General features: G+C 48.8%; 1 protein-coding gene across 9 annotated transcripts; it reads right to left on the bottom strand.

The window, feature by feature from the left end:
- Positions 1–13,403: 13,403 nt before the first annotated feature.
- Lpin1 (lipin 1) lies at positions 13,404–120,937 on the bottom strand. Of its 9 annotated transcripts, none has more exons than XM_057768296.1 (23): positions 120,817–120,937; positions 91,634–91,690; positions 60,237–60,437; positions 59,384–59,479; positions 55,609–55,916; positions 52,740–52,865; positions 49,811–49,915; positions 47,283–47,412; positions 45,622–45,928; positions 44,842–44,935; positions 43,836–44,026; positions 41,504–41,597; positions 40,228–40,297; positions 37,313–37,390; positions 37,050–37,142; positions 33,584–33,663; positions 28,455–28,581; positions 27,050–27,198; positions 26,363–26,449; positions 24,536–24,688; positions 20,818–20,932; positions 19,308–19,411; positions 13,404–16,016 (listed from the first exon to the last, which is right to left on the bottom strand). In XM_057768296.1, exons 1-23 carry the CDS (start codon positions 120,895–120,897, stop codon positions 15,857–15,859), a joined length of 3,006 nt encoding a protein of 1,001 aa, XP_057624279.1. In that variant the 5' UTR covers positions 120,898–120,937; the 3' UTR covers positions 13,404–15,856. The 9 variants fall into 9 exon arrangements, with proteins under 9 accessions (XP_057624279.1, XP_057624272.1, XP_057624287.1 ...); XM_057768289.1 differs by having other exon boundaries at positions 49,811–49,918; XM_057768304.1 differs by lacking the exon at positions 91,634–91,690 and having other exon boundaries at positions 49,811–49,918.
- Between the last annotated feature and the right edge of the window lie 959 nt (positions 120,938–121,896).

Consider the following 121,896-nt stretch of genomic DNA (forward strand, 5'->3'; position numbering starts at 1 on the left):
GATAAAAGCTCCTCATACTTTCCTGGTGAATTTTATACATCACCCTGGTCTAACTATGGTATCCGGATGTGCATTTCGACATCCATCTAGATGTCACAGTGAAAGTAGTTCTCACTGTGACTAATACTTGAACTGGACGGGCACCATGATGCTCTCCCGTAATACCACCAGTCAGAAAGCAGAGGCGTGAGGATCACCGAGAGTTCAAGGCCAATCTGGTCTGCCTAATGATTTCCAGGCCAGCCAGAGCTCTACAGAAAAACCCAGTCTCCAAACAAAGCAAGCATTCCAGTGGGTAGACTTAGAGTGTATCTGGTACACTCTAAGTGGGTGGGCCTCCTCCAATCAACTGGAAGTCTTGAGAAACACCAACGGAGAAGGAATCCTGGCATCAGGAATCTCTGCATGAGTTGAAACCCCAGCTTCTCCCCTGGGTCTTCAGCTGCTGGCCTGCCATGCGGACATCACACATATTCATCAGTAGATTATAAGAGAGGTCGGGAGCCATCTATAGAATTGGATTTGCTGGGATGCCGTGGAGCAACAGAAATGTGGCTGCTCAGACTCAGCAGAAACCTCTCTGGGGAGCTGCCACCCTGCAGGGAAAGGAGGGACAAAGGCAGCTGCCTCCTCTGCACTGCTCTAAGTAGCTCTTTTCCTTCCAAAATGATTGGCATTTTAAGTGAAATAAATAAGAACCCTTCCAACCTTAAAGCAGCTATTCGGGTACAACTCCATATGCCACCTAAAATGTGACAAGATTAAAAGGAACTAAAGATGACCCACTACAACTCCCCATTGTTTGCCGTCTTCTCTATTGAAAGGTTAATGAAGAGAACAGGATGGTAGAATGTGCTAGAAGAACACTGGCCACAGACTCCCAGGCCATTCCTTTTGATCCAATGCAGACCAAAATCGGTAGGATGAGCGCTCTCACCAGTTCTGGGCAGCAGATTCAATTGTGCTTGTGTGCCTAGGAGCTCAGCTGTCCCCTCAGATAAAGACATCAGCTGTGACAGCCCTTTCAACACTATGACTTTGTGTGTATCCACAAAGGCTCCAAAAAAAAAAAAAAAAAGACAGGATATTAATTCAGTTAACTCCAAGGTCACACCAAACACCATGCTGAATACTCCCAACTTTTTCACCCTATAAAAATAATTCAGCCATACAGTCTAAAACAGCCCTAAGGCAATTTCACGACCATAATACACATTGCTCTCAAACGTAACACTAAAACTTCTCCATTTATTGACTTCCATATAGGAACAAGCCCAAATAATCTGGAGTCTAGAAAATCTTGTTGGTTATATTCATTGTTAAGAGGCCCTTGGTGCCCATAGCTCTCAGGTGGGTCTCTGGAAGCCCTGGCTTCCTGCCCACTTTCAGTGGAAAGAGGTCATTCCTTCCTCCGGCACTTGGCAAGGACCACAAACCCACTGGGTCCTACTTGCCCTGAGAGCCACTAGAGCCATGGGGTCATCTCACAAAAGTTAGAAACTTCAAAATCAAAACTCTCCCAGCAAAATGACGGTGGTAGGAACAATTCCTAGTACATTTGAGACCCCAGACAAAGTCTGTAACAGGCATCTGTGCCATAGGGGGAGGAAGCAAAAGACATGAATATATTAAACAGTCATGATGTCAGTCACACCGCCAGCGTGTGTTGGCTTCTGTTGTGTTTGTGTTTCTGTAAACTTAACTTGAGCAGGAAAACTAACCCTCCAGGTAGCCCAGGAGACAGTGGTCAGACATTGCTCTCCAAACACTAGCTTGTCCTCCTGCTGAAAGCCTGAGAAGCTTGACCCTCTGCATTTCACAAAGCACTCTTGTCCGTCTTTTCAAATAAATCTCTTCATTTCTGGCTCCCCCAGGTATTCTTGGCACCCTGATGCTCAACCAAAGTATTAGATCTGTCTCTACTCCATCCTGTGGGCCAAGCACGACATGTTTATTTTTAGCTTTCCATTTCCTGATAATTCCATTTTTATTTTCCGGTGGACTTGCCCCAAAACCATCCTTTCCCCAGTCCACAAAGGTTTTTTATCTTTTTGTGAATAAAAATCCACTGTTATATGGCTGTGGTTAAACCCACAGTCTGGGACTTTCAAATCCATAATGACAAACTGAGGTTTATACGTATAATCCAGCAAGAACTGAGGGCAGGAACTTAGAGCCGAGACCAGGGCTAGCTTGCTTGCTTCCTTCCAGATTCAAGCTGAGCTGCCAAGAATTTATATACCTCAGGCCCACCTGAGTGGGAATGGCACCACCCACAGTAGGCGGGGCCCTCCTACTTCAATCAGTGGTCAAGAAATTGCCCCACAGACATCCACTCTGATGGAGACAATTCTTTAATTGAGACTCCCTCATCTTGGTTGTCAAATTGACAACTGAAATAAACTATCACACCAACTTCAGCTAATTCTGACAGTGCCCTTGGCTGCCTCTGTTTACCAGGCCCTGAAATAACTCTCCCTTGCAACCCTGTGTCCATGTGGGTGACACAGATTCCTCCTTCTACAGCGTCCATAACTTCTTCATACCCACGTTACTGCCTCCACTCCTGCCCTCAGCCTCGCTACTTTTGAGCTCCCTGGTAGCCTCCAAGTAAAAATCCTGAGCCTTTCCGACACCCCTCTGTACCCCCTCCTCAATCATGAGAGATGGCAGCTAGAGTTAAGAGCACTAGCTGCTCTTCCAGAGGTCCTGAGCTCAACGCCCAGCAACCATATGATGGCTCCCAGCCACCTGTCATGGGATCTGACTTCCTCTTATGGCACGTATGAAGACAGACCCTTCATATACATAAAATATAGATAAATAATCTAAAAAGAACAGACTATCTGCGTATCACTTGGAGCTAAGGTCCCTGCCCTCCTGACACCCAACTCCAGTGATCTCTGGTGATCCCCAGATTACCTCTCTACAGGGTGTCCCTCTTCTCCCAGGTACAAAATGCCCACTCATGACTCCAGACTCAGCCCAAGTGGCCCCTCTCAGAGTCAACTTTCTTTACCCTGGAAACACCCAGTCTTCTCTACCCTCAGAAAAATGTCCTTCTGCGGTACCTGGCAGCATGCAGGCCTTCTGGTTGCTGTGCTTGATGCACCATCTGTCCCCGGAACTGCCATGGCCATGGCACACAGCAGCTTGCCCTTCCAAATGTCTCCCTTATTGTCAAGTGTACCTCTAAAGTATCAAACACCATGTGGACCAGTAGAAGGGTGATTATTTAACGCTCACTACAGGCACTCTCACAATTGGACACCATGTTGAGCAAAGGTGTTTGTCCTGCAGGATGACCAGTGGACTGTAATATCTTCACGTTAGAACAGACAGAGGCCCCTAGTGACCTCTGTCCACCTCCTCACGTCTCATTTCTCTCCTGCCTCTGTCATCTCTTTCCTCCCTGCCCTCCTTTTTGTTGGTTTCTTCCTTGATCCCTTTATCCCCTTAGCTGCTGCTAAGGGTTGCTAGTCTGTCGTTTTCTCCAAACCTAAGGAATACGGTCACGTAGTTTTAAAAGTGGAAGAAGTTTATCAGAAGGCCTGTGGCAGAAATCCACAGGGGTCCCACCTGTTCCTCTGGGCCTTTTACTTTTCTTTATTTTATATATCTTTTTTTCCTTCTTACTCTGTGGCTGGTTGTATGGCTGGGTGGCTGGCTGCTGGTGTTCTCTCCTTCTCTTGTTCCTCCCTCCTCTCTAGAGCCTAGACTTTTCCTATTTATCCTTTCTGCCTGCCAGTTCTGCCTATTTCTCTCTCCTGCCAATTATTGGCTGGTTAGCTCTTTATTTGACCAATCAGGTGCTTTAGGAAGGCAAAGTAACATAGCTTTGCCTAGTTAAACAAACGCAACATAAAAGAATACATCTTTGCATCATTAAAAAAGACATGCACTGCCCGGTTTCTCTGGCAACCAGTGCAGCTACTGGGATTAAAGGTGTGTGTTACCATAACCTGGTCTATAAGGCTGACCAGTGGGGCTGTTTTATTCTCAGATCTTCAAGTAGTCTTTATTTATTAAAACATAATTGAGCCGGGTGGTGGTGGCACACACCCTTAATCCCAGCACTTGGGAGGTGGACATAGGTGGATCTCTTTGAGTTTGAGGTCAGCCTTGTCTACAATAACTAGTTCCAGGTCAGGCTCCAAAACCACAGAGAAACCCTGTCCCAAACAAACAAACAAACAAACAAACAAACAAAAAATAACAAACAAAAAAAGGAAAAATATGAAAAATTACAGTTGAAATGCTACTACACAGGGCTCCAGACCAATTGTACAACAAAGAAGGAGAGCAGGCCCTAAGAGGACCAACCAGCCACTTCAAGCACACCTCCCAGGCTCAGGGTCTCTGAACTCCATCTCTGTGCCCTGGGCCAATTCCCCTGCTATTCAGTGTTTTACCCCTGGGAATCGGCACCCGAACACATGGAATTCCTTTGCACTGTCACTCCGTCACCAGTGACAGAGAACAGAAGGCAGAGAGGGGAGTGGTGTTCCCGTCCTTGCCTGGACTCACACTCTAGGGTATCAAAATAGCTGGTTTGGATTGTGGCTCCCTGGCTCAGCTTCTTCCAGGAGAGCGTATGCCCCATGGGTGTTCCCATTGCCTGGGCTCCACTCGCTCTCCACCCAAACATAGTTGGGTTCTTACAGATACTGCTGAGACAAAACGAGTGAGCTCTGCCTGCTGCGAGGAGCCAGGTCTGGTTCACATTTGTTCCTGGTCAAAACAGGAAGTGCTTACCCCAGTTTCCAAAATGCACATCTCTCAAGCAGCTCTTTTGAAAATCAAATGCACTGCGGTTAGCACAATGATTCAGCCCTAAGAGCAATGTGAACCATGCTGCTAGCATTTCTCACAGCCAATTGTCCTCCCCTTGACCCCACTGCAGGCTGCTTCCTGCAGGTCACGTGCAATGCGGCCATCACTCCTGCATTGGCCAGTGGCTGCAGATCTGCTTCTTTGAAAGTACCTGGAAAGGCCATGTGTCACCTGAAATCGTGGCGCGACTCTCCTGGGCACGGAAGACAGCTTCGCTTCTGATGTCTGCCCTTTGCACAGCTCACATCGCCGAACGCTCTACAGCCGCCACCCTAAACCCACGGAACATCAACTGCTGGTCATTGATTTCCTACTGCTGTACAAATGATCCTGATGGCAGACACTGCCGCTACCACTGGGGACAAAAATACATAGGCGTCCCCTGAGGTCAAAGTCAAGGCTGTTGTCTGTTTGCTCCTCCCCACACGTCAAGGGTGTCTCAGGATCGCTCCCTGTCCCCCACAGTCTGGAGCCTTCTGAGCAGCTTGGTGTCACAGAGGGAGGAGGTGTGGGTGAAATTGACACCACCTGAGGTCCCCCCTCATCTCAAGAACTTCTCTGGGGACTTCAATGGATCTTTTTTTTTTTTTTTTTTTTTTTTTGATTTTCAGGGTTTCTCCGTAGCTTTTGGTTCCTGTCCTGGAACTAGCTCTTGTAGACCAGGCTGGCCTCGAACTCACAGAGATCCGCCTGCCTTTGCCTCCCGAGTGCTGGGATTAAAGGCGTGCCCAGCTCAATGGATCTTGATAGACCTCGTCTTCGGGTTTCTGCTGTGATGAAACACCATGACCTAAGGCAACTTGCCAGGGAAAGGGTCTATTTGACTCACACTTCTCTATCACAGTCCGTCACTGAAGGAAGTCAGGACAGAAACTCAAGCAGGGCAAGAACCTGGAGGCAGGAGCTGATGCAGAGGCCATGGAGGGGTGCTGCTGACTGGCTTGCTCAGCCTGCGTAATCATAGAACCCAGGACCGCCTTGCCCAAGTGTAAGCTCCACCCACATAATCATCAATCAAGAAAACGCAGCACAGGCTTTCCCACTAGCCAATCTGATTATGGCTTTTTCTCTTCCAAAATGACTGTAGCTTATTTCAAGCTGACATTAAAATAATAAAAATGATGATGATGACAATGATAATAATAATAAATAGTAATAATGAAACAACTAGTCAGAACAGACCTGAAGGGTTTGAGGCTACTTGGTTATTCCACAATTCCCGGCACAGGTATCCCTGGGAATGAGAGGTAACCAGGTTAGGCTCCCCCATTCCTAGAGAAAACTGCCCTTCATTCCAGGGTCCACCAAATGCCTGCAAGACTCTTCTTCACTGTATCCCCTATATGACTCTCAGATCAGGAAAAAAAAAAGATAAAGGGAAAGTTATAAATATCTGTGGCTCCCCAAAGACGGAAGGACCCACACGTCTCTTTTGTTCTTTCTGGCAATGTGGCAATGAAACCCAGGGCCTAGTGCCTGCAAGGCAAGTGCTCTTCCCAGGGTCATCTCCGGGCTGCAATCAGTTCCTTTAACCAATTAGACAATCTGCCTCCCAATGAGCATCGGCAGCTGCACCTGTCTGTGAGTTCCCGTGGCACCTTGGCAGGAGGAGCTCTCCCTCGGTGGGAGCACTCAGCTTTGACCCATGGGATCTGGGCTCAGGTCTACTCAGCATGGAAGGAACTGCCCGCTCCTAGGTACCAAGACCATTACAGGCTGTGTCCTAGCTTGCTTTCCCCCACTGTGAACAAATTCTCTGGCCAAAAGAAACTTAGGGGAGGGAAGAGTTTACCGGGCTTACACTTCTAGGTCGCAGTCCAGCAGTGAGGGAAGCCAGGGAAGGAACTTCCAGCAGGAACTTGGAGCAGATGCCGGCTAGCTCTCTAGCTCACTCAGGCTCAGGCTCAGTTTAATTTCCTTTTCCACTTTGAAAGACATGGTCTCAGCCAGGCATGGTGATGCATATACGCCTATAATCCCAGCACTGGAGAGACACCGGCAAGCAGATCTCTGTGAGTTCAAGGCCTGCCTGGTCTACAGAGTGAGTTCCAGGACAACCAGGGATACATAGTGAGACACTGTCTCACAAACAAAAGCAAGTGGATAAAAATAAAATAAAGACGTGGTCTCACTGTGTAGCTCCAGCTGGCCTGGACTTACTATGTAGACCAGGCTGATCTCAAACTTACAAAGATCTGCCCGCCTCTGCCTTCTGAGCCAGAATGAAAGGCATGCACCACTCTACCTGACTCTTAGCTATTGGATTACAACCCATGTAGAAGGAGCTGCGGGCTGTGTTCCTGCCACCCTGCTCCTGGCTGCCTGGCTAGCTTATGCCTCAAAATACCTACACACAAATTATATTCTTTTAAACACTGCTTGGCCCATTTCTATTAATGTGTGTAGCACTACGAGGTGCGCTTACCAGGAAGATTCTAGCCTACGTCCATCGTGGGTCAGAGCGTCATCGCCTCTGCTCTGGAGAGGAAAGGCATGGCATCTGGCTGAGGTGTCTTACCTCACTGCCTTCTTCCTCCCAGCATTCTGTTCTGTTTACTCCACCCATGTTCTAACCTATCAGACCAAGCAGTTTCTTTATTAATTAACCAATGAAATCAACAGATTGATATATGACACTCCCACATCAAATCCAGGCCCCACTACCTGTGGTTAGGGCTGCCCACAAAGGACTGGGTTCTCCTGTACCAGTTAATTATTAGGACAATTCCCCACAGACATGCTCACAAGCCTATTCCTCAGCTGAGGCGTTCCTCTCAGATGACTCTAGACTGTATCTAGTTAACAATTAAAGTTAGAGTAATTGGGAAGCCCCTCTCTCATCCTCATGGTGTCAGAGAAAGGAGGAATTCTCCATTTTTAGTTGTAAAAAAAAGAGAAGTTCAACTCCAGGTAGAAGCTAGTTCAACAGGAAGACCAGGATTTGGGACACTAGCACAGGTCCTGTTTAGCTTCCATTATTTGTTGCCCCATCCGTCCATATTCCTGGAGAACAGACAGAGGAACAAACATTCAAATCAATCCCCTCAACACACAGGTGGTTTAAGCGAGCATCTATAAAGCCAGCATTCCTACAGGGAGATGGGAAGGAAGCAGAAACAGGAAAATCCCGGAAGCTTGCAGGCCAGCTAGCCTGGGTGCAAACAAGAGACAAACCAGGTTGAGGGGGGTGGGGACCAGCACCCAAGGTTGTCCCTGAACACATATACCATGGCTGATACACACCCACAATCACAAACATGACACATGTGCATACACAATCACACATACAATCATACACATGAATACATGTTCACACACATGAACACACAATCATACACACACCTGAATATTCAACACATGAATAGATATACATACAGAACCACACACATGAACACAAGTGCATACACTGTCACACATATCAACACATGTTCACATACATGACACACATGCATACACTATCACACACATGAAAACATGTGCATATGCAATCACACAATCACAAACCTGAATACATATTTATACGCATGAACACGTGTATATGTACAATCATATACATACAATCACATAAGTGAACATGAGTATGCCACACGATCACACACATGAAAACACATGTACCCACAATCACATACATGAACACATATGCACAATCACACATCACATGCAGAAACATACCAGAAAAGACCTTTTTAAAGTACCTTGTCAAACCCAATGACATATCCACCCACTTACCCTGCAATGCTGAGCTGAGGAAAAGTACTCGCTAAAAGAACGCTTGCCTCACATCCACGAGGCCTGACCAGAGGAAACAAAGCAGAACTGCTCTTCAACAGCATAACACACACACACACACAGGGGGGTAAGACTGTCCACCCTAACCCTTGTCACAGTCCATGTTTAATGACAACAATGATTTAAGTGACAGACCTCCTTGCACAGAAGCTGAAAGAACTGAATCGAGAAATGAAGCATCAAATGCATGTCTTATAAACCCAAGTTTAGCATCAACTTTGCAGAATGTCACATTCATGCTAAGTGAGACTCTGACCACTACCATTTTAGCTGCACTTGATTTTAAATGCATTTGGGATTTATTATTGTTCATAAAAAGTATTAGAGAAAAAACATTTTATAGCTGGGGGTGTAGCTCACATACTAGGGTCCTTGACTACCATGCATGAAGCCCAGAGTTAGATCCCCAGTACCACACATGTTGGGTGTGGTGATCTATACCTGTAATGGAGGGGAAGGCAGACCCATCTTCATTCACATAGCAAGTTCCAGTTGCAGGAACCGGAACAGGCTCCTCGAGGTTCCCAACCATTTCTGGGAGGCAGGGACCATTAGAAACCTGGCCACATCCACCTCTGCCCATCCTGGGCTCCTTGAAATCCCCTCTCAAAATACTAGTACGAAACTGAGCTGGAGGTAAGCTCAGCAGCTTCCGAGGACCCCAGCTTGGTTCCCAGCACTCTTACTGGGTCACTCCCAATCACAGGGAACTCCAGGTCCAGGGGGATCCAGTCCCCTCTTCCGGCCTCCATGGTACCAGGTGTGCTCGTGGTACTTACATACAAGCATTCAAAACACTCGTGTGCTTTAAAAATAATGGTGGTGATAATAATGTGGCTCAACTCTACAACATTTTGAAGAAGACTCTTTAAACTTAAGGGGAGAAATTGCTCTGCAGCATTTACCCACTTAACACCGTATGGCTTATTTTAAGAAATGCACGCGTGCAGGGCCCAGAACTGATTGCCAGGAAAGATCCAGATAAAATACACTTTCAATCAACTCTATTAGCATCATTCTTTCTGTGTAGTAAGAACCCAAACTGTGGTCCAGATCTGAGTCACTTTCAGTCAACTAGGGGATGAATTGCCCGATCAACTAGCACCATGTATCTCTCTCTCTCTCTCTCTCTCTCTCTCTCTCTCTCTCTCTCTCTCTCTCTCTCTCTCTCTTTAGGAGAACCCTGAAAAAATAGATCAAGAAGACAAGGAGTTCTAGAAGGAAAACACAAAGCCCTGAAATGAATGTGTGCTTGAAACTGTAAACCCTTTCTCCTCATCTTGGCTTGTAGACCACCTCAGGAAAAGGATGTTTTTACAATCAGGGCAGAAACATGACTGGCTGCGCCTCCATTTACATTTCTTTGTTGCAAAATGAATGCGACTCGTTGGGGTTCCAGCCTCAGGAGAAAGCGGTGGTGCTGGTGGTTACTTTCCAAAGTGAAACTTCAAACCGCGATCTCCGGCACACAAAAGGCAGAGTGAGTCACACACACAGGAAGAGGCCACTTGCTTGCAAAACGCATTAAAAGCAAAGCAGGCTGAATGGGCTTCCTGCACCAGTGAACAGATCGCTGGCACCGAGACAGACTCCTCGAGATTCCCAACCATTTTAGGGAGGAAGAGACATTAGAAATCTGGGCACCTCCACTTCTGCCTTGTTCTCCTCTACCTAGGCTGCCAGGCCTGTCGCCTCCTCCCAGATCAGTGACTCCCAGCTGAGATTGCCTCAGGAAGGCAGATCTGACTGGATGCCTCCAACCACAGGGTCATGAGGCACCTCATGACTTAAGGAAATACCTGTGGCTGGGTCTCCAAGGTCCTTTCTAGGAAGAGCTGTGAATGTTATTCTTCACCCGGCTTGAGCGGGGTGGGGTGGAGCAGATGTGAGTCCTAAATGAACAGCATTCCTGAGGTAGCCAGATGTTAGGCAGGTGTGAGCACAGGCCCGGGCTGCATTCTTCACAGCATGCATCCGTAATCCCACAAGGACTTATTGAAATGTATCTCAGGGGCCCAAGCCATTAGGGTCAGTAGGACAAGGTAAGATCCCCAACATTTGTATTTTTAACAAATTCCCTGCTCCTCCAGGACCAAACTAGACTTAGAGAATTACAAAGAATGCATTTTAAATCCAAACAGACAGACTCTCCAGCCTCCAAAGTCCACTAAGATTGGCCTCAGGTGGAGCGAATCTGAGGGACATCAGTACTCAAACAGTGCCCTGATGATTCCCCCCCCCCCCCGCCCCTATACAAATCCGATCCACAGCCTGGCTGGGAAGCAAGCTACATGCAGGGAGGAGCCTTTTAGAAAAGCAGAGGCTCCATTGCAAAGCCATTTGGCCAAACCAGAACCAACTGTGCCCCCCGGTGGCCACTGGCTTCCACTGACTCCCAGGGTCATCGAAATATTCTACTTTCCCTGGGGACCAAGCCTGGCTTGCACCACAAGGGACATTCATTGTTTAAAATGTAAAGGCCTTGCTGGAGATACAGGGTAAATGGCAGTGTTTGTCTAGCAATCAAGAAGTTCTGGTTCCAATTCCCCATACCAAATAATCCAGTCACCAGGGCACATACCTGTGGTACCAGCACTTGAGGGGTGGAGGGAAAATGATCAAAATTCAAAGTCATCCTTGGATATAAATGGAGTTCCAGACCATCCATGACCAGCGTTCAGATTCCCCAAAACCCATGCAAAATCCGGGCAGATAAGGGGTCCACCTTCAATCCTTGCCATTCCCAAGGCAGAAATGGGATCCTCATGCAAGTTGACTAGAAAAGGGAGAAATCTTATGGGGCTTTTGCCCCTCCTACATTCAAGGGGATGGGTCCAGCGCTCTTCACACTGCACAGCCATGGTGGAAAACACAGCCAGACAAAGTGAGGTGGGTGGGCGGGGTTACAGATCTCAGCTCTGATGCTGGGACCTCAGGCCTGCTGGGCTGTGTCTAGTCCCAGAACTTGCTTGTTTCAAAATGGGCCTCTTTTACTTCCCTCCATGACGCTTCCAGTCCAGGATTACACATTATCTTTTACAAAAGGGCACTCTGTACCCCAAAGCTGATGGCTAAGACCTGTCGTCTATGTTCTCAGCCCTGATGGCAAGACAGAGGCCTATTACTCTTTGAAATCACAATACCAAGCACTTCAAATGCATTAGTGGGAATGTCTAAGTTCTGTCTGCATGGGGGTGTGAGCTGTGGGGCACAGGAGAGCCTTGGGTACCACCATGGGGTGAGGTGTCAAAGGGCAGAGAACACATTGGATGGATGGATGGATGGATGGATGGATGGATGGATGGATGGATGGGTGGATGGATGGGTGGATGGGTGGGTGGATGGATGGATGGCCTACAGACATGTCTATCGTGGTTTTCACTTCAGATAAGAGCATAAACATTGCAGTTGGGTAGAATGGTGTATAGATATGTTCAAGGGTTTATTCTTCTGTGTAAGATGCATTGAGTCTACAGGCACCCAAGGGGCAGTTGGAATCTGGACTGCATGAGGAACTCAGCCTTTATTTTTATTCAGCAATACCTTTAATGTTTAGGGATATACTCTTCCATCCACTCCCTAAACACTAAAGCCAAAGCAGAATTTATAGGAAGCATCTTGCCATTACTAGTGAGCCATATTAATAGTACATGACTGTCCTCATCTTAAATGATTGAACTGGCCAAGGGCCGTGATGGATTCCTAAGAAATGAAAAACTGACTAAGGACAAATGTCCAAGAGGGCAGTGGATATGAGGTGCAGGCACCCTACATGGTACACAGTGAGGAGGGGTAGGACCTTTCTGACACCGCATACTAAACCTTCTTCTGTGCCTCCGGGCTTCCCAAAAATCCTTCCAGGAAAGGGAAGAGCCTGCTTATTCCAAACAGGCCTTTCAGCTCGACAATCCAATGTAGGTTGTACAGGGAACCACAAGCATTCTCTTCTTCCATGGGAAGAACACATTCTTATCTCTATCTGTCTCAGGGATAAACAGGGTTGGTATGATGATCCATATGAACTCAAACAACAGAAACACGCTGATTCCCACAGTGAAGGGTTTGCAAACTTAAGGACTATTTGTGTGTGTGTCCCCGTCCATCTGTGTGCAGGCCCTTGGATGGGTGCATGCACTGGTACACCCATGCATGTAGAAGCCAGGACCTCAGGTATTGTTCCTCCTCAGGGACAATCCACCATGCTTATTGTGACAGGGTCTCTCACTGGGACCTGGGGCTTATAGATGCCCCTAGGCTATCTGTCTAGCCAGTGCCAGGGAGCCAGCCATCCCCATCCCCTGCCATGGGAGCTCCTTTTGCTTCTTCTGCTCCTTCAGCCAATAGCATTTAAGATACCAGCCCACTTGGATATGGTCTCTTATACTATAAATGCAGCTGTAAAGCCTGTGCTCGCTCTCGTTTTACTCTCTCTTCCTGTTCCCAGTTCGTGCAGAGGACTGTGACCTAGAACAGTGATCTGTGATTATCCCCTAAGTAAATAACCCTTTTTTATACCTAATTCTGAACTAGTGTGGGATTATTTTGTGACCTCCCCCAGCATTGGGATGACAAGTGCACACTTCCTCATTGGCTTCACACATGGATGGTGGGACCAGAACTTGGATATTTGAGCTCTCATGACAAGCCATGTCCCTAGCCCACCCACATCAAGGGTTTTGGGGTTTTTGTTCCAAGTAAAGAACTAAGTATTGTACATGATAACACACCAGAAAAAATAATAAAAGCACCTTAAAAACAAAGATTCAGAATTCATATGGCTTGATATTTGGAAGTCTTTCATCCAACTCGTTTATTACAGAAACTTCTAGTTCTGCACCAAGCACAGCACAATGAAATATTACACTGATTTTCACCATTGCACCGGCACTCACAAACGCACAGCCAATGTCAATCAAATATACGGAAGCAATGATCCACGCCTGAAATCCCAAGGGGAATTCTCTGCAAAACTTGAAGTACATCTCTGCAAAGTGCCAGGGGTATTCTCCTTCATGGTGTGTGGCCAACATTTGAGGATGTGTCACTGTGGAGTGAGTCACTCATTTCCACGAGCAACTTTGAAATGTGTGGAACTAACAGAGTGTTCCGGCATGTGTCCTTGGGGCTCTGGGTTATAGTGCACGTGCAGATAACCTGAGTGAGCCTGGGTACAGCTCATGTTCAGCTCTCATGCCAGAGCCTCAATGCAAGCATTCGTTCACACCACGACCTCAACAGGGCTTGGGAAGAATGTCCGAGATCTCAGAGTGTGGTTGTGTGGAAGGTGTACTCTGTTTCAGGGCAGAGTGATGGGGAATTTAAGAGATTTCAAAACCAGTTTCCCTAGCCAGGTGTGGTGGCTGTGTGTTTCAGACCGTGTGTGGCAGACCAGCCTTGGTTATACGAACAGATCCCGGCACAGGCCACTGCATGCTCTCAGCATGTCACTTGGAACAGAGGACTGCAGAGTGCAGATGAAGAGAGATCCTAAGGCTTCTCCTGGGCATGAGGAGAGGCCCGTGAACCTCTCCAGGCAGACGAGCTTGTCTGCAGTCCACAGCAACCGAATACACGCAAACACCGCTGTGGCAGGACTAACGTGGCCTCCGAGAGTCACTAGAGGACAAGCCACGAGCTCACTGTGGCAGGCCTATGCTTAATTACTTTCATCATTCCCAGAAGGGAACTATACACGCGAGCCTGTTTCTCCATCCGTCTGTGGTCCACAGCAGTACCGTTTGCCTCTCCTTGTCCATTCCTGTGAACTACATGAACCACACTGGACTTTAACAGACACAACAACGACAACAACAGTGACTCTAGGTTTTCTTTCACAGAAAGAGTAACAGTCCAGTCTTCTTTCACTCTTTCCTCTTTTTTTTTTTTTTTGTTTTTTTCGCTTTGTTTTTTGGGTTTTTTGTTTTGTTTTGTTTTTCTTTTGTCTCCTCTGACTCAAACAATAAAATTTAAATAGGAAGATCTCTCAGGTGTAAAACACCCTTTAAAAAAATAAAACTTCCAAAAGTAAAGCAAAATCTTTTACCAAAATACTTTTCATTTTTCACATTGTTCTGAGACAGTTCAACAACTACCCTCTATCAGCTTAAAGAACTCCTGCTTTTTTCCCCTTGCCCTTAGACTGAATGGAAAAAGTTAAGGAAAACTAATGATTCAGAAATCCCAGAAGATGAGTGTGACATACACAGAGTAAGGCTCTTTGGATTGTCTAGCACACTTAAGTTTTAATGTACTCATGCCAGTTGCAATCCCGAGGGTCTGCTAGGATGTTCGCAACAGCAGCCCAATGAGAAGAAAGTAATAAATAATATCTGCAAAGAAAATAATTTAACTTCTGGAAACTATGTTTCTTAAAAACAACCAGTTTCTTTAGCTGCATCGTTCTCCTTTGGCATAGGTGCTGCTCCAGTCCTCATTAGTGGTGCTTCCTGGCTGGCGGTGGGACGCAGACAAGACGCAGCAGACGCTGCCTTAGGGGCTATCATTTAATATAAGGCATCGCAGTTACGAAGAACTAGACAGTGCGCTCAAAGCAAATGCCTGTTGCAGATGTGTTAAGGCATAAACAATAGCCCAGCCTTGAGCTATGAGGAGTGGAGAGAGATGCACCAACGGCACAGGCCATCTTTAACCAGGGCAAGTCAAGAGCTTATCTCCTATAGTGAAACTAAGTCAGCAATACTGCAAGGAAGCAGCTATAAAGTCAAAGCCTGAGGGCTAGGACCTATCGAGGCCCCGGAAGCTTCCCTTCAGAGCACTCAGACTCTGAAGAAACCCCATCTCTATGTGTGGAAGGTGGCACAGATGTCACTGTCATGGAAATGTGCCCCTTGTGCTACCCTAAGCTGCGTACATCAGAGTTCCCGGGGGGAGGGGGAGCACGCTAACACTGAGACAGCTCTCAGGTAGCCAGCCCACTTCTCCTGAGGGGTCACCACCCATACTGCACATTGACTAACGGCTGGAACGGGCTGGAGTGTGCAGCTCTGTGCATGTTACCCTGGACAGAGGACCACTTTGCACGCTACTAGTGCTCCTAATCCTCATGTGGTCCACGGGATGAGATGCGGCCTCCATCCACCCTCCACGCTTAGCAATGTCACCCCAGGGCAGGCAGGTCAAGGAAGAAACACTTCTCTCTTAGGCAGATGGCCACATGTCAGCCTTCCCAGCAGCTCCAGGGTCCCCAGAACCTATCCTTTAATGCTTGGTGGCATCAAGCTGAAGCTGAATGTACGTCCTGGTTTTCAAAGGGTGGTGGCGGCTCTCTCCAAAAGGTGAAGTTACTGAAAGTATCTGAACATGGGAAGTCGGAGGAATGGCTTCTCTTCAGTAATGGGAAGACGTGGTCAACCACTTCACAGAGCCTTACATACCTGAAAGGGAAGAAAAGCAGTAGGTTCATCACCCATGGAGCCACACCAGATACACGAAGGTGAGTGCCGGACTCTGGGCTGCACTGCGGGCTGGGGAGAAATAGAGTATCGCAACTCCAGTGAGCAGCCATCAACCCTGCCTCAGCACAACCTTTCTAGCCTGGTGAGCTAACTGCAAGAGGGAAGGGGAGACTGACTATGCCAAGAGGATAAAGCTCCCAAGAGGGGCCAGCCTGACTGTGCATGAAGAACAGACAACAGGCACAGAGATGCGGGGGTGGACAGAGGGAGGGAGACCAGCATAGTCAGAGGCATCTGCTTGCCACTGAGGTCACATGTAGGCTATTGGGGGAGGAACCACAGACAAAGCACATCTTTAGAGCAGCAGAGACTACCACATTCACAGTGAAAAGATGCAGGGCCATGGGCTTATCAAAATGCAGGTTTGGCATCAATCCTCTCCGGTTCCAGCTGTGCTCTCAGGCAAAGGCTTGGACGTTTCTACACCCTGACGCCCTCTACCAGAAAGGAAAGGAAATGAAAACTGCCACTTGCTTAGCGTCAGAAACAGAATAATATGGGCAATGATTCAATAGTGTGTCCCAGGAACTCATCAGTCAACGGCGGATCACCTGTGCTTCAGGAAAAGTCCTGGCTGAGGGTCCCCAAGCTTAAGGCCTCCCCCAGTCTTTCTTACTGTATGACTCTGGGCAAGTATCCTGCCGTCCCTGAGCTTCAACCCCTTCATCCTCACAGTGTGTGGGACTGGACCACACAGGCGTTTCTAGCACCCCCTACCTCAGGGTACTTTCTCTGTCCCCAGGAAGATGTTGCCTAGCTACAGCCTGCACTACAGAGAGAAAGCAGCTCCATAGCTGGAAGACCTCCAGGCCCCTCCACACAGTGATGCGGACACGCCCAACCCCCTCCCGCACAGCCTAGTCTCCTGTTTGACAGTCCCTGGGCCCCTCTCCACCCGCTCGTGCCGAGAACCAGAAGGGGTTTTCGAAACCCAAACTCCAGGAATTAGCATGTTCTGAGGCATGAAATGACTTCTTCAATAAGGCTGCGTGTGTGTTTAATAAAGGGCCTCCAACGGACTCGTGAGAAACAGTGCGCCTGCACAAAGCAGGGAAACCTCTCTTACTACTACACTAAGAATTATGTCTTTCCTGGGGATTAAAGCAAACAAACAAATTTTTAAAATACCTCCTGACTTGAAGGCCTATTAGTCTGAGGTTTGTGGCTATGGGGGTGGGGGACTCCCCACAAGGAGCTGTCCCCTACCAGGCAAGGTTCACGTGCCCTGGCAGCGGTGCCTGCTCCATCTGGGTGGCCCATTCCACCCTCCAGGCATGGGCTCCCTGGAGCAAGGACAGGACATTCCCTGCCTATAAAGGAGGAAAGCCCTGAACTCGGTTCTCTGCCCAGTGGAACTTCATCACTTAGAGACGGCCCACAAGATCATCCCAGGCTACAAAGGACAAGCACCTGTTTGGCTAGAACTGGCCATACCCAAGGGCCTGGAAGACGGCTCAGCAGGTAAAGAAGCGCTTGCCTCAAAAGTCTGGTGCTTAAATTCAAACCCTAGAGCCCACAGAAAGGTGGAAGTAGAAAATAGCCTCCACATGTGCATGCACATGTGCGTGTACACACACACGCACACACACACGCGCACACACAAACGCAAACACACACGCGCGCGCACGCACATACACGCGCACACACACACACACAAATTAATAATGATTAAAAGAAAACATCATACCAAGCTCTGGGTCTTGGTATACATGCTTCCTGAAGATGGAGAATTCACTTCAGATCACCTGTCTCAAGACCACAAGTGAAAGGGTCCTACCCGACCTGCTCCAAGGCCTGATCTCTCTACAAAGCCAGGAAGCCACGGCTCCCTCACATTTGGAACTGCTCTGGTCAAGCTGGACTTAAAAAAAAAAAAAAAAAAAAAAAAAAAAAAAAAAAGACCACCTTCACAGTGAAAAACTGCGCTCTCATTCTGAAAGTCAGACTGGCCTGGAACTCGCTATGCAGCCTCCAGCAGGCTTTAAAGTCACAGCAATTCTCCTGCTTCTGCTTTCCAGGGTGCTGGGACTGTAGGTGTGAGTCACAACCATGCCCAGCTCAAAAAGAATGGGAAGTCCTCACCAACATCAGGAGGAATTACAGCCCACGCCCCAGACCCAACTCTTCAGCTTACGCCAGTGCTGACATCACTTAAGTCATAGGCTATTTTCCCATTTGGTATGGATCACATGAAACAATACACCACCACCTCTGCGGTGGGCAAGGCAGAGTGACAGACCCTACCTTGGCTGATGCACCCAGTAGGGCTGACATGAGAGACCCACGTGAGCCGAGGCAGAGCCAAGGGTGATGCCACATGCCCTGCAATGCCTCATTCTACACAGCAAACCAGCCAGGTGTGGTGGCGCACCCTGTAATCCCCATGCTGGGGAGAAAGAAGGACTGCCAAGCTCAAAGCCAGCCTGGATTCCATGGCAAGGGCCTGTCTCAATGCAAAGCAAACAACATTAAGCCAGGGACTGAGAAGGGCACCTCTGCAGTGCAATGCTCACCTAGCATGCCCACGGCCCTGGGCTCCATCCTCAGGACTATGGGGAAGAAAGTGTCACCTGGGTTACATTCCTAACTGACATTCTAACTCAGCCAACTGAATATCTAGTTCCTGAACTCATTCAATTCCATTCCACAGAAGACTCTACCCTCTAGTTGAGACTTAACATCCTGAGGGATCTGACTTCGTTCTAATTGTCCAAAAACTAATCTGGAGACTGAAGACATGGCATTGAACTCCATTTTTAGAGGAATTAAAGATTAAAACAAAGGCTAGAGAGATGGCTCAATTGATAAATTGCCTTCCCTGAAGGAATGAGAACCTGAGTTGACATTCTCAACATCCACATAAAAAATCAGGTACCATACATGCCTGCAACCCCAGTGCTAGGGCACTGGACACAGGAAGGTCCTTGGAGCTCGCTGGCCGGCCAGGCCAGTCAAATGGGTAAGCCCCAAGCTCAATGAGAGACTCTGCCTCAAAAAATAAGGTCAGGATGATGATGAAGACACATTGACCTCTGACCTCCATAGATGGGAACACATACAAGTATGCATACTGCATACATGTGTTCACACACACATATACATTCAAAGATGAAAACAGAGGTAGCAATGGCTAAAGGGATCTGCAACAGACAGTGATGCTGGCTTCAGGACAGTGGGGGGGGCAGTTCCAGGGGAAGAGATAATACTCACGAGCTGATGTTGGTCTTGGCATGCTCCTGCACCAGCTCTCCCTTGGGGTTGACAGTGAAGATCCTGTTCAGGGACACACCCACTTGCTTGTAGGAATATACATCCTGCGGTTAGAAAAGTGATGTAACTGTCAGGGGAGGCAGAGAACTCACTGTACAAACAAGTACATACCACCTTTCATTGAATGTTGTATTATCCAATTTTCACTAACCAGTGCTGCCCCTCAGGGGAATGGGCACACATTCAACTAGCTTTCCTCCTGAGCCTCAGTTCCTTCACCTCTTCAGGACCTGAGCTGATGAAGGAGGTCCTTCTACGTATGTGCTGCTTTTATTGGTTGATGAATGAAGCTGTTTTGGCCAATGGCTTAGCAGAGTAAAGCCAGGCAGGAAATTCGAACAGAGACAGAGTGTAGGAGGAGTCAAGGAGATGCCACATAGCTGCCATGAAAGGAGAAAGACGCCATAACCTTCTGATAAGTCACAGCCTCGTGATGATAGAAATGGGTTAATTTAAGATATAAGAGCTAGGTAGGAATATGCCTAAGCCATTGGCCAAGCAGTGTTATAATTAATATTGTTCCCATGTGAGTATCCAGGTCTGGGCAGCTGGAAAATGGAAGAGCAGTCTCTGTTTACATTGAGCTGAGTTCCCACGTCTCCAACCACTCTGGCTGGCACTCCTCAGACTTATTTACTGACCCATTTTCTCATTTCAAAATAATCTGCCACAGGTTTTTAAAGTAGAATTTTCCAGCTCAGTGGGGTTGGAAAGATAGCTCAGGGGTTAAGAACACTGCCTGCTCTTCCAAAGGTCCTGAGTTCAATCCCAGCAACCACATGGTGGCTCACAACCATCTGTAATGTGATCTGGTGGCCTCTTGAGAAAGAGCCCTGGTCAGTCATCCCTCATCAACTTAGACAAGTTCAACAGAACCACCATATACGGGATACATGCCTGCTTCAGCGCTGCCAGGGCATAAATTTCATTCATGTTCATTTTCAGTTAACGCCCAGCTCTATTCTATAGAATACAGGACCTTCTGCCAAGAGTGGGTCACACACCCAACATCTCCACACACCTCTGCCACCCTATGAGTTTTTGCTATAGGCTTCAAACTGAACCTTCCAGAAAGCTTGGGTCCCACATGTCATCTCCACACATTTCCTCCAGCCAGGAGATCTCGCTACATGCTTCTGGGTGGAGGCGCTGGACCGGACACTGCCATCATGCAGGACTGGCACATTGGGCCCATCACTCAGAAAGGACCCCGCGCCTTCAGTGCCCTCATTTCACTAATGTAATGAGTGACACACAACTGCAAGTTTGTGGCCCAGGTCACCAGCTTCAAGTGCCTTCCAAGAAAACCGGAGGCCATGTCCGACATGATTCTTAACCCCTCTGCTTTAGGAGGAGGCTCATTTTACATGCACTCCTTGGCCAGGCCTTGGGGAAAGCTTGGGCACCAAGTATAATGTCTTAAGGCTTCGCAGACCCCTCAGGTACTCACTGCAGGTCGGTTCCCAAAAGCAGCATAGAAGGGTTCCGTGTTTGGGAAAAACAGGTTTTTGATGTCTGTCAAACACTGGACTTTGAACTTTTCTGGCTTCTTTTCAATCACTTCTCTATTAAAACAAACAAACAAATGGTCAGCATGAGAGGACTTGGTTTGCTTTCAAGTGGCATGAGGATCACGAAAGCTGCCCAGTCCGACAGCCTGAGTATAGTCCCCAGGGCCACATTAGGAGAAGGGAACTGACCCCTGCATGCTGTCCTCAGACAGACAGACAGACAGACACACACGCAGACACCACTGTACATGTGACACTGTACACACAAAATAAATAAAGAAATTTAAATTAGGAAATTTAAACTAGTCTTCAGGAAAACACTCAACTCAGAATGAACCACACTCTCAGCATAAGAAAAATCCAGAGGACCATGCATGGCAGCACACACCCTGAGATTAACAGAAAGGAGACCACCTCGGATACAAAGACACTGATCAACATCTAGTTAGAATGAAAACTCTTTTTTAAATTTATTGTTATTGGTATGTATGTGTGTCCATGTGCCGTGTGTGTGTGTGTGTGTGTGTGTGTGTGTGTGTGTGTGTGGCCTGTACAGGCCAATAGCTGATGCCCAATCCCCTGGGGCTAGTTTTACAGGTGGCTGGGAGCCATCTAGCATGGGAGTTGGGAATCAAGTTCTATTCCTCTGCAAGAACAGGAAGTGCTCTTAACTGTTAAGTCATTTCTCTAGCCCCAGGATAAAAATTCTTATATCAAAAATAGAAAAAAACTACTAGAAAAACTACTACAAAAAGCTGGTTGTGGAATCAAACACCTGTAATCCCAGAACTAGAGAGGGAGAGGCATGGGGATGGCCAAAAATTCAGGGGATAGCACGGTCTACCTACTGAGTCCCAGGCGAAGACTGGGCTTCCATAAGGCCCTATGCAAACCTCCTATGGAGAGTAAAACAAGGGTCTCCAGAAACAGTGCGGTTCAGTGCTATGTTTCAGGTGCTAGCCAGCGAGCAACATAAGAAAAGGAAAATAAAAGCTATAAAACTTAGAAAAAAATTAAGGGTTAAAAGATATGAAAGACCTTTTTGGTTAAAATTATAAAAACTCAAGGCTTGAAAGATGACTCATTGGGTAAGCACACTGGGTGCTCTTCCAGAGGACCTGGGTTCAATTCCCAGCACCCACATAGCAACTCATACTGCCTGTAACTCTAGCTTCAGAGGATCCAATACCTTCACACAGATATACATGCAGGCAAGACATGAATGCACATGAAATAAAAAAGGTAAATAAATTATAAAAATATAAAAAACTCACTGTAATATAACAGAGAAGAAAACCCTAAATAGACATACCAGATTCTTGAATTGGATGATTCAATATTGTATCGAGCTATTAATTCTCTCTAAATTGGCCTCTAGATTCATTGTATTTTTAACCAAATCATAACAGACCTTTAATGAAACTTGGTTCTGAAACAGTGGGTCCAATGTAGCTTGGACACTGCTAAGCATGGAAAGTGAGCACTAGGACCATGGGCACTAGTCAGAAGAGGCCAGCTAAGAGGCATGTGTATGTGTGTGTCTGTGTACGTTAGTCTGTGTGTGTGGACCACAAGCACGTATGTGTTATGTCTGTGTGTGTCTGTCTCTGTGTGTCTGTGTATGTGTCTTTGTTTGTGTGTCTGTGTGTGTCTTTGTGTGTGTGTATGTCTGTGTCTATATCTGTGCCTGTGTGTATCTGTGTGTGTGCAGCACATTCGTGTATGTGTGTGTGTGTCTGTGTGCATCACATTCGTGTGTGTGTGTGTGTGTGTGTGTCTGTGTGTCGGGGGGTGGATCAATGGGTGCATGTACAAGTGCAGGGGCCAGTGGTCCATCTCAGATGTCATTCCTCACTGATCCAGGACTCACCAAATAGGTGAGGCTGACTGACTAGTGAGGCTCAGGGATTCACCTGTCTCTGCCACCACACCCACGGCATCCTAAGAGACTAGAATCTGTGGTGGACCTCACAGTCGGAGTTAATAATGCATCCATTGTGAGCTCACAAGAGCGAAGACTGCCATCCTGCTATATTCTCAGGCTGTTTGTTCAACCTGCTTTTAAGAGAACAATGTAACCATCAGCCTTAATTGCCTTGGGATTCCCGTGTGATCAGTTTTTACAACCTAAGCTAATGGATGGCTATAATCTTAATTTATGAACTCTTCCACGCTCCTGACCCAGAGTATCACAAGTGTGTGCCATGATAACCATTTACTGAAAGCAGCAAAAACAGAGGTTAGACAAATCGTATAAAATGAATATCCACCATAAATGTTGAGCATGACATTTGGATGCTGCTTGGTAAGCAATGGTGTTTGTTATCTGGGTCAGTCAGGGTCAGCTGGAGTCAGTGACCTAACCTCTTGTCAAACTCTGTTAAAGATTTCTGGAAAATATCCTCCATCCCATGCTCACATGATACTTTCTGTGTGGTTCACTAAATACAAATCAGAAACCCTTTGTTAGGAACAGACATAAACACACAGGGACAGGGACAAACACGGAGGCAGAGTTAGACACGTGACAGAGAGACAAGAAGATGGAGCAGAGGATGGAAAAGGGAGCCGAGAATTCAAATCTGGGTTCACTCTGGGCTAGACGGCACCAAGGGGAAGTGTGACACCAAGGGCAAGTCCTTTGTTAATGTGATGTTGATGCGTTATTGGTGACTCGAGTTTATTATGAATGCATTCAAAGCAGCTGCATTTTGGTGACCTGTGCAAGGAATCTCTAATGCATCTCTCTCTCCCTCTCTCTCTCTCTCTCTCTCTCTCTCTCTCTCTCTCTCTCTCTCACACACACACACACACCACACACTCACACACACACGCACGCACACTCACACACGCGCACACGCACACACTCACACACACACTCACACACACGCACACACGCACGCACACTCACACACACGCTCACACACACTCACACACACGCACGCACACACGCACACACACACACGCACACACACGTGTGGTTCTGGATCTCAAACTCCTCTTTGCATTCGCAAGGGCATTTATCAACTGAATCGTCTCCCCAGTGCTATAGAATATTATTTTAAAATGTTACATTTGTTTAGGCTCTGGAACGCTTGTTAACAATGCAAAGATGTGCTGCTTTTGTTTATGCTGCATTCGTTTAACTCTGTGAAGCTGTGATTCTTTGCCTGATATCTAACAAAGAGCTGACCAGCCAATAGTGAGGCAGGAGAAAGGATAGGCAGGGATGGCAGGCAGAAAGGATAAACAGGAGAGGAGATCTGGGAAAAGAGAGGAAAGGAGCAAGAAAAAACAAGGAGTGGAGGATGTCAGGGGCCAGCCACCCAGCTATACAGCCAGCCACAGAGTGAAAACAAAAATAAGATCTACAGAAGTAAGATAAAGGTAAAAGCCCAGAGGCAAAAGGCAAATGGGCTAATTTAAGAAAAGCTGGCTAGAAACAAGCCAAGCTAAGGCTGGGTATTCATAAGTAAGAATAAGCATCCATGTGTGATTTATGTGGGAGCTGGGGGCCAAAGAGCCCTATAGAGCAAAGAGAAAAAAACAAATAACACTCCAGTCCAACAGTCTACTCATTCTGCAAAACCTGCAATGGGAAAGAGAACAAGTCTGGGCAGCAGGTCAGTACGAGGGTCTCAACTGGCAGGACAGTACCTGTGTAAGGCAGAGAAGAGGCTGCTTGGGCTAAGCAGAAGTGGCCCCTGCGGCAGCACTGTGCCCCTCTCGTTGACCCAGTGAAGGTAGCCCCTTGTCATGTCTGCCATTCCAATGGCACGTGCCGAACAGTAGAGAAACTTGTAGCCGTTCCTGAAAGACATAACCCATCTCCCTTGAACAGCGCTGTACGATGGGATGTTTCAGCATCCCGAACCCTTACTACCTGCCCTACAAAGAAAGGCATGGTTGGAAGTGGCTCAGAGGTAAAAGTCTATATTCTGTAAAATGTTATTTCCAGTTGAGAATTAGCTTCAGTGCCGCTCACTGCATCACAGATTAGCTCTCTGAGTCCTAGCTAGAGTGGCCTTCCATAAGGATAAGCCACCATTCACCTCTTCTGCATACCAGACAGCACCATGCTTCCTATAGCCAGACAGTGTTTGCGGGACCCTTGGTCAGTAAGAATGAAAGGGCGCTTCTTGGGGTGGGGTAGGGTGGTAAGACTTGTCCACCACAGAGAGGGCAACGCTACAGACTTTCCCACCCCCATCAGCCCTCGGCCACATGCTCTGAGCCCTCCATACAGCCCAAGATTTCCAGAGATGCCCATGGGGCTCAGCATGCCCCTGCCCTCAAAGAGGATAGAGGGCTGTGGGCAAAAACCACAGCAGCAGTGGGGTGCTGCGGGGATGGGGAAAGGAGAATGATAAACCGTCTGCTCTTGCTTGTCGAGTTCTCAGTGAGCCCCACGGGGGTCTGGAGAGCACTAGAGCTGAGCACGGCAAGGAACCTGTTTCCAGGCTTCTCATTCTGCCCCAGTCTCTACACTTGGCTTTATTAAACAATGCAGGGGCTGGAGAAATGGCCCAGAAGGTACAATGGGTTAAACAACAAATAGTGCAAAACTGACCACCGCATACCACCCGAACCCATGGAAAGACTAATGCGCCGGCACCACCAGCCGTGCCAGCACTCCCATGGCGAGACGGGAGAATCAGGCCAGCCAGCCTGGAGTGCACAACAGTGGCAGAAACAAGAGCAACCCTGTCTCAGCGACGTGGAAGGTGAGAATCAACTCCTGAGAACTGTCTGTCCTCTGACCTCCACAATCAGGCTGTGGCATGCCACAGACACAAACACACACACACACATATGCACCACACATGCACACACATACACACATGTACACACACAAATATAGATGCACACACACACGTACAATAAAAATAAAAAACATTTCAAAGCCCACAATCCAGACAGACTTTAAATAGTTTTGAATGGTTTACCACCATCAAATTTTCCAAGACAAGCTTGTAGACTGGGGTCCTCAGCACAGCTACCTTGGAGCAGGGAGATGTCACATGCTTACAGTGATGCACTGTGAGACACAGCATCCCCACTTCCGCCACCGGGTGCCCACAGCACACAGTAATCATGACAATCAAAAATGCCTTGAAGCATGGCCACTCGTGCCTGAAATCATAGCACTTGGGAGGCAAAAGCAGAGACTGAGTTCCAGGTCAGTCTGGGCTACATAGTAAAAAACCCTATCTCAAAATTAAGTCTCTAGACGCTACTATATATTCAGCAGGGCGGTGTGGGGGACCCCCGAAGCTACCTCAGTTGAAGGCCCCTGATGTGGAGAAAAGGGAGTCTTGCCTCATTTGTAATCCCAGGGGAAAGACAATCTTACCTGCCCCCTAAGGAAGCAAGTGAGTTACTACTCCATGCTCGGAGGGAGAGAGACTGTATACAGAGCGGGGTGGGGGTGGGGGGGTCACAAACTGGTGGACAGAAGATGGGAGTCAGGCGCTCTATACTTACTGACTGACTTTATGGTACAGCTTCGCTATGCCCTGGTGGGTCCAATCCTTTCCCAGTGTGGGCAAAATATGACCAAGAGTATCCGATCTAAATAAAGATAAATACATATAATAAGCCAAAGGCTACTGTAAGAGGAGGAGAAAAAATGTCCAATTGGCTTAGAAACACTACTTGTGCCCCATAAAAATAGTATGAATGAAGGCTCAGAGGGTAAAGGTGTTCGCTGCCTTTGATCCCAGGCACCCACATGGCAGAAGGAGAGAACAGACTGTCCCCAGATTGACCCCTGAGGTCCATGCTTATGCACATGTGGGTGCACCCACAAAAATGTATAAAAAAGAAAACCAAAAGAAGTAATAGCATGAATAAGAGCCAATGGAAAGCCCAGGCTCACAGAGTCAAGTGAGGACACTACGGGAAGGCCATGGTGAGCATCATGCTGAGGACTGGGTTTGCCAAACCCAACTGTGGGGCTGCTAACCATTTCAGAGCAACATTCTCCAAAACCCACCAGGCTAGGGAGATAACACCCAAACAGAAACAAGTCATCAGACCCTAGTGGCAGCCAAAGTACTGCCCCTATCTGCACAGTTCCTGATGCACCAGAAACTGGACGCTCCAGCTCCCACGACGCTGCCCAGAGTGCGATGGAAGCCAGCTCCAGATGGAAGCTGCGGTCAGACCCACCTTGTGATGGTCCCGTCGATATCTGAGATGATCACTTTGTCATCCCAGTTCCACAGGTAGATGGTGCCTTCACAACGACAGGTGCCCTGGTACTGCGTGGTGACACTGAAAACCACATCGTTGGGGCCATTCTTCAACTTCAAGCTTTTCTGAAAAACATGAACCATTTGTGTACTTGGCAGGGAGATCCAGATGCAGGAGTGGTTTGGCCTCTGCAGGCTTTAAAATCAAACCTGGCTTGCTTAGGCCACTGTGAAATTCTCTCTTCTGTTTCTGGCTGTAATTCTTTTCAGGGCTGGACAGGCGACCTAAGTCAGTCCTAGCTTTCCCCGGCCCCACCTGGGAAGCAGCCACCGACCCCTTACAAAGCATTCTGCTTCTAAAAGCCTCGCTGACTTAATCCAGCACTGAGAGTGAGTGCACGGAGCTAAGTGACCAGCGGCTGCCAGGCTTCACCAAAGAAATGGGAAGGGTCTTGGTGTGAGAATGCAAACGTACAACAGGCAAACATGTCTCCCTCAATAGCAGGTTTTTATTGATTTTATAATAACACAGACTGGAAAGAGAGGCCTTGAATCCGTAAAAACAAAGACTAGGCCCAAGCATGTTATACCAAATTCAGGAAACAAAACTACCTTTGGTCGGTCTTCAGTCTTTGCTGGCACACTCTGAGACAGGGCAGCTGACCCACAGACCCACACGGTTGACTCTAAGTGTCCCCTGGGGTGCTACAAGTGGCTAATGTGGGGTCATCCTGTCCCATTAAATAACATCCTATCGAAACCTGCTCCCCATAAATTCTTACAATAGATGCACAGACTTTAGTGTAGAAAAGCAGAGATACCTGCACTGGATGACCTTGATTTGAAGTTAAGTCTAGGGTTGGAAAGACCTCATTAAAACTAATATAATCTCTCTCTCTCTCTCTCTCTCTCACGCACACGCACACACACACACACACAGACACACACAAAGGGGGGGTGTCTGTTTCCTAAAACTCTCTAAACCCCATCGCGCCTGCTTGATCTCCACCTATTTTATAGATGCATTTGAGTTAACAGGCATCTCTCTCAAAGCAAAAGCACTCATGAGAGACATTCCAAAGTCTCCTGGCCACTGGTAACGAGGATAAATGGGCTCAGGCAAAGCTACCTCCTCCTCCTAGGTCAGAAAAAAAGCAACTCAGAGTGCAAAGTCATGTAGTGGGTCCACACGAACAGATACAAAGTCAGGGTGGAAACACAGGGTACCAAAGTGAGAGTGTGAGGTCACTAGCAGGCATGATAGCATAAGAAAGGTCCTAGGAAGGGCTAAGTGAGCACAAAAGTAGAAGGAACCCCCAAACCTTCAAGAAAGCTCTAAAACTCTATCTGGTCACGACCTGTACTAAGAGCACGAGACTCACCAACTGCTCCGATGTGAGCCGCAGGGTCTTTTTGTAGCTGACGTTGGACAAAAGAGAGAGGTGGCTTGAGCTGGATGGCTTGGCGGCAGAGTGTTCTTCATCGCTGGAGGATGACTCGTGCTTTATTCTGGAACACATGGCGATGTAATTAGGAGACACATCTGGGTAACCATTAAAAATGCATTAGGCCCGAATCAATGACTCAGTCAATTGGGTCTCTTGGGTGGTCATTTGCCATATGACTTTAGATTTATCAATGAACTCTCCAATAGCCCCATTCATACATGGCTTCGTTGTAGAGGGGGGGGGCTGCCACTCCTCATTCACTCCTGGTTTATCAACTCTCATCACTCACTTTTAACAAGTGTGATTCCACGCCTGGTGAGCAGGGCTACGTCCATTCTGATCCAGACAGTCACACATGCACGTACGCGCGCGCGCGCACACACACACACACACTTACACACATGCCTGATGAACAGGACTATGTCCATTCTGATCCAGAGTCATATATCTGTGCACATGCATGCGCACATGCACACATACACACACGCGCACGCACACAGACAGACAGACAGACACACACACACACACACATTTCTCCCTCTTCTCTTTCCACTGAAGGCTGTGGGCCAAGCCCTGAGAGTTCAAATGTCTACAGTCCAAACACCATCAATTCTCTTCTCTCCAATTTCATCAATTCCACATATCCAACTCCAAACAATTAGGGCACTTCCTGGACCTAAGAAGACCCGCTAGTTCACCCCCTGCCCCCAAGACTCCTAGAAGTCACAGAATCCACAGACCAATGCTGTAGCTCTTCTAGAGGCTCCTACGGGCTGAGGCTGGGAGGCAGGGTAAGGCTCAGGACCATCGTCTTTTACGTGTCTCACAGAAAGCAAGTCAGCCAATTAGCTTCCCCCTGAGTTCAATTCTACGGCTTCACCCTCAACCTAGTATTTGTTCTGCCTCCCAAGTCATAGCCCCCTGCAAAGTACTTGCTAATGGCTTGGACTGAATGGAAAAAGCCAACTGCCCCCAAAGCAGGCATGCCCCTAATGGTCTCTCTACTGCTGTGATAAAACACCATGACCAAAAGCAACCTGGGGAGGATAGGTTCGGTTCACTTCAGCTTAGCGCTGTCTGGTCACACTCCATCACTGAGGGAAGTCAGAGCCATAACTCAAGGCAGGAACCTGGAGGCAGGAGCTGAAGCAGAGCCCAGAGAGGAACGCTGCTTACTAGCTTGCTCCACGTGGCTTATTCAGCCCAGGGATAAACGATACTGACGATGGTGAACTGGGTCCTCCTGTATCAATCGTTAAGTAAGACAATATCTTACAGGCTGGCCTATAGGGCATTTTCTCAATTAAGATTCCTTCTTCCCAGGTATGCCTAGGTTTGTGTCAAATGGACAAAAATAAATAAATCAACCGGCACACCACTTTCACATCCCTTTATACAGACAACATGCACACGGACCTCCTCCTTCCTTGCCTCAGGGAATGTTCCCTCTCCTTCCAGCCTGTTCCTGCCTCCGTTTTTCCAGGCCTGCCTTATGGCCACCCAGATAGCCTCTCATACAAGCTTTTCCACCATGGCTACTCACTCAAGAAGTGATTTACACAGCCTGATGCTGCTCAGGACTGAGGAGTCATAAGGAACACTCACACAGCACCCCCACTTCTGTGTGAAGACCTGGCTCTGAGGGGAGCCAGATACTGAAAAAAGCAGACAACTTAGTCCAGTTATCCCTGCTCTCTTCAGGTTTTTGCCTAAAAAAAAATTTTAAAAAAATCAGTGACCACACAGCCACCACTGCTGGAGGAGTGCTCTTGGAAGTCACAAAGCTTGTGAATAAATTCTGGGATCAGCGGCCATGTCAATGGAGACAGACTATGTATGGGCTGCAATCCGGTTATCTGAGGCAGACCTGAGGTCTGTGTGAGTCAGAGTGTAGACAGCAGCTACGATCTGAAAACCCAAAGTTGCCAGCTCAAGGAAACACACCCTGCACTACTTAAAATGAATTCCTTCATTCTAAGGTCCAGAACATACTGAATTCCACCCCGCCAAAACTCAGGCTGTGGTAGTGAACTGTGGGAGAATGACCGACAACAGAGGAATCCTCTCTGAGCCTCAGTCAGTGCCACCATAAAAGCTCAACCAAAGTCCCTTTCCTGTTCCAGTATCTGCAGATCCCACCAGGAGCACTCGTCCCTCTGAACCGACATCCTAGAGGTTTTTGGATGGGCAAACCCAGTCCTGGAGCCCGAGTTACATGATAAATGCTCCCGACAAAGGCGCTCTCCTCAGGCAGGATGGGCTGGAGGCCCTGGCTGAAGAGGAAACCTTCCTGCTCCAAGCAGTCTAAAGCGAAATGAGATCTGAACAAACTCGCGGCCCTGGGTAACAACAGCTTGATGTGTGCCTCTGCCGGAGGGGATGAGCGTGCACATCGGAATGGCTGTGATTTCCATCTGCCGCTAAATTCATGTGGCATGCCATGTTGGAGGAACGTAGGAAGGGAAACACTCAAAAACAAAAATGGGAACTGTACAGTTGGCTGCCGCCAGTTCTCTGACGGGCACAGGGTGGGCCAGTAAAGGCTGCCACCTTCCAAGACCTCACCACCCTGGGTGGAACAGGGTGCTCCTAGCCAGAGCCCCCACATCACGCTTGAACCAACTCAGTCACTTGCTCTACAGTGGCTGCAAACGGCGACAAAAGGGCCCAAGTCATTTGAAAATCTGTGTTCAGATGAGGAACTGTGAGCAACATTTAACATGTCACAGCGCACATTTTTCAAATGGCATTTTAATTATTTGTGTGGTGACAAGCTGTTTGCTCAATTATGGGACTTTGGAGACTGTTCTGTCAATCAAGTCTGCCAATTAGGAAAACATTCTGATGCCAATTTTTTTAAGTCATCTATGTGACTCTGATAAGACTGGATGTCAAGGGTGCCACCATACATGAAGAGGTTACATTCCTCCAGAGAACTCCCACTTATTCCAGAACCTTGATTCCGTCACACATGAGTCAACGTACAGTTGTTCAGGTTTGATAAGCATAATTCAGAATGGGGCAGAGTGGGGCTGCTTTCCCTACCAGAAAGGCACTTCTCCACAGGCAGATGGGAGGAAAACCCAGCAGAGCAGACATAAGCTTCCAGAGCTGTGCTCAGCTCAGAAGGGCTGCTGTCCCTCCACCCTCAGTCTGCCCCTGGGTCCCTGAGTTCCTCCACAGCCAGAAATAGAAAGAATGAATGTGGAGACAGGAACAATGGTGGCACCATGTCCTGGGTCCTGCCCCTTTGCCAAGGTGTCACAACCCATGCTCACTGGGCCTCAGGGACCATCTCCTCAGGTCTAGGCCTGGCCTGTGGGCAGCAGTTTGGAAAATACTCAGTACTTGGCCCATGCAATAAGTCTTAAAATAGTCTAGAACGCCCAGTTTAAGGTGATCACGTCCTTTAGGTGTCTGTGGTCTGGCCTGGTGGGCTTGTGCATTCTGATACCTTACGCCAGGGTCACTGTGAGTGCTCAGCAAGGTGGCAGGGGAAAAGAGATGCCAGGGTCTCTCATCTTGACTCAGAGATGGTGGAGCAGAGTGGCATCCTAATGAATCAAAGACCACAGAGAGGCGATCTAACACCACCCCTGTTCCATACTGCACAGACAGAACGCTTGACCAGAATGCCACAAAGACAGTGTTGAGGCTCACACTGCTGGGCATCTCACCCACTCCAGGAAAGGGCACAGGAGAGCACAGAACAGCAGGGCCAGGAGCAAACCCACCACCTGGACACCAGCAGCAAAAATGGGAATCCTCCCGCTTCAAGATCACTCGAGCTGAGAAACAGCCCAACCATGTAGTCCTCAATTCTACCCTACCCCACCCCCAACTAGTGCTCTACAAAGTACATGCTCCCTTACCAGAGGCACAAGTTTCTACTTCCAACAGAGAATTCCAGAAATATAATCTAAGGTACAGAGCTGTGGCCAGGAGCCAGAGGACAAGAAGCCTAAACTAGCTTTCCCTGTGAATAAACCAACATGCAGGGAAGCCCTCATCAGCTCAGGCAGAGTTCAGTGTTCTCAACACTCCCAGGTGTAATTGGCCTGGCCTTGGCCTCAGAGGCACTAAAATAAGGAAGGTGTGAACGGGACCCATAGTGACTCTGTCCAGGTTTTAACTCAGTCCCAGTTTCCGTAGGAGCAGGAAGACTGCAAGGTAGAGGTGTTGACATGTCAGTGTGATACTGGCACAGACTGTCCCGTGTCAACCTCTGTTCCAGTGACATCACCCAGAGTCAAGGCATATAGAGACAAGACTGACCCGAAGACAGACTAACTATTGCTGACTGGAATGTCAAAAGCTAACCAGGGACTGGAAAGACGGCTCAGTTGGTAAAGCGCTCGCTATGCAGCACGAGAAACCGAGTGGGGATCTGCCGCACCCACTCAAAAGCCAAGTGCGGTGGCTCACATCTGTAATCCCATTGCTGAGGGTGGGAGGCAGGTGTGGAGACAGATGGATTCCAAGGTCACAATGGCCAGGCAGCCTACCAGAAACAGTAAGCCCTGAGGTCAGGGGGAGACCCGGCCTCTAAAGGCATCCTTTTAAGGGCAGAGCTATGGCCTGGAGCCAAGGGACAAGAAACCTCAGCCAGCTTCCCCTGTAAATGAACCAGCAAACAAGGAAGCTCCCATCGGATTAGCGAGAGTCCAGTGTGTTGACCTCTGACCTTTACACATACACGCATAGGCAAGTACACTTGTGTATGAGCATACCCACAGACAGACAGACAGACACACACACACAAACCACATGCTAGGATCATAGGAGACATTCTAGCTAAGTAGCTCCTTGGAGACTCACATATACCTTGAACCTCAACTGTCTGAGAGAGAAGCTGCACACACTGGAGAAACAAGAAAGACCAGTTAAATAAACTGCTCCTGGCCTCTGTCACCTAGTGTAGTGACTTCAGATCCAGTGGGAACTGAGGCCTAAGGCGTGAGCCACTGGCTGACCTCATCAGTGTCCAGTGGGCGTGCACATGACGCTAATTCAGCTCAAGAAAGGAGTGGCACCACGGCCAGAAGGACACCCTGCCCCCATACCTGGGGGCTAGGCCAAGCTGTGCAGGCTGCTCTCCTGTAGTGTGGCCCTTCCCTGGCAGGCACTGCTCAGGCTTGCTTTCCTGAGGAAAAGAAAAGAAGCCATTAGAGAAGGAGGAAAGATAAAGGATGCTCCCAAAAGCTTGGGTCCCACCGCGGGGCTCCCTAAGGCCCAGGGCAAGACAGGAAAGGTACACACCCAGGTTGAGGACCCTCACCCAGGAGGCTCTGGAGGGGTCTATGTTATGGCAGGTCCCCATTACTTCTTTGCCTAGAAATATCGTAAGATTAAGCTGAGAAACCTTTTTGACAGAAATGAGTCTGTTAGTTATCCATAAGTGTTCCTGGCACCCAACCAAACGTCATCATCCTGTCACAGAGACACACGCTTTAATGGTGGCTGCCTGAATTCCTGAGGGTTTTCACAATATTTTCTTCTAATTGCCAATAGAAATGTTCGAAAATATTTGCATGCCATATTTTTCTCGAGGAAAATGAGAAAGCATTCATCTTTTCCGATGCTGTGTGATCCTAGTGGGAAAATGTTCCCTGGGCATCCAGGAGAGGCCCAGACCAGTGCTCTAGCTTGGGAACCCTAGGACAATGCCGCTGACTGTTCAGAGCTTTGTCTCCTCGCTTCTCAAACAGGAATGGGAATGTTGAGCAGTGACTACTGATCCATAAGCCAGAGAGCCTGACACACAGTAGGGAGGGAAGGGAGGAGGAGAGGGGGGGGGGAGGGAAGTGAGGGAGGAAACAGGACAGACCAGCGAACTACCACTGAGTCAAAAGAGGCCAGAGAGCATGTTGGGGGATGAAGGAGACACAATAAAATCACTTTGTGTATGTCCTTTAGTCAAAGAACAGGTTAATGACCTCCAATGTCATATTTTTAATAAAGCAAGCAAGGTAGGCTAACCAAGTACAGTGGCTCATGCCTATAATCTTAGCATTGGGGAAGCTGAGACAGGAGGACAGCTATGAGTTCAAGGTAAGTGGAGCTCTATAAGAGTCTGTCTCAAGGGGAGGTAGACATAAAGTAATAGTGAATATCTTAAAGTATGAGACTGGGGACTAGTTTGAAATATGCCTTCAGCTGGTTGGTTGGTTGGCTGGCTGCTAGGTTGGTTGGTGAGTTGGTTCGATATAGGGTCTTGCTATGTAAATCCTAGCTGACCTGACAATGACTACGTACGTAGCCTGAGCTGGCCTCCAACCCGTGGCAATTCTCCTACCTCTGCCTCCTGAATACTAAAGTTACAGGCTCACAATGCCATGCCCAGATTTACTCTGTCCAGTTTGTTTGTTTTGGGGGTCTTGATTGGTGTTTTGTTTGTTTGTTTCTGATTGATTGGGGGGAAGGGTGTGTGTTTTGTTTTGTTTGGTTTGGTTTGGTGTTTGAGACAGGGCCTCATATGCAGCCTTGTCTGGTCTTGAACTCACAGAAATATACTTGCCTCTGACTCCTGGGTACTGAAGTTAAAGGCTGCATCACCACATCCAGCTGCTGTTTGCTTCCATAAGAACAAAAGCAACTGCCGTGACCATTCATTCATTATCAACTGAAGGATTTAACTGTGTGACTTGGCTGCCACAGATAACTTTTCACTCGGCTAGTTCAGAAATATGGATCTGTATGAATAACTGTATTTGCATTCTTTAGAGAAATATTTAATTTCATAAACACTCTTTCCTTTACACTGGCATTCCCCTTAATTCTAACTGTTGAGAATCTAGATACCCTACAAATAAGAGGTCTCTGAAATGGATTTCTGCCTGAAATTCTAGAACATCCTGTCCTCTGGCTAATAAACTAGCCCTTTATGCTGTTAAGTCTATTGCAGGATAGCATCCATGTCATCCTGACTCGCTGAGTCCCTTGGAGGTAATGCAGCAGGTAACAGTACACAGACGCATCAGCAGCATGTCAAAGGACAATCTGATCTGCACACAGCGCTTAAAGCACCTTCTCCCTTGGCTCCACAGACTCAGGTGAGCCCACGGATGTTTCTGGATGGTTTACATGGCCGCTGGTTTTCATGCTTCCTCTGGAAGCAGCCGTCCAATAAATACACACAGGACCCCTACACCAGTCCCACAGCAAACAAAGCTGTGGATGGGTTCTGCCTTTGTGGATCTCAGGGTGTGGAGGAGCTGAGAAATGTTAGTCGAGCAGTCTCACTAATGAGTGCATTTACAAATCCTGACAAAATGCATCAAAGACAAAGTCATGGCCCATGCAAGCAGAGATGGTAAACCAGGTTAACCTGCATAAAAGGAGGAGTTGAGTTGTTGGTCAATTACATGAAGGGAGATGTAAGGGATCCTGACAACACTGTAACATGTGCAAAGGCCCTGAGGTAGATTCTATTTTGATCAACTACACTAAAGCGAAGACGGAAAGAGATGACAGTACTAGCAAGGGAGGTCAGAGCTAGAACACCCAGATACTGTAGGATGCTAAGGTCCTTCAACAAAAGAAAGCCCTAAGTGTTCCTGAGAGCAACTCTGACTCCATGCCTTGATGCTTCTGCTTCGCTGGCTAAGTGATAAACGGGTATAGAGTACAAACAACTGCCTGATTTGTCTGGTTTAAAAATAAGAAATGAAGTCATTCCAAAGGGCCTGTGGGTGATTAGGGCAAACCAACAGGTGAAAGCCTTAAGATCCACTGAGGGGCTGGTCAGAGGAGGAGCCATTAAGAGGGGGGCGAACAGCTAGGAGAACACGGAGCTGGAGGCCAAACAAGGGCTGAGAGATGGAAAGAGGCCTTCCAAGATCACAAACAAGTTCTCATGTATCCAGCCTGTGCCTTCAGAGATGTGGCTAAGGAGGCTGAGTCAACAGCCATGTTAAGACGCACTGGCGTTACCCTCACCAACATCATGTATTCTAAAACCTAAGTTATGTGGGAACCCTTCTGTGGTGGTGAATACTGTCAACGTGACAAGATCTGGGAAGACCCACCCTGACTGTGAGCAGCACCATTCCATGGGCTGAGGTCCTGAACTAAAAACAGGGGTGAGCGCCAACCCAGCACCAGGCTTTACCTCGCTGCTTCTGAGGACAGATGTGAGCGGCTGGTTCATGCGCCTGCTGCCTTCCTGTTTCCACCGCCACAGGCCATGCTCTCTAAATCTCTGACTCCCTAAGTGGCTTTTGCCAGGTTTTGTGTCCCAGAACGAGAAACGCACCTAGTACATCTTCTTTACTGATACAGAAACCCCAGAGTGGAAAAACAGCTCAACCTGGGGCTGCAGGCAGAGAGTGGCAGAGCCAGGCTCTGCTGGCCCCCTCTTTCTCGTCTGCCTTCTACTCTTGTCCCCTTTCCAGGAGGGCCAGCTCACCGAAACCCAGTATTACGGCACCCATTTCACTCACACAAGCTGAAAGAAGCAAACCTGACTACACAAAACCAAAACGCGCCGAGTGCAACCACCAGCCACACCATGCCACGCTCCCCACTTACTTCTTTGATTGTGGCGTTTCTTCCCCTCCAGGAAAACCACCATCTTCCTCCCTTTTTGGGCATCTTATCTCTCAAGATGGATTCCACAGTGGCCTGTTTTAAATGGATGGTAACATAAATAATGGAACCAAAAAGAAAAAAAGAAAAGGAAAAGGAAAAGAAAAAAAAGCATCAACTTAGCACACTCAAAACAAAAGAAAATGTACTTGCAAATTAAAGGAGGCGGAATAAATAAATAATAAATAAAACGTAACGCAACATACTGTGGGCGGACTGAAAATTTTAGAAAGGCAAAACCTAATGGCGTCCAAAATCACGTGAAGGTAACTGAGGCACGAAGACTTAAGAAGATGGGAAAAGAACCAATGAACAACAAACAAAATACAACACAATAACAACAGGAAAGAAAGCATTAGAAATCATTAGTGGTTAGTAGATCTTAAGTTTTCAAATTAAAATAGCTAACTGATTACAATGCTACTAGTCTCAATATGATGATAAAATAAAACAGGAAGCAAAACACGACCATATGGTGCAGTGTCCAACGGCCGTAAACAAAATATACAGGCTTTTGTTGTTGTTGTGGTTGTTTTAGGTAAACATGTCTCCAAAGCTCAACCAACTAAACTTTAGCAAAATGATTTAAAAATCAGGAGTTAAAAATAAAATTCAAATGGACAGCTTGAATACATCAAAGTGTAATGAGGGATATTAAGTATGAAATGATAATTTTATAAACATTCCCAAAGAACAACATCTTCCTTCAGGCTATTTTAGGGTCCAGGTAAATGTTATATGATTTTCCTTCTTCCCTTTAGACGGATTCTAAGTAGCTATTACCTCAATCAGTGAAGAAAGACTTAGCCTTTCAACCTAACAGGTACAGAAGATAGACAGATGCTTCACAGGTTCAGCCTCAAATAAGCAATTCATATTTCAAAGTTCCTCCACTGGCAAAGAAGACAAAGGGGGCCCAGGGAAATGCAAATCATGCATACAATGTTCAATAACACATGAATCTATTGTCCACTCCCCTTCTCCTCCCCCACCAAATCCATCCACAGCTAACAAGCCCCAGGCAGAATCTAAGGTTCTTTTGAAGAGTCAGCAAACAAAAACAGCAAAGAAAACTCCTGGGCAGGATTACGGCAAGTAGACCCTAGTCCTACAGGGTGTTAAGTTTACAGTGATCTTAAAAACCCAATGTCGGATTCTGAGCAAACTTCACTGAAACAGGAAATCTAAAGTTCAGATTAAGAAATGAACCTAAATTCACAGATAAACAGAGAAACCGCCACCAGGCATCAAGCACAAAGCCACCACTGAGGGACACCAGGGTAATCCTGAGATGACTTTCAACTGTTCTGGACCCTGTAAGTCAAGCACCTGCCTCCCTCCAAACTGTGGTCCATAACCAGGCAGCAACGTGTTCAGGGAGGCTTTCAGAGAAAGGCGGACGCAGTTCCTGGAACAAAACCCCACTTGGACTGCGCCATTCACGATCATCCCACAGCTCTGCCAAGAACCATTTTAGAAGCGATCAAATGCTGGGCAAAGGAACACGAAGAGCCTGTCCTGCCCCCATCCCTACTCTAGATGTCGTTATGTAAGGAAATGTGTGAAGCAGGCTCACCAGAAGTCACAGAGCATTCATTGCCTCTAGTATCATGTAAGACACTAAACCCACAATATCTAAGCTACTAGTTATATTCCCTGCAACAGAAAGGATCCTACTCAGTAACCATGTTGAGTGGAACAATTTGAGACCCCAAATCTCCCTCAATTACTCTCAAGACAAAATACAGATGGATCAAAGATTTAAAATAAAAGGTAGGACTAGAAGAAAATACAAACGAAGATGCAAGACCATTTTAAATGCACTATCAATGTATAATACAGACTAAATGATATATAGAAAATCATTTCCATGTTAGAGAAACACCGTGAGCAGAAACCCAAACCCCTAACCCATGAGACCCCAGCCCTCGGGGACTGTGCAGTCCTGTAGCCTGTGTGCCTCCTCCTCTGTAAACTACATCTCTATCACCCTTAACTCTTTTCTCTTTACTACTTTGTGAGCCTTAAAAACCATATCCTGGGCTGTGGTTACAAGAAGGAACCTGGCAACAACATAACAAAAATCATTTTACAGAACATGTCTCAAGACAGGTCCACAGATACAGAAAAGGACTACCAAACACAAGGTCACCATCCCCAATCTACAGCACACACAACCCTGGACAGGCAAGCCCAGACTAAACACTGAGATTTGACCTCCAAGAACCTCAAACTCTGGAACTACCTGACAGACTGCAACAGCCACGGCCGCCAAGCACAAACCAGTCTAAAACTGTGATTCCACAGCCCAAAGAACGGGCCCATACTGTACAAGGAAGATGGAACATGGAAGAAATGAGCAATTCCAGGCAAACGGAGGAGACGAACTGGTGGGTCTGATCTCCTCCTTCAGCTCTGGCATATAGCCACCTCGTTCTCACATGCAGCCCTGAGTTACTCAAGCAACATCTTCAGCCTTGCCTCAACCCCATCCTCACCTCTGCCTCCCCGTTCTCACCCCTGCATCCCCCATCCTCAGCCCTACCTCCCCCTGCTTTCTCCCATCATTACCTCTGCTTCTCCATCCTCACCCCTGCCCCCCATCCTCGTCCCTGGCTCCCCACCCTCGTCCCTGGCTCCCCACCCTCGCCTCTGGTTCCCCATCCTCACCATTGCCTCCCCTATCCTCATCCCTGCCTCCCCATCCTCACCCCTGCCTCCCTTATCCTCATCCCTGCCTCCACAAACTAGGCAAAGGGCTGGTTTCTTAGCAAGGCCTGAGGACAGTGACAGCTCCTGCATCTGACCCAATGCCAGCCCCCAGTTTTCCACAACTAAACTTTCTCTCCTCAGCCTCACTCGGTTCTGCACTCTGGTGTCTGCCCCTTCTCTGCCGACTTGTAATCCCAGCACACAGTGGGATTGTGTGTCTACAATGCCATGATTTTTGAGGCTTGCCCTGGTGAGGACGGGAAACATGATCAACACGCAAGAGATCTGGAACACTGTTGTGAGCATCCAAGACACCACGGCCTAGGGTTTCTAAAGTCAAATCAAACTGTGATCCTCCCATTCACCTGCTCCTCCTTGGGCCCCCTTTCTTAATTGTGTTGGCGCTCACCTTTGGCAAAGGTTTCTGGAAAGCCTGCATCGCCAGAAGCAGAGGAGCTGCTGTTGTCCAGTTGTAATACCTACAAGACAAAGAGACGGCGTCAGACAGTGAGGCAGGGCCAGCCGTTCTACTGTAATCTGGAGTGCTATAGAAAGGCTCGGGAGCCCAGTGAGATCCTTTAACAAACCCAGTGTGTTTCCTCCCTTCCCAGCCCTCCACACTGACCCTATCTATCTATACAGTGCCTCCCTTTCTCCTGTTCACCTCACAGCCGTGCTGAGGGTGAAGGGTCAGCAGCAGAAGGCAGTAGGGTGAACATATAAACGTGCCAGGCAGCAGGTCACTAGCTCGACAGTCCCCTGCTTGACTACTCCGAGCCATGTCCTACTGAGCTTCATGGAAAGGGGACAGACAACTCCATAACCTCCCAAATCAACACACAGCACTCTTGCAACTTCCTCTCCAGGAGGAAAGTCCACCAGTCTTCAGAGCTGCTCACTGCATACCACAGACTGAGCTCCGATGGTGAGGTCTCTGTGCTACAGGGCAGCCGTGCCCTCAGACCTAGGACTAGACAGGGTCGGAGTCCCACAGTTGGAGCACCAGGCCTGACAAGGTGGATTTCAAGGTCTGGTACAGACACATACTAATACCCACAAGGTGGGGCTGGGGAACCAGCTCAGTAGATGCAGGGCCTGCCATTGTGAAAACCTAAGACCCTGATTTCAGATCCCCAACACCCACACTGAAAAGCCAGGCCTACGGCACAGACCTGTCATTCCAGTGCTGGGAGATGGAGACAGGAGGATTCTTAGGACTTGCCTGTCTTCCAGTTAAGCCAAACCAGCAAGTTCCAGTTCAGTGGTTTGACACCCTTTCTCAAAAACTAAGGTAGAAGGCCAGGCACTATGGCAAACACCTTTAATCCCAGCCACTAGAGAGGCAGAGACAGGCAGATCTCAGTGAGTTTGGCGCCAACATGGTCTACAGAGTTTCAAGACAGCCAGGGCTACATAGAGAGACCCTACCTCAAAGAGTAAACCAAAACCAAAGAAAAAAAACAGGTAGAGTGATCAAAGACAATGTGGACCTCTGGTCTCCACAAGCACGCACACATGCACGCACACACACGCTACAAGACTCTCAATGATCTAGCCCAGCAGCTGCACGTGGACATAGAAATTTACAAATAATAAAGGCAATAGCTAAGTTTAACAAGACTTCATTAAGGCTCGACAGAAGTAGTTCCGTTTCACTACCAAACGGACTGTCAGCAGGAACTCACTTATTACCGATCTTGACCACGAGATTGGGATCATCGATGATAGCGGGGTTGTCTGCAAACTGCTGATACGACACGGCCTGTTCCAGGAACGCATCTGCGGTGGCAGCGACAGGACGAGGGGAGAGAGAAATCACGAGTTTTTTAGAGAAACAAGCTAGTTTTCAGCTTGCTCATTCTCATGTGTCTGAGTTTACAAATTGCAGTTCCTCGGACAAGCCTAGAAATCCTACAAAATGCACTTGTAAAGAGGGCTTGAGCTTGGTTTTCTGTTGTTATTTTGTTGTTGTATTTACGTGCCTGGGAAGGGGGGGGGACCTCTTCTGCCATCAGCAGACATGCGGGGCGTGGAGCCTGCATACAGAAACAGTCATGTTCTCCAGGGACACTGGCTGCATACAGAAACAGTCATGTTCTCCAGGGACACTGGCTTGAGTCACTTCTCTTGTGGAGACCTGTGATAAGTGACTAGATTCTAACCTCAACAATCTCCCCCTCAGCATCTGCCTGATGGTCATGACCACTTCCCATGGGGTCCCAAAGATGGGAGAGGATGGCAGTCAGCATCCTGCTCAAAGCGAGGGCTTGATCACTGTCATCTATGTAAAAGGTGGGAGCCAGCGCGGTGTAAGGCCTAATGCTGCCCATGCTCAGGAGTATAGCAGACCCCGTGGTCAGAGCTGTGGTCTTAGCCGATGCGAAGGATAAAAGGAACAAAGTGCAAGGAAGGGCTGGTGGCACCCAGGCTGGAATAAGAGGACCCAGTATGCGCATAAGAAGTCTGCAAAGCCTCAGGGGACTTCACAGTGGCCACTGGAGCAGGGAGAGAAAGCAGTGCAGTCACTAAGGGCATGGTCAACCCCTGCTAAAAAACAGAGGAAGCAGTGGTGGAGGGAAAAGGGGGCAGAGGGAAATTAGGTCTGGTTCTGGAATTCAACAGCCCACAGCTGCTGTTACACCACTCACCATGGACCTATCACAAGATGGTCAGCTCTCACATTCCAGTACGGCAGGTGGAATGCACAAGTCATCAAGGCCTACGGGCATGGCAGTCTCTAACACCCAGAGGGGAAATGTTTGCAGAGTTCTCCATACTGACTCAACCTCCCTCCCCTCCTCTACAGCCCCAAAGATTTCACACACACACCCAATGTTCTGATATGCCTAACACGCCCTCCCCTCCTCCCACGGCCTCCACCCTACTCACCATGAACATTCTTCAGGCCTGGCCTGGGCACAGGGTATAGGGTAAAAGAGCTGTCAAAGAAATCTACCCTGGCTCTGAAACCAGAGCCAGTGAAAGAAATCCACCCTGGTTCTGAAACCAGAGCCAGTGAAAAACATACTTTAGCCCTGAACCCAGAACCAAAGAAACTTGTCCTGACTCTGAAACCCGTGCCAAAGAAACACGTTTTGTCCCTAGAATCAGAGTCAGTGGAAGAAATACGCCCTGGCTTCAAAACTAGTGCCAAAAAGCTTAAAAAGGCCAGTGAAAGAAACACAGTTTGGCTTTGAGATCAGCCATCTCTGCCCCCAAGCAACTAAACTGACCAATCCCTGAGCAGGGAAAAACTAACCACTCCCTCGTCTCCCTGGAAAAACTCCGCCCCTATATATGCCGTGGGCCTGTTCAGTTTGCGGCTGCTCTGCTTCCATCCTGGTAGAGGCAACCACTCTCCTGGATTCTTCCCTCACAATAAACCTCTTAAATGAGGTTTGGATGAAGACTTTCTTTCCCCAGGGCGGAGCAGAGCAGAGCAGAGTGGGAGTGTAGCACTTTGGTTGGGGAAACCTTCCCATAGCAGCTTGTTACAGCTTTGCGGGGGAAGTCAGAGCGGAGCTGAGTGGAGAAACCTTCCCATAGCACAGCAGAGTGGCTACACGCCCCAGTTGTAACAACTTCACTGCAAAGCCCTCTGCTGTGGGAGCAGGGCTGTCACATTGGGGAAGCCTTCCCTAGAGCAGAGCTGTAAGCTGCTAAGCTTACTGTGGCCTGTGCTATTCCCTGGCTCCTGACCACCAGAGCCCTCTTTCACCCGAACTGGAACACTGAGTATTCCCTTGGCTCCCGAATGCCAGGATCCCTTTACTTCTGAGCTGTCACTTCCACAGGCGGCACCCGATTGTGCTCAATGATCACCTCCGAGGATAAATGCCCCCTTGCACCCCGTCCTTGCATTCTGAAGACAGCTAACTGCAGTTGGACACGTGTGGACAAGACAACACGAACCTTCTGTGCGCTCATCAACCAAAACTATGAACTAAATAGACGCCTCAGCTCCAGGGCCTTCTGCCCAACGACCACTAGAGGGTGCTGTCCCACAGAGCCTAGTACCTTTGGTGATGTCTCTGTGGTCACTGAGGCCACCGCAGAGGGAGATGGCTATGGACGGCAGGTCCCTCAAGCCATCCGAGGTGCTCTCCACACCACTGTCGATGCCCGAACTGCCCACAGACTGTGGGGACTGGTTGGCTGACCTGGCTCCATTGTCACAGGCTTGTTTGGGGAGCCCAGCAGGATCGCCACTGAAAGGAGGGGAAAGAGAAGCTGCTCTGAGCACCACCATCCATCCTCACTCTGACTGTTACATCAAATGACCCTCCAGAAGGCCACAACACCTCAGACGAGCAATTACTAGCACCTCGGGGCAGCTTTGCCATCAAAACATCGGTAAAGACAGCAAAGTCAAACGAACCACCTCAGGAGGGCCTGCCACAGTCTCCTGTGACTCTCCAGACCCACATGAACCTTGAGAAAGCCTGTGCCTGGACGTCACTGTTACCCACTGGCACTGGCCCATGCCCCGTGTGCTGTATCCCAAGGGAGCTAAAGCTGGGTGCCCCAAGCACAGAGTGAATCCCTCCAAGGAGGACCACACGGAGGTCTTTCTCACTTGGATTGTGCACTAGTCCCTGAAACCCAGCCTCTGACTCCTTCATGAGATAGCACTGAGCTCACATTCCTGAAAAAAAGGGTAGAGGGCAGTCACGTGTGTCCATCCATTCCCCCTACCTACCTCTCCCCCCCACACACACACAGAGAGATACACATGCAGACACACACCCTGAGTCTGACACAGCAAACGGAGCTGAGGCTGTGCCCATGTTAACTATGAGCCTCCAGTGCCCCTGCTTCACTATCAGCCAAGATAAACTGAGCTCTTCTCGAACTACAGAAAATGGTTATCAAGGACAGATGTGATGGCTTAACCCTGCAAACCCAGCCATCAAGAAGCTGAGGCAGGAGGACCACCACATGTACAAGGACACCCTAGACTGCATGGTGAGATTCTATCGAAAGCAAAGAATAAAGTAGCTTGAGCAATGAGAACAACTTTTACTTCTTGGGGAAATACAGGGCTGCCACTTCAGGGTCCATGTCAGTGAGGTCATCCAGATACACGCCATCAGCTCCCAGGTGTCGACTCCGCTTATCTGAAAGGAGCAGGTCAGAAATTGACTCACAAGTTTCCATGCCCAGGAAGAGCACCTGAGCCCACAGTGCAGATCTGCTCCCTGGTGGCATCGCCCCCCCCCCCCCCCCCCGCCCAAGAGCCACACAGTGAGAAGCCAGTAAGCACATCATTGCGGAACCAGCAGGGTCCAGCACTCCCTTCCGCCTGGTCCAGAGGGAACAAGCACTCAGCCTCAGGCCTCATGCACAGAGGGCCATGATCACCGTGATTATTAGTTGGGGATGACAAGTCCTCTCCTGAATACTTCCCTCAGGATGCTCTGAGGCACAGCATCCCTACAGCTGTGGGTCCCTGTGCACCATGTCCACAGACTTCCTCTCTTCTCCCTACTGAGAACTGTGTAGTTGGTTCATGCAAACCTAGGGTGTTGCACAACATGACCTGGCTAGCCAGGGTGGGGCTCGGCATCACTAGCCAGCACAGATGGTGAGCTGGCAAGGCCGGGGAAACAGAAAGATCTCTACCAGTGCTAAACGAGCCTGGGCCACACCAGACAAGGGGCTCTATCTCCTCACTTGGCAGGAGAGCACAGATTAAAGAATCAACATGACAGATGGCATGGATGTGGGTCTTCTCTGACTGCACTGCCTCTGGTGTGGGCGGCGAGCCCAGGGGTAAGCTGGGAGACCCAGGCCAACTCGGTACCTTTCTTTCTGGAAGGGGAGTCTGTCTTGTTCATTGTCTGTGTTGTGCTGGCAGCTGGGGGCTTGAGCTCTTCGGCCACGGGTAACGGTGAGGCCGCAGCTCCTAAGGCCTCGAGATCATCCTCGTTCACAAACTGCATTTCCGTCTGCGCCTTGCTCTGGTGAAGCAGCGGGCCCGAGGCCAGTGTTGGCGACTGGTCACTAAAGGTGTCTGAAGACTCACTATGAATGGCCTGAAAGTGAATTTTATCAGGAATCTTCAGGCTCCCTAAGGGACTAGAGTCTTTCATCTTGTGTGGAGAAGATGACTAGAAAAAAAGAGAGAAAAAAAGAAGAGAGTTGAAAGCCCCCGCAAAGGGCCAAGCTGAGGCACCAAATGGCAAGAGGTCAGAGTTAAGGATTCGTGATGGACTCTTCAACACCAGAACAGCCTGGTGGGTCCCATGCCTGCCTAGAGAACCCAAGGTCACAATTTCCACAGCAAACATGCTTCCAGCACAGACGGCACAGTCCTGGTGTCCTATCTCTCCCACGGCAAAAGCCACACCAAACACACCTGGCTCCCAGGCTTTCACCTCCATTGCCTAGACTGAGGGCTGGACAGCACACATGGTCTTTGGGGGGGATGGCAGGGCATTGTGGGAGCTGTGGACACTTGGGGTCCAACACCAAAGATAAGCGAGAAGACACTATGGCTGGCACTCTGACTCACGATATCTCCACCAGGGCGTGTGTGCTGTACTGAGGAACACTCCGCCCCCACCCCACGCTCGCCAGCTCCCACGAGCCCTGTGCATTCCCTGCAGCTCTTTGGTTTCCTTATTTCCCTTGTTCTCCTGAGTCTAGGCAGAACTCAGTTACGTTTATGGCTAAGAGTAAAAAGTAAGAAAGCACAAGGAAGAAAGAAAACGTCAGCTGACAAATAGGAGTGAGAGGGCAGGGAGGTGAACAAAGGGCCGGGTGAGATACTCTACAGCAATGAGAACAAATGCAGGACAACGGGGGGGGGGGGGTGAGGAGCGGGGAGCCCTGCAAAAGCAGTCCCCGTGCCTACGGGGCAAGAGGGTGGGCAGTCAGCAAGGGTGGCGCTCAGAAGGGTAAGGCTCTCCATGCTGCTGGCCACCCACAGCCTCTCTCGGACCAGGATCAGGCTGCACACACACACACACACACACACACACACACACACACACACACACTGTCAAAGTACAAAGCTGCATACGTCAAACCTGCAGCTCTCCAGACACATGTATCCCATTTCAATAAAGCTTCTCCCCCAAACAGTGACTGACAAGGACCTGGTGGTGATGGGCTTGCACGAGAGGGGAGTTTACCACGCAGGGATCCACAGTGACAGACAGAAAAATGTAGAAAACTGATGCTCACCAGCAGGCCCCTCCCTATCTGCTATCCCTGAATCCCTCGCAAAGAAAAACAAATGTCACAAGTTTGCAATCAGAGCCACCTTGCCAGAAGGGGCTGCTCTGCCCCTTCACTGTCAGTTGTGACACATACTGGAAGTGCATATGTTCAAAATACACATATTCACCGAGTCAGAACCCCAGCTGTACATCCCTTTGCAAGGCTGGAATACTAACTCCACGCAGTCAGAGCTAACTCAGAAATCCTCAGTGTGCCGCAGAATGGAGATTAAAAGCTTACCTTGGCAGCCTGCGGCAATTCACCCCAAAGCCAGAGCATTTCCAAGTTACTCTTTGGTGTTGACCTGTCTGCAGACTTACTGACCAATTCGGAATCGCTCTTTGGTGTTGAGGGACGGGAGCCTGAAGGACTTAAAAAAAACACAAACCCATCATTCGAGTGAGAAAAGAAAAATATTTGTCCCAATTTTTGTCCCAGAGTTCCAGCAACCCAGAAAAAAGATCTCTGCTGCTGTTCCCATCTGACAATCCCTGCTTTGGCCACCAGAGGTCAGTGTGCACCATGTCCAACAAGGTGACCAGCCTTGAAGCCAAATTAAGAAAAAATGAAGAGCTAGCTATATTTTGGGGGGAGTAGGTGAATAGAATCAGAACTTGAAACTCTCAGAATAAGAGGAGGAGAAGAGGAGGAGGAGGAAGAATCAGAGAGGGAAAGGGAGCGGAAAAGCAGGAGAGAGGCTCTTGGGCATAAAACGCTGTCCTGTGCCACACCTGGCTCCCCCAGGCTCCCATCTTCCTACCAAACAGCTCAGCTTTCAGCCAGGCACAAAAGGGTCCCGGCTGATGCTGCATCCAGGTTAAACACTGGCTTTGAGAACAGGAAAACATCTCGTGTGCCAACTTCATTACACTGGATCACGAGGCAGCTGTCTCCAGGAACACATCAAAAGGCTCTGTGTGGACCCAGCACGCTGCTCGGTCTCAGGCCAGCAGGGACGGCGATGCACCTCACTTCCACACAGCTCGGTGTCACGTCTAACATTGAACCAAGCCCTGTGTCTATCCAGCCAGATTAATGGGCTACAAGAATCAACTCAGGGCCACATTCTCTCCTCAGACACCAAGCTGAGAGGCAGGAAGAAGTGGCTGGCACCCAGGTTTCCTCTCTCTGCATTCTCTCCAGCGCTTTCTCAAGGAGAACATGGTCGCCTTTTACACAAAGCAGGAGGCAGCTTCTCCGCGGCCCCATCTGTGTCCACACCCCCTCCCCTGCTCTCCCACCCCAACTCCCACCGCACTGAGTCTCACTTATCTAAGTCAAGTCCATCTCCAACTCAAGATGGCGTTTCCTGCCTGCACAAGCAGAGGTCCCTTGGCAGTGTGCACAGCACCGCGGCCACGTATAGCCTGTATCTATCTGAGAGATTTTCTACATAGCTAGCCTGGCCCTGACACTGCCCCGAAGCCAGACTGCAGGCTGTGCGGCCCTCATTTCACACTGATGTATAGGACCCCTGCCCTTGGCCCCGCTGACCACTGATTGTTCCAATGAAAGCACCCTGCATGGGGCGACCCTCACGTTCTAGCCCTGTCTGTGGGGGAGGAGGCTCCTGGTACATCATAGCATGAGAAATTCTACAATGGGCCCATACAACACATACTACACACGCACGCGCACACAACACACACACACACACACACACACATTTAAAAATAGTTTAAGCCACAGTGGAGAAAGGGAGGTAAGCCTGGCAGTGCACATCTTTAACCCCAGCAATCAAGGGGCAGAGGCAGGCAGATTGCGTTGAATTCCAAGCCAGCCTTGTCTCAAAACAAATTCTTGGCCAGCCAGGGCTACACTAGTGAGATCCTGCTTCAAAACAAACAAAATCCACAGGGCATTCTTTCTCTTTGGGGGGCTGGAGTCAGTAAATGCTTAAATGTGAAATTTAAATTTTAAGTTTTAAGTCAAACGAAACTAAAACTTATGTTTCCCAGATAGAAATTAATCGATGCTTACTTTGATAATAAAAGTAGAGGACGAATGTCCACAAAGTTAGCAAATACTGGGGAATAAGAGGAAAAATCTCAGACACCTGATCCTAATAAAAAGGAAAAAAAACCTACACCCTAAGACCCATCCTATGCCATTCTTCTAAATTCCATTCTAGAAACACTGGGAAGAGTGTCTGAATCCATTATGCAGACAGCTAATAGGCTGTTTAAATATTTATAGTAAGTGGCTTGACTTATTTACTAAAGTGGCATTCTAAAAATAGCCTACAGACTTGTCTGCCAAATGACCCACCACAGGAAAGATTGAACCCAGTCTCAAATTCCCTGTCCTGGCTTTCAAGGCCACCCAGAGAGTTGGGCAACAGGTAGGGGAGATCATCAGAGGGATTCTGAACAAGTCCAATCAGATCTCAGCAGGGAAGAGCACATGCAGCTCTTCCAGAGGACCCTGCTTAAATTTCCAGCAACTCTAGTTCCAGGGGTCCATCACCCTCTTGTGGCTCCCTTGGGCACTGCATGCATGTGATACACGAACATACATGCAGGCAAACATTCATACCCACGGAAAGTAAATAATTTCAAATAAATAGACAAGACTAATCACTTATGGCTCACAGTGAAAGGAGGTACGTATTTTTCATAAGTAAGTTGGTTAGTGAGCAAAATTGATTTTATGTGTTAGATCAAACTTTCTATTTCATATCAGCTGTCAGTAAGTTCTTCACAAGTCACTGGGTTAAGGGAAAGTAAGACAGAGAGGTTAGATCACGGCTTATGTAAGAACTGGTCTACCTTTCCGAAGCACGGAAGTGGGAAGACTGTGGAGGGCAAGAGCTAGAGAGAACTCCCTCGGCCACTACCGCAAGGTGAGGGGGAGTCCTCTGGCAATCTACCAGGCTGCTGGAGGCACCGAAAGATGCACAACAAAAAGAAAGAAGAAAAAAAAATCACAGGTCAGTTCAATGCAATCTCCTATGGCTGCTTCAGCAGCTCTCAGCAATAACAATTCTAAGAAGGGGAAGCATTTGGCTGTTCAACAGCAAAGGCGAGTCTATGTTGAGATCAGTGGGAAATAAACATGAACCTTCTATGAGGCAGAGTCTCCTGTTACCCAGGTTAACCTCAAACTGTTTCTCCACTTCCCACTTGCTGGGGTTACAGGCATGTACCACTATGCCTGGTTTTACCCTGTGGTGGGGAGTGAAGCCAGGACTTCACATATGCTAGGCAAGCACACCCCTAACTTGAGCTACTCCCCTGGGCATGAGCATCAACTTTCTGGGTTATAAAGACAGGAAGCTGCCAAAAGACCCATTGGCTTCACATTTCATCCTGTGTCCTGAGCAAAGACAAGATCGGCCATGTCTGGTTGAAGCTGGGCACTGAATCAAACTACATGATCTAAAGACTCGAATGTGGGTTCTGTCTATGGTCTCCTTAATAAAAACACATCATTCTGAGTGTGAACATGAGTATCTACTTAATCTAATGTATAATCCATTTAACAACAGTCACAATCTGATGCTACCAGTATCCTGGACTCATGAAGCAAAGAAAGACAAACATTCTCTGGGCTGGTTTGAAACATTCCGTTTGCGTTCGTCAGGTTAATGAATAGGTTTTTCAGTTGGCTAGCAGCTTCCTAAGACCCTGCATTGTTTTCCTCCTAAACCCTAGGTTTTCTCTCTGTAGGGGTCATCTCCCTGAGCCAAGACAAGAACACATGAGGCATCTTAGACATCCTGTCCTACACAGTGAGCACTGCTCACATGCGGCCAGCTGAAACTGACATATGCCGAGTCACTGACCTTAAAGACTTAAAAATATCTCGTTAATGGATTTTGTGTTTTGTTTTGTTTGTTTTTCAAGGCAGGGTCTCACTGTAGAGTCCTGGCTGTCCTGGAACTTGCTCTATAGACCAGGCTGACCTCAAACTCACAGAGATCTGCTTGCCTCTGCCTCCTGAGTGCTGGAATTTGTGTGCCACCATCGCCCAGCTCAAAATACCTTGCTAATGTTTTTAAATAAACGTCCACAAAATATAGGTCAAAGAAAATCTACCTTTGAAATTACTTTCATGTTTTTATAAAGGTTTATTTGTGTGTGTGTGTGTGTGTGTGTGTGTGTGTATCATGTATGTATAGGTATCCACAGAGAACAGAAGAAGGCATAGGATCCCTGAGGAAAAAGAAACTACAGGCAGTTGTGAGACACCCAAAGTGTGTTTTGGGAGTCAAACACGGGTCCTCTAGAAAGCAGGAGGTGCTCTTCACGTCTGAGCACACGTGGTGGCTGAGTGTTAACTGTCAGCATGACAGAATCTATAGTGTCCCGGGAGCTGGGCTCCTGGACAGGACTCTGGAGGATTACTTTGATTTGGTTAACTGGGATAGGCAGATCCAACCCACTGTGGGTGGCACCATTCCCTGCGGGATCCTGGACTCTATAAGAGGAGAAAGGGGATGAAGGACTGGCACGGATTTATCTCTCTGCTTCCTGACACTGGATGCCCTGTGACCAGCGGCCTCAAGCTCTGCCTTGACTTTGCTGCCGGGAAAGACCAGACCCTTGAACTGTGAACCAAAGTAAATTGTTTTCCCCTTAAGGTTTTTTTTCTCGGGGTATTTTATGACGACAATAGGAAAAGAAGTTAAACCAGAAAACGTTTAAGCTACATACATGTAGCTAAGCAATAGGTTCCTAATGGCAGGGTTGATACCTGCTGATAGACAGGCTGACCCCTATCCCTTGGCAGACGACATTTTCTGCCAGTCCAAACTGCAATCAGGCATGGGACACACTACACTACTGGCCGTTGCTGCCTCATTCTCAAAATGACGCTGAGCAAACTGGAACCAAAAGGGGTGCTTTGGGCAGGGCTGGCAGGCCACGCCACAGTCCCAGGGTGCAGCCACTGCCATTCTAAACTACAAGTACACCACAGTACCAGGTGGGACAACCCAAGCATCTTCTCCACTACTCCACAGCCCCAAGCATCCTGAGCAAGTTAACAATCTGTCCTCCACCCGCCACGACAGTCAAAGCCATAGAGACCATTATGACCAGGATTTGTCTGCCACCCAAGAACCAAGCAGTTTTCACCCTAGCAGGGGTAAGCCTGTCCCATGGAGAGCATGGGATTTCGATCTATGTCCTTCCTAGGCTCTGGGCAGAAACACTCTGAAGGCCCTCCTGTCCTCATAGGCGGCATGGCTCTGAGAGCCTCTGGAGTCTTTAGAAAGGTCACGTGTACTCTGTGAGGCTGCAGCTGGGCTCTCAGGTTCATATGGGCACTCCAGGACAAGTGGGAGGGCATTTCAGGGAAACATGTGGTCCTGAACCCAGCAGTGTGGATTAGCTGTAGGCAGCGTCCCCACAACAGTCCTGAGTGACATCAGAGGGCCCCAGCAGCAATGTTCCTATGTTTCAACTCCACTTCAGGGCTAAGGACGAAGGCCAGGCTGGCCGTGCTGTCCTCTCCTGCTGCCAATGGGCACTGGGTAACTTAGCAGGTTTTTCTTTCTTCCTGTATGCCTTCCCCACAGAACCTTGCAACATGTCTGCAGATTGAGTCTAGATTCAATGCAAGGCAGATTTTCTGATCCTAACGATTTTCAGTTTTAATTTCTATTTCAGGGTTTTCTGAGACATGCTTCCTACTGCTGACTTCTAAACCCTCTGGATCAGAAAAGGCAACCTCTGGCACACATAAGCAACTTACCTGGGACTGGGGGACCACTCTCGATCTGAATTGGGGTACGATGCTGACTGGGGATATGATGAAATTGAGGGAAGATTTTCCTTAGGAATATCGTCTTGGAATGGTGGCACATCATTAGGGAGAGTTCTGTGGGGTTAAAAAAGCCAAAAATGACCCAGGGCAGATTCACAATAAAGCCAAGTTTTTTCTTGATTACATCTAAGGGCTTCATCTCTGTCACACTCAGACACATTCTAGAAAATGAGGGTGGAAAGGGAAAAGGTGAAATGTCAGCATATATAAATGTGTGTTTGTGTATGGGTGGGTTGTAAACTCAGAATTTCATCAGCGCATGAACATGGTGAGCATGCTAGTGAAGTACCACTGATCCTCAAGCACGTGTGTGTATCCTAGAGCACCCTCAAAGTGTGTGTGTACCCCTGCAGCACCCTCAAAGTGTGTGTACCCCTGGAGCACCCTCAAAGTGTGTGTGTGTGCTCACACATGGTAGGCAGGCACTCTACCAGTAAACTAACTGAGTTACTGCCTACTTTGCATATTTAGAAATAGGGTCTCACTAAGTCACTCAGGCTCGTGATCCTCCTACCTCAGTTTCCCCGGTTCTGGACCTTCTGGTGTGTGCTACCACACCTACAGCCTCTTGCTGTCACCTTTCACACTACCCCTCACCAGAGCCTAAGTGGCAGGTCAGCCAGAACAGGATCTAGATGTTCCAGAACATTCCCATATACGGGGGGAATGCCATTTAAATAAACAAATCCACACAGAACATGTTTTATGTCTATTCAGGTAAATCAACGGCATGAATAATGTGCATCTTTGAACTGAACACGACTATAAAACTCCCTGGCCTCAGACAGGAGCACAGACATTACAACACACGGTTCCCGACCCCACTCCCACAGAAGCCATCTGCCTACACCTCTGGTGCTGCTGGAACTACCTGTGGCCAGGCTCTGAAACGGAAGCCACAAAGAAAAGGCCACTATAACCAGCCCAAGCCAAACAGTCCCAGTGCCCACAGCAGATTAAACACTCCAGTTAGTAAGGGCGCTGATACCAGCCAAGCTCCAGGATAAGCCAGAAAAAGGGCATCTGAGGACTGGCGGGTGTGGCTCCATTGGCTGCTTGCCTATCAAGTTCAATCCCAGGACCACAAAAATTGAGAGAGGCCTACATCTATGATCCCAGCATTTGGGAAGCAGAGGCAAGAGGACCAGAAGTTCAAGGTCATCTTCAGCCACATAAGATCCCATCTCAAAATATAAAATACAGCAACAAGGAAGTGGAGGAAAATTCCTGGTGTTCTTTATCTTTCCTTTATGTTAGCGAGACATAAAAATTATCAAAAGCCACATGGAATTACATAAAAATCTGAGACAGCAAATATTATTTAAAATTTAGTTTTCAAAATTGGCTTTTTGTACCAAAATACATACTTACAAACAGAGCTTTGTGACAGTCTTAGAAGCAAAACAAACTAAAAGGAGACAGGCTCATTAAATTTAGGAATAATTCAAATTAAAACGGAAAGGTTTGCTTAACATAAAGTGAGTTTGGGCGCCAGCCACCTTTGGCTCTGAGTTGACTGAATACCCTCTGGGCCTACAGATCTCCCTCAAGGCCATATGCATGCAGAGTTGGGGTTCAGGGAACAACAGCCAGGTTCTGGGCAGCCAATGAGAGGGCGAAGGGTGCCACAGAGATGCTTGGTGCCACAGGCTTGATCCCCAGCACCAGTAAATAAATCACAATGCTGAGAAAACAGTTCTGTTCATGAAATACTCATCTGCTGATTCTTGTGTCTCGATTCTATTTCTGATAGCTGAGGTCATCAGTCACGGAGGAATGGTGTGACTAACTGTGTCTTAGATTAAAAAACTAGAACAAGGCCTCATCCCCTCCATGCGGGGTCCACCGCCTGCCTGCAAAAATTCAGTCTAAGATGCCTAACGGAAAAACGAAAAATTAAAAAAAAAATTATGGCTGGGCGATGGTGGCAAACGCCTTTAATCCCAGCACTCTGGGAGGCAGAGGCAGGCAGATCTTTGTAAGGTCAAGGCCACGCTGATCTACACAGGGAGCTCCAGGACAACCAGGGCTGTTATACAGAGAAACCCTATCTCAGAAAAAATAAATAAATAAATTGATGGAAATCATCTTTAAATGTAACTCATTTGGGCCTAGAGACATAGTCCAGTTGGTACTTGCCTCACACACCTAACACTCAGATTCAAATCCAGCATCTGACAGAGCATGATACTGTATGCCTATAATCAATACCAACATCTGAGAGCAAGGGGCATGCTGGTCAGGAGCCCAAGGTGATCCTCAACTACAGATTCAGCTCAATGTGTTGAAAAAAGAAACTAGCTCACCCTCCTCCAGCACAGAGCCCGTCTTCCTCAGCTCATCCTCCTCCAGCACAGAGCCCGTCTTCCTCAGCTCACCCTCCTCCAGCACAGAGCCCGTCTTCCTCAGCTCAGCTCACCCTCCTCCAGCACAGAGCCCGTCTTCCTCAGCTCAGCTCACCCTCCTCCAGCACAGAGCCCATCTTCCTCAGCTCAGCTCACCCTCCTCCAGCACAGAGCCCATCTTCCTCAGCTCACCCTCCTCCAGCACAGAGCCCGTCTTCCTCAGCTCACCCTCCTCCAGCACAGAGCCCATCTTCCTCAGCTCACCCTCCTCCAGCACAGAGCCCATCTTCCTCAGCTCACCCTCCTCCAGCACAGAGCCCATCTTCCTCAGCTCAGCTCACCCTCCTCCAGCACAGAGCCCGTCTTCCTCAGCTCACCCTCCTCCAGCGCAGAGCCCATCTTCCTCAGCTCACTCTCCTCCAGCACAGAGCCCGTCTTCACGCCCTGCTTACCTGCTTCCGTCCATCGGTGCTGTATCCTCATCAGAGCTCATCTCTATGGGAAACATGTCCTCATCCTCAGACGTGTTGACGTTCTCATCTCTTTTGAGATTGTCCAACTGAGACTTCCTCCTCCTTTTCCTCCTCTTCTTTCCCAGGGAACCAGTGGATGGGGTGTCGCTGGGAGGCAGGCCCTGGGCAGCTGTGGTGGGATCCAAGCACCTGGTCCTATCCACGGAGTTCCTTTTCAGCTGGCTTTCCATTCGAGAAGCTCCTTCCGACAGGATGGGAGATGTGGCCAGATACATGGGGATGACTTCCTAAACAAGGCAGGTGAAGTGATATTTCATTCGTAGTTTAATAAATAAAGCTCGCCTGAAGATCAGAGAATAAAACAGCCGCCCTGGTCAGCCCCACACACCAGGCAGTGGTGACACACACCTTTAATCCCAGTAGCCATGCTAGTTTGTCATAGAAACCAGGTGGTAGTGATGCACGGCCTTAATCCCAGCCCTAGAGAGGATTATAAAACAGGAGGAGACAGCTCTCAGACAGTCTCATTCTGAGATTCCTGGAGGCAGGATTGCCACTTCGGACTGAGGTAGGGGTAAGAGCCAGTGTCTGGCTGTTTTGCTTTTCTGACCTTCAGGTTGAACCCCAGTATCTGTCTCTGGATTTTCATTAATCGTGCTATATTTGGTGCCCAACGTGGGGAAGAATTCAAGACCCTGAGGTTAAGAGTCTCGTGCTACAGGCAAGTGTTCAAGAGTCCTGTTAACACAGGTGAAGGAGGGCCGTGACGAGGGGAGAGAGACACAGCAGGACAACACAACATCTCATGGTTACGAGGATCAGAGCCATGAAGTCCTCAGATTCTGTTTATATCAGCACAGCATCCCTATAATCATAACCAGTCAGGCCACTGCCAATGACGTCAGAGAAAAATGAGGGCAAAGTGGTGACACTGTTGCTGGGACCCGGGCACAGTTTTACGTTACTCTGAGTGTCAGAGTTAGTAGGAGTGGGTTTCGATGGATGAGTGGGTATGTGTGTGTAAGTGTGTGTTTTCATATTCCAGCATGAGGCCCAGTCTAATTAAAAAAAAAATCCAGATGACAGTTCTGCCCACAGGCCTGCCACTCCAGAGCACATCCAGCCGTGTAGCCAGTATGCTAGGAGACAGGGACCCCTCAGAGAGAGCCGGAGAAGAGTAAGACCTGCCACAAGCAGCAGGGGGCAGTCGGTGCAGAGTATGCAGGTCCCAGCTCTCAGCAGGCTCCCAGCCACCTCAAATACAGCCTCTGTGGCGTCCAGGCCCCAAGTGACTCCTGACTCCCAGAGCCTAAAATGGGCCTCAGCCAGGAGCAATAGGAGGTTACAAAAATCTCAGCTAGGAAATTCAGGCCTTCTCATTTAGACAGGAGTTGCCTGGAGGCTGAGGGGCCACAGCAGACGTGGGGCAGAGCAGCCCTTGGCTTCCAGCCCAGAAGCAGTTCCCTCAGGCAGCAGATAACAGGGAAGTCTAAACCTCGGATGCTGGAGCTTCCTTCCCAGTAAGGGACCAGCTGAAGTCTGGAACCCTGCCCAAGACTGCTTCACAGGGCCCCCAACAGGCTGTTGGGTGTCTTTCTCCATCACGCTCCACACCACAGCATTGAGACACAGTCTCTCACTGAACCTGAAGCTGGCTGTTTCAGCTAGACTGGCTGGCCAGCCAGCACGGTCTCTGGATCTGCCTGTCTCTGCTCCCCCCCCCCAAGGCTAGGATCACAGCCATGTAGTGAGCTTTTTTTAACTCGGGTGCTAGAGATCCAAACTCAGGTCCTCAAACTTGCAGCGCGAGCACTCTTACACCACAGAGTCATCTCCTCAGGTCCAGACCCTCAAAGTGTTAAACATTAAGTCACCACACAATCCAGTAATTTCACTCCTAGGTAAACACTGGGGAGGGGTGGGGGTGAGACCAGTGCTTATGTTCTCACAGAAACTTGAATACAAATGCACACAACATCATTACTCACACTCGCCACAAGGTGGCGACAACCCAAGAGACAACTAGGTAAACGAAATGTGGTCTAACAAACTTCTGAGCCACTGAAAACACTTAACAGTTTGTGCCCAAAACAGGACTCGCTTGGTAAGGCACATCTTGCGAAGCCTCACAATTTGAGTACCGTCTCTGGGATCCACGCAGAGGAAGGAGAGAACCCGCTCCCGAAAGGTGTCCTCTGATGTCCACACATGCTCAGGCGCGCGCGACACACACACACAAATAAACTAATAACAAAACTGAAACTCAGACGTGCGGTTCCACAGCTGAATCCTGACGTGCTGCACAAAGTGAAAGACATCAGCACAAACGCAGTATCCCTGCATGGTTTCGTTCAGATGAAAACTCAAAATAGGGTGGACTGGCTGGTTTTGCATGTCAACTTGACACAAGCTATAGCCATCAGGGAGGAAGGACCCTCAGTCGAGGAAAGGCCTTGATGAGATCCAGCTGTAAGGCATTTCGCATTTAGCGATCAATGGGGGAGAACCCAGACCATGGTGGGGATGCCACCCCTGGGCTGGTGGTCCCGGGTTCTGTAAGAAAGCAGGCTGACAAGCCATGTGGAGCAAGCCAGTAAGCAGCACCCCTCCATTGCTTCTGCATCAGCTTCCTGCCTCCAGGATCCCACCCTGCTTGAGTTCCTGTCCTGACTTCCTTCAGTGACGGACAGCAAGGCTGAAGTATGAGCCAAGTAAACCCTGTCCTCCCCACTTGCTCTTTGGTCATGGTGTTTCATCACAGCAATGGAAACCCTAAGACATAGGGACATGGTAACTCAGCAGCTGCTCTGGGCTTGGGTGCTGAAAGATTGGCTGAATATAAAGAGATGGTACATTCAACATGGACTTTTTTCAGGTGATTACAGCATTCTGAAACTGAACAGAATGATGGCTGTGTTTATCTGTGAACCGACTAAAAATCCCAATGAACCGCACTTGTAAGATGTATGAGTGTCTCAATAAAACTGTCAAGAAATCATGACTGCTTGCTGTAAAAGCAAGAGAATTTGAGTTCAAATCCTCAGCATCCACGGAACAGCTGGGCATGAGCACACAGTGCCTGTACGCCAAGCACTGGAGGACCACGACAGGAGAGTCACCAGAGATCAGTGCCCAGCCAGGCTCACCAGAGCAACAAGCTTCGAGTTCCGGGAGAGAGCCTGTCTTAAAACTAGGGTGAAAGTGAAGAGAAAGACACCCGACGTCCCCCTCTGGCCTCCACGTGTGTGTGTATTGGCACAATCACCAGTACACATGTACGCATATACACCATACATGGACACATACCCCCATGTGGTAGTTTGAATGTCGATGGGCCCCATAATCTCACAGGGAGGGGCACCATTGGGAGCCACACTATTAGGTGTGGCTATGTTGAAGTAGGTAGGGCCTTGCTGAAGGAAGTGTGTCACTGTGGGGGCGGGCTTGTGGGTTTCCTATCCTTAGGACACCACCCACTGTCTCAGTCGACTTCCTGTTGCCTTCTGATCAAGATGTAGCCAGCACCATATCTACCTGCATGCCACCATGCTCCCCGCCATGATGAGAATGAACTGAACCTCTGAAACCGTAAGCCAGCCGCCCCAATTAAATGTTTTCCTTAGAAGAGTTGCTGTGGTCATGGAGTCTCTTCACAGCAATAGAAACCCTAACTAAGACACACCATATACACACAGTAACAATAATAACAGAAAAAAGTATTTTGGTCACGTACTAAATTAAAATGACCTCTCACCTGGTCATTGTCAGTCTCCTGAACAAAAAAGGCTTCTCCATTGTCTCCCAGCTTCATGTGCAAATCCACAGACTCCCCGTTGATCTCTATGTCCACCTGAAGGGAGGACACAGAGAAGGACACAGTAAACGCCCCTGAAAGCTGACACCTCAAGTCTCAGTAGGTGTCCCTCATTCAAATACACCTTCCCTGAGCACTGGGAAGGGAGGAGGGAGGGAACTTGGGTTTCTAAATGTGTATATTGGTCCTTTTGAATACTGCCACTGCTGTTTTAGAACCTTCCGTTCCCCACCAATGTGCATCCTTCCCCTCCCCTGGAGGATGAGAGAGGCTTGTGACTGACACCCAACCGGCAGACTGCAATACAAGTCACTCCACAAGACTTCAAAACAATGTGATAAAAACATCGTGTCCCCCAGGCTTGTGACTGATGTCCACCAGCAGAATGCAATACAAGTCACTCCATTGGACTCTCGGGAAACCAGCTCATAAAAGCACCATGCCCACCTAGTCTCCAGTGAGCAGCCGCCATGCAGTAAGGGAGCCAGATCATGTGGAAAGACTCTGCCTGGCAGCCTCAGCTGAGAACACAGAACGAGCCCCCAGGCACAGGAGGGAGTGGGCGCTCCCCTGCTTTGTAGCGCCATGCCCCCTTGCCCTGGCCTGTTCTGCCTTGAGCCTCTGACTTTGATAAGCAGGGGTGTGCCTGTCATCTTGGAGTAACTGACACCACGCTAATAACTGGAACAGGGGATCGTTGGTGAGCATTAAATTATGCTGAGTGTGAGTGCTCAGGACGTGGGGCAGCACCCTCATGCTGCTGTTCTCTATGGAGGGGGTGCCCAGGCCTCACCACTTTCTCCCGGGAACGCAGAACACCCATCTTCCCAAAGCGGACGTGGAAAGGAGAGCACTGCAGACTGCCATTGGGCTGGCGGACGACGATGATGTCGATGCATCCTGACAGCGTGGCAGGGTTCAGTCCCTTGTAGAGCTCCTTCACGGTCACAAACACCTGGCCAGCCAGCTGCCCCACGTAATTCATTGTCTGAACCTGAGGGACAAGACACAGCACACAAGTTCACAAAGGCACCTAAAACAGGGCAGCTGCCCAAAGCAGCGCTTCTCCACATCAGGGATGTAGTAGTGTACACATACTTTAACGTTTGCCCACATCACTTGGTCTCTGGAATGTTCTCCACAACACCCCTGCAATGGCCCCTTTCTCCCACTCTGTCAAGAAGCTTGGCATTCTTCCCACCACAGGGTCCAGCACAGCAAAGCCCAGAAGTCCTAACGGGGATAGCACTGGGCTCAGTCCATACATCCCAGGACGACTATGAATGTGACCTCACACATTTGTGTTTGGCAATGTTGTCTCGTTGGGACCCTGGAGTAAAGAGAGTGTTTCATTTGTGTGGCTAACGGGAGACAGTGCCTCCTAGGGATCCAGGAGACGTGACCACGCAGATCACTGTTCCGTAAGCCCTCTTCGTTCTTCCATTCCCAGGCCTTCCATGCCCTGATGCTCCCTGGGCCTCAGACGGGGTGACATCTATGTCCCAATTAGCACTTAGCACACACTTATTCTCAACACTTTGACAAGTTATGAGCCCGCTCTTGACCAGTGCTCACAGCTGAAAGGTGTTCCTGACCAAGCCTGAGAGCTGCACCTGCCCGTGTGGGTAAACATGAACTGTTCAGGGACTGGCAAGATGGCTCTGCTTAGTTAAGAGCAATTGCCAACAAGCTTCATATGGAGGAATGGGAACCAATCGCTCTACATTCGCAGTGGCACCCACGCCCCCACACACAAAGTAACGTCATAAACGTGACTATTTAGAAGGCAGCTTAATTATGCTTCCATTTGGCAAAACATCAGTCGTAGATTCCCCCATTGGGCCTGTGACAGCCCTGGCCGTGAGCTCTTGACCAGTTAGTTCTGCAGCGTTAGGCGTGCATCCTCTCCCATGGAGCAGACTTCAGATCCAATCAGGAAGCAGCTGGTTCCCTCTCAAACACACCACTACAGCACCATGGGCATCTCTGACAGGCGGTCGGCATTGCAGCCCACAGGGTCTGTGGTCCAGTGTGACTTTTCTCCTCCACCAGTCACCCCGCCTCACATTCTGACACTAAGCCTGCTAGGCGACAGAGAGACAATGGCTCTTATCAGCTGCCGTCTAGTCCCTGCCTACCCAAACTGTGACAACTCCAGGGGACAGGTATGTTAAGCATTTGCCCAACCAGTCGGCCACTTGCCATTCTCAGCAAGCATTTGGGGCTTCTACCCTACGGGCCTGGCACTGTAACATGTATAAAAGACACCGTCCCTGTGTAGGCTTGTGGAGAGAATGAATACAGCTGTAACCAAAATACAAGCCAGTGATAGCACAACCCTGTAATCCCAACACACGGAGGTTCCAGGAGGAGCATCAGGTTTTCACGTAGCCAGCCTGTGATACATGTGATCCTGCCTCAGAAAACAAATTCAAACAAAAAAGAGAGAGGTAGAGGTCCCGAAAAGACCTGCAATTTAAAAACCACGATGCTGTGACTCTCACATTCTTCCCTTGCCTGTCACCCTCGCATTAAACTTGAAATTTTAACTTTTGCTGTACCTAGCAAAAGAGGGAGCATTTTAAGGGTGTTTTTGCACAATTTCTATTATGTCTCCTATCCCTGCACCTCACAAGAACCCTGTGGGTAGGAGGCCTTTCACAGGGGGACCAAAAAATAGGTCCCAGTGTCACAAAGCCAGAAGCAGGCTCACTGGATGCTGAATCAACTCTAGTCTGGTTCGGTGAAGGCCCCTGTGATGTCCACCGTGGCCTCTCCTAATTCCTCCCTGCTCCTACAGGGTCTGAGTTTATGGCTGAGCAACAGACCATGCAAGCTCTCTGGCTGCCAGCTGAGACCCACTTTGAACCTTTCCTTGCTATGAAGCAAACACAGCTCTCACTTCAAATGGAGTAAGAGGTGGTTTATTCTAAAGCAAATACAGGTGAGAACTGCCCCAAAACACAGATTCCGAATGCCCTAAATCATGGGTGCCACCATTAGAACATGCCACCATTAGTTACATGGGACTGTATCAGTCACAGGACAAAGAAAATCATACATCAAGCTATTTACCTAATAATTGGCAGGGACCACATAAGCAGGGAATACAATAAAGAGAGAAAACTCTGCTACAGGTTTCCAGTGTATTCTAATGACATCCTTAACTTCTGAACTGGTGGAAGCCAGCAGAAGACCTTTGCAAGATACTGATAGTCCAGAGGAAATTAGATCAGTGTGGTATGTTGCATGAGAAATCTCCCCCACAGTCTGAGCATCTGGACACTTAGTCCCCAGCTGGTGGCCCTGTTTTGGAGAGCCTTAAGTGATGGAGCCATGCTAGAAGTATGTTGCTGGGGTGGGCTTAAAAGCCTCCGTCACTTCCAGTTCACTCTGCTTCCCGCTTGCATTTAACAGTGTGAACCCTCAGCTTCCTGCCCCTGTTTGCTGCCATACTCCATACAGTGAGGACTCTGTTCCCCCTGGGTCCATAATCCAAAGTAAAGCCTTCCTTCTATAACCATCTTGGTCATGGTGTTTTATCACAGCAGCGGTAAGGTGAGGAACACAGTCAGACAAATGTGTGGACAGTGAATGGCTGTTTAGAAAACAAAGTATAAAAGCAGCCCAAACTAAGCTCTGGATCTGCAAGATTCTAACTCTCCACAATCACTTAACAGTTTAGCCTTCTAGAATCTTTAATACTGGGTGTGTATCTTTGGGGTGGGGGCTTCAGTTTACATTACACAGGAAAGAAAAAGGTTTGTGAGTTGGGGGCAGTTAGCAGATCTCAGCATCCCAGCTTCCCAGGTTCAAATGAGTGTGCAGAGTCCCAAATGCCTAGAGGCCCAATTCCAATCCTTACGGGTCAGAGATAAGGATGCTCTCTCTCTCCGTTTAGCACCCCGAGAGGCACCCCTCGTCACCAATGCTCACGGCTGCTCTGCCCTGTGACCTCAAGAAAGCAACCCTCCCAGGCACAGGAATGTAGAGCAGACGAGTCCAAGCTGGAAGGAGCCTGAACACTTCGTTGTTCCAACAGGTTCTTTCTAATGGGAAAAACCTAGAATAGGCAGAGTCCCCTGTGAACAACCCCGAGAACTCACCCCCTGGGTAACCATGCACTGTCTGAGCGAAGAGTGAGGCTACTGTATTTTCTTACTGCAAATAGCCAGAAGCAGCTATCTGTTGGAAGCCTCTGCAGATGTTAAAAGGTTCTCTGTGAGGGCACCAGGACACTGTTCCTAAGCCCCACCAGACAACAGTCTTCTTGGAATTAATTATCCTTAATATCTAGACCCAGGGGCTGCCTAGACAACATGTGGAATGATGGGGAAATGATGGAGGCTGAGGAGGTAGCGTGGAGGATAAAGCACTTGCTATGCAGGAGTGAGGGGTAGAATTCAGATCCACAATGCCCACATGAACTCAGTTAGACATGGTGGTACACCTGTAACCAGAGCTTAGGAGGCAGGGAAAGAGGTCCCCAAAGCAAGCTGGTCAGCCAGACTTGCCCAGTCAGTGAGCTCTGGGTTCAGCAAGAGACCCTGACCTCAGTACGCAATGTGGAAAGAGGAAGACATCCAACATGCACTCCTGGCCTCTACATACATGTACACATAAACACATATGCAAGAAAAGGAGGGGAGGGGATTCTGCAAGCTGCCACAACACAGGCACGATAAGCCAGGAAGGCATGAGGATAGTGAAAGAGGCCATCAAACCAGACAGACCTAGAGAAGACTCCAAGGGGATGCAAGCAGAACAGCAGCTACAGGGGCTGGGAGGGAACAGAAACAGGGTGAGAGGGGCGTTTGGATGAAGGGTGTCTGTTCTGGAGCAGTGTGGTGATTGCTGCACTGAGTGGCACACTTTAAATGACTTAAGGGCTGGAGATGCAGCTCAGCTGGTACAGCGTTTGTCTGGAAAGCACAAAGTCCTGGGTTCGAGCCCCAGCACTGCATAAAGCCAGGTACAATGGTGCAGTCTGCAATCCCAGTACTGGGGAGGTAAAGGCAGGAAAATCAGTTCAGGGTCATCCTCTGCTACAATCCAAGTTTAAGGCCAGCCTGGGCTACCTGAGATCTCTGCCTCAAAAACATAAGTAAAAGACCTGAGGTGCAAGGCATAGTTCCACCCAGGAGGCATGTGACCAACAGTGGCCTTTAATAAGCCAATCTAAGGCAGGTCCTCTCAGGCACCCACTGGGCTGGAATCAGGTAAGGTGATAGAAATGGCTCTTTCTCTGCCCCCATACCGGGGTCTCTTCTCAATAAACACTGCACAAATTTTTCTTTAAAAGTTCTACAGTTCAAATCATGAGACGCAAAGTCCCAGGTTTCACTTCCTTCAGCTGCCCTGGCATTGAAAAGCTCAAGGAAGAAGCTAATTCGATTAGCCTGAAGATAAGCAGCCAGAACAACCCTGCCAGGGCAGAGGTGCCTCCAGGGGCCATAATCTCATCACCACCACAGTGCCATAGCTTCCTTGAAAGGAGGCAGAAGGGGAGAGGTTCGGTCTGAAGAAAGCCTCTGGAAAACTCCTGGGTGAGAAAGATCGAACCAGCCAGAGAGAACAAAGCAGACACTCCATCTCAGGTGGACCAGCTGGAAGACGCTGGCCACCAAAGCCTTTCCGGGTTGCTGGCTTTTATCTTGAAATGTGGCAAGATACTGCGCCTCGCAGGACTGAACAAGCTGAGGACAGGATTTTTTTTTTTTTTTTTTAACGAACACCACCTGTCTCTTGTACGCCAGCCTAGGCATTAGTTGTCCGTTTCTCCATTTCCTGCCTCCACACTGGGTTTTCTTCTGTAGGCTAAATGCCTTTGGCCACTGTGCTTAGAGATGACTTCCATCTAGTCCCTTTTGCCACTGGGCTATGCTCTTCCAAACAAGTGAGCCAGCCTCCTCGGGACTGCAGTGTTTCTGGCTCAAACATATTTTGAAGAACTTAACCAGGTCTTAAAAGATCCTCTGACTACCCTGGGATTCTCTAGAGCAATGATTCTCAACCTTCCTAACACTGCAACCCTTTAACACAGTTCCTCTTATTGAGGTGATCCCCGACCATAAAATTATTTTCGCTGCTTCATATAAGTTTGCCCCTGGTAATGAATCATAATGTAAATCTGATATGCGACTCCTCTGAAAGGGCCATTGGACCACCCAAAGGGGTCACTCGCGGCTCACAGGCTGAGAATCACAGCTAATGCAAACCAAGACTTTGTGGGACTCTGGAGTCACAAAACAACGGACTCTTTTCCTTCTTAGATGTGGCCGCTTCTGGGTTGACATTCTGAACCATCACTAAGGTCTCTGAAACGCCATCTCCGGGTAAGAACTTCCTAAATGGACATGGAGCTCCTGTGGGGAAGAGAACCCCACTTCAAGGCCCCAGCCTGAAACTGGAGGCCACCACCCTCCCCCACATCAACCCTGGCATTCTGCAGGTGCTTGGCACAGCCACCACCCCAGCCTGAGACCATCCCAGACATGGCCTAGAGACATATATCACCAAGCGGTGCCACAAGTCTCATCTAATTACGACACTAGAAAAGTCTACATTTTGTTCAGACTTGTTAGAATCCATCAGGAGGCTTCATGAACCTGCCAAAAAATGCAGTTCCCCTGCCCATTTTTTTAAATCTGCCAAAATTCAAAAGTCCTGCAATAGCTCTCTTAACCCCACAACTTTATTAGTGCAATTCCACCACCTGGAATATTAGTATCATTTGGGGGTGACCTCAGACCAGCGCCATTGAAAACTTGTCACAGTAACATCAGAGGCTCACAAGACAGCAGAGAAAACCTGGATGGTTGTGTCCGAGAAGTTCATCATCCCAGACTCACACACATGCAGATCAATAGACGGATGGTTCAGTCCATAAGGAAGAGTCTCCAAAGCCTGAGGACCTGAATTTAATCCCAGCACCCACATTAGAAGCCAGGCGTGAGTCACTGGGGAGGACTGGAAAGGACTGGGAAGGATTATGAAATCCCTGGGACTCGCCAGGACAGTTAATCCAACTCAACTAGTAGCAACAAACTCAGAGAGTCTAGTTCAAAAGGTAACATGGACCTAAGGAAGGTCCACCTCTGGCCCCCAAAAGTGCACATGTACCCTGCACACACACATACACACACATACACACACACAGATATACTCACTTGTACACACATACCTATGCAGACACTCCTACCTGCACACACACACACACACCTGAACACACATATACATATCTGCAAACCATACCTACACTGACACTCCCACCTGCGCACACACACCTACACGCACACACTCCCACCTGCACACAAACCGCACACATATACACACCTGCACGCACACACCTACACACATACACCTGCACGCATACACATCTGCAAACACACACTTGCACACAGACATACCCACCTGCACACATACATACCTACACAGACACTCCCACTTGCACGTACACACCCCTGAACAAAATGATTAACTTTTTAAGGCCTTTCAGAAGGTCCCAAATCAAAGCATTCCATAAATCCTCCAATAGTGAGAGCAGAATCACAGACCATACACTCAGCTCTAATCCTTCGCACAGGTCAGCAAACCCTAGCAATTCCACGGCAAAATCTGATTCTACAGATGAAAGAAGATAGTGTTTTTAGCGTGTGCGTTCGCACAGGCACGTGCATGCTCATGTCACAGAATATATGTGACCTCAGATTTTAAAAGCAACTAGTAGGAGCCTGTGCTTTGCACCCACAGAACTAGTGAGTTTGTTCTCTTGTTCCACGAATGAGGGTTCCAGGAATCAAACTCCAGTCATTCTGGCTGGCAGCAGGCACCTCTACCTGCTGAGCCAGCTCACTAGCCCCCAGAGACAATAGCATCTTTGTGGGTGGCAGTCGCCGTAGACTTGGCTGTGATGGAAGAAAAGCAGAAATCACTTCAAGACCAACGAGACCCTGGATGGACAAATTATGGACCATCCATATTAAATATGGAATAGTGTGAGTCTATTAAAAGTGGAAGGGAGTTGCAGGCGCTATAAATACCCATACTCATAGGGGGTAGATGGCTGACCTTGGCTTTTCCATCCACACAAGCATTTCTTTCACGTCAGTTTTTAATGGGAGGTCTGAAAACTGCTGTACATTTGGTCTCAGGGTCTCTGTGTCATTAAAAGCTACTCCGCACAAAAGGGACGTGAAGGGGCTTGAGCTCACTAGGACAAGTGTTTACTGAAGAGTCTAAGGCCCTCAGTTCAAGCCCTGGAACCCACAGGGTAGGGGCAGAGAAGAGATTCTCTGAAGTTGTCTTCTGATCTCCACAGTCACGCTACGGCATGCAGACAGACAGACAGACACATACATACACACACAAACACTAATTTTGAATACTGTTTCTGATAAGGTTGTCCGAGTGGCAGGGACAACTAGAACATGGTCCCTGGCCTGGCTGGAAGGTCAGCTAAGTGACACTCAGACTTCTCAGAGCTGAGCTCTGGCAACAAGTGGGAATTATTATAATCCCAGGTAATAAGTGTCCTCACGTCCCCGCCAAGAAGCACCCGGGATCTGGCCAACAGGAAAGAGACACACAGACACAACGTGACCCCTGTGCTCTGTAACCCTGCCCTGAGTTGGGACTCGGAACCTCAGCCCTTAACCATTAGCTCCCTTGCAGGGCGCAGGATCTTTGCTCTCCTTGGAAGTGCCAGTGTCTTTTCACACACTTGCGAGGGCCCCCGAGCCAGCTGCACATCTTGCTCCTGGGACCTCTGTCTATCCTCGCACCTCCCCCTCCATTCCTGTCCCAGCCCATCTGTAATGGTCACATATCCCCTGCCTGTCCAAGAGAACTGCAGCTCCATTCTGGGCCTGGAAGACGGGTGACTTAAACAGGACCCGCCACCCGGAGGCACTAGCAAGTAGCCCCTAAAGGGTCCTTGCCACAGTACTAAGTCTCTTACGGCAGAGTACTTTGCATGTATTTAAAGAATTCAGATTGTACCTACACACAAAAAAAGGCAGAGCAGGGATCAGTACTGATTCAGATGAATACAGGGGTACTGGAAAGGTATACTCGTGTTCCATAATAAACATGGTGTCAGACAGAGTGAGGCGGCACATGCCTGAGATTCCAGCATCCATGAAGGAGGCTGAGGCAGGATGAGCCTGAGTCCCAGGCTAGGCCGGGCAACACAGGTCAAGACCAGCCTGGGCTACATACATAACAAGTTCCGGGCCAGTCCAAGCTACAACAGCTCCAAATTCACATGTGAGGACGTTCAAGGGCAGTCGGTTCACGGACCAGCCTGCATCACTCACTCCTGGTTGTTTTGCAAAAAGCTCCAAAGACCAGGGCTGATAGTGCACAGGACACCAAACCCCTGCCCAGCTATCCTAGAGCACAAACATCTCCACCTACATACTGGCTAAAATCAATTCATAAAATTACTGGTCCCTTTCACACCCTGAACCTGAAGAGGGAGAAGACCCCAGAAGAATGGATTCATAATCTAAGCTGGGGGAGGAGTGAGCCAAGGCAGCTCAGGTATGGACCAGAAGCTAGCAACAGCTAGCCAGGACTAGCCCAGCTCCACAAAGGGTCCTCAGTGGAACCCTGAGCTCCCCCTTGGAGAAACAGTCTGAAGTTGTTCTGAAGCATGTCATTTGGGCAATAATCGGGTAAATGAAGCCGTGGTTTTATGGTTGTTGTTTTTTTTTTTTTCACTCACTCTAGATAGGGAAACTGATAATCAGGCTCCAAGCCTGCCTCTCTGGCCCATAGGTTTCCAGCTATCAGTGGTCAGCTGTCCTGCCATCTCTTGACCCTTTTCCTCTCTCCAGCCCAAAGTCCTGAGCACAATAGATAAGCAAAAGGCCTGACCCAGCCCCTCCAGCAGATACCTCCCCATTCAGGACAGCAGCGGAGGATCCCATCTCCTCATCAGACCCCCAAGTTATCACTCAGGCAACAAGACCAGGCATGTTATCCCTTTCACTAGCACTCCTGTTCCGAAGCGACAAAGCATGGTAAGAATGCTGGCAACTGCCACCCCCAGAGGGAAGAAGTCACATGGGGTGGCACAGCCACCAAGACGGTACCAAGACAGTACCAGGCTTCCCAACTCAACCATCAGCCTCTACACAAGCAGAGATGAGGGCCAAAAACACCCACACACCCACACACAAAACCCATGACAGCAGAAGCCATGTCAGCAAAAGCCATGTCAGCAAACAGGAAGCTCTGTCAACAAGGGGAACCAGACACACTGGGATCCTTCAGCCTTTCTGGGGACGCTGCAAAGTTCCCTTGCCAGGGTGCTAATCAGGCCTTAATTATTATGCACCCATAAACTGCTTTCATTCATAAAACACACAGTATGGAAACAAGGGGTGGGCCCTTCACGTCTGAACCCTCCTGGATCGCTATCCCCTCCTCTAAGGACCTGACCGTTACAGACTCACCCTCCCCACAACTTCACTACCCTGTGGGAAGCCACTGTGTCCCCCAATCCCCAGACCAGCACTGCCCAGGGCTTTCGTTTCTGACTTCCTTTCCATAGTAGGGTGGGTGTCTGCAGCAACTACTGGAACACAAATTAGCAGGCAGCCACCCCGACTCTAACCACCGTCCCATTACTTAAGATGACTTCCAATGCGTTGCTTGTCACTCTACATTCCCCTGACCTTCTCCATGCAAAAACGGTCTGTCGCCCAGGCTGGTGGAGAGGCAGGCCCAGCGACCACCACACCGCAAAGCAGCGCGGAGGCCTGCCGGGTAACCTGAGAATCAGGGTTCCCAGCTTGCTGCCACCCTGCGGAGGTGTGCCCTTGGGCACGGAGGTCAACCTCCCAGTCTGACCACAGTATCCAGGGCGGCAAAGCCTGAATCCTAAGCCCCTCGGGATGGGTCTCATCCGGATCCCAGCCTCCCCCCGCCCCCCCCCCGTCTCCCCCCGTGGGGTCCCTGCAAAGTCGTGCGCTCCATGACAAGGCCCAGGATGCGAGGCAGCCCTCATAGCCTCCTGGCGGGTCCCCACAACCCAAGAATGGGCCTCAGGGTGTGATCTGGGACCCATGTCCCCGCTGCTACTCACCAAGAGGAACTGCGCGCGTGGGCCGCCTTTGTATGCAAACACCAGGCCTGAAGCTGCTGTCAGTTTAGAGCACGATGAGGGGCGGGGCCTGATCGGGGGCGGGGCTTGTAGGGCGGCACCAGGGGGACTTCAGAAGAGCGGTGTAGCTGGGATGCTTCCAGGGCCCACTACCTCCCCATCCCACCCCAGCCTTCCATAGACTGGACTGTCTGCCTTAGGTTTATAGAGCATAGGGACCCTGTGTCTCCTCCCTAGAGCCAAAGTCTTCTACTCCAACAGCCTGACAGCTTCTTGACCTTATTGCTGTTTACACTTCGTCCTCCCCTTGTTGTGCTGTGAGCCAGACGACAACCTACATTCTCAGTGCCCCTACACCCTACCTCCCTCCTGGCTTACATTTGCCAACGGGAAGCAAAAGCCAAGAAAAAAATAAATAACAAATGATGCCAAGCCAGATCAAGTCACTCTCGAGTGTTGCTGAGACCCGAAAGGACAATAAGTTAAAGTCTTGCTTTGCTTTGGAGACAGGGACTCCTATGTCCCAGGCTGGCTCCAAGCTTCCTATGTAGCCCAGGAGGATCCTGAACTTCTGATCTGCCTGTCACCTCCCAGGTGCTGAGATTACAGCAGCCTCCAGCATGCCTAGTTTATGCCTGCAGTGGAGGGAGCCCAGGGCTTCTGTGTGCAAGGCAAGTGCTCTACCAACTGAGCCACATTCCCAGCTAATAAACATCAAGATATAGATAGATACAGATACATGTGTATAATTATACACATATACATGTATATAATTATATATGTATCTGTATGCATGTATGTATGTATTTATATAAAGACCGTCCAGAGAGGCGGTGCTTTCTAGGGAATCACTGCAGAGACCGGGAAAGAAGCCTGTTGAAGAACACATATCTGAGGTCTTGTAGGCCACAGAGAGTCGGAGTGTCATTTAGATGTTATCCCGAGAAGGGAGCTGTGTAATGCTGTCTAATGGGACTGTATGACAGGAGTGGGCGCCTGCTCACAGCACTCCAGGAGACCGGGGAGGAGGTGGGGATCAGAAAGACAGTGCTTTGCTCCATCTCGGGGGAAAACTAACTTATATCGAGGGAGAGGTCTTGTGTATCCTAGACTGGTCTCAAATTCTACACATCTAAGGATGACCTTGAACTTCTGATCCTTCAGCCTCCATACTGCTGAGATCACAGATGCACACCCCTACACTGAATTTGTCAGGTGTTGGAGATCAAAGTCAAGGATTATGCACTCCAGGCAAGTATTCTACCAACCAAGCTATGGCCCCAGTCCAATAGCTCACTTGTGAGGTCCAGTCAGACCCACAGGGAAACTCAGCCAGACTGAGCTGGCTCCACCCAGGAGCTCTGGATGCAGAGGTGGGGGACTGGGAGATTGGCAAGGTGAGGACATCCTGGAGATCAGCACGCTAGAGTGGGTCCGCTGTCAAGCCAGGTGTCTGGAAGGGCCCCAGCACTTGGGGCAATTCTTAACCAGCCACAAGGACAGTCACCACTGCCCACGAATTCCTGGGGCTCTGGGCCCCAAAATGAAGGCATCCTGACCCCTCCTCCACCCTCCAGGCTTTCCAGAAAGCAAGTCCTACATTCTGCCCTTTACGGAGGACTTGATGGGGGAGGGGGAGGGAAATGGGAGGCGGTGGCGGGAAAGAGGCAGAAATCTTTAAGAAATAAATAAAAAAGATATATATTTTTTTTACATTATTCAGATCTAAAGGGAAGATTCTTGAAGACATAAAATTCAGCCCAAAGCACCCTTACCCCACCCCCACAAATGAACCTGAGGATTGGTTCACACACACACACACACACACACACACGTCACTTTTTTCAGAAACATTCACTAAGTCACTATACAGAAAACGATGCTCTGAAACCCAGGTGCTCTAGCCCTGGCAATTTCTGGAGCCCCCTTGGTGAGGCCCCAGGCTGTGTTGTCAGCCACTTAGCTGGAGGCTCTGTGGTGACTCAGCCCCAAGCTGAGGTGATCCCCTGAGCCAATCCCTGCACCTGCTGTGTTCAGCCCCAGTCGGAAGAGGGGAAATAACCTAATGACTCTGGCTAGAGGAGGAAGTAGTCAAACCCGGGCTGAGCCACACAGCATCCTAGATTCCAGACTCAGTTTCACAATCCAGGAAGTGGGTGGGGGTGTTGGTGAAACGGGTCCATTTGGAGGCTGGAAAAGGGACCTGTTATATTTCGGGCACTGTTACTGACTAGACTTCCAATTCTAAAACCCAGTACTCTGAATTCCATAAGGACTTGGCAGTTGTTCCATCCCATAGCTGCGGCTCCCTGGTCCCTCAGAGAAGATAGGCATCATGAACCGGCCCCTGCCCTGCCCATGAGAATATGAAAGGCCCACCTCCCCACCTCCCCACCTCCCCACCTCCCCACCTCCTCACCTCCCCACCTCCCCACCTCCCCACCTCCCCACCTCCCCACCTCCCCACCTCCCCACCTCCTCACCTCCTCCCTCCCCACCTCCCCACCTCCCCACCTCCCCACCTCCCCACCTCCCCACCTCCTCACCTCCTCACCTCCTCCCTCTCCAGCGGTGATGACTGTTTTAAGTCTTTGGGCTCTGCTTTCCTGGCAGACTGCTCCACTGCTAACAGCTCTGGCCCAGGATCCCCGGGCAGGTGTGGGCAGAGCGGGGGGCATCCCCCTCTACGCCCTCTACATGAGCCCCTCACAGCCACACCCCTATAGGCAGACAACTGACTGGCCTCTCCTTCCAGAGGTCAGCTCTGCAAAATCCCAGAAGAATCTCAGCCGGCACCGGGTGTTGTCCCAGAAGAAAAGAATACCAATGTCTAGGGCTTCTGGGAATGGGAGGCTCCTCTGAGTCTAAGGCTAGCCCTTAATGGGCCTCTTTGAGACAATGGATCTCAAGAAACTAGGATTCCCCTAGAACTCCCACGGTGGGAAAAGACAAGAGCTGAGCCTGGTGTCCAGCAGAGAGGACACGAGTCTCCCAGGAAGAGGCTTCCTTCCTCTTCCTCCTCCTCTTCTCAATGGCTCCACGCTGAATGCATTTCCTTTCTCTCTTCTGCCCCGTTACCTGTCTAATTGGCCTGTTGAAGACAGGCCGCAGAGGTTAGCTTGTCGGGGTGCTAGAACCCCAACAAATCCATTGACACATGAGGCAGTTTCATCGCAGAGATTTCCTTACTGAGGACATCTGAAGTAAGGTGGGACACCACCACCCCCCCCCCGCCGCCACCACCACCCCCGCCACCTGGTACCACCTCACCAGGGGCTGGGAGGACAGAGAACAGAGCGGTGGGAAAGGCCAGCAGAGGCAGGATGCAGCCCGTGGCACTATGGCTTGCCTGGGAGAATTTCGGGGGTCGTGGTGGCTATAAAAGGCCCTGGTTCCAAAGGCAGAAAAGGAGGAAGGTAATCCGGGAATGGCAAAGGGCAGGAACAAAAGCATCAGGGGCAGAAGACTTTAGAAGGTCACGGGGCCATCTTAATTAGGGCAAAACTACTCCTTGGCAGCCAATGGGCAACTTGGAGCTCTGCTACTCCAATCCGTTCCCCAACATGCCAGAAGCAAGCAACACTCAGGCTCCCCAGGGACCCAGGCACACCACACAGTTGCAGCCAACACACAAGTCTCAGGGCCAGCACCTGTAGGACACACCCACACTGTAGCCAGGCTCCCTAGTCCCATCTCTGGGAGGAGCAACCACGACCCACAGCCTCTCGTTCCCTTACTCCCCCCACCCCATTCAGCACAGTGGCCTGTGCAGTAGGTGCCCAGGTTACACAGGGGCACCTGTCCTCAGCAGGCACACAGTCTCAAAGTAGTGATCACGTGTTCAATAACGCAATGGACCCAAGGGTTGTCCGCTGATGAAGTGTTTTAGAAGCCAAGTCTCCAAGCAAGAGGACTCTACCCAGTTTGGAATCCTGTGTGGGCAGTCATTTAGGCAAATCCAGGCCAGATGGAGGGGCTAAGAACAGGGGATAGCCAACAGCCTTTGGAGAGATGCTGAGGTACACCAGGGCTGACAGAGGCTGTGGCTGGCCTCAGTTGGACAGGGACAGTCACAGCTACTAGGTAAGATACCTCTCTCCTTGAAAGAAAGCAAGAGAGGGGCCATCATACCTTTCCACTGTGGTCACCTGAAAGAATCACAATGAACCAGGCTAGAGCAGAAGGTACAAGACAGCACAGGCACAGAGATGCCAAGGAACTGAGGAAGACTGACGGGAGTCAGCATCCGCTGGGGAAGCTACTCACTGCTCCTAGGAACAAACAAAACAGTCCCCAGCCAGTTCCTGAGTCACCTGTGACCTTGTCAGGCGGACACGTGAGGGGCAGCAGTCCTGCGAGCGATGTGTCTCACATTTCCCAGCTAAGACACCAGCTAGCTTCCCAGAAAGGAGATCAGCAAGGGCAGAGATGCAGAGAAACTTTAAAGGGTTTAAAGTTGAGCACAACTGTGGTCAGAATATTTGACACGCTTAAAGAAAATAGCTCCGTGAAATCTATCACTGAGTACAACAGATACAGGCCAATCGTTCAAAAAGTAAAGGTTAAAAGCAAAAAGGGTTCCCCTTGTAGAGAGAGGCAGAGAGGTGACCAATAGTGACAGAGTACAGACAGCGGTGGCTAGCATTTAGAGACTTCTGCGAATCAGAACCATTTCTAGATTGTATGTTATGTTTCTTCTTCAACAAGGCCTATGGGGTAGACAACACTGGTTGACCCAGACCCTTCATGAGGAAAGTAAGTCACCAAGACATGGCTGAAGTCACACGGCCGGTAAACAGTCATTAGGCAGTTAACAGACGTTAGACTACACGGCACGCGCTTGTCCAGTACGCTGCCCCTAGATCTTTCCCGCCAGTTTCTTTGGCCTGAGTGTGTCCAGGTCAATGGAGTTTCGTGTCTCCTTTTTCACGCTAGGCCTGCTGGCATCATGAGTCTCTTGCCCTTGCTTTGACCTAGGATGAAAAGAGGCCAACTCAGTGGCATGCTGTATTTGTGGTCCTCCCACACCCTGGCACACCGACCCCAGTCAGCCTATGGAAGTCATTGATCTTTCATCTGAAGCTCACAAGCATGCAGCTGTCTCCCTTGAGGGCATGATGTTTGCTTTCAGCTCTAAGGAGCAATAAGCAACCTGGATGAGTATGCAATGTCTAGGAGCTAAAATCTTGTGGGCCTGACTTCCAAGTCCAGCCCAGCTATGAGGCATGTGTGACTTAACCTCAATTTCCTCGGATATTCATCATGAGTGACCAGCCGCAACTCAGCATGTTGGAGCAGTCACGTGAGTTACTGTGTTTGGTCATGGATGTCAAGTAAAATTCTTGTCACTGGACCAGCCTTAGCTCTCACTCAGTGGCCAAAAACATATTGCTGATGGATGAATGACAAGTATTTAAGAAACCAAGTCTACTGTTCATTTTCCCAAGCTGTAGCTCACAGCAGGTCGGGACATCTCAGCAGATAACAACACTCTTGACACGGCGACATGATGCCAACCAGGTAGGCATCTACTAAGCAAATGATCTTCTCTCCATGATACCCACAGGATCATGGCCAGACCCACTTTCATGGTCAAAAGAGTCACCAAGCAAGTTGGTGTCATAATTGAGACAGAACTCTGGGGCCAGCTCAGTCACTCCTCTGGGCCTGCCAGGCCCAGTACTGATGTCTCGATGGCCTCTGCCCTGTGACCATACCGTGCATTGAGCTCATGGTCAAGGTAGAGTGAAGATCATCTCCCCTCTTAAGAGAAACAACCCTGGGTCTTGCTGAGTTTGCACTAATTATTTCTAAAAACCAGCTTACCTGAGTTCAGAACCACCTAGATAGCTGGTAAAGCTCCCCCCCTCCTTTCTTTGGCTTTTTTTCTTTTTGCTTTCTGGGTACATCATTGGTGTTTCTAAGAGAGAATGGTATCTGAATCAAAGGGCTGAGTAAGAAAGATTTTCCATCAATGGGGGCAGTCAGCATCCCTCAGCTGAAGGCCTGTCACTATTGCTGTCACGAAACACCATGACCAAAGCAACCTGAAGGGGGCGTTTCTTTGGCGTACTCTTCCACATCAAAGTCCATCACTGGAGGAAGTCAGGACAGGAACTCAAACAGGGCAGGAACCTGGAGTCAGGAGCTGATGCAGAGGGCATGGAGGGGTGCTGCTTACTGGCTTGCTCGGCCTGTTTTCTTATAGAACCCAGGACCACCAGCCCAGGGATGGCACCACCCACAGTGGGCTGGTGTGTGTGGGCCCTCCCCCATCAATTGCTAAGTAAATGCCTTACAGGCCTGCATACAGCCCAGCCTTATGGAGGCACTTTTTCAGGTGAGGCTCCCTCCTCTCCAATGACTCTAGCTTTGGTCAAGTTGACATACTCAGTCAGCACACAAAGACAAAGGGAAGTAGAATCCATTCTCTCTTCCTCTTCTGTCTCCTTCTGTCATCCCGCTGCCTTTGAACATCTGAACTCCAAGTTTCCCTACCCTTACCCAAAAACTGAACGATCCCACTGACCTCCCTGGTCCTCTGCTTTCAGACTGGAGCTTCTCAGCATCTAGCGCCCGTGAGCCAGCTCCCACATAGCTCTCTCATCTACCCCAAACCGCCTGCGTTCCATGGACTCTTGTTTCCCCGAAGGACACTCACTGACGCCACGTGTTCACATTTTGCGTCATCAGTGGCACAGTTGCTGTCTGAGAGGAGTTATTTTAGGGGCTGGAGAGATGCTCGGGAGTTGAGAGCACTGGCTGCTCTGGCAGAGGATCCAGGTTCGGTTCCCAGAGTGATGGCTCAACCATCTGTAAGTCCAGTTTTGGGGGAATCTGACACCCTCTTCTGACTGGCCTCTATGGGCACCAGGCATGCACATGGCATATGTACATCCGTGCAGGAAAACATTCATACATATTTTTTTAAAGAATAATTATCTTAGCCAAGCATGGTAGGCATGTTAGCACAGGCCTTTAATCCCAGCATTTGGGAGGCAGAGGTAGTCGCATCCCTGAGTTCAAGGCCAGCCTGGTCTACAGAGCGAGTTCCTGGGCAGCCATGTATACACAGAAAAACCCCTGATTCGACAAACAGTAAATAAATTGATCTTTGCATACTTGTCTACTATTCCGCCATCTCTGATGATTCTGTGTCTGCTCGTGTGGTTTGAGTGTAAACAGCCTCCACGGATTTGTGTGTCTGAAAACTAGCTTCCCAGCTGGTGGCAACAAGAGGGACCTCTGGGACACAGAACCTAACCAGGTAGACATAGAACAGTGGGGGCACTAACTTGAGGGTTGTAATTCCACAAACTCTTTCCCGAAGCTGCGGAGCTATGGTAAGTTGCCTCCTCATGCTCGCATGGCCACAGACTCCCCAAGGATGCCTTTCCCACCACGGTGGGCGAGATCTTTTCAAGATCCAAGCCAAACAACACTTTCAGCCGCTTCTGCGGGCTGTTTGGTCACAGCAAACACAATTCCTGAGTGATTTCTCTCCAGACAGCAATAACGCTGCTCCTGCTTCTCCAGACACCCCATGTTTTTTTGTTGTTTGTTTGTTTGTTTTTGCAAGGACATTTTGCTTTGTTGGTGGCCAGGTTCTGTTACATTCCTTTAAGGTTTCTTGGGCTTTACTCTGAGATGCCAGTAAGACACTTGAGATGAGTTGGATCCTTCTAAGGCATGATTTCAAGTCTGGCTCCTCGTGCTAGGACCCATCTGTCATTAATGCTGTGGAACTTCCTTCCTGATCTCCTGCTCAATGATCCGCTTTGTCGGGAATCCTCCAGCCCTGAATGGTCACCTGAGGCTGCCTCAAAGTTAGCAGTGTTGGCCAACGGACATCACCAAGATCTACAGAGCAATCCTATAGGGAAATCAAACTGTAACCTCTGGAAGGGTCACAGTGACTGGGGCTAGGACCTGCATCCAAAAGAGCTTGCTTGCTTCCTGTCTGTTGGTAAAGAGCTCAGATCTCCTCCCCAGGGACCTTCCCCATAGGGTAGTATAGCTGTAGCTTCCCCTGGAGTGGTGGGTCTAAGAGAAGGCAAGGGGGAAGCCAGAATACCTTTTACGACCTAGTTGCTAAAGTCAACCACACCACCACCCTCCCTGCCTTCCACAGTCTGTTCCCGGGAACTACACGTGAGTGAGTAAATCCAGGCACACTTGGGAGGGAGGGAGGACCGGACTTCTTATGTTGAAAGTGTAGGGGAGACCCAGCCAATCACCTTGCTAGCAGGGGGCAGGGTCCCCCGAGGATATTTTTGCGGGTGTGCTCCCAGCCGCTCCTTCTGCTTTCCTGTTCTCCGCGGGAACCTCTGGTTCTGTAAGTCTATTTCCCCATTAAAGCTGTATATATTTTTCCAATCTGTCTGCATTCATTTACGCCGCTTCACCTGGCCCAAAGAAAAGATCTCCAAAGAATCTGCGTGCTGTTATGAAGTTGCCACCAGCCCAGATTATCCCAGGCCTGGGTCATCTCTGAAGACTGTTCCAACCAGAAGAAGCTTTAACAGTCATGTATTTACTGAAGCTCAGACAAAACACAAGGGAGCCCCTCTGTTGACCTCTCGGGGTTCCTTCCTCTCTGTGCTCTGCCCTGAAAATTCTAGCTCCATCAACTCCAAACTCTCTTTCCTGGGGAGCCTTTGGGCACTATTCAGGTCACCGCTTCCCCTCTGAGCTTGTGCGTATCTGTTTAAAGGTGTGTGTGTGTGCGCGCGCGCAAGCGCCTGTGTCTGTGCACATGCACACATGCGCACGTGTTTGGTGTGGTATATGTGTGCAAGTTCCCAAGGAGGCCAGAAGAAGTCATTAGATGCTTTGGAGCTGGGGTTCTGAGCCACCCAACGTGGGTGCTGGGAATCCAGCCCCGATCTCTGGAAGAACAGCAAGCGATCTGCTAAAATCTCCTATTTACCTCCCTTTTCCCATGCCCTGGCCTCCAAAAACTGCTGTTTCCAACATCTGTCCCTTTCTCTGGCTGTTCAAGGCAGTGGAGTAAGTTTGTTCCAATGCCCTGTGAGTGCCCTAAGTGGCCTTTCCTGGTAGCAGCAGTGAGCCCCGGAATGAAGCGATGGAGGAATCCCGCATTCTTGCCTCCAGTCAGATGTTGCCGTGTTCCCTCCCTGGACCACTTCTAGGCCTTCTGGACCTAGTAAGGCATCTGCATTGCCGCCCTATACTCGGTCCTTTGGGATACACTTCAGAGCAGAACATGGGCATCTAGCACTGCAGGCTCCTGCCTTCCCCGCTTTCAGACTACCTTGAATGGCACGTGTATCAGCCAATCACAGCAGGTGTTAGCCAAGACAGTACATTGGTCTGCAAGGTTGCAGAGCAGGTGGAAAGAGTCCTCATCCGGGCCTTTGCTCCTTCTCTTGTGGACTTGAGGCAATGCCTACAACTGGTATTTCTAAAATTTAATAGTTGCCAAAGCCCTATCAAATATATACCAGGCCAATCTATTCATTTTTCTGTTTGGTTAAGACAGGGACTCATATAGCCTAGACTAGCCTCCAGCTTGCTATGTAGACAAGCCATGGACCACTACACCCAGTTTTATCCAATAAATAATTTGGAAGAGCAAACCCGTGGCTTTGTGCATGGTAGGCAAGCGTTCTACCAGTTCAGCTATGTCCCTAACCCTAGATGAACTCACTCTAGAGCAGGGCCTGAAGAGATGGCTCAGCAGTTAAGAGCTGCCCCTCCTAGCACCTCACGGATCTGAGACCCTTGGCTGACCTCTGTAGGCATAGAAGAAAAAAATGGAATAATTTTTTTAGCCGCAATGGAAAGAAGTATCTGCTGTTACCTGGATTTTTATACTTCCTCCAGATTAATGCATTGACATGCTCCCCCATGATCTGACGGTACCAGGAGGCAGGGCTCAGGGGATGTTTAGGGTTAGCTAAAGTCAAGGGTGGGTTAGCTTTGAGCTCTTCTGAGACCAGAGGAAGCCAGCCCTCACCAGAACTACACCATGCTGGCTCCCTCATCTTGGACTTCCAGCCTCTGGAATGGTGAGAAATGAATTTCTGATGTTAAACCAACTAGTTTATGGTTTTCTTACTTAAAATCTGGAACAACGATTTAACAGTTCGTTAAATGGACCAGAAAAGAAGCTAATTTTAGTAAATAAAGCCAACCCTGTCCAGAAGGCATTGCTGGGGTCTGTCCCTTAGTCCTTCCTCAGAGCTGGCCAGCAAGCCGGGCAACCTGAGCCCCAGCCTGGGTGTCAGCCAGTGAGCCGCCGTCCTCCAGCCTCATTGAGGGAAGCTGCCTTCCAGGGAAAACCAGGTTACTGTGCAGCCCATCGGCAGCGATAAGACACTTGAGCCAACCCCCGAATAATTATTCAGCTGCTGGGAGGTGGTTCAGGGGATCAACCTTTGCACCGCTTAAGATAAAAATCTACAAAGTCCAGGCACAGAATCTCTAAAGAAGCAACAAGGAAACTGTAAAGGGATGGTGGCTGCCAACAAGCAATAAGAGTCCCCAAATCACCTGCATACTCCGCGGCTGCCAGCTTGCTGCCCAGACACCTGCCACGGTTGACCTAGAACCTGGGGTTGAGGGGGAGAGAGATTTACTTCTTGCTGTTTCCCCATCCCCACAGGGTCGGCTGTGTGCTGGGCCCACAGGCAAAGCTCAGCAGACTTAATGAACAACCCCCGAGTTGTGTAAGGTTGGTTGATAGAAATAAGAGGCTGGTGGCGTAGGAGACTTAAGGCAGCTTTGTGGACTTAAACATATTCCTTTGAGCATAGAAAGGCAACGTGAAATTTAACGTAAAGCACAGTATTAAGGTCATATACAAACAACGTACCATAGATATGAAAGAAGAGTCAAAAGTGCTAGGCAAACATTATCCCCCACGTCACAGCCTGGGAACACTTTCTCGGCCTTGTGGCTGCTGTCTCCACCCTTCTACCCTTCTGTTTTGTGAATTGCGCTTTGAGGTGGTAGCTCAGCATTCTGACCTCCGTTTATCCTGGTGCAAGAAGTGAAAGAGACTGCTTTTCCTGATTTCCTTGAGGTGTTTAAGGCTACTGTTCAAAAATTCTTTCCATGTCCCTTTGAGAGGCTGGTGTGTGTGTCTGTGTGTGTGTAAGTGCATGTGTGTGCGCGTGTATGTACATATGTGTGCACGTGTGTGTATGCAGGAAAATGAGTGCAGAGGTCAACATTAGGACTATCCTTGTCTTCCACATTGGAGTGGGGGGAGCTGGAGCTCAGTACTTCAGCTACTCTCCTTTAATTCATGGACACACACACATACACACAAGGTCTTTTGCCTTTGTACAATTGGTGAGCACTGTATAGGAAAGAACAAAAGATTTAAAAATCAGAGAAGCCAGCCTTACGTCCCTGCCCTGCCTCTTATCAGATGTGAGACTTCAGCCTAGAGGCACCTGAGCTCTGGTTTAATCATACCTTACGGAGGTCACCCGTGTCCTCTTGCATTCTAAGGAGCGTCACACAGACTATGCCCTTGGAAAGAAATCGCAGCTAGAGAGCGACACAAAGTTCAGTTACAGTGGGGGAGGGAGAGTCCTGATTGGTGATTTTGTAGGCCAATCCCATATGCGAATGCGTATGTGTGCACGCGTGTGCATGTGCGATTGGATCTATACACATATGTATTGCCGCATGAAAGCCAGAGTCGTCTGAGCAGCTGTGAGGCTCTGGTCTATGTGAGGTGTTCAAAATTCCCTGGAGATCCAGCAACACAGAGGAAAACTAATTGACTGCAACTTCGCTTGGAAACAGTTTTCTACAGAGCTTAAAAGACAGCTCTGTCAGACTCCCGGAAACAGAGAGGACCTCCCACAGGGACCCTGCCTAGATGATTCTCAGTGGGCCAGAATTTTGATGGAGAATTCGGGGCTATGGCGTGACGTCCTTGAGGATAGAGCGGAGGAGCGGAATGTCACAGGCACTCTCGGCTCTCGCTCACAAGCACCTGTCTTACTCGCTGTTCCATTGCTGTCACAAGACACCAAGACCGAGGCAGCTTAGAATGGAAGCATTTAGTGGGGGTCTTGCTTACGGTTTCAGAGGGCAAGTCTGTGAGCATCATGGTGGGGAGCATAGCAGCAGATAGGCAGGCAGGCGGGTGCTGGAGCAGGAACTGAGAGCTTACATCTGATCTACCGCTTGGAGGCAGAAAGAGTGAGACTGGACCTACCATGGGCTTTTGAAACCTCAAAGCCCACCCCAAATAGCCCACCTCCTCCAACAAGACCACACCTCCTAATTCTTCCCAGACAGTCCACCAATGGGAACCAGACAATCAGATATATAAGACTATGTATGGGGGGGCTTTTCTCATTCAAACCACCATAGTGTGTAGTATCTGTTTTCCTTCCGAGGAAACACTGAAATATTGATCAGAGAGGCCTACAAGATTGGGGTTGACTCCTGTATGCAACACAAACTCACACGCACACCTCATTCTTTGAAACAGTTCACTTTGAAATTCAAGTTCTGCATAAGCAGAATAACTTGTCTTTTGTATTTCTATGACTGTATTTTAAGAGAATATATAAGGTATATATTCCTCAAAAGTTATATTTCACTAGAGTACATTTTGCCACAAGACATAGATCCTGTTTTCTGTTGTTTAAGCAGAATGCCCAAGGCTGGTGCTTGATAAATTCAAGGAATTCATACGGGTCTCAGTTTTGTTTTGTTTTTTTTTGTTTTTTTTGTTTTGTTTTGTTTTGTTTTTGGTCCTGGAACTAGCTCTTGTAGACCAGGCTGGTCTCGAACTCACAGAGATCTGCCTGCCTCTGCCTCCCAAGTGCTGGGATTAAAGGCGTGCGCCATTGGAGACTGGAAGCAAGAAAAGATGGCCCCTTCGATCAGCATCCATCAGTGGCCTCCTTGGCTGGCTCACAACATGGCAAAGGGTCAGAAAGAAGTACTGACACACAGACATGGGCTGTCCTTGCTTTACAACAACCCAGTCCCAGAAGAACTAACTCTCCCAAATCAATCAGCATCAACATCTTCCCAGGGCGCCTCCGGTGACCTAGGAGCACTAACTATGCGCTGCAGGCATGCCTTTGGGATCTGAACTATGCAAGGGTAGAGAAGAAAGAGAAGAAAAAGGTGGAGAGGCCTATATTACAAGTCCAGAGGAAACCAATTAACTAGTATGAAATGAGAGGCTCCAAAAGTCTCCATGCAGAGTTCTTAGTTTGCTCAAATTATCTTACCTGTTGTCCTCTTGAGTCGGTGTTTAAGAAGCCATAGGAGAGATGACGACGACACCCAAAGAGCTACTGAGCGCCTAGGGAGATGGCTCTGTACATCAAAGTGCTTGATGTGCAAGCAAGAGGACCTGAGTTCAAATCCCCAGCACCCGTGTAAAAAAGTCAAGCGTGTCTGCACGGACATCTATATCCCCCAACTCTAGTGGAGGAGATCTGGGGTGGGGCAGGGGGCTCTCTGGGGGCTTTCCGACTGCCGACCTAGCTCCAGATTCAGGGAGACCCTTTCACGGGGGAATGAGGTAGGAGTTCTAGAGTAAGACACCCAGTAGCCCCATTCAGCTCTGTTCCAGCCCAGAGGCACCTACACCTCTGCACGCAAGTGCATATATACTACCACACACATACTACATACACGTTATCACAGCACACAAATAAAATCTAAAAAAGCCACTGAAGCCTCATTACCCCCCCACACCCTCCCTGGTGCCCTGTACCTTAGTTGCCTGAAGAAAGTTTGTCCTCCCACTCCTGGAGAATAGGCTGTGATGACCCCATTTGTCTTCCATCAACTTCACTCAAAGGTCCTTGCTGGTGAGTTCTTCGGTAGCCCGGTGGCAGGTTGGTCTTTTTTTTTCTTTCTTTCTTTCTCTCTGCCCTGCAGCTATCAGTCTGCTACCGCGACCCTCTGAGGTTGTGGTTAGGGTGGGCATGTCTGGCTCCCCAAGCCTCCCTGTTCATGTTCTTTCCTCCCCATCCTCCCTCCCCCACTCCCCCCCACTTATCGCCTCCCCATCTCCAGCTTCCTTTCATGACCACTCTCAGCCAGGGCTCCAGGTTCATTGCTGAATGTCGGGATTATGATGTCATCACTGGGGTTGTGACATCAGTATCTGATGGAGCTTGGAAGAAAGCGGTAAATGAGGGTCTAAAGTAAATGCTTCGGAGGATTCACCTGGGCAACGCGAGAGGCAGAGGGTTGGGTCCCAGTTCTTCTATGGAATTGGAATTCTCAGCAGCTTTTGGAATCATAGAACCCAGAATCCAGAAAGTGGCATCCAACAAGCAGAAAATATCAAGGAAGGAAGGGCTCCCTCCCACTTTTGTTCGCAGCGCATGAGCAGTTGGTTTTTAGCACATGTCATATTGAGGTTCTTATAAGGGATGTTGAATAATCTTAAAAAAGCATTCGTTCCAGGACATGTGAGCTCTCAGAAATGCCAAAAGTGGGGCTGGGGAGATAACTCCGTCAGTGACTAGCTTGCCTTGCATTCACCTTTGAAAAAAGAAAAAAACTCAGGGTATGATATCACGAATTTGTAATCTCAGAATGGTGAGGACAGGAGGAACCCTGAGCACTATATGCATACGGTGCACCTATATAAATATAGGCAAAACACTTATATGCATAAAATAAGTAAATCTTTAAAATAATAATCTGACACACATAATTTCATAATTAAAGACAGTAGTAAATTTGAATACTAATGAGATGTATGTGCTTGTTCGGCTAATGAAATATAAAGACATGCTAATTTGATATTTACATGCCAAGGACTAACAGTAGAAAATACTGAAAATTTTTGTTTTCTGTAATTAAGCCATTATGTTTTATTAGCATGATGGCAGAAAAATTTGTACATACAGTAAAAAGCGCTGCAATTCACAAGACCACAGCCATGCACCAGAACTGAGGTGTTTCAGGCTGTGTGGGTTGACCCTGCTTTGGGTGGCGGCACACGCAGTGCAAAGCACACACGTTGTGAGCGCAGAACCCAGCTACAGTGAAGTCTCGTGACGCACATAAACACCCTGGGTTCGATCCACATTTGCTCTTTTAAATTGATTTCTGATAGTCGCAAGTTCAAAAGCCTTGCATTGTCAAGTGTTTGTGACTCCCACATCCAGCGTTGCAGTTATGACCCACAGCTTCCCTAAGAAGCTTGGATGTACTTGCTTGTGCTGGGACCTCACGGGATGGCCCAGCTGTACCCTCACCTCACATACGTATGTCCTCCCCAGCAACCGTCAGCTTCCAGGCTATCTCTTACCCCTTGAAAGGGTGTTAGGACCACTTCAGAAGATGGAATTCACACAAAGTCCCTATAATTTTACAATAGATAACACTCCTTCCGATTCCTTCCCCTCTTGCCTCTCTCCCTGAGGAAGCAATGGGCGAACCGATGAGGGTTTGAGCCTCTCATTAGAACTCTCCCTCTGACATCTCCTACTCTCTTCTGTTTGCTTTGTCTGTTGTGTCTCCATATGAACCAGCTAAGCCACCGCTCCATCCTGCTGCAGTCAGGAGCCCCAGGGCTACACAGCTCCAAGAGAACACATGGCTCAGAGAGACATAGTACGTCCTCATCAAAGGTCTGGCCACCAGGCAGAAGCCGCCATGCCCCTGGCTTCACCACTTCACCACCTGCTCTAGGCACAAGCCCTCCTGGGTCATTTTCATTCCTCACACCCGTCAGATCCCTTCTTGCCATGACCCTTTCATGCCTTTGTCCACGCTCCACCCCCGTAGCATCAATGACGTTGGTAAACTGTCACATATTTGTACTAGGTGAAAGCAGGCTCTGCAATGAGGAGGCCCCTCCTTGTCTCAGACTTGAGCGTGTTTTTATCAAGTGTCCTCTAAGATACCCTGTCTTGGGACAGGTGGTGTAGGAGGTCCTTCTGTATATGTGTTGCTTTTATTGGTTAATGAATAAAGAAACTGCTTTGGCCTGTAATAGAGGAGAATAGAGCTAGGCAGAAAAATTAAAGTGAATTCTGGGAGAAAGTAGGCAGAGTCAGTGAAAAGCCATGGACCTGCCAAAGGAGAAAGACGCAAGCCACCAGTCAGAACCTTGCTGGTAGGCCACAAGCCTCATGGTAAAATATAAAATAATAGAAGTGGGTTAATTTAAGATATAAGAGTGAGCTAGAAATATGCATAGGCTAATAGGCCAAGCAATGTTGTAAATAATATAGTTTCTGTGTGATTATTTCAGTTCTGGGCAGCCGGGAATGAACAAGTCGTCCCATTCCCCCCCCACACACACAAATTGGCACTCCAACGTGTACTAGCTAAATCCATATAAGACATGAGAAGACTTGGAAAGGAATTCTCTGCCCACAGACAGGTGTCCTGGTCCTGGAACAGGGAAGTAGGGGACAAGCCAACAGCTGAGCATGTTAAAAAGCATTGCACTCCTGAGAACACCTGGTAGGTATGGCCTTCTGACTAAGGTCACCGTGTTTATCCTGAGGTGTAAAAACGCTCACAGTGTGAACCAGAAGGTGGAAGCTCACCCACAGGAAGCCCACCCCACTCTGCCTAGGAATTTCCAGTCGGGACCTCACTCGTGACTTCTTCAGCAAACCATCCCCGTCACCTCTTCCAGACGTCATGAGCCCCCTGATCGGATGTTGCTTCCATCTGTCTGTCTGCCCCTCGCTGTTTGCTCTTTTGCCTTTGTTCACTTTATATTTAATAAATCCCCTCATTCGAAACCAAAAGCCTGGCTGTCCCTGGGCAGAGTCGCCTCCCTCATTAGCCTTCTTCAACCTTAAGCATCACTACCCGCATCCCCAGCCAACTCTGTCGAGACTGTTAGAGACCAGCACCAGGCTGCGCATCTGAACTCCACATGCGCTGTTCCATTTGCACGCATGGCCCCTGTGAACCAGTGGGCAGCTACAGCAAGAGGATAAGATGGCTGATTTTTACATATCTAACACGGCGCCTGCACTCGGGGCTCAACAAATTCTTTCTAAATGAATGCCTAGTTATTACATCATAGAGTGTCATGCCTGATTGCAAATAGGCCCGTCATAATTACAAACAAAGCTAGTTTGAAAAATATGGTCGCCACACTAAAAATTAACGAATGAGTCCTGCCCTGGTATGGAAGGTGTCACCACCCTTGTGAGAGGCCATCCTGGTGGTTGCAGCATGCCAGGTCCAGTGGCCAGTGGGCACATAGGACATGGCTCTGCCCTCAAGAAGTTAAAACCAAAGAGAGCCCCAGGCCTCTGGCAAGAGACAGCAAGTGGTTCGAGTCCAGAGCAAAGTGCTCCCTGGGGTGGGAGAAGAGATGAGTGGGGTGGAGAGCTATAACCAGAAACAGACAGTACCCTGAGCTGTCACTACAATGCAGTCCTTGACAACGGAGACAGCACCTAGGGGCATATCTAGAAAACGCCGAGAAGCCACCACAAATGAAAGTTCTGTGCCGTGTGAGGCTCTAATTAAATAGGTTATTGTTGTAACTGACTGTGCTAATCAACACCCCCACAAACCAGTATTAAGGAAAAACAGCAACTGGATACGAGAGCCACACAGTGTGTGTCTAGATAAGAGCACGTGGCTATCACCAGATACCTGAGAGGACTCCACTCACAATGCCGGGCAAGGAGAAAGAAAGCGAAAGAGCAGGAAGTAGCAGGACAGCCAATGTGTGCTGTGTTCCCTTCGCTTCAAAAGGAGCACCCCAGGGTGACATTTGCTGCGATGGAACACGGTGACCAAAGTGTCTTGGGGAGGAAAGGGTTTATTCAGCTTACTCTTCTGCAGCACTGTTCCTCATCAAAGGAAGTCGGGACAGAAATTCAAGTCGGGAGGCAGGAGCTGATGCAGAGGCCATAGACGGGAGCTGCTTACTGGCTTGCTCCCCATGGCTTGCTCAGCCTGCTTTCTTATAGAACCCAGGACCACCAACCCAGGGGTGGTTCCGCACACCATGGGCTGGGCCCCTACCAATCACTAAGAAACCCAATCTTATGGAGGCGTTTTCTGAATTGAGACTCCATCCTCCCTGATGACTCTAGCCAGTGCAAGGCGCAAGTTTTTAGAATTTAAAAAGAATCAGCATTGGAAACAAGAGGAGCATCTTCGCCTGCTTCCTAGTTTCGTGCCTGTGGTTGTAATAAAACACCCTGACGAACCCAGAAGAGGAGGTGTTTGCGCGTGCTCACAGTCTCAGCTGGCAGTCCATCACTGTAGGAAAGTCGGGGCAGGGACCTGACACAACTCCACACATCCACCACCAGGAGCAGAGAAAGAATGGACATATGCATGCCCGGCTCACTTCCTCTCCTCTTACACACTTGTGGGAGCCCACCGACGTGTGTCTGTTTCACCTTGACTGAATATGTGGGGGCCCACAGAAGTTTATCTGCTCCCCCTTGGCTGAAGGGCAGTGAGTTCTACCTGCTCTTGTTCTTCCAAAGTTATTGACAAGAGGGCTGGCTTAAGGTGCAGCTCCAAACGAGATATCTTGAGCTAGGGTGCGCTTACTAGGTGTTTGGAGTATTGAGATGGCCCACAAAGGTGGATCCGTTCTACTCCAAACAGAGGTCAGAGAATTCAAACCTACCCCTTCTCCTTTGAGAATACGAAAGAATAAGAAAGTTTGACCCAGGGAGTGCCTGCCTACAGGATGCTTGGTCTAAGGTCTAGTCACTGCATGTCCTGCCTGAACAACAGAATGCTTAGCTCAGGGTATAGTGGCTTGATGCTTCAACTATTGAAGCAAGCAATTGCTTTGTTTGTTCTTTGGATCATGCAAAAGCAGTCTTTTGCCTTCTTTCTCCCTCTTTGGATTGGAGTATATAAGCACGTGGAAAACAAACGTGGGTGGATTCATTTTTCACTAGATTACCCTCCCAGTTCTTCCTATGTCTAGGTATTTCTTTCACATCTCTGTTCCTCCTATGTAATATTTCTAATCCACATGCCCCTACCCTGGTGCGGGCAAACCCCGTCCAGGCTGGACCCCAAGGTTCAGGACCCCTAAGTAGGGAATAATGTCACCCATAGTGAATTGGGTCTTCCCACATCAATTAACATAACTGTCAAAGCAATGCCCACAGACATGCCAACCTGATTAGACCACCTTTAACTGAGACTCTCTTCCAAGTGACTCTAGATCCTTTCAAGTTGATGCCCCAAATCATCACAGCTGAAAGAGAGGTTTAATCAGATTTGGAGGCAAAGGAGAGTCTGCCTAGGTAAACCCTCCTGTCATCGCAGCTGAGCATCAGCACCAGCCACCCCTCCCCCTGTCTCTTACCTCATGCTCAGCCAACTGTGAGGGCTCTTCCATTGTTCCCCAGAAGACTTACCTTGTGTTGGAGGCTTTTTCTCTAGGATTGTTCCTAAGCCTTCTTCACTCACCTCAGACAAGTTGTTACCACCCCATCGCTCTCCTACTGCGGAGGCTTGCGATAGACAGCAAGCGCTAAATGTGTGGGATCAAGTGAGCGCCTACTGGACACAGGAGCTGCTGCTCTGTCAGGTATCTCGCTCAGGGTCTCTCTCTCACATACCGCAAATAGCACAGCAACAGCCACAAGCTTGGGTTTTCATCCCCTACCATGAGTGATGAAGGTGTTCTGTAATTTCGCCCTTTTAAAGCAGGATATTCCATTTGTGTCTTCTTCCCTCTGTCCTCATCTGTTAGGAAGAGTGCCGTAGCTGGGGCTAGTGGGCTGTTTCCCTCACCTGACTCTCCTCTGTACCACAACCATTGGCCTGCACACAGGGCCAGATGTGAGCTGGAAACCTGGTAGCCATGGCTTCTACCCCAGGGTCTGCAGAATTGGGAGCTGGCCACGGGAAGCAACGTCAGGCTATTTCTGTGACCCTAGCCTACGCAGCCATCCACAGAAAGAAGCACTGCTTACCCAGAAACTTCCTGCCCCTTTTCACAGAACACTGGCTCCCCATTCTGGGCTCAACTGCCACTAACTGCCCTCTCCTCAGGCTTTCTGGCCTATCATTGGGCCCATTCCTCTCTACAGCTTAGACATAGAACTTCAGCCCTTACAGAGTCCCCAGAGTTCTGTCTCCTTCAGCAGCCTTCCTCGCTTGCTCCACTGGGGCCTCTGGATCAATGCAAAAATAAATTCCTTGCTTTGTCAGGCACTTCTCTAAGCCTCTAAGGTCCTCTGCGAGCCTTTGTCTATACCTTTCTCCAGAGCCCTTTTAGCGTTTGAGTTCTTTAAAGGCAGAACCAAAGTAATATTTTTGTTTTATGATCTCGAAGTAGAAACAAGCCACAGCAGAGTCAAATAAGCCTTAGGAGTTGATTCTTCCTTTGACCACCCAAGAGCCTCTCTACCTCAAATCCAAAGAACAATGGGTTGTATGTAATGTGCTGTATGATCTATTGAAACATAGACTAAGCATCAACACAAAGGGTTATATGCTAAGGAAAAGACTTTGGAGGTATCAGGACCATTTCCCAGACCATAGGCTTACAGCAAAACATAAGGAGAAAGTCCAAGAGGCCTTGAATGGGCAGGGGAGTCAGAGAATGGGATGGGCATCAGGCTCCTGAATTTGGGGTCTGGGGAAGATCCACAAAGACAGACTCCAGGGTCAGACAGAACAAGGCCAGTGTGTAATCCTAGAAATGACAGGAAGGGGGTGGAAGCTAGGCTTGGACCAGCCACAAGGAGGAAGGGATCCATAACAGGACCCAGAGGAAGCCGTGCAAAGCTCAGGAGTAGCTCTTAGTAGACATCTCTGACCACAGCCAGGGACCACTGCCAAAGGCAACCAAGGACATGACTTCTCCCATTCCACTAATGAGCCTTTGGATATTTTTTTTTTTTTAACTGGGAAGATGGTAAAATCCCATCTGTGTCTGGAGGCTGGTGGATTAAGATGAGATAAGAAACCAGGTGACATGGTTAGCTGCCTGGGCAGAGTTTATGAAATACAGGGAGAGCTCTTGAAGCATCCACTGAACGAATTCCCGCTTTGGAGACTGTGCTTGCCCAAGGCAGGAGGCTGTACTGTGACAAGATTTAATCTTGTCATATGAAACCACATGAACATTTTATAACTACTGCACTCACGTTAATGTTGGAAGGCCACACATTCCGGATCCACCCAGGGTCTCTCATTATTGGAATCTGAAAAACAAAAACATTAGACATTAATTAGAGGGGCTGGGGAGGTGGATCCCTGGTTAAGAGCATTGGCTGCTCACTCAGAGGATCTGGGTTCAATTCCCAGCATCCACATGGCAGCTCACAGTCATCGTCACTGCAGCCACAGGGAATCTGATGCCCATGTCTGGCCTCCAGGAACACTGCATGAATGTGGTGCATAGACACACACCCTTCCACATAAAAGTAAAAGATTACAAATATTTTTAAAGAAGAAGTTAATTAGAGATACAAGTCAAGTAAATCATGACTTGGGCCCTGCTCGTATGTCAAAGGTTTTAAGTACTGAGAATAAATTTTGGAGACCAGGCCCATGGCTCAGTTAATAAAAGACTTGATGACAAACATGGGACCTGAGTCTGATCCCTAGAAACCACATCATAAAACTGAGCATGGTATCATGAGTTTCTAATCCCAGCACTGGGGAGGCAGAGACTTGCTGGTCAACCAGTCTAGCCAAATTGTTTGTAATCCAAGCCAGTGAGAGTCCCTGTCTCAAAAACCCAAGATGGGGCCTAGGGAGATGGTTCAGTGGGTAAGATCATTTGCTGAAGACCTGAGTTCGAGTCCCTAGCATTCACTTAAAAACTGAGGTGAGCATGGCAGTGTGTATGTATAACCCCAGCACTGGGGACATGGAAAGGCAGACACCAGGAGCTCACTGGCCAACTGGATCAGTAAGCCTGTCTCAGGGCAACAAAGGAAAGAGTGATAGAGGAAGACACAGGCTTGACTCCTCTGGATTCTGAATATGCGCTGATAGGTATTTACAGGCACACAGAGAGAGACACACACAGAAACACACAGAGAGAGAGACATACACACACACAGAATGACAGCTGCTGTGGGACAATGGTCTTATACCCTGTAAAGGTTTGTCAGTTGAACTGGTTTAATAAAATGCTGATTGGCCAGTAGCCAGGCAGGAAGAAGAGGCATGTCAGCCAGAACAGGAGAATTCTGGGAGAGGAAAGGCTCAGTCTGCAGCTGTCACCCAGATGCAGAGGAAGCAAGATGAGAATGCCTCGCTGATAAAAGGTACCAAGTCACGTGGCTAACACAGACGAGAATTATGGGTTAATGTAGGATGTAAGAGTTAATAAGAAGCCTGAGCTAATAGGCCAACCAGTTTGTGATTAACGTAGACCTCTGTGTGTTTCTTTGGGACTCAACAGCTGTGGGACAGGCTACTGCCAACAGACAGCCATCTATGATGGCTCACATTTATAATCCCATTGCTCAGAAAGTTGAAGCAGGAAGATGACAGAGAGTTTGAGGCCAACTTAGGCTACCTAGTGAATTCCAAGCCAGCCTGGACTGTAGAATGAATGAGATCCAGCCCCCAAAACAAAACCGTTAGCAACAAAAAAAGTTTTTAAAGGAGTCAATAGGAACACTCTGGAATTGGCCAGAAGCGGGGGTTGGAGAACCAGTGACTGTGTTTAAAAACCACAGGATGGAGCACTTTAGCAGAGAGATTTCCAGTTCAGCCTGAAAAAAGAATTCGGGACTAAGCAGCATGTGGGGGAGGGGTGCTTTCCTTGGTAACCAGAATGTGACGTGATCATAAATTCCATTCTTTCCCTCTTTCCCCATCCCATCATCCTGTGTGAAGCACACACAACCTATTGGCGAAGCCACAGGTTGGACAGGGAGGAAGCAATGGGATCAGAAGTCAGGACAGAGTGCCTCAGGGCAGCCACACCTGTTCCGTAGGTGTGTGTTGCTGCACACAGTTAGCTCGTTCACTTCTAAAGGGATCCTACTGGCATTGTGTGAACTGAGTCCAGGGAGACTAAAGGGCAAAACCTAGTTCCCTGGTCCCATTGTACAGTGTGTTCATGTTAAAAGAGACCACACCATGTCTTCTCTGAAAAGGACCCAATTAACACCGCCCAGAGTGTATCACTATACTGGATTAGCCCAGCTTTCTAAAGGACAGCTGTGCAGGGCCTTTAATTAATTGCATCCTAATTTTGTTCAGAACATGCCTCTCTTAGTTTCCTTTCCCATGGTAGTGATAAAATTCCCAGACCAAACAACCTAAGGGAGAAGGGGTTTATTTCAGAGCACGATTTAAGTTAGTCCTGGTGGGGAAGACAGCTCACCAAGAGCTTGAAGCAACTGGACACCTTGTATTCATGGTCCAAAAGCAGAGAGTACATGCATGCTGACTGGGGCTCAGCTCCCTCCGCTTTATGTGGGACAGGATGCCCTGCCTAGGAAATGGTTCTGCCCACAGTTAAAATGGGTCTTCCCACATTATTTCACTTGATCAAGATAGTCCCTCACAGGCATGCTCAGAAACCCATTTATCTCCCAGGGGATTCTAGATTACATCAAGTTGACAAAGACTGACAATCAACACTAACCATCAGAACACATAATTTGAGTTCAACTAAGACAACTCTGATTGTCAAGCCCCCTCCCATCTTGCTACCACTTTGGCTGGGCTGGCTTTTCCAACTCACATTTGTTGGTGAACTGCTGGTGAATGGGCACATTCTGTATCGTTTGGTGTTGAATGCCTGGCAGTGCCTGTTAGGGTCCTGTGCCTGGCTTGGTTCTGGGAGCATAGAGATGGGTGAGATGGGTGAGATGGGCTTCTCCTCTGTGGGTTGCTTTGGACTAGGGGAAAATAAGAAGGCAAGCAAAAAATGTGTCTGACCAAAGTCACCTTCAAGAGATGCCCAGTGTGATGCGAAATTATCAACTTGGAAGATTCTCGAATCAGCTCCTAAGGGAGTCTCAGTGAAGGGCTGGCTAGATCCAGTTGGCAGTGGGGGGAGGACTATGTGGGTTGCTTTAATTGAGGCAGGAAACCTTCCCACTGTAGGCGAGACCATTCCCTAGGCAGGAGACCTCCATTGTGTAATTGTAGAAAAAGAAAGTTGAGCAGTTGCATGCATTCGTGGCTCTTGACTGATGATGTCACATGACCAGCTGCTTCATGTTCCTACTGCCTCAGTTTCCTCACAGTGATGAGCTGTAACCCAGAATTGTGAGCCAAATAAACCCTTCGACCCTCAAGTAGCTTTTGTGGTGTATTTTATCACAGAAACTGAAAAAGAAACTAAGACACCTCAGGAATGGTGACAACACAGAGCAGGAAGCCTGCTGGCCACCTTCCTCCAGAATCAGACTGGAGAAGGCTCCACACCATGAGCAAAAGACACCATCTGACACACCTCCTAAGGCTGAGCATCTCCCAGGGAGGGGCAAGAAGACGTGGCTTCTACAAACATGTAAGTGGGTTACTCAAGGAATGGAGGCCCAAGTCCCAAGAGGGTCACGTGAGTGCGGAACCCTGCAGCATGTCTAGGAGTGAAGGGGACAGGAGGCCTCCAGGGGGAAGATCCAGAGGCATTCAGACTTCTGTAGGCCATGTCTTCTGCATTTTAAGAACATGTTTCTCAAAAGAGACCCTTACAGGAGACTGTGTAAACTGACAGATAGGAAATCACCCAGGTCCAGTCTAGAGGAGGCCTCAGGGCTCCCCATCCTGTCTACAGAAAATCTCTGGACCACAGAGCAAGAAAAATGAGGGAATGAGAGGTCATCTTAGTGACCTCTGTGTGGAGGATGCCCAGGAGGCAGAGAAGTGAGTCACAACATGTGGCCAAGTTAAGACTCGGGCAACATTGCTCCATGGCACAAAAGGAAGGATACCAACTGATAAGTGTAGTTCTCACACCTAATCAGGAAAACTTCCTATAGAACAGACAGAGACCATTATAGAAAACCATAATTAATCAAAACGCAGAGAACGAGAAACAGTGTGGTGTCCAGTCCCACCTGATACATCTACAACCCAGTTCATTTTTCGGGTCTTGTTTAGAAAGCCATGTTGGTGAGATTTCATGGGTGTAGCTTCCCTGATATTTCCAGGAGCAAATTTCCTGCTCCCGTGGCTCTTCCGATCCTCCTGTTCCCACTTCCGTGACAACCCCATGGCATCTAATGACATCCAAGTTTGAAATGGCCTCTGCCTGTGGCATGCTGCTGCTATTGAACCCCCATCTCCGTCAGATGCAGCAAGAAGATATCTGACTTGAACTCAGCTGTTTGAGAACAGCTAACTCAAATTCTTCGGGGGCCACAGACACAGTCATGCACACATCAGTCTCTCAGTAAGACAGCTGGACCGGCTTTCCTACACTCATGTTTGACCAAGAAAGCTGACAGCATTTAAACTCACAGTGGGTTCATTTATCCCTGATTAAAAGTGAAATTTTGGACCAAACCCCAAAGCTATTCTTCTACCAACAGGGGCGTGGTGTCTCTAACACCGCCTCCCACAGAGAGTTGGTTTGATTTTATCATTTAAGCCTAAACACAGAAACACCAAAGGTGGCAGATGTGTGGTTCCACAAGCTCCATGGGTCACGTGGTGAGATGGTGGAATGGGGATCAGATGGGCAGCGCCCCAGCCTTTGGCCTTCCAGGGCTTTCCCAGAAAAGCATAAAAATAGAGCAAGGTGGGACTTGGGAGGTAGAGCCAGGAGGATATGGAGTTCAACTACACAGAATTTGAAGTGATCCAGGGCTACCCGGGACCATGCGTGAAAGGGAGGGAGGGGGAGGAAGAAAGGATGGGATGAAGGAAGGGCATAAAACAAGGCAGTTGGGTCTGAGCCTTTTTTTAATGGTTTGTTTTTTGATTTTCAAGACAGGATTTCTCTGTGTAGCACCTCTGACTGTCCTGGAACTCGCTTTGCAGACCAGGCTTACGTTGAACTCACCAAGATCTGCCTGCCTCTGCCTCCTGAGGGCACCACCATATCTGCCCCTTTTTGAATTTTTTTTTTAAAATATTTATTTGTTTATTATGTATACAATGTTCTGTCCGTGTGTATGCCTGAAGGCCAGAAGGAGGCACCAGACCTCATTACAGATGGTTGTGAGCCACCATGTGGTTGCTGGGAATTGAACTCAGGACCTTTGGAAGAGCAGGCAGTGCTCTTAACCACTGAGCCATCTCTCCAGCCCCCTTTTTGAATTTTTTAAAGATTTATTTTGTGTATTATGAGTGTTTAGCCTGTGTGTGTGTAAGTACACCATGTGTGTGCCCAGTGCCTACAGAGGTCAGGAGAGGGTATTAGAGTCCCTGGAACTGGAGTTGTAGGTGGTTGTGGGCTGCCGTGTTGGTGCTGAGAACCAAATCAGGCTCCACTGGAAGAGTAGCAAATGCTTTTTACCCATGAATCACCTCTCCGGCCTCTTGTTTTCTTAATAATGCTCGATAATATGTAGTCTTGAGGGAGTCTGATCATGCCACGGCGGGTCCTTGTCTCCAGTTACAAACTGAGGTTCCGGGCTGACACGATGCCTTCATGACATGGTATGCACTAAAACACCCCGGAAACATCTCCCCGTTTGAAGGTCAAGGGGAGCAAGCTTTCTTCTGTCTTCCTTCCTCTTCTCGCTGCCACATCCAGCGCTTGTCCCGTGCTTCACCTGGACCAGTCCTCCTGCCTGGGTCACCCTTCAGCTGCCGAGACACTGCCACATGTGTCTACTCCTCAGCAAAGCTGACCTCGGCCTCCTCCACTTCCTCAGAGAGGACTGCTCCTTCATGGAGCACCTGCGTGGTTCCCCCACACCACTTAGCTCAGCTTGCACGTGTACTTTTGCATGCACACGTGTTCAGCTAATGACAGCCTTCTCCATAAGAACATGAACATGGCTTGTTCTTGTCATCTAATTCCCTGAAGCCTCTGGCCATGGGAGATAGTCATTAAATATTGCTGAATGGAAGAACAGAGGTATAATTTTCTCAACACTCAGAGGGAAACACTGGAGCCCAGAGGGTAGAGAGAGTTAGCCCAAGTTACCAGCAGATTGGGGTGGGGGCCTGGGGTTCATCCCAGGTTCCAGTATCTTCAAAACCAGGATGCCATCTATATTCCAAACTCACAGCTGCGGGAGGGCCTAAGACTAGAACAACCTTATTCTCACGCCTTCCCCAAAGGGGAGGGGAACACATCCAGCTCCCTCAATAACTCTATTTGGAGCCCTCTGTGCCTCTGTCTTAGGTCCAGGAGTTTCTTCTACCCCTCGTCATATCCTCATGGCTACACGTGGGAGAACTGAGGTCCCCAGACCTCACCCGAGGCTCACACTACCGAGTGGCTTCTGCAGGACCTTCTGCAGGTGGGAAGCCAGGCTGAAGACAGAACTGGCCCACAAAACAGACCCAGTGAACGTCGCTGGAAAGGAGGGCCCAGGTAGGAGAATGTAGAACACATCCACCAAGGACTTGGCCTCCATGTCCTGGAGCACAGTGAGGGGATGGAGCTACCTGCTCCAGCATTCTCTGACTCCAATGGATATGCAACACGTGACCTGTGCTTCCAGACTCTGTGGGTACTCTGTAACAGGGATACCAGATGTCCGTAGATTTAGTGAGGGGTGCGAAAGATGACGGGTTTAAGTCGCAGGGCAGAAATCACTGTTCAGAGATTCATGAGGGCCTGGGGATAGACACTTACAGGGAGCCCATGAGCTCCTAGCTCTGCCACAACAGGGTCATCTCAAGGCTTACTGCTTGCAGCCTACCAATACCTCAAAAGTGTGCTGGCCAGGAAAGGCAGGCTTGAGCTTCCATGAGCGCTGCAGACTCTGTGTATACATGAGAATGTGTATGTGTGTATGTATATGTGTGTGTACATGTGTGTGTGTGTAAGAGAGAGAGAGAACTGTGTGTGGATGTGTGTGTGAGTGTATGTAAATATGTGTGTAAGTGTGTATGACAGAGTGTATGTACCTGTGTGTACATGCATGCATATGTGTGTACATGTTTTAGATTAACAATAATATCCTCAAATTCTTCATGACTCGTGGCAATGATGCAGGAAATCTACAGACCCCCCTTTAAATCTGAGCCACTTGAGTGACTGACTTAATAACATTAAGGACTCATGACAACCTCCTCAGAGGCCAGGTTGTGAGAGTCCTCGTGGCATGCCCTCTGCCTCCAGCACTGCTCTTTCTCGAAGAGTGCTGGCTACTAGGTGAGGACCCTAGTCTGAGGTGCCACCCCTCAGGGGCTTGTGTGTGACTCCAGTCCACAGTCCCCACTGTGCTGGGCCTTCCAGCTCCCTCCTCCCACAGGCTTAGATGAGTTCCTCCAAACCAGCTCTTCTAGCCAACGGATACCACCACTGAGCCAGGCAACATGGAGGGGCAGACAAATCCTCTGGCTGAATCCCACACACATTCCAGACCTGAAATGTCCCCCACACCACTTAGCTCAGGTGACTTAAGCTAGTAAGTTTTCTTCTCCTTTAAAAAAAAAATATGTCTTTTTTATTTAATTAACAATTAAAAATATTTAATGTTTTCTCTAGGAGAAATTGATCACACACAATGAGTCTCATTGTGACATTTCAGTGCACACAGATCCTGTTTGCCAGCAGCTCCTTCCTCTCTCTTGTTCCCCTCCCACCCCACTGACTCCCGTTCTCTTCCTGCCTGGTCTTCCTTCTACCTTCACACCTTCTTTTTAAATGACCTGATGAGTTCCATTAGGGTTTGCAGGAGCACGGATAGGGGTTTGATTACAGGAACATGAACACCTTCTTAGGACTACACAATTGAAGAAAACGTCCCTCCTTCCCAGCAACCATTGCTTGCCTAGACATGCGCAGTGGGAGGGAGGCTGAGTACGTCACCCCTCCCCCTTCATAGCAAGATGTCCACGGGCCCAGTCTCGTGAAGGTTAAACCAGTTGCTATGAATTCAAGACTGCAGTGGCCACGTCTTGCCCTAAAGTCAGCCTTCCACAGCACTTCCCACCTACTTCCTGTTGGAGTCTCACCACGTTGGGCAGGCTGACCTTGAACTCACAGAGATCTGCCTGCCTTCCAAAGGCTGGGATTAAAAGCTGTCACTACCATGCCCAGCTCAGTTCTTACATTTTTTAAAAAAACATTTATTCAGGTGTGTGTATGGGTGCTCCTCTACAACAGCATGTGGGGGTCGGTCAGCAGGCACCTTGCGGGCCTCAGCTTTTCCTTTCATTATGGGAGCACCAGGAAACAAATTCAGGTCATCAGCTCCTAGCCATGTCACTGACTTCGCTTACATTATTTTGGCCCCTTCTTCTACACGGTCCCCAAGCCTTGGAGGAGGCGATATAGCTGTCCCATTCAGGGTTGACATTCAGCAGTCACTTATTCTCCACGCTGGGACCAGTTCTGACTCTCCACAGTTAACCACTACTCAGCACAAAGAGAAAAGGGGAAAATAAGTGTTTGTGAGCAAGGCTAAGAACAGCACTAACCCATAGGCAGAACAGAGCTGTTTAGAAGGCAAGTCTGCCAGGCACACCGTGTTCACTTCACAAAACAACAGAGCCTTCCCCATAGGCAAGCCAGGAAGTTTGGGAGCAGCGTGTTCCAGAAGAGTAAACAGCCAGAATAGAGCACGTGCCCAGGAGCAGGAAGGCACTGGGTGCCTCTCTGTGCAGTGGCATGCACACACCTGGAAGAGCAACTGTGCCTCTCTGAGCAAGAATGTCTGTCTTGTCTGTATGGACAGTTTTGTCCTTTGTGTGGTTGGTCTCTCCCCGCTCCCCACTGTGTGTGTGTGTGTGTGTGTGTGTGTGTGTTGTGTGGTGTTTACAACAAAATGACACTCTCTCCTGAGTAAAATCAATCCCTCCTGGCTATTTACAAAAAGCACCACAGAGAATCCACGTGTTTGCACACGCAGATGCTTCTGTGTGGGGTCAGGTTGCCCGGGAAACTGGCCAAGTCTAGGATCCAGGGTTGGCAGACAACTATCCCAGCCTCCTTGGCCTCCCTGAAGCCCTGGCCCCCAAGCCTGGAGACAAGCCCAAGAGTGTTGGCTCAGAGCCACCCCTACTCCCGTCCCCCAGCAGGGAGACTTTCCCGGAGGGTTTTTCACAGCACTTGAGTCGGCTTTAGGGAACATCAGTTCCATGGTGGGTCACAGAAATGTAGTCAGAATGAACGGCTATCAGGAAGAAATGTCTGTGGCATAGTGACATGGGGTGGGCGGTGCTGAGGAGACAGAGACAGCCTGAAAGATAGGGACAGAGATGACAGACACAAATCTAGAGAGATGGAGCAGTAGGGATAGACAGAGACAGACAGACAGAGATAAAAAAGAGACAGAAATAGAGATAGAGAACCCGAGAGACAGAGACAGAAGAATAGTCATGGAAAGAGAGGAGTAGAGATAGAGAAGCAGGATTAGAGAGACGGAGGTGAAGCACCAGGGGAAAAGAGAGGTAAACAGGGGCATATAAAGATACTAGAGAGAGAGAGATGCCAGAGGTGGTGGACAGAGAGGCAGAAGGGAAAGGAGGGAAGGGCCGTTCGATGCGGCCTTCCTCCTAGCCATCCACACAGTCTTTGCCAGGTTCTTATTGCGCATGGTCCCTTCCTAGTCAGGCCATGCCAAGGAGGGCAAGGTTTGTCTCTCTTGAGACTACAAGTGGCGACTTGAGCAATGCCTTCTTTAAATTTCTCTCCTTTGGGGTTTTTTGAGATAAGATTTTGCTACCCAACCCAGTTGTCTTGAAACTTGTAGTAATTCTCCTGCCTCAGCCTCCAAAGTGCTAGGTTCACAGGCATGTGCCACCAGGTTCTGCAAAAATCTTATATGTCACGTGTTTCAATCTATTTGAAAGGGTTTGGGTTTTGAGGCACTAGGGACAGAAGGCAGGGTCTCGCACACGCTGGACACACGTACCACCACTGGGCTTCATCCTAAACTCTTGTCTGCTTCCATTACACTAGGGGCAGAAGGCAGGGTCTCGCACATGCTAGGCATGTGCATCACCGCTGGGCTTCATCCTCAGCTCTCCTGTCCTCTTACATGTTGCTGCCCTGATGTCCTTCCAGGATTGGCCCTATCTGGGAGGAAGTCTTTCACAAGCAAACCAAGTCAGAACCTTTGCTCCATCCAACTGCTGCTTCTCTGGGCTCTCATGCCCTTGGGCCTCCAACCACCTGCTTGTCCCTTTCACCTACAGACAGGGTATTTAAAATGTTTTAAGGACTTAGGACTTTTCATGACAGTGAGACACATCTGCTCCTGGCAGCTCCAATCTACTTCAAGAGGAAGATAGGCATCCAAGTGGCTCCTGATGGAGTCTGCTAGCCATTTGGGTAAGAAACTGCTCTCGCCTGGACTGCTTCACTGGACAAACAGGACCTGCAGAGAAATGACTGCTGAATTTGCCTAAAGGTGAGACAATCCTTCCGGGTTCTTGCTTCATGAAAGAGTCTGCCAGACATTCTGCAGGACACAGAAGAAAGTGACTGACAAACTGCCAATATAGGAGGAATTGTCTTTGAAATTTCCTGCTTCATGGAAAAGTCTGCCAGATACTATGGGCCTATAGGCTAAATATGGATGCCCCAATGTTACAGAAGAACTTTGGGTGACTGTCCAGGTAGCGAGATGTGTCTGTCAATTCTAGAGTTTGGAAGTTGCTTACAATGTGCTTCCTGTTTAACTTAGGTAATATTATATCCTTCTGGAGTCTTTGATGGAGTTGAAGAATTTATAGTTATAGTTTTCCTTAGTTATGATAAAAGATTATTATTATTGTAATTGTAATTGTAATTATTGCTTGACCTGTTTTGTTATATGTAATTTTACTATGTTAAAGTTAAAACCTTTTTTATTTAAATAGAAAAGAGGAGGTGATATGGGATTCCCCTCTATATGCTGTGAATACCATTGGTTAATAAAGAAACTGTCTTAGGCCTGTGATAGGGGAGAGTAGAGCTAGGTGGAGAAAACTAAACTGAATGCTGGGAGAAAAGAAGCAGAGTCAGAGAGAAGCCATGGAGCCCTGCTGGAGCCAGACAGAACTTTACCCAGTAAGCCACAGCCACGTGGCGATTCACAGATTACGAGAAATGGGTTAAATTAAGATGTAGGAATTAGCCTATAAGAAGCTAGAGCTAATAGGCCAAGCAGTGTTTTGAATAATATAGTTTCTGTGTGATTATTTCAGGTCTGAGCCACAGAGCAGCCAGGAAACAAACAAGTGACCTATTACAACAAAGACAGGCACAATGACGTTGGTGTACTGATAACCAGACACTGCACAGGCTAGTTCAGCAAGACAGCATAGGTGACAGCCTAGGCAAACAGACCTCTGCCAGCCACGACAGACACACCAGCCCTGAATTCCCCTAGAAATGACACAGACTAGCGTTTGACCAGCAGAGCGCAACCCTAGCCCATCATACATATTCTTTTCTTTAGTGTAAGAGAGATGAAGACACAGTCCATACAAGAGTTAAATGGCAACAGAGTTAGGGGACTTAGTTCAGAAACTAGTATGCTGCTTGAATTTGACAACTATCCAGCCTTTGTTGTTTGGCTTCATTATTGTTACACAATAGCAAGAGGACAGAGCAGTAACTCTTTGGGATGACAGTCCTCCTTATGGGCCACCTGGGCCATGTGCTGGGAACAAGCTCAAGAGCCTGAGGCTATCAGAGTGGAGGGACTGGAGACTGGGTTAGTCAAGTCCACTCACACACATCCTGGGCACCGGCTGTGAGCCATGTCTGTGGTAAGCAATGAGATCATGATGGGGCAATCTCTATGAGGATGGAGACGGGCTGCTTGGCTATCTCGTAGTACACAAGGAGGAAGTGCAGAAGCTGGGATCTGCAATCTGGCATGCTGTGTTGTGTGTCACGGAGGAAGAAGGAGGGTTTTTTTGTTGTTGTTGTTTTGTTTTTTTGAGAAAGGTAGAGAAGAGGAGGGAAGATGATCCAGGAGGACCAGATAGTCAAGGAAGACGTGGGAAGAAGAGAAAAGTCAACAAACACAGCAGGAGAGTCTTGATGCTGGGAGAAGTGAGGACCCAGGAGTTCAAAGTCAGTAGAGAATGAATGGAGAGAAAGAGAAGAAATTTGACCACTCAGGAAGAAGAACTAGGAACAGACAGAAGGACTCAGGTCACCAAAGACATGTTTTGTCCACCGTCGTGACAGTGTGGTCCCAGCCATAGCCACAGAGCAGCCATCGGGAAGGGTGGGAAAGAAAGACAAGCTACAGTCCACAATCCTCATCATGACTGTCAGTCATGGGCCTCATTCTGTACCAGGGATGTAGCCCTGTGTCTTCCGCAAGCCTCACCATCTCCCTGGGGGGCTCATCCATTTGGGAATGAAGAAGTCAGCACGCAAGCAGCTTTTATGGAACCTGCCCAAGTTCAGACACTGCAGGCCGAACTAGGTCTGTTTTGTCCCAAAGGCCTTATTCTCTCAGATTCCATCTCCTGGGAGGCCCATCTGAGGCCCGTGGGGTGGGTAGCAGTAGAACAGAGGGAGAGGACATCACCACACAAACCAAGGTCACACCTGTGTAATAGTGTGTTTGGGGGCTTCAGGTGAACATGTATGATGGAGATTGATCCTGGCACTGAAGTGAGCATGAACATGGAGTCCATTGGCCTGCACCTGCAGGGATTTCTTCTAACCTATGCACCAAGGCAGACCATGACGGGAACAGAAACTCTCCTCCTAGACTAGCCAGGTTCTACACCAAGTTTTTCTATTAAACCCATTAAATTCTCTAAGCACGGAGGGTATTGCCATTATGGTCTTTCTGCTTGCTTTTGCTTTTGTTTTTGTTGGTTTGTTTTGTTTTTTTTTTTGGGGGGGGGGGCTTCAAGAAAAGGTTTTTCTGTAGCTTTGTTACCTGTCCTGGAACTAGCTCTTGTAGACCAGGCTGGCCTCGAACTCACAGAGATATGCCTGCTTCTCCCTCCCGAGTTCGGGACTTAAAGGCCTGCACCACCCTTACCCGGCTTTGTTTTTGTTTCAATGAAACAGTTTCAGCAAAGTTGAGTCATTTCCCTAGGCCACACCAGCTGGACCAGCTAGACTTATCTCAGCTCCCATCTCATTTTTAACAGAGCTCCTGCAGGTGAATGCCGCTTTTCCCTACCCTGTCCAGCCCTACACTAGTCTGAGAGCTCACCGAAGGCAGCCCCCAGCCTCATACGCCTTGTTCTTTAGAGCGGAGTACATGCTACAATCACTTGGTGACCCTTGACTCATGAGCACGAAGGATAGAGAAGGAGGGTGACATCGCTATGCTTGTGGCCAGAAGGCATGGAAGACTTACTTAGACCGTCTCAGCATGTGTGGTGTTGATGCCATCACATGTGATGCTACATGTTCACATGTCACAGACTTGAAGAGTGGGAAAGACAGCCTCCTAACTTTGCGGCCATCAGGAAGGGGTGGGAAGATCGGACCTCACTTCCTCTGCTACCGCCTTGTTCCCACCTGCCACATGGACTCCACACCCCTCAGGACACAGCACCTGTCCAGCCTGAGGTACAGGCAAAGCCATGGGAGTTCTTAGAAAGCTGAAATCCACACATCCAGTCAAGTTAACCTCAGTAACTTGCCCCTGTGGAGCTGAGATCAACTTGTAAGGTATTTCTTTCAACACAAGGGTTGGTCCTCAGCAAGAAATAATCTCCAAGAGAGATTGCACGTGAGTCAGGGCTGCAAGGAGATACAAAGTTTGCATCTTCTTAAATTTTAAGTTCTATTTTTAGCTGGCATATAAAGTAACAGGTTTCCTGTGGAGACCAAAAAAAATGTGAGCCTATTTCCACCTTCTGAAGGTCAGAGAGTTTGAGGTTGCTCAGAATTGTTGACAACCAGACCCCAGGATGTGGTTTCTTGCTTCTTCTGACATTAAGATGGCCCAGGCAGCTAGATCCACTCCATCCTGACTAATGGTTAGAATATTCAAGCATACTTCTGCTTTTTCTTTTGTATTTGGAGGTTTAATCTGGCTGCCTTCAGGATACTTGGTCTAGGGTAACTTCGCTGCCTAAACAACAGAATGCTAATGACTTGATGTCTCAAAGTGTTGAAGCAATCAACTGTCCGAGTTGTCCTTTGTATCATGTTTTTTTTAAAAAAAAAGAAAAAGTCTTTGGTTGCCTTCTTCCCCCGTTCGTATTGGGGTATAAAAGTGTATGAAAACTAAATGCAGGAGATTTCAGTATTCACTGGAATCCCTCCTGATACTATCCTATGTTTCTGTTTTATTATTTTTCACTCACGTCTTCATACTCTTAACTTATTTTTTCATCCCCACACCCCTAACCTGGTAAGTGGTATTTTTGTCAAAGCTGGTCTCCAACAGCTTCCCTGTGGTATTTTTATAATATACTTAGTCTTCCCCACTTCTCTTGTCTCCCTGACTTGATTCTGGCTGTGCCTCTCTCCCCTAATATTTTTTTCTCACTTTTATATAAATGTTCCATTACCCTCCCACCAACCTCTCTTAAAGTCTCCCAACTGCTACCCACACTCATCCCACATATATACACATGTATGAAAATCAGAAGCTAGGATGCATACGAGAGAGAACATGTTGTGTTTGTTTTTCTGAGCTTGGCTGAACTTCACTTCATATGTTTCCCAGCTCGATCCATTTTTTTTTACCTGTAAATTTCCCAATTTCATTTTTCTTTATGGGGGACTAAAATACCCCTGCAAGCCAGTGGCACACGCTTTTAATCCCAGCCCTTGGGTGGAAGAGGCAGGCAGACCTCTCTGTGAGTTTGAGGCCATCCTGATCTACACAGTGAGTTCCAGCACAGCCAGAGTTACAGCAGTTTTCTGAGACCCTATCTCAAACAAAGAAGCAAACAAAAACAACGTGTTTATGTACCACAGCTCATTATCAATTGTTGTTGATGGGCATCTGGGTTGATTCTGTTTCCTTGGGACTGAAATAATGCAGTATTTTGCATTCAGATGAGGGACCTATGGACTTGGCCTCACAACAGGAGGGCTCAGTATGAGTAGGAACTTCAGAAAAGAGCTGACACATGGCACCTGACCCTGATCATGGCTACTTTAGATTTTGCCGCAAGCCTTCTGCCCACAAAATGCAAAGCCTTGGCCTTATTCAGAGCACAGCAGATTCCAGCTGAGCAGGTTTGCTCACAGGTACAGAGCAGCTCCTCTTTGAGAGGCCAGCCCAGAACTGCAGGCTGCTAAAGGACACGGTGTGGTTTGTGGAACAAGAGGAACAATGCAGTCAATGGTCACAGCACGGCTGTGTGGCATTGGGCCACTGACAACTGTGACATCTGACTCTAAACCATCAACTCAAAAGCAAAGTTTATCTATTAAACAGTAGCCCCGGCTGTGAAGAAATCACAGTTTCTGATGACATCAGTGCCTAGACACTGTCCCCAAGGTACCAAGACTGTTCTTGTATTTCTTAGAAGAGGTAGGTACATGGCAGCCAGTTCTAGCAGCCATGATCAGGAGAGAAGTTTTAAATGAACAACATGGAGAAAGCCCTTTGGCCTCGAGAACATCCAGTTCCTCCTCTGAGAGTTCTGGCCTCCCGGGACAGACGTGGTGACGTTACAAAGCATAAATAAGGTCATCCGCAGTCAGCTGGGTCCCTGCCAAGGCAGCCAGCAGCCAAGAGGCCCCCACAGTCTTGGCTAGGTCTTGCTCTATATAAGGATGAACTACCTGAAAAAACAGATTCCCACACCCCAGAAAAGCCAGTACCTGGGCAGTACTGTAACTTGAAAGTGGTTGCTTAGCCTGGGAGACAATAATGACACAGCCAGTGCTGCATGGAGCAACACCCCACAGTCACCCCTGGCCTGGGAAGTCTCCAAAGCCCAGGTGTGTGACCGTTCGGGCCTGTCTCCCTTCCTCTGAGAGCTGTCCTCAGGAGAGGACAGCAACCCATCACTGAACTCATTTCCCTCTGAGTGGGGTGAGGAAGGGCTTGTTCCCCAGCCTGGTGAGACAGGGAGGAAATGCCAGGACGAGGACGAAGGACACCCAGGTGAGGTGACACACACTGGTGAGGACTTTGGGGACCAGTAGAGCCACACAAGCGCATCACTCTGTTTTGTTTTGTGTTTTTTCCCCCTCTCGCATCTCACAACCTACAGAATCAAAGTGACCTTTCCCAACACCAGCTCAGCCTCCACCCAGGCTCCCATGCCCCACAGGCCCGGGAGATGCTCTACAGCAGTGGGTTCTCAACATTCCTGATGCTGCAACCTTGTATGACAAGTTCACATGCTGTGCTGACCGCCAACTATAAAGCTATTTTTGCTGCCATTTCATAACCGTATTTTTGTTAGCTAGTTTTGAGCCATAATGCAACATCTGATATTTCTGAGGGTCTTATGTGACCCTATGAAAGGGTCATTCAACCCCCCAAAGGGGTTGCGACCCACAGGTTGAGAGCTACTGCTCTAGACGGTAGCAATGAAGCCAGCTCTTTATCGGCGCCTCCAATCACTATGCTCTCTTACGGCCAACATAAAGATGCAGACCACTCTGACTCTGAGTCATAATTTAAATGTCCCCGGCTTTAGAAGAAAAATGGTGCCACTGTCTCTGTGTCCCCAAAGGCAAGCCACAGGATGTACCTCTAATTCCTCGGCAATGATGATAGAGATAACAGTTATTCCCAGGCGTTGATCGGTGTTAAGACCTCAGAAACCACATATACGTTGTGGGCAAGGAGTAGAACAGAGACACATGATGGTGAGGAGGAGCTGAGAACATAACGGGGGGGGGGAACCGAGGAGGAACACCTTCTCACTCCAGGGCCACTCTGCTACTGTTCCTCATCTCTCTCGGTGCTCCACATTAAGGACTGTGAGTTGGTGCTTATGTGACTGGAACAATGAGCGAGAAATGCCCGAATCTCTAAGCTGCGCTCTATTTAGAGAGCTGGCTAGTCAAGACGGTGGAAGGTGAAAATCCTTAATTCTGCCTTCCATCTCCTCTCCAGCCAGCAGGCTTTGTAGGAGGGGTGGAAACAAAGGTAGTCTGTCCGTCCATCTGTCCAGAGTTCAGTCCTGCCCTCTCCAGTCAGGTGGCCAGTCTCACCCCTGAAGTGCATGATAGCTGTGGCTCTCTCGTTTCCTAGAGATCTGGACTCAGGGACTTTTTAAAAATGTTGAATGTAGGATGAGTGAGACGGTTCACCAGGTATAGGCTCCTGATGATCTTAGGCCCAATCCCCACACCCCACGTGGTGGAAGAAGAAAGTCAGCTCTCTTAAGTTGTCCTTTGACTACCACACTCACACGCCAAGGCACATACATGTCAGGCCTGTACCACCTACACCCAAAATAAACATAAGAAACATCAGAATGGTCAGTATGGTTGGTGTGCATCATTGTCAACTTAGCCCTCTTCCATAGCCCCCTGGACTTCAGAGTTAGCACAGAACAAGCCACTAGCAGTATGCACCTGCTAAGCGATTAGTGGACCATACACAGTGCATATGGAAAACTGTTCACATATTTTAAATAACAGAATTTCAAAAGCTCTGCCAGTCCTACCTGCAGTGCTTGAATTTGAAGCTGATGAACCCTGGAAACTGAGAACCATGGCCCTGTCTTAGAATTGAGGGCACACTGTGTCCCCAGAACACCAAGGCTGGAGAAAGAAAGCCACTGTGTGATGTGGGATTCCCCTCTGTATGCTGTGAATACCACTGGTTAATAAAGAAACTGTCTTAGGCCTATGATAGGGTAGAGTAGAGCTGGGGGGGGGACTAAACTGAATGCTGTGAGAAGGGAGGCGGAGTCAGGGAGAAGCCATGTAACCCCGCAGGAGCCGGACTGAACTTTACCTGGTAAGTCACAGCCTCGTGGCAATATACAGATTACTAGAAATGGGTTAAATTAAGATATAAGAGTCAGTCAGAAATACACTTAAGGCCGGGCGGTGGTGGCGCACGCCTTTAATCCCAGCACTCGGGAGGCAGAGGCAGGCGGATCTCTGGGAGTTCGAGGCCAGCCTGGTCTACAAGAGCTAGTTCCGGGACGGGCACCAAAGCTACAGAGAAACCCTGTCTCGAAAAACAAAAAACAAACAAACAAAAAAAAAAACCAAAAAAAAAAAAATACACTTAAGCTATTGTCCAAACAGTATTGCAAATAATATGGTGTCTGAGTGATTATTTTGGGGCTGAGCAGTTGGGAACTAACTAGTGGTCTTCCTACAACAATCGCGCCACACAATGCTGCAGAAGATCAGAGGGCACCAAGATATGGCCTGTGTCAGAGAGGCTACTAGGACTGAGTTCAGCTCTCAAGAGCCAGGGAAAGAGGAACTTCCCAGATGTGGCAGTCATGCAGAATCGCAGAATCGGAGGTCTCTTCAAACCTTGTACCCACCCCCAGGTAGATCACATGATAGTTGCAGAGCATCTGAGCACTTTGCTCTACTGCACCTTGATTTCTTCATCCATTCAGAGCATGTGTATTCTCAACAGCCTGCAAAAACCTACTCAGTTTCAATTTTGAGCCCTAAAATTCTATGCCAAAATGACTATGAACAAAACCAGGCTTTGCTACGATGACCCTGATGAGACGTCTTGGACAATGACACCTTTACCTGGACAGAATCTTGTGTAGCCTAGGCTGGTCGCAAACTCCCTATGTAGCCAAGGGTAACTTTGAACTCCTGGTCCTCCAACATTCACCTCCCAAATGATGGGTTTACTCACAGGACTTCGGATACCTTCGGGACCCAGCTGTGAGGCTTGTTTCCAACTCTCCAGCGCCACCTACTGTGCACAAAGTATCCACCCTCACCACACGGAAGCTCCTTGTAATCTATGCTGACCCAGTTTAGACAAAGTTTCTGTGATTGATATACCTGGGAAAGGCTGATCCCTGCCCCCAAATAACCCCAAATAATATAGCATCCTGACTTCAGCTACTCTCAGACTGCACTATATTCTTAAGATTTCAGCGAAGGGTCAGACTTGTGTTCATCTCCGTAGCTTGGAATTTAACAAAAGGCATTTGAGCCAGGTCTCATCTGTAGAAAAGGAGCCTGACCAGGTCTTGTCCTACCATCCTCTGCGATCCAGTCCAGGCAGCCCTAGAGACCCATGTTCCTTGGAAGGAGTAAAGAAGGGGAAATGAGAGCAGGGGATCGCGGAGGAAGCATTTGAAGGGCACATACGAAGCTCTAAGCACTATTTGCTGATCGCCTCACAAAGCTGATGGCACAAAGTTTAACCCTGTTGTTTTTCCACCAGACTCAGTTGAAGGATTTGCTAGCATTGTGCATTCCCAACCCTTTCTCATCAGCCACATTTAGCAGGCAGATGAGCCCGAGAGAGGCAGGCAAAACCTATAAGATAATTCAGCCTGGAGCCCTAATTGTTTTGGGTCACACACACCTTACAATGCACTTGGCAACCTAATTCCTTCACCTGCACATACTGTGCACACATGCCCCTCTCCAAACAATGAGCCTAGCAACCTCAGAACTCCCTTGGCTTCTCCATCCACACCAGTAAACAATAGTATACTCCTCTGGCCCTAAAACAATCAAATTTAGATAGTTGCTATTCAACTGTATTCCCAGTGTATTCAGGTACGAAGAACAGAAGGGCCAATCTGGCCTGAACTGGTTTGGGGATGCATATGCAGTAAGGCAAAACTATGTCCATTTTAAACTATCTTATGCATATGCATAATTGGGCTGGGCATGATTAAAATTATATGCCTTATGGGAAGAAACATGCACAGTGGGAAAATGAACATCTGACCAATCGTAATAAGGATCCACCCACTATTCCACTTGGTAACCCGCCCCTTCTCCCTCCAGAGTCACGTGGCCCACTGTCAATCTTGGTAACGGATCCCTCTACCAGCTGCACTATCGCTTCTCCTCAAATGAAATTATCTTGTCCCTTTTACAAATGTGTGATCCCTTATGTTCAGTTCTTTCAGGAAGAGGTCCAGAGCCTGGAAACACTGGGCTCAGATCTACACTGACAGCAATGCAGGGACTTGTCAAAGCCCTCGAGTCTCTGCCATTGGAGAGTCACTCACTGCACTGCTTAGTCCCCACAGTAACTGAACTTGCAGATGAGGCCACCTGGGACCAGAATGACTCGCCAACCCCGCAAGGAAGCGCCAGAGCCACAGCAAGGAGGAGGAAACGGCACCAGGGTTTGGAGCCGCATATCCACGGAAAGTCAAAATGCTTACTCCACCAGGGATGTAGCAGTACACATGGGTTTTGTTTGTTTGTTTTTGCCTTGAACACATCAGTATTCGTTTTGACTGCCCAGGAGGCAGGGTACAGGTCTTATCCTAGAAGCCTTCCTGGGAGTCATTCTTAGCATGGAAAACAAGGAATATTAATTAACTCCCCGTAAGAGAGCGGCGGTCACCAGAATCCACAGGGAGGAGATGCGCTGAAGAAGAGCTTGCCCTTCCCATGGTCGACTGGAGTGTCAGAGAGAGAAGTACAGACACGCGCTGGTACCCGAGGACACGCGTGCTTTGCACACACACGGACAAAAGGGTTCCAGGAAGGCGTCTGATGAAACCTTTCAGGAAACGAAACAAAGGTATGGAGGGGCTGGGGTTTATATACTGAGTACAGCTAAACAAACCACCGTCTCCAGAAAAGGGGGATAGCTCAGAGGGAGGCTTGGCACCCGTGTATCTAGTCTTACAGTCTCTTAAACATTTCAGTGATGCTGGGTTAGGAGAGAAAGCATGTGGCCAAGACGATGTCATGAATTAGTTCTTCAGATCATCTCAACCCCTTGGCATGTAAATATACAAAACATCTATGACATCATAGGTAAAATAAAAAAGAGATAGGCTTAAACAGGGTGCTTTCAGACACCAAAGACAGATAAGACATGTAGAGAGAGGGCCAGCAAGATGGTTTAGTGGGTGAAAGTGCTTGCTGCCAATTCTGACGACCTGAGTTCAACTCCTGACTCTGCATGAGTGCCATGACACATGAATCCCCCCCAACAAATACGTAGTTTTCAAAACAAGTAAATATAAAAAATTGAATGTGGTTGATTCACAGGCCCACTTTCTATGACTCCAGCTACAGCAGATTCAGTGCTTTCTTTGGGCCTCCACGGGCACCAAGTACACACGTGGTATACAGACAAACATGCAGGCAAAACACCCATCCACAAGAAATAATAAATCAAAAGCTGAACTAAATGTATTTTATAAGAGTTTTTCATCTACTTGTGGGTATGTGCGTGTGCCCAGTACACACGGGAGAGCAGAGGACGACTTTCAGGAGCCTGTTCTCTCCACCTGAGGCCCAGAGACTGAACTGAGGTCGTCAGCCTGGCGATAGGGAACCCCATCTGCTGGTCCATCCCACTGGCCCCCAATAGTCAATTTATCCCTCCCTCCCTCTTTCTCTGTCTCGGTGTGTATCCGTCTGTTTCCCTGTCTCTGTCTCTCTCTACCACACACACACTCACCACTGATTCTGGGAAGCATCAGCAAATCACACAAAATATAATACTGACATTACAGATCTCAAGAACTCTGGTGTGACTAGATGAACATTTTCAACCCTGTCCAGGGGTCCCTACTAGAGCCGTAAGAAAACAGGGGTGCCTGGTACCCCAGACATTCAGATTCTATATCATCTGGCAGTTCTGTGAGCAATCCTGTTTGTCCAGTGCTGGCATGAGCAGAAGGCACCCATGAGGCTGGAAGACAATGTCCAGCTCTGAGTAGAAATCGAGATGACCAAGCAGGCCCCAGCCATAGTCAACACTCACGACTCCATTGTCCCCTCAATTCTCCTTCCACCTGTAAGTTTCTGGAGATGGGATCCCTGAAGAAGTCATTCTCCTGCTTCTTCTCACATACGCACCCCCATCTAGCCATCACCCCGAAGCTAGAATCAGATGGAAAATTACCATCACCTCAGCGACATCATATCTCTAATTCAGGCTGGAGAACTAGAGTCCTTGAAAGTCAGGCCCCATCCGCACGTGCAGAGAGAAGCAGGGAACAGCATCTGTGGTGGAGTGAGCAGGGTCTTTGGACACAGGTGACCACCCTGGAAACATCCTCCTAATAAACCTCTCTCAGGTCCTCTATGTGAGCTGTCTGACCGGAAGCTCACTGTAGGATTATTGCTTTTCTTTTTTTTAACATTTTATTTACAGCTCCATGATGGATGTATGCTGGGGGCTGAGGTCAGAAGACAACTTCCAAGAGTAGGTCTCCCCTTCCACCATGTGAGCCCCTGGGAAACAAACACAGATCATCACGCATGACAGCCAGCACCTTGATGCATGAAGCCATCTTGCCTGGCCCCACTATGAAACTCTTAAACAGTTCTAGAGCAAAATATGGAAAATGCAGAAATGATCCCTGACGTGAAAGCTTACACAGCAATGACTATAAACCTAGACGTTGGGGACTACGGGCCACCAGACCCTGAATTTCTGGTAAACAACTTGTTTTCCTCTGCCCTGAGTAGCCTGCAGCTGCTCTGAGCACGAGACCCTGATGGCAGGGGAGTGGGTTCTGATGAGTCTGCAGCAGAAAGATCCTGAGAGCTAGGGCGGGGCCAGAGCCCTAAATAAGGTGCCCCTATGCACAATAAAGTGGGCATTCTTGTCTCAAGGATGTCCCCATGGACCCGTCTTTTCCTGTCTCTGCCTGTGCGGTTTTAAATTTTCAGCCTAGTTTCCATAGCACGTAGCAAGTAGAGCGCGGAACGGAACCGGTGTAGTTTCACACCTAGACATATCACTTTACAGCACTTTGGATTATCAAAAACCCAAGAATGCCTCCTGTTTGCAAAATGCTCATTTCCAGGTTGACTGCTTGGCCTGGCCCTGACTCACTTTCTTTTGCTCCGTGTGCTGACACCACGGGCATGTCTAACTGGAGAGAAGCTAGACACTTGATCTCATGGCACCCCACTGTCCACTGCAAAGTGTCTATCAGATGGCTATTAATAAACTCAGTTTCTCCTCAGGTCAAACCAGGTAAAGCACCAGCTAGCCAGGCCCCCCTCCCCCACCCTGGCCATTTTTGAACTTCTGTAAATTTAAACCATCTCATTCTCAGAAATTTAAACCATCTCATTCTCAGATGAAGAGAATTTGTTCAAGAAGTTGGATAAAACCCTTCTTTTGTTAGCTGGAGATGTTTTATGTGTTAATTCACTTGCCATTGGTTGCTGCTGGCCACCCCTCATGGGAGAAGGGATGAGTTCCCTGGGAGACACCTGGACTGAGCATCTTGTCTGATGTCACAAACATCATTTGGCTCTCAGCCCTTACGGCCCCCTCGGTCAGTGTGCCACAGCACACAACTCTAAAAACTCAACGGCAGCTCTACCGTGACCTTTTTGATAAAAGCATCCATCATGAGCTGCCACCTGATAAGCAACCAAAGCAAACAAAATGCCTCTACAGGCTTGCCTACAGCCCAAGCCTGTGGAGGCATTTTCTGAACTGAGGTTCCCTCCTCTCTGATGATGCTGGCGTGGGTCAAGTTGACGTAAAACCAGCCAGGACAGTCCTCAAGCTAAAGACTGAGCATTTAATACATAAATGTGTGTGGGACACTTCTTATTCAACCCACACCAGTCTCCCAGGATACAAAGCGCATTCTCTCATAATAAGCATTGACGTTCCCCAAGAGAGCTCAGTAGGCAGCATCACATCAACACGCACACGACACGGCTCTGTCTTATTTTCTTCTTTTATGGTGCAATGCTAGAAACCATGGCACAACCACACAACTGAGTCACTTCAGTCCTTTTTGCAAAAAGGAAAAAAAAAGATGTGAAGAGACATCAACATTGGTCGTTGGTTCAGCGGATGCACCTGCTGAATCAGCATTGTTCTTGGCACTGGAGGCTGAAGCACCGGCGACTGGCAGGGACCCACCTGAAGTTCACACACATTACAGGTCTTGTGGAACTCTTCCACCTATTCATACTCCCCCCACCCCCACAACTCATCCTGATACATTTTTCATGAGAAAAAAAAATTTCTGCAACTTCAAAAAATATGTTAGTAACAATAAGACTCTTGACCAGCCTCCCCTCACGCGCCCTTGGCGTAAGCTAGAATAGCAGATTCCTAAGCCCCGTGCTCTCTGTTTTGTTTTGGTTTGGTTTGTTCTTGAGACAACACCTCGGTATGTAGCCAGGACTGGCCTTAAGCTTTTGATCCTTCTACTCCAGCTTCCCAAGTGCTGGGGTTATAGGCCTGCACCACCACACCCCAGTTATAAAGACCAAAAATCCCGAGATCCTGAGAACCTAAAAGTAGTTGTATAAAGGACGGTAGCTTGGTTTATAGACAGCAGAGCTGGAATTTCAATTCGGGGACCGTGAGTTCCAAAGCCTGGGTATCCTGAGGGCTCTCTAGACCAGTGGTTCTCAACCTGTGGGTCCTGACCCCTTCAGGGGTCAAACGATCCTTTTACAGGAATCACCGAAGACCATTTGGAAACACAGATATTTACATTATGAGTCATAACAGTAGCAAAATTACAGCTATGAAGTGGCAATGACAATAATCTCATGGTTGAGGCTCACCACAGCTTGAGGAACTGCATTAACTAGGCATAGCATTAGGAAGGATGAGAACTACTTTTTTTTTCTGCGTGCAGTATCAGGGTACCGCGTGCAGGGGACGCTCAAGACTCTCATGCTCACCTGATACTGGCCAGTGTGGGCCCTAGATGCCAGGAGCAGGAATCATCGTAAAAGGCTGTCACCAAATACCCCCCCTCCCCGTTCCCACCTCTCTGCACAGTGCTTCCGACCCTCCCCCAACCACACCCATCCAAGGGCAAAAGCTCTCAGATCAGGGGAGCAGGGGGCATAAGCACTCAGCCTGCACAGCTCTGAGGAGATTCAGACCCTGTTTCTGAGTCCCAGAGATCCTTGAAGAAAGCAACCCAAGAAAGCCTAGTCCCTGTCCCGCTATCTGGGAGTGGAGGCAACACCCTAGAGGCAGGCATGCTCTGTAGTCTCTCTGCAATCCTATCCTGTTGAACCTACAGGATCTGAAGAAGCAGGCTGAGCCCGGGGTCCTGGAGGGTCGCCTCCCTGGAGACACAGCGAATACCTCTGAAGAAAAGGACATGGTTCAGTCAAGGTGTAGCTAGGATGCAAGGTGATCACAGAGCCAAGGAGTGGCTGGGGCCAACTATAGGTCCCATCTGGATGAAGCCTGCACTCGGGTAGATGACAAGAGACATGGCTCCATGTGTGTATGTCCTACTGAGAGTGTTCTATAGACCCAACACCTAGGTGAATGTTATTATATAATATATAATTTATAAATATAATTTTATATAGTTTATAACATAAAATTATATATGTGTATGTATTTACACACACATACACACGAGTCTAATGTATCACAGCTTGACCTTCAGCTAACTGTGTAGTCAATAATGGCCTTCAACTCTTGATCCTTCTCCTCTCTACCTCCCCAGTACTGGGATTACATACATGCACCACCACTACGCCTTGTTTTATGCAATACTTGGGATCAAACCCAGGGCTTTGTATATGCTAGGCAAATATTCTATGAACAACATGAGCTACATGCTCAGCCCTGAAACAAAAAAAAATAAAATTTAGATTTATTCATTTTATGTTATCTGTGAGGACTTGACTTGCATGGATATATGTGCATCACGTGCATGCTTGACGACCAAGGAGTTCAGAAGAAAACATCAGATGCCATGGAACTGGAGTAATGGTGGGTGATTGTAAATCACCGTGTGGGTGCCGGGAACTGAACCTGGGTCCCCTGTAAGAACAACAAGTGCTTTTAACCCCTGACCACCTCTCCAGGCCCCCAGTTCGAAATTTGATTTTTTGTCTCTATTACATTTACAGCCCGTAGCCCCAGGCCACCCCGCCCAGTTTTAGTGCTGGTGTTAAGGACGATGGCTGTGTATGGAAATCTCATGAGTCTTTTATCATCAGATAATAGAAACATCGCTTTACAAATGGGGACCCTGAGGCTCTAGCAAGCTAAACCTGCACACACCAGAGCTGGCTTATGAACCTGGACCTTCTGGCTCCTGTACCTTGACATTTTGGGTCTCATATTTGGCCCCTGACTGCTTGCTGTCTTTCAGAGGCTGAGTGCCTGGCCAAAATGAATGTCACAGTGCACGTCCCAACTAGGAGAGGGAAAAAAATCCCTGAGAGCAGACTACTTGGGTAGGGAACACTCTGTACTTGCAAGTGTTTGCCTATGCTCAAACTCACCTCCCAGCCCAGTGGGTTCCATCCCTGTTGGCTGTCTATTGAAATCCTACCCCTCCTCTGCCTGGCTCTTAAGCCAGCTTCTCACAGGAGCCTTCCCGGCCCCCTGGGCAGGCACAATCCCTCCTGAACTGTGCCTCAAGTACTCTGGCTGGCAGGCTGCCGCCTGCCCACCCACAGTTGGCCTGACCTCCTTTAGTGACCAGGCTTTGCATCTCCCCACCCTGCTGGGCTCTGCCGGTACTCAGGAATCAGAACTGAAACCCAGGCCCTGAAACAGAGTCCAGAAACTCCATGAATGTCTGTAGCCAGCGCTGCAGGTGGGTGGTGCCAACCGAGCAGGTGCCTCCAGGGCTTGTGCCGCTGCCAGCTGCCCTTTTCCCAGCCCCATGGTGGCTGAGTTGCTTTAACTCTTCCCAGAAGCCAGACAGCTGAGCCCGGTCCCCTGGCCAGAGCAGCTGCAGCTCCCCGTCTCCCCTGTGTGCTCACCAGATCATCGGAAACCTTGCACAAGCGCTCTTGGTCTCATCAATCCGTTTGGGCTTCTGCTTCAGTTTCTGGACTTGTTCCCAGTTCCTCTGCATTACTAAAGCCACGACCCTGGGCACTCCCTTATTCCAAGACCTGATGTCCCACCATCAGAGGGAGACATTGATTTCACTGGGCCTGCTGGTCCAGAACACTAGCATACAACAGGTCAGATTCTTCCAGAAGACAGAGGTCTGAGCCATGGTCCCAAGATCCCAGAAAACTCAACCTTAGAGTCGACCACCCCCCTGTAGGGAGCCAATAGCAGGAAGATGGACTCTTATCATCCCTCACTGTCCCTGCCTCCCCACAGCCTCTCTTGCTCTGAGAACAAACAAGAGAAGCCAGACTATGGTGGGAAAGAGGACAGCCTCTGCCTGTTCAGTTTCTTCAGTGAATGAGCATTTATCTAGCCCATGGGACAGTGGGGAAAGTGGCAGAATAAAGGGGCACAGAGCGTGGATTTCAAGCCCTTTTGTCCCTTTCTTATAAAGAGCAGTCAAAGAAAGAAGCTCAGCCTCTGCTTGCAATGCCCTTAGGGCTTTCTCTCACAGCCTTTGTGTTCCACACAGTCAAAGCATAAGAGGTGGCAGCGTGGGGTCTGGAGGGGTTGGCGCAGTTGGGGAGGCAACACAGTCAATGTGAAAACTCACGTGAAAAATCCTACAAGTGGCGGCGCATGCTGTAAACACAATTGTGGAAGCAGAGACATGGAATAACAGGGCTTGTTGGTTGGTCAGCCTAGCCTACACGGCAAGTCCCAGACCAAAGGGACGCCCTGTCTGAAAACAACAAGGTGGATGACACCTGAGGAATAACGCCTGAGGTTGACCTCTGACCTAACCACACATACACCTACCTTAGCACACATGTGCCACTCCCACCTCACATACACACACACATACCTAACTACACACGTGGCACACGTGTATGGTGTGGGTGGCACGTGTGTTAGGTAGGTTTGTGTGTGAGATGGGGTGGCATAACACACACATACCCCTACGTAACTACACGTGTGTGCCACCTACACCTCACACACACATGCAAAAGCACACCCACAAGCAGAACACAGATATCCAATCAGAGCTTCCTCAGGTTACAGAGTCAATGGGCATTGACTTGGGGGGCAGACAGAGTCTACACCGGTCCCAGATTCACCGTCAGCTTCCTTAGATGCCTGCTACCTAGGCTGGCCTCAATCAACACATGACAGTGAAGCCTGTACCTCAGGACACCAGAGAGTCAGTCGTGGTGGACACCAATGCATCTGGTGGGCATCCAGCACCGCCCACAAAGGAAGAGGAATTTACATCTCAACTCATTCAGGTGAGGATGGCTGCTACATTTAAGTGACATTCTGGACTTAAAGGTGGAAAAAAAGCTACATTAATCCCCGACTAACCCCAAAACAGCTCACTTAATCAGATTGTGACTGTGATTCACCAGAGGGGCATTCTCAATGGGTCGTGTCACTCCTGTCCCCAGGGCTAGGCCTGCGATAACACTTTCACAAGCATGGGTCCTTTCGGGAAATATCTGCCTGTGGAGCTAAGTGATGAATGGGGACAGACTAGGAGCAGAATCCAGAACCACCCCCACTTGGGTTCCCATCACTGCCCTGCAGCCTATCCCTCCACAGCATCCCCTCGTGGACCACCCGCCCTGCAGCCTATCCCTCTACAGCATCCCCTCGTGGACCACCCGCCCTGCAGCCTATCCCTCTACAGCATCCCCTCGTGGACCACCCTCCCTGAAGATGAACTGCCAGGTGCCAGGGGCTCTGCACCACCAGCATCCAGAAGGCATCTTCCTGAGGATGCAGAATAGCACATGCTCTGTACTCTCAGAGCCCTCTCTGCTGGTGGTCCAGTCCCTGCATTCAGGGTCCCGACATAGTAGCATGTGGGTCAGGGGTATAACCTGCACCCAAACCTACTGGCCTTTTCAGGAACAGTGAGGCCCGAATTTTAGCCCCAGTCCTATCCTCAATACTCAGTGCTACTTGGGGTGATCTCAGCTCCCCACTTTGGGTTTGGGGGTCTTCAGTGAACATACCACATCTGAACAACCTCCCCTTTTCCTGGACTTTGAATGGGGTCTGAAACAGGCAAGCCAGAAGAACCGAGAGCTTCAGAGTCCTAGGAGACCACGTCAAATATGGTGCGGTAAATGACCAGGCCAGACGCAAGGCATTCTCCTGCTTCCACCTTCCTCCCTGAGGAGGCAGGGACCTGAGAACACCCTTGGTCAAAGCACACCCCGAGCATTTTCCATCCAGGGCAAAGAAACCAGGTTTTAAGCCCTGAGTCATTGCCAACAGCTTCTAGAGAAGCCTCCGTGAGAGCCCTGGGGTGGGAGCTCGCAGGTCACTTGGCTGGATACTGTGAAGGGAGACCCTCCCAAGGATCCTCTAGACACAGCAATGCACTGCTGAGCCTGGAGGCAGAGGTCGGTTCTACCAGCAGCCACATGCAGCCTTACCCACGACCATGCCGAATCCACAGAGTTCTTGTCCTGGGGCGGCTCCCACTTGGAGCTGCAGATCCGATCCTGTTCTGCCATGGCTAGACCCTGCAGAGATTGGAGAGAAATGACCCTCCGGGACACCAGCTCAGGAGCTGGAGGCTGGGCCTGGCACACCGGAGTAGGCAAAACTGCTTCCCTTTACTGAGCTTGGGCCAAGTCACAAGGCCCCAGCAAAGAGCAGGGTGTTGAATTGCAAATCCTTTCCCACCTGGGGACTGGCTGACAAACAAGAGCCAGGATGCAAAGATACCAGAAAATGCCAGTTTCTGACCAGTTTGTGTGAGGCAACAGAGGAGGGCCAGCTGGCATATCAGGGTGCTTCAGATCCACCACGTCCACTCCTGCCCGTGAGACTTAGCTCAGGAGTAAGAACGAGAAACGGAGCAACCTCCAAAGCTGACAAGTCCTAAGACAGACTGGAGATTGAAACCCACATGGGATTCCCAGAGGAATCTGATGAGAGGAAGCACTGGCAGAGAGGCCACCCATCAGGCCCCTTCCTGACTGAGTGCAGCCAATGGCGCTTTCAAGAGACTGATGTCCACAGTCGGGGAGACGACTCGGTGAATAAAATTGCTTGCTGTGTATCTTAGTAAGTTTCTATTGCTCTGGTAAAATACCATGTCCAAAAGCAAGTTGAGGAGGAAAAGAACCTGGAGGCAGGAGCTGATGCAGAAGCCGTGGAGGGGTGCTGCTTACTGGTTTGCTCCCCATGCTTGCTCAGACTGCTTTCTTTTAGAACCCAGGACCACCAATCCAGGGATGGCACCACCTACCATGGGCTGGACCCTCTCCCATCAATCACTAAATAAGAAAATGCCCTACAGGCTTGCCTACAACTTGGTTTTGTTGAAGCATTTTCTTAACTGAGATTCCCTCCTCTCAGATGATTTTCGCTTGTGTTCAGTTGACATAGAACCAGCCAGCACACTGTGTGAGCACAAGAACCTGAGTGTGAATCCCTAGGGCCCACGAGAAGTTGGTGCCATCTGTAATCCTCGTGGTGTACCTACGAGAAATGGGAGGCAGGGAACA

Source organism: Chionomys nivalis, chromosome 1, assembly GCF_950005125.1.
Source record: "Chionomys nivalis chromosome 1, mChiNiv1.1, whole genome shotgun sequence".
NCBI lineage: Eukaryota > Metazoa > Chordata > Mammalia > Rodentia > Cricetidae > Chionomys > Chionomys nivalis.

What these genes read in the sequence shown, in the direction of transcription:
- Lpin1 (XM_057768289.1), bottom strand. Translation starts at nt 120,897, where the DNA reads ATGGCAGAACAGGATCGGATCTGCAGCTCCAAGTGGGAGCCGCCCCAG. An exon ending in GAAACGCCACAATCAAAGAA is followed by an intron (nt 33,664 to 37,049) that starts GTAAGTGGGGAG and finishes TCTTTTCCTCAG; the next exon opens with GAAAGCAAGCCTGAGCAGTG. An exon ending in CTGTACCATAAAGTCAGTCA is followed by an intron (nt 24,689 to 26,362) that starts GTAAGTATAGAG and finishes TATGTCTTTCAG; the next exon opens with GAACGGCTACAAGTTTCTCT.